This window comes from Phyllobates terribilis, unplaced genomic scaffold, assembly GCF_046119375.1.
Source record: "Phyllobates terribilis strain yellow unplaced genomic scaffold, ASM4611937v1 Scaffold_11__3_contigs__length_659146591, whole genome shotgun sequence".
In the NCBI taxonomy this organism is placed as follows: Eukaryota; Metazoa; Chordata; class Amphibia; order Anura; family Dendrobatidae; genus Phyllobates; species Phyllobates terribilis.
In genome coordinates, this window is record NW_027362771.1 from 527,073,889 (window position 1) to 527,218,067 (window position 144,179).

Sequence of the window (144,179 nt, forward strand, 5' to 3'; positions counted from 1 at the left end):
TCTTTCTCTTGCTTGACAGAGACTTCGCTCAACGCTCTCCTGTACTTTCCGGTACTGCTGCTGCCTCTCTGTGTCCCAGTCTGCTTCTGGTGAAGTGTCCTCGGGTGTCAGGACTCCCATCTCCAGATCAACAGGAAGCTTACCAGGTCTTGCTCTCATTAGGTAAGCCGGGGTACAGTTGGTAGAACCTACAGGGATGTGGTTGTATAGGTCCACCAGATCAGGCAGTTTCTCAGGCCACAGACTGCGTTCTTCCAGGGGCAATGTTTTCAGAAGATCTATCACCACCTGGTTCATTTTCTCGCAGAGTCCATTGGTTTGTGGATGATAGGGTGTTGTTCTTATCTTCCGGCAGCCATACAGAGTGCAGAACTCCTGGAAGACCTCCGCTTCAAAGGCAGGTCCCTGGTCCGTCAGCACCTGCTCTGGGTATCCGTGTGGACGGCAGAAGTGCTGCTGGAAGGCTCTAGCTGCTGTTTGAGCCGTTAAGTCCTTGACGGGGACGACAACCAAGAACCGGGAGTAGTGATCCACGATGGTTAACGCATAGACGTAGCCACTTCTGCTGGGGGTCAGTTTTACATGATCCAAGGCTACCAGTTCCAACGGCTGCTTGGTGACGATGGACTGCAGGGGAGTCTTCTGGCTAGCACGGTCCTTCCTTCTTAGGTTGCATGGGCCACAGTCTCTGCACCACCTCTCAATGGTTCCTCTCATGCCTACCCAATGGAACCGCCCGCGCAGCAGGAACTCCAGCTTCTTCCATCCGAAGTGCCCAGCTCCGTTGTGGTATGCCTCCAGTACCATAGCCGCGTCTCTTCTTGGCACCACTACTTGCCAGATCAGTTCATGCGTCCGGGAGTTAACCATTCTGCGGCACAACTTCCCCTTGTAAAGGAACAGTCGACTCTTCTCAACCCACAGTTGCTTGGCCTCCTCCGGAGCGTCTGGGTCAAGGCGGGCATCTGGCTGAGTCAGCATCTCCTTCACCAGTCGGACGGCGGGGTCACTGTCTTGCGTTTCCGCCCAGTTGTAATGAGGTAAGGGGTTGAACGTAGCAGATTGCTTACCCCTTACACGGTGGGAATACTGGATAGTCCCATGACGGTGGAACGCGGGGAGTTCAACTTCTTCCAGTTCCTCTGGATCTTCCCCTACGTCCGGTAGGTTTGGCATTCTGGACAAGGCATCCGCGTTGGTATTGGAGCGTCCTGCCCGGTATTTGATCGTGAACTCATAGTTGGACAGGCGGGCCATCCATCTCTGCTCCAGGGCACCGAGTCTTGCCGTATCCAGGTGTGTCAACGGGTTGTTATCCGTGTACACGGTGAACCGGGAAGAGGCGAGGTAGTGCCTAAAGCGTTCGGTGACTGCCCACACCACTGCCAGGAACTCTAGCTTGAATGAGCTGTAATTCTCAGGGTTTCTTTCGGTGGGTCGCAGTTTTCGGCTGGCGTAAGCAATTACCCGTTCTTTCCCCTGCTGGATCTGGGACAGTACGGCTCCTAGCCCGATGTTACTTGCGTCGGTGTAGAGGATAAAGGGCTGGCTGTAATCAGGGTACGCCAGGATTTCATCACCCGTGAGGGCCATCTTCAGCTGGCGGAAGGACTCTTCTTCCAGCTTCTCCCATCTGAAGGGTGGCTTCTGGTTCTTGGCCTTCCTGGACTGGCCTATCAGGGGGTCCTGCATAGGAGCTGCCTTTTTGGTGAAACCGGGAATGAATCTTCGGTAGTAGCCTACCAACCCGAGGAACTGCCGCACTTCCTTTACGCTGGAGGGGCTTGGCCATTCCTTAATTGCAGTGATCTTATCAGGGTCGGGAGCCACTCCGTCAGCACTCACCACGTGTCCCAGGTACTGCACCTTTGGTTTCAGGAGGTGACACTTGGAGGGTTTCACCTTTAGGCCGTAGTTTGCCAGGGCTTCGAACACTTCTGCCAGGTGTTTCAGGTGGTCCTCGTAGGTCTTGGAGCAGACGATGACATCGTCCAGGTATAACAGGACCGTCTCGAAGTTTCGGTGTCCCAGACAGCATTCCATCAATCGTTGGAAGGTTCCTGGTGCGTTGCAGAGTCCGAACGGCATGCAGGTAAACTCGCTAAGTCCCATCGGGGTGGTGAATGCGGTCTTCTCCCGGTCCGCCTCTGCTACAGGAACCTGCCAGTACCCGCTAGTGAGATCCAAAGTGGAGAAGAAGTTAGCAGATTTTAAAGCAGCCAAAGACTCCTCTATCCTTGGTAAGGGGTACGCATCTTTGTGTGTGATACGGTTGATTTTCCGGTAATCTACACACATTCTCATGGTGTTGTCCTTCTTTTTAACCAAGACTAGTGGAGCTGCCCAGGGGCTACAGCTATCCCTGATTACCCCAGCCTCCTTCATGTCTCTAAGCATTCCCTTGGCGTGTTGGTAGTGTGCAGGGGGTACGGGTCGGTATCTCTCCTTTATGGGAGGATGGTCTCCCGTGGGGATATGATGTTCTACCCCCTTTACTCGCCCGAAGTCTAACGGGTGTTTACTAAACACTCTCTCGTACTCTTGAACCACCCGATAGACTCCCTGTTTCTGGTGTGAGGGAGTGGAGTCAGTACCCAAATGTAGTTGCTGACACCAGTCCTCTATTGTTTTCTTAGAGCCGTTACCTTCCTCTGGATGAGATGGAGGCAAGGGTTCCACGGACTGTACAGAATTTTGATTGATGGTATACAATTTGGCTAGCGTAGCATACCGGGGCAGGTACACTTCCCTTTTCCCGATGTTTATTATGCGAACGGGCACCCTCCCATGGCGTACATCAACCACCCCCCGTGCTGTCAAAATGGTGGGCCTACTGTCTGAGTAGACGGGTTCTACCATTGCTTGGTAGTCTCTACCTCTTAGACCAATAGCTGCCCGGCACCAAATCATCATTTCACTTTTTGGGGGCATGGCAATAGGGAAAGGGTCACACATTCTCACGCTTCCAATCTCACCACCGGAGAGTTCCACCTGTTGCCGCCGCATCAGTGCCCGGATCTCTTTTTGGAGCACTCGCTGTTGGCCGGAGCTGGCGTTCTTGGCAACCTGCTGTAAAATGAAAATCACCTCTGCAAGACAATTTTCAATCACATTAGTTCCTAGAGTTATCTTTGGGTGACTCTCGCGCTTGTCAATGTCTACAATGATCAGTCCCTGTGCTGCCAGTTCGACTCTACCGACTTTAATGGTCATCTCTTTGAATCCGATCTGTGGCACGGGTTGACCATTGCTGGCGATGATATTCAAGTCGTCGTCTGGGTAGCGGGTTATATCCGAGTCATTCCAGTACTGCTTAAAGAGCACGTACGGGATGGTGGTGACCTGTGACCCGGTGTCAAGTAGGGCACTCATAGGAATGCCATCCAGTACTATAGGCAAGACTGGACGTCCTCCCACGTATTTGTCACGCCAGTTCGATGGGCCTGATGATCTTATGCCTGGGGGTTGGCCCTCTACCCCAGGTTGTGCCAGTTTAAAGGACAGTACCTTGCCATATGTCCGGGTTGATTGCAGCGGCGGCAGATGGGTTGTCCGTCCTCGTTGTATCGGTCGCTGGGTCTTCCTCTGGCCGGTGGGGTCCTCCTTGGTCGACGCCACGGGATGTCCTCCGGTCCGGATGCCAGCTGGATCTTCCCTGGAGCAGCAACCTGTAAAGACTGCACAGTTCGGGTTAGCGCAGCTACGCTTTTAGCTAGCTCTTGGACCTGATGGTGCAGGTCTGGAGCCGGGTCATTGTTCAAAGCCTGCGCATCAGCTCCCACAGGCCCTGCCGACAAGGGCGCCGCCTCCTGGTGGTAAGCGGTAGTAGGGCGCCTGTGGGCCACAACGCCACCCGGTGCCGGTTCTCGGAGCACCCGAATGGCTCTGTCCTTGAACTGTGCAAAGTCCAGATGAGGATCCTGTAAGGCCATTGCCCGCAACTGGGTTCGGTGGGCATTGCAATATAGTCCCTCTATAAATTGTTCGGTCAACAGCCTGTCCTCGTTTCCCACGCCGTCAGGGTCGGCCTGCTTAATGGCCCTCAGGGCCTCTTGTAGGTTTAGTGCATAGTCCCTTATATTCTCATGTGCTCGCTGTTTGCACCCGTAGAAACTAAGCTTTATCTCAGCTGAGGTGCGGGTATCAAAGGTGTCCTTCAGCCGGATTAATATCCCTGCTACAGTCCTCCTCTCAGGTGGCCAGGACTTTACCTCCCTTTGGGCTGCCCCGGTTAGTTGGGCCACCAGGATGCTCACTTTTTGCTCTTCTGTGAGGGGGTACACCTGGAAGAGGCTATCCAGCTTTTCTCTAAAGTCATTCAGGGTATGTGACTCCCCTGAGTACTGGGGTAGCCAGGCTGCCCCCGGGATATAGGGCATCGTGAAAGGCATGACCGCAGCAGCGGTGGCGCTGGCGGTGGCTGTGGCAGTGAAGCTCTCCTCCGGATCCGACATCCTCCTCCCCCCTAGTGGACCGTGGCCTACCTTGCGATGATCCTCTTCCGTAGGCCGCGGCTCCGCAGTGGATCGTCAGGGTAGAGGACCTTCCGTCGCGCTCCTGTGACGTCGGCGTCTGCTGGGCTCCTTCCAGGACCTTACGCAACGTCCGGACGTGAGGCGGGGCTTCAGTTCTCGCGCGCTTTCGGAGTCCACGCCCCTCTTCTTCCCGCGTGGCGTCTTCAAGATGGCGTCCAACGGCGGGAAAACTCCACGGATGGCGGGAAGAAGGCAGAAGATGGCGTCCAACGGCGGGAAAACTCCACGGATGGCGGGAAGAAGGTAGAAGATGGCGTCGGATGGCGGGAATCTTCACCACAGGTAAGTTTAAAAGTCTCTTTTTCAGGCACGCAGTACCCGGTGGTTGCGGGCACGAAATCCTGCCGACTACGCCAAAAGTTGACGCGCCCCCTGGGCCTGTGCTGTGGTGCAGCGTTGCGCACGCGGGGAATACCCGGAGCCGGATCTGTTGGGGGTAGTAGTCCTCGTGGCGGTGACCCGGTCCGTGCCCAGGGTGTCAAACTAAATGGCAGTCTTTAGCAGTAGATGTTAGAGTGTTCGACTACGCCACCCGTTGAATGCGGCTATGAAGCCGCCGCTGCAGGGCAGACCGCTGAGGCCGGTGGTACGGATGTGCAGCGTGGATGGTATAACCCCCAACGGGAGGGGTATGGCCTCAGGGCAGCCGACGTGAATGATGGGGTTAGCAGAGTTGCACGCAGGCACCAGGAACCACTCAGAGACGGTGCGGTGTAGTTCAGGGTCTTTACTGGTGGCAAAGGTAGACCCTCCCGGAGTACTGGCTAGCGATCGGGGCCTGGTCAGTCTGTGAGCAGATAGGATCTCCCCTGGCCAGGCGGAGTTGTAGGCCTCCCCAACTAATTGTACTCTTCTGGCTACCTTGCTAGAGGCGGGTAAAAGTAGCCCACGTCCCTGAGTGTACCGTGTGGTGCTCACCCGTATGGCCGGTGACTCGGGGCCTTCTGGTAGCTTCCGCTCCACGACGGCGGTGCTGGTCCCTTGCGTGTGACCGTGCCTTCGGGTTTCTGGGCCAGAGGACCTGAAATCCCCTGCCGGTCGGTTTCTGCTGCTGGGTAAGGATTAGTCCCCACAGCCTCGGACTCCGGATCCGGTGAGAACTCTTCAATCAGGGCGAGCTCTACAGCTTCCAGCCCCTGACTCCTTTTAGCACTGCTCCCACTGAGCTCCTGATCTTTCTTTCCTTGCTTTTGCTACTCTCCAGACCAGACTGTGTCTCTGTCTGGGACTCCTCTTCTTCTTCCTAACCCTGCCTCAGCCCTAGTTTTATATAGGGGAAGTTCTTCCCCTCCCCGGACTGGGCAGGAGGTGTGGCATGCATAGGATTCCTGACCAGGAGACCTCCCACCTGCTCTCAGACGTAATATTGCTATTACTGTGGAAACCAGACCCCTGGGGTGCCACATTGGCGTGAGCAGGGGGACCTTGCGTGCCCTGCAGGATTTTAATCCTTGACGGTGTATTGTGTTACTTACAGTAATGTTTGAGACTGTGGTCCCAGCTCTCTTCAGGTCATTTGACCAGGTCCTCCCATGTAGTTCTGAACTGATTCCTGACCTTTCTCAGAATCATCCTTACCCCACGAGGTGAGATCTTGCATGGAGCACCAGACCGAGCAAGATTGACAGAAATCTTGTGTTTCTTCCATTTTCTAATAATTGCGCCATCAGCTGTTGCCTTCTCACCAAGCTGCTTGCATATTGTCCTGTAGTCCATCCCAGCCTTGTGCAGGTCTACAATTTTGTCCCTGGTGTCATTAGACAGCGCAGTGGTCTTGGCCATGGTGGAGAGGCTGGAGTGTGATTGATTGAGTGTGGACAGGTGTCTTTTATACAGGTAATAAGATCAAGCAGGTGCAATTAATACAGGTAGTGCAGAGTAGGAGGGCTTCTTAAAGAAAAACTAACAGGTCTGTGAGAGACAGAATTCTTGCTGGTTGGTAGTTGATCAAATATTTATTTCATGCAATAAAATGCAATTTAATTATTTAAAAATGATAACTGATAATGGTAACTGTTCTCTGAAGAAGCTGGAGTCTGAGGAGAGGGTCCTGAACTAGTCTCAGGAGTGCACTTTTCAGTCTGTAAGGCTAGCAGAGGGTTCTCCACGTCAGTCAGATGCACTGGGGAGGAATCCAACTGTGTATCCAACAACAGTTGTCCCTTTCAGGTAGCTCCTTCTCTCTGCTCAGAGCCACAGGCAAATCTCCTCCTTCAGGCAAAGTTCTATTAGTCTCTCTGCACGCTGCGCACACCAGCTCTTAGGATGCAGCTCCACCATGTCTCTCCTCTCTCCACTCCTGCTTCTCTTTTTGCTGACTCACACCAACAAGTTCACCAAACAGTTCCTTTCTTTTAGAGGCAACAGGGGCCTCTGGTGGCCGGAGGCTGATAAAGCCGCAATGTCCACACAACTCCCTCTCACATGCCACCCCACCAGAGGTCGGCGTCCTTGACACACCTTCCCAGATGAAGTTGTCCTGCGCATAGTGGTGTGGGGGAATGCCCGCCGTAGTCCGAGAGGTCCTTCGCAGGACTGGGGCTGCTGACTCCCCTGGTATACTAACGCTGGGGGCAGTGACTGGTTGAACAGGGGCACTCATTTTCTCCTGCACGTTGTCCCTGACGGAAACCACAGGTTGTGAAACAGTCTCTCTGGAGGACATTATTACAAGAGAAGGGCCCTCCGTTTGCAAGGGAGCGGATGTAACCCACTCATCAGCATCCATGGACGGGCCCACTTCCCTCGGCTCAGGTTCAGGAGTCCCCAGTTCCCACCGGTTCCACCTCATACAGAGGGATATCGACGCCTACTCTCCTTTTTACCACATATTGCACCGCCTCCCACCGATCATCTAACTTTCCAGATCGTTGCTTTACTCGGACCAATACTCTGTCCCCTGGTGCAAACACTTCCTGCTTCACCGGTCTCGGATCATGATGGGTCACCTGTCTCAACCGCTCACCCACCACCCTGTGTACCATTCTCAGGCGCCGCCGATGCTCCTGGGCCCAGGTGGTAGTAGACCGAAGATGGTCCGTCATGGGATCAGGCATGTGTAGATCTTCAATCTCCCTGCCTGGCCTCCCGAACATCAACATGTGGAGCGAGTACCCTGTCGTGTTGTGGACCCGATTGTTATAGACCCACATCAGTTCTGATAAGTACTCAGGCCAGTGTGCTTTTTGATCATTCTCCAGGGTCCGTAGCATCGGCAGGAGGGTGTGGTTAAAATGTTCACATGCTCCTTTGCCTTGCAGATGATAGGGAGTCGTCCTAGATTGTTCAATACCATACAGGCGATAAAGTTCTTTCATTAAGGTACCCTGGAAGCACGCCCCCTGATTGGAATGAATCCCCCGGGGACCCCCGAACACCTGAATGAAGTGGCGACATACTGCCTCGGCGGCTGATTCTGTGGTCTGGTCTCTGGTAGGTACCGCCACTGCGTATTTAGTGAAATGATCCGTCATCACCAAACAATATGAGTGTCTGGAACTGGAGTACCCTATTTATACATAGTCTATCATAAGTAACTCCAACGGTGCAGACGTACAGATGGTCTGAACAGGAGCTCGCTCTCCCAGACTCTTGCTCAGCCCACACGCTCGGCATTTTCAACACGCCTCAACTACCATCTTCTCTAGGTCTGGGCAATATACTACTCTCTGTAGCCACTTGAACGTCTTCTCGTTCCTGAAATGAGCCCCTCTCTCATGGGCCTCTTGAGCGGCAACTGAACCCAACGCCTGCGGAATCACCACCTGTTGACGGTGCTGTAACTCTGAGGGTAGGTAAATCTGACGACATAAGAGACCTTGCACCATCTTCAGCTTATCCCATTAACGCATCAGTTTTTCACCTTCCGGGGACAATCTCTACCACTCATCTGGCATGGGCCATATATTAGCTTTGACCCAGCGTTTCATGCATCTTATATCTCTGTTCTCATCCTGGGCACTTTCCCAATCTGCAGTAGTCTTCCCGAGCACGGTAGGCATTCCGGAGGCCACCCCACTTGAATGTACCATGCTCTGGAGGGGGGCAATCGGCCCAGGTCAGGCGTCTTGGTGTCCTCCAGTTCGTCATCAGTATTCCCCACCTGTGGCTCCATCGGAACTCGAGTGCATCTGCATTTCCATTTTCCCTTCCTGACCGGAACTTGATATGGTAGTTGAACTTAGTCTGCCGTGCCATTCACCTCTGCTCCAGCGCCCCCAGTTTGGCATTCTCCAGGTGGGCCAGTGGATTGTTATCCGTCATGACTATCACTTCAGCTCCCGTTAAGTACTCTGCAAATCGTTCGGTCATCGCCCAAACCAAGGCCAGCAGTTCTAGCCTGAAAGAACCGTAATTTGCGGGGTTACGCTATGTCTCTCTTAGGGAAGGGCTTCCATAAGCGATCACTCACTCCCGGCCATCTTATACATGCGACAACACTCCCAAACCATGCAGGCTCCCATCGGTGTAGAAAGGGGAACGGAGCATCAAATCGGGCGTAGGCCAAGATCGATGCGCTGGTTAGGGCAGCTTTCACCTCCTCAAAGGCCTTCTGTTGCTGAGAGCTCCACTGAATGGGGTGATTCTTGGGTTCTCGCGTTGTGCCTCTCAGGAGTTCATTCAAGGGACTAACCAGATGAGCGAACTTGGGGACGAACCGTCAGTAGTATCCCGCTAGTCCCAAAAAGGCTCTCACCTCTCGCAACGTTCTCGGCTGAGGCCACTTATGAACAGCCTCAACCTTATTGACAGCTGGTCATACTCCTTCGGGGGTCACCACATGACCCAGGTATTCAATACAGTCTTGAAACAATTGGCATTTTTGAGGCTTTATCTTCAACCCATGGTCACGAAGTCCCTGAATGACCTGGCGAAGCTTCTGAAGATGATCCTCAAACAATGTACCAAACACCACCACGTCGTCCTTGTAGATCAACACTGACTCAAAGTTGAGGTTGCCCAAGCAATGTTCCATTAGTCGCTGGAAGGTTCCCGGTGCATTGGAGAGAACCAAACGGCATCCTGTTAAATTCATACAGTCCCATGGGTAGGATGAACGCCGTCTTCGCCTTGTCTTTTTCAGCCACCTGGACTTGCCAGTATCCGCTGGCCAAGTCGAGGGTCGAGAAGTGCTTAGTCCAACCCAGCACTGATAGCGATTCTTCAATCTGGGGATGAGGGTAGGCATCCTGTACAGTGTGAGCATTCAATTTTCTATAATCGACACAGAATTGAAGGGACCCATCCTTTTTACGTACTAATACCACAGGTGCTGCCCATGGACTCCGGCTCTCTCGTATGGCCTGGTTGTCCAGCATGTTGGTTACCATGTTCTTTACTTCTTGATACATCTTCGGAGGAACTGCCGATAACGTTCCCGAATTGGGGGCGTGTCCCCAGTTGGAATGAATCTCAATCTCGATGGTAGAGGAACACCCAAAATCTTCGCCATGGCGGGAGAAGGCCTCCTGGAATTCCCATAGGGTGTCTTCTAGGAGCCTCTGTTGAGCCAGAGTCAGGGTCCTCCTATCCACTCCCATCCGATCCATCATGATTCGGCCATTCCACTCAGCAGTCGGGTCTTCCTTCCTGGTCAATTCAACAGCATGAGTCCAGGATGACCTCCTATCGGGCCGGAGTTCAAACCCTGTTCTTCGGAGTCTCTCCCCGTCAGACACATACACTTCTGCCAGTAATGTACCACCAGATATAGTAACTTTGCAGTCTAACACGTTAATGAAATGGACAGGCACACAGCCATCTCTCACCGTTGTTAGTGCACGGGACACCAAAGGCTTCGTCTGGGATGACTCGTCAAACACTGGCTCAGTCAGAACTTCCAGACCTCTCAGCCTACTTGAGGTCCCCACAGGTAACATCAGAAGTTGTTCTCTGTTCGGTGCGATCACCACCGGTGCAGGGGAGGGAACCCTGATGAGACCTACCGGTCGGCCAGATGGGGCACTTTTCTGAAAGCCACAACTTCTCACCACCCGCTGAAGGACCTTCTGGGTTGGCCGGTGAGTCGTAGCGCGTTGCCAGTATTGCAGTGCTTCCTTAGTGAACAAACGGTGATCCAGATCTCGTAATACATTCATCTCCAAGGTTATGTCCATTCCTCGCCTAGGGGGAGGATCGACCAGGACCACTCCTTTTGTACTGACGTCTTGGCCGCATAGCATCACTCTCATCTGCACAATTCCCTTCACAAGCAACTGTCCATTGTTGACTGCTGTAAGTTGAATAACACTGCCGTCTTCAGGCTCCATCATATGACCGAAACGATTCTCAAAGACCTCAAGAGGCATGATGGTGCATTGAGACCCGGTGTCCACTAAACACCTTACTTTCTGTCCTTCAAAATCAGCCTCTAACACTGGGCTGCAGGAATACAAATCACATTCTCCACGTGAAGGGCTTGACTGATTGGGTACAGCTGCAGGATGCCCAGTTACTACAGCGGTTGATAGTTTTGACGCCGGCGCCACCACATCTGAGTCAATCCCGGCATAGTAATCTCTGGCAAGATGACCATATTGTTGACAACTCCAACAGAGGGGTCCCCTGGATCTTCGAGCACCAGGAGCGCTTCCTTGGTTCCGCCTCCGCGGCCAAGTCGGGACCGACGGAGGAGCTCGGGAGGGTGGGGTCGTCCCTTGAGGTCACACAGGTCTCACCCTCATCTGGGACACCTCTAGCCGAAGATCCTTCAATTCTGTGCACAGAGCCTGCACCATGTCCATCAAGGTATCCAAGTCTTCAGATCCTGTCTGGCCTTGAGTTACCTGCGCACTATTTACGACTTGCTTCGTCACGGGCGTGGACTCTTCTTCTCTTTCTATTGCGGCGAGGTAGATTTGGTAGAAGGTCACGTCGGCCGTTGTCCGAGTCATCTCCTGCAACTTGTCCCATAGGAATTTGTTGGTTAACCCAGAAACGAACGGGTCCCGCAATAGCCTGTCCACTTCTCAGAAAGCTCCCATAGCTTCAGGGTCCTTCCGTTGAATTTCATTCAGCGTTTCTTGCAAAGCATTGGAGTATTGCATTAGAGTCTCGCCCTCTCGCTGCGGCCGATTAAAAAAAGAACTTTGTTAATGCTTCACTGGGACACCCCTATACTCGTGGATTCCCTCCAGCAGTGCAAGCATCTTATCTAAGGTGTCTCGTTCAGACTCGGACCTGACCATTACTGTCCACCTGGCGTCACCCTCTAGTGCATTCAGTGCTATCTCTGCTTGCAACTCCGGGGTCAAATTGCACATTTTAATCACACTCCGCACCCTTTCTATCCAATCGCGCAATAACATATTTTTACCGTCGTACTTCGGCAAATGCTGTAATAGCGCCCCAGCCCAAAGGTATCCCGCCAAAGCTAACGCAGCGGGAGGTGTATTCAGTACCTGGGCCCGGGCCACAGCTGCTACAGTGTCGTCTCCTTCCATGTCCTAGGCAATGCTGTATCCTGCCGACAACGCCAAGTTGTAGATCGTGGACCGAGGGGGTCTTTCACAGAATACAGCGGACCAAGGACAGAGGATACTAGAGTCAATTTGTTGGGGTAACACTTTTTTACTAAGGACTGGGACTGGGTTGCCCCGGCAATGCAAGAAAGGAACAGCAGTAAACCTCACACACACCTACCTCAAGGCAGCTAGGACCCTTGCGCTACACAACCGGCAGGACCAGGATGTACTAACAACAGAACTATAATTTGCCTACCCAATGGTTCCGCCTAATGCAGTAATCGTACATTACCCACAGGAATGGTAAGAACAGATGGGTGCACATGAGGGCTTGCGCCATGGTGTAGCACAACAGTTAACAAACTTAACAATCCTCTATGTTTACAATCTTGTAATTCTAACTATACACAATCTCCCTACAGGGGGGAGTCTGTAACTAAGGTTTGCCTAAAACCTGCACACAACCAATGTCTTTGAGAACTGGCGTTCGGCTCCAAACAAACTCTGCTATTTGCATGTACCAACAGGATCCTGTGGTGACATCTGAGCTCACATCTTACCGGCCGGTAACTGTTCTCTGAAGAAGCTGGAGTCTGAGGAGAGGGTCCTGAACTAGTCTTAGGAGTGCAGTTTTCAGTCTGTAAGGCTAGCAGAGGGTCCTCCATGACACTCAGATGCACTGGGGAGGAATCCACCTCTGTATCCAACAACAGTTGTCTCTTCTAGGTAGCTCCTTCTCTCTGACCAGAGTCACAGGCAAAGCTCCTCCTTCAGGCAAAGTTCTATTAGTATCTCTGCACGCTGCACACAACAGCTCTTACGATGCAGCTCCACCATGTCTCTCCCCTCTCCATGTCTGCCTCTCTTTTTGCTGACTCACACCAACAAGTTCACCAAAGAGTTCCTTTCTTTTAGAGGCAACAGGGGCTTCTGGTGGCCGGAGGCTGATAAAGCAGCAATGTCCACACAACTCCCTCTCACACCATGACAAAATTTTAAGGACTTGGTATTATTGGATCTCTTTTTATGAATTGGATGAATTCACAACTTTGCTGTAACAGTAACTGTCCCATGATTTATTGCTCCTTTTCCTAATTTTTTCCCTCTCTCTTTTCTACTCTCCTTTCTAGCCCCCTTTCTTCCCTTCGACACTTTCGCCCAGAGGATTTGTCTCTACTTTCTTTATAGTTAATGGGATACGTCACTCCGTGTAGGGGTGGTGCTCAAGTAGGGTTCAAATTCGTTACTATAAAAGCACGAAAAACTCAGCACTCAAAGGCATGCACTTGAAGTGAGAAATAAGTTTATTCATGCAGTCCAATGTTTATGCAAATTTCTGCAAGGCAATATTTATGTTTCGGTCCTACATCTGGACCTTCATCAGAAAGGTGCGGATTGCTGAAGGAGTAAAAGGTATAGATATACACGCAGTGCTATGGGATGTGTGACTGCCACAGTGACAGCAGTCGCATATTCTATAGCACTGCACGTACCTGTATATCTTTACCTTTTACTCTTTCAGAAATCTGCATCATTCTGATGAAGGTCCGGATGTAGGACCGAAGCGTCAAAATGCTTTGCAGAAATATTGGATTGCATGAATAAACTTCTCACCTTAACTACTTATCTGCTTTCTTTCCAGTCACTTATGTAGTCTATTTATTTTATTTACATATATATCGCCGTCATATTCCATAGCGCTGTACAGACATCATCAATCCTTTATATGTTGTTCTATATATTTTTCGACATTGAGGTTTAAAAAAACCTCAATTATCTAAATATAACACACAGTAAAGCCATTCTCTTTTTCTTACTTGCTTTGATTTATTATGGCCATCAGGTACCACAATTGTATTTTACTTTCATTCTAGTCCACAGTTTTACATGATTGAGTGTATTTGCACTGTTGTTCACCATTGCTTCAATAGTCGGTGGTTTCCAATCCGCTGCGACGGCGTCTTTCTACATTTACCTTAACTTGTTGTTTTTTCGCTTGTTCTTGGTAAAAAATTGCATTACAGAAATAAAAAATATCATTTTTTCTAAAAAAATTAAAAAAAGAATGTATTTTTAAAATACTAGATGGTTAATGTAGATACGAGTTGTGAATTGTTGGATGCGCCTTTAGGCGAGAACATCTATTCTGCATGTTTCTCCTCAAAGCCCAATAAACATCACTAGCCTCAATAATAAATGGCAGGAAGGGGTCTTTAGGAAGCGGAAAGATTCTTTTTAGAACCAAGAAGATGAATTTATAGGCTAGAATAGATCTCGACCACAAACAATAAGAAAGGAAAAGCTTGACCGTCTCACAGGAGGAATAATGAGATGGGAATATTATAGCGTTACCTTCCAGCGAAATTATTTTCAGACTTCACATTCTTAGGGTCCTGTCCCTTGAGAGACAAGTCTGGGGCTGCTACGTGAACTGAAGCAATCAGAAAGGATTTCCCAGCAGCCTCAATTACTCAGCACCAGTGCACATTAAATGGTTATCATATCCCGGTAATACCTTAGTGTCACACAGCATCTGCTGGAGATGAAGCATGATTACTGGAGCTGGGCTCCATGTGTGAGCCTGTAGCTGCGGTGCGGCATTGGCGGCTTTCACAGTGTAATTAGGTCAGGATCTGCCGTAACATGTTATACAGATACTATGTGTTGGGAAATTAATAGGGTAGAGATTACAGTACGGCACACCGCTGTCTGCTTTATGACAGGCAGATTCGTCCTGCTGTGATGCTTTGGATTTCAAAGTCGGGTCATTTCTTCTTCTGGCAGTTTAAGACTCGGCGGTATTGCTGCTCCCAATTCCTTGTAACCCCATGTGGTACAATGGCGGCATTAATTATTAAAAGTGGGATTTAATAATGCAGAGAAGACAAACGTAAACACACTTTGCGGTATTGGAGTGGAGCAGAAAATGGCTCACTCGGTAGGGAAGACGCGGAGCCATAATGTTGTTTTATTCGCACTCTGCTCACTGCTCCGAACCCCAGGATGGCAATGATATCAGAGCTGAGCCGAAATGAATCAAACTACCTGCACAGTAGGACTGCAGCCCAAGCAAATACGGGAATAGCAGCCGGCACAAAAGAAAGATTTTTTTTTTCCAGCTCCGAGACTAGAATTGAAAGATAAGTGTCTCATTTTAAACAGCGAACCGAGGTAATGGCTCAGTATTTAACCTCTATTTTCTGTGAAATGCTGACAGTACAGTCTTCAAAGCAAAGCAACCTTGTGCCTCGATATAAAAGATTGACAATCCTATTAGGAGCTATGTGACTTTACGTATTTATGGAGCCAGTACACTGACACAACATTATCAAGGATGAAACCCGCTGGTTTGGAATTTTTGCAAGTTTTTCACACTAATGGAATTATGTTAATGCGGAATTACTAGAGAAATTTTCTAAGGATCCTGTGTATGAATACACTCCTCAACATTGAAATTGTAACTCCAAGAAGGAAAAGTCGTGGAGTTTTGAAAATCAAAGGATGGGTAGACATGTTAAATGAGATGTAAATGATGAAAAATTGGAAACAAAATTTTCAAAGCGTCTTGATTTGTTCAGTATGGAGAATAAGAGTCAAGCCCTGCACTTACACATCTCGGCTGCTATTAATGAGGTTATTAATGGTTGTCTGAGGAAGGTTCTGCCACGCTGAAGGCACTTGGGCAAATTATCAAGATCCGTTGCTGACAACTGACTTTTCATTTGCCGACTAATGACGTCCCAGATGTGCTCGATAGGAGACAAGTCTGGAGACGCTGCAGGCCATAGTAGCACGTTTAGGCCACGTAGGCCGCTCACAGTAGCACAAAAAACATGTGGCCTGGAGTTGTTGTGGCCCCTGGGATACTTTGGAGAAATTTCCATACCACTGATTCCATGACGAAATCAATGTAACACCAAGTTGTTAGTGCACCTGGAATGAAGACTAGAGGGTCCAGCTACCGTACGTTATGCCACTCCACAACGTAATTCCGGGAGTAAGACCGGTGGGATTTTTACTCGAGAAAGGCCTCTTCATGGCGTTGCCCACTTGGTTTCCAGCCAAATCAATGACTATTCTTGTGTCCAAGACAAAAGTAGGACTCATCACTGAAGAGGATAGACCTCCATTACCTCCATTTATTTCAAATAGGTTAGGGACAGTTTACGTAAATGGCCACTGATGGATGCAGACACTCATGAGATGTATGCGCAACAATGGCCACAGTCATAATGGATGCCTTGGCAAACATCCACCATAGCACATGTTGCAGCATTTTCCTATACAGTTAAACGAACTGTAAGTACACTCATACCTGCCTGATGGAATCCAAAAGTACACAATTCTGGCCACTGTCTGATGAATGGAGGCCTATGGGATTATTAAAGTATATGTCAACAAAAACTCCCAGCATATACTTTAGGCTACAGACACTGTGTGCACTTAACCTTTCTGTGTCAAACCTTAAGGCCCCGTCACACTTAGCGACACTGCAACGATCCCAACAACGATACGACCTGTCAGGGATCGTTGCTGCGTCGCTATGTGGTCGCTGGTGAGCTGCCAAACAGGCAGGCTCACCAACGATCAGGGGAGCAGCGACATCGTGGAAAGAATCTTTCCACGATGTCCTGCTCCTGGTTACCAGCCTGCTGAAGCAGGAGCAGGCTGGTAACCATGATAAACATCAGGTTACTAGGGGCACACGCGCACCTAGTCACCCGTTGTTTATCATGGTTACCACTCTGCTACGGTGAGCGGGAGGTTACCGCTCACTTTAGCAGGCTCGTAACCATGATAAACATCGGGTTACTAGGGGCAAATGCGCACCTAGTCACCCGTTGTTTATCATGGTTACCACTCTGCTACGGTGAGCGGAAGGCTACCGCTCACTTTAGCAGGCTCGTAACCATGATAAACAGCGGGTTACTAAGTGCGCATGTGCCCCTAGTAACCCGTTGTTTATCATGGTTACCAGCCTGATCGCTGCTCCCGCTGGTCACACACAGCGATGTGTGCTGACCAGCGGGAGGGCAACGACCAAAAAATGGTCCAGGACACTTTGCAGCGATCAGCGACCTCACAGCAGGGGCCTGATCGCTGCAAAGTGTCACACATAGCGACATCGCTGGTGAGGTCGCTGTTGCGTCACCAAAACCGTGACACAGCAGCGATCTCGCTAGCGATCTCGCTATGTGAGACGGGGGCTTTAGACCAAGAGCAAGCCCCTCTTGATGGACCTAGATAATGAAGGATATAGAACAAAATCAAGTTCATCAATTCAATGGTAATAACTTAATGGGTGCAGTGCACGGACAAGGCTGTGTGCCGGTTCAAAAGTAATCGACGAATTGAAGATAGAAGGAAAATAGTTCCAGCATCCACTTATCTTAACATGTCATATTTTAATAGATCACTATAAAATAGATATAAAAATTAAAGAAAACACTTGTTCCATGCACTTAAAGCCCAAAATAGTGCCCTTAATCATAGCACTGTAAGTGTGTAACTGAACGACTTAAATAGTCAATTTAAAATGAATAAAAAAATGACGCCCGTCTGAGGCTCCTCCTATGTTTTTGCAACCCATACTCTTATTGGTTATATATTTTTAATATATTTTGACTCTAATGTTATCAGTCTATTTTGTCTTATTTATTCAGATTCCAAGAGCTTCCAGATGTTTACCCTTCTTTCACCCCTATATAGTGATTATGCACTTTGTTTCAGGGGCCCATGGGTTGTGACCAAGAAGTAGCTGCTGGCCGGTGGAGTGAGTTAAGAGGAGGCATGTAGAAAAGCCAGGCCAGAAACAAAGAGACAGACAACGATAAAATCTTAACCAATAGCGCGGCAAGGGAATAGCCAGGTTTCAGTCCAAAGGAGTCATACAGAGATGTTAGGCAGAAGGAGTAGTCAGGCAGTTCAAGGGTCAAATCCAAAAGGGCATTTATGGGTTAATCTGCAGAGTAAACCTGGAACAAAAGCTGCATCAGAAATTAGTATCACAATATTAAAGCTTGCAAAGGAAGGGAGTTACATGAGGATTTAAAGAGGGCACCATGCACCCCCATTGGCTGCCGAACCCATCCTACTGGTCCTGTTGCAGGTCCCTATGACGCGTCAAACCACAGTTCTGACAGTTAACACTGGCTGGGTGGCACACATCACTTCTAGCCAGAGGGGACAATTCTCCATCTGAGAGGTTGCACACTGAACTTTTTGAAAATACTTTCTGGCCTCATAGAACCCATTTAATGCCTCTGCAAGAAAAATTATAACAGATTTTTGACTAATTTGCTGCTTTATTCTATATTTATCACACCATAAAGCATGATTCATACCGATTCTAGATTAAATTAGAAATTATTATATCCTGTTCCTCTAATTGAAGATGACAGAGCTTGATTTGCTCATATTATGTATATGCCTTACACAAATATGTTAGCAATGCTTTATTACATGGCATTAAGGAATAATTCCAGAAAAGACTTTCTTGCCTCAGCATTAGCCAGTAAAGCCTATAACTATATTTACCAGTGATCATTATTATTATAATGATGTGATATTAATATATTATGGCATCTAATAATGACAAAATAAAATCTTAATAAATCCACACAGTTTTCTGCTCCAACAGACCAAATAAAACTTATACTGGGAAAGAAATTTTGGTTAACATAAAGCAATAATTATGATAATAAAAAGGGGTTGTCCAAGACATATAGATATGATATTCCCTTACGCTAAATTATCAATATCAGATCGGTAGGGGGTTTAACTCACAGAAAACTCAATGATCACATGTTTGCAGTGATGTAATGGTCGATATCTAGTGCTTGGGCTCAGCTCCCATTCACTTCAGTAGGAGCTGCGCTATACACTGTGTTCCAAATTATTATGCAATTAATATTTTCTCAGATTTTCCCAAATTACCTATATGAATTGCAGTCATTGTAATTTTCCAGTCAAATAACTATTAGAGTACAATTGAAAGGTTTTTGTACAAACTGCCTATGATAACAGTATATTTTTAAAAAAATAAAAACTCAAACTGCACTCAAAAAGCATGTTCCAAATTATTATGCACAGCAGAGTTTTCAACCTTTTCATTTTAATAAAGAACAAAAAAAAATGGTCATTTTTGAAATTATAAGCATTAGCAGGTTATTAGAAACTGAAATCAAACAGTTTTCAACTCAAAACTTTATTCTAGGTGATGTTACATTTGCACATAGGACCCCTTGTTCGAAAGGAGCTTCTGAACTCTCTCGTCCATTGAATTTGTCAGGTTTTGGATGGTTTCTGCTTTAATTGTTTTGCATGAGGACAGAATACCCTCCCAGAGCTGTTGCTTAGATGTGAACTGCCTCCCGCCATCATAGACACTCCTTTTGATGATGCTCCAGAGGTTCTCAATGGGGTTGAGGTCAGGGGAGCATGGGTGCCACACCATAAGTTTGTCCCCTTTTATGCCCATAGCAGCCCGAGATGCAGATGTGTTATGTGCAGCATGAGATGGGGCATTATCATGCATGAAATGATCTCGATGGTCCAGATGGATGGAGTGGAGGATGGCTGGTTGATGGACACCCCATGCAAACACGGCTACGGCGCTAACAAGGAGGAGGTGGAGTAATGTTTTGGGCTGGAATCATGGGGAGAGAGATTGTCGGCCCTTTTAGGATCCCTGAAGGAGTAAAGATGAACTCCATAATGTATGTTGAGTTTCTCAAACAGCACTTCCTTCCATGGTTCAAGAAGAAGAACCGTGTATTCCGCAGCAAGATCATTTTCATGCATGATAATGCCCCCTCTCATGCTGCACATAACACATCTGCATCTCTGGCTGCTATGGGCATAAAAGGGGACAAACTTATGGTGTGGCACCCATGCTCCCCTGACCTCAACCCCATTGAGAACCTCTGGAACATCAACAAAAGGAGTTTATATGATGGCGGGAGGCAGTTCACATCTAAGCAACAGCTCTGGGAGGGTATTCTGTCCTCATGCAAAACAATTAAAGCAGAAACCATCCAAAACCTGACAAATTCAATGGACGAGAGAGTTCAGAAGCTCCTTTCGAACAAGGGGTCCTATGTGCAAATGTAACATCACCTAGAATAAAGTTTTGAGTTGAAAACTGTTTGATTTCAGTTTGTAATAACCTGCTAATGCTTATAATTTCAAAAATGACCATTTTTTTGTTCTTTATTAAAATGAAAAGGTTGAAAACTCTGCTGTGCATAATAATTTGGAACATTCATTTTGAGTGCAGTTTGAGTTTTTTATTTTTTTTAAAAATATACTGTTATCATAGGCAGTTTGTACAAAAACCTTTCAATTGTACTCTAATAGTTATTTGACTGGAAAATTACAATGACTGCAATTCATATAGGTAATTTGGGAAAATCTGAGAAAATATTATTTGCATAATAATTTGGAACACAGTGTAGTACCAATGTCATGAACAGCTTTGTACAATGTATATGTAAGAGTGATGAACTGTTCGGCTGCGCTTCTACCCCTGAAGACAACAATCGCGCTATTTGTACAGTATCATGCGGTTTTACATATAATGTGAACAGTGATATGCATCTTTCTAGAAATCCTATCCACTATGATGTAACATCTGGACGCTGCAGGTTTGACGCTGCATAACACGCAGCGTCAAACCTGTAGCTGCTCCTGACCGTGGGCACATACCCTAAGGGTAATGTACAGCATATAAGGATGTAAAGTGTTAATGTATAATGTGATTAGTGCAGGGTAAGCAAGGGGTTAGACCTGGGATAGTATAGTACTGTTCATATTGTTAACTGTCTTGCAATGGCATAGGACATAATATAAGGACAATAGGTTTAGTCTACAGGATAGGATACAGTTAATGGATAGAACTAGCCCAGTGGGTGGGGACTAGTGTTAGTGATGTGTGGGCATTTCCTGTTAGTGGAGCAGATAAGGAAGTACTGTGACAAGGTCAAGTTCAGGTGCAGTGGGCTGCTGGGGCCAGCATGTGCCAATCTTTCGAGGCAGTGGGACACCGTACTCATATCCCTTGAGAACATACCTGCAACGTCCGGAGCCTAGGGCTCGGTCCAGGTACTAGACAGAGGGCCTGGTCTTCTGACATCTTGAGGTCGGCGGACATGGAATCGTGTGAAAGGCAGGTGGCTGTTCCCTGGTGCACTGCTGAGGTGGATAGGAAATTACCGAGGCTGACGGAGTCAGTAGGCTTAGGGATAGTCCAGGGCGAACGACTGGTAGAGCTGAAGATACATTGTACTAAGCAAGTACGAAACATGAAATGCTGTGCCCTATCCCACTTGATACCCCCTGATGAACTTTAACTGACCAGTAAACGTTTCCTTAATGCAATGGACTTGGTGTCCAATCAGTTGTGTGTGGCGGCTCCGAGGACGGAGGCCTAGAGACATCGGAAGCCTGCGGCCTACAAGTGAGTGTGATGCACCCCACACCTGACAGCACATTGGGACTGGGACACTGTTTTCCTGTAAAGTGCCAGAGTGTAATCGGACAGCAACTCGGCCAGATCTACCGCTCTTGGCCATTTTACATATACAGTGGTGACTAGTGTTGAGCGAGTATGTATCATTAACCCTTTCGGCGAGCACGGTTGGGTGCTTGTCGAGTATTTTGGTGTGCTCGGCGTTTCATTCACTGTCACCGCGCCTGCTAGTGTCACGGCTATTAGACAACTGTGACACATGCAGAGATTGCCTGTTCGACACTAGTGGTGACCAAAGTTTGCATTTTTTTTTAAAGTGTGATTACTTCTGTCTGGTTGTTGTGATGCCATTTTCCTGGTGATTTTAGCAAACTGGAAGCAAATGGTTGTCAGCTATAAGGACGAAAATTGTGTTTGAACTTGTTTAATCCCTTTATGTGTTAGTTTTCAACATTTGCTGGGCCAAATGTTTTGCATATTTTGCCTAAAAATTTTTTTAATGTGTGTGCTTTTAGGTTAAAACATGGCAAAGACAAAGTCAAATTTATCACTAGATGTCAGGAAGCTTATTATTCTGATAGTGAAGTCAGGCAAAAGCCAAAAAGAGTTAGCTATGGAATTCACCAGTTCTCAGAGTCAAGTGTCACGTATATTAAAGAAAGAAAATGAAGGTTATGGAGCAGCTGACAAACCTAGAAGTGGACGACCACGGAAAACTTCCTCCAGAGTTGATCACATTATTAAGTCAGTATCTGATGTCCATAAAAGTGCTGGACAGATTTCGCATAAAATGAACGAAGAATATGAGGTCAAAGTGAGTCGCCAAACTGGTGCGACGGCTAAGAGCAGTAGGGCTGAATGCACGAGGTCCAGTCGAGAAGCCATTCATCTCTGCAAAGAACCAGAAGGTCTGACTTGAGTTTGCCAAGGACCACAGCCAACGGAGAGAGACAGATTGGTCTAAGGTGTTGTTTTCGGATGAATCCAAGTTCAGTCTGTTTGGTAGTGATGGCAGCAGTATATATACCGCCCAACTGAAAAACGTAATGATGGAAGGTACCAAACACCTACAGTGAAACATGGTGGTGGCAATGTCATGGTTTGGGGCTGCCTTTTTGCATCTGCCATTGGCCCTCTGAATAGAATTAATGGAAATATGAATGCTACCATGTACAAGGATATACTTGTGAATGTAATGCTGCCACATAGTAAAGCCAAAGTAGGCAGGGTATGGAAATTCCAGCAAGACAATGATCCCAAGGACACATCCAATTTAGTGAAAATTGGTTAGCTAAGAAAAATGTTCGCCTGTTACAATGGCCAAGCAAATCCCCTGATTTACACCCTATAGAGCACCTTTGGGGTGAGTTAGGGCCTTGAGTTACGGCCCGTACCCATAGCAATAAAGATGAATTGTTTGCAGATTTCCACATGGAATGGAGCAAGATCCCTCAAGATGTCTTGAATACCCGAGTGGCTTCAATGCCCTGTCGGTGCGGTGCAGTAATTAAAGCAAGAGGTTATGCTACAAAATGCTAAGTTATGGCATTGTAAGCAATGAATTACTCTCTATGTTGTGATCAATAAATAGTAGATGCAAAACTTTTGGAAGTCAGTTTTCTTTAAATGACCATACCTACATTCAAAAGCATTTTGGTTAAAATTAAGGTCTTGCATGGATGACAACTTCATGCACTTTCAATTCATCACCAGGGAAATGGAGTCACAACAACCAGACAGAAGTCATCACACTTTTGAAAAAAATGTAAAACTTTTGGTCGCCACTGTACATTCAGCAGCAGCGGGCGCTGCACATAACTGATCTCTGAGGTTTCTGGATGTCAAACTCTCCGCCAATCTGATATTGATGACCTATCCTAAGGGAATTTTATCCATATATAAGTCCTGGGCAGGTAAGAAAGATAAAGAACGCACGTGCTTGCTATGGATTGAGAATTTTCCCATCTTAGAGGACACCCGTAGGCAAACCTATAAATATATATGGTAGGGTCCCATTCATCAAGCCGGTTATTTTTTTTATTAGCTATTTAATTAATTAAAAGTTTTCTACATACCTTTTTGGTATTTTGTTGGTTTTTTCTTTTACTTTTTTGGACAGATTACTTTTCATTGAGGAAAATTTTGTGACATCTTGATGTAGTTGTAACAATCAAGGCCAAAAAAAAGAAAGCAAAAAAAGAAGTCACATGTAAATACACTTTCACTCCATTCAATAGTTTCATCCCAAACTGATGGTATAAACTCAGCACATAGCCTTCTAGAGAATATAGCCCCTATAAAAATTGCACCAAAATGTTCTAATTGCTACCTCGGTTTTCCAGAAAGTGAAGCTTAATCAAACGTGCTAATTAGGTAGCTCGGTGCACCCTAGGTGTGGCCGAGAAGCTCAGTGCATGTTGCTCCCGCTAGTTTTACATGTCCCCTCCTCCCTCCCTTTTTGTTAATTGACAGCACTGGTTTGCCTGGAGCAATCACTGTCTGCAGGGAGAGCTCAGGTAAGTCAGTGCAGTCAATCATCAATAAGGGAGGCAAAATTCAAAACCAGTGGATGGAACTGGCCACTGAGCCTCTTGGCCACACCAAAGGTGCACTTGGCTCCCTAATTAGCAAATTTAATTAAACCTCACTTTCTGCGGAATGTAGGCAGCAATTAGAACACTAATCTATGTGGGCTGTATCACCTACAAGGATATGTAGGATATGTTTGTTTATACTGTCAGTTTGGGCTGGTGATTTATCTCCCTGGTGACAACTCCGCACATGGTGGTCCAGTCACTAATTTTGCATTGGGGCCACTGTAATTTTCCAAAACGGGTTTTAGGCGTAAAATCTGTAAGTGATAAATATTCTCAGTTTCGCCTAAAATTACTAAATAGAGGGAGCAGCCCAAAAGCAAGTAAATATATTTAGGAATATTTAATAAAATGATGTGCTATGGCAAGCACCCAGGTATTAGTTAACACATCCTGTGAGCGTGGACCTACTCCTTTATTTATATCCACATGACATTTTTTTTTATCATCCATTAGACCTGTTACACTCGGTATCAACTTTGAATTAGATGAGGGATTCATGAAAAGAAAAGCAGTTTTGAGGACATTTGTGCTAGAACACTTAGAAGAGTAAGAAAGCTCCATTCTTCAATCAATGCCCTGCTGTGAGCAGCAAACAGCAGATGAGAGCCAATGTGCTGCCGCTTGGTCTACAAAAGCTTCGACAACAAACTCAGCGTGGAGCTCTGTAATACTGGAAGCTGAATGACCGCGGCATCACAAAGCGATGGAGTAACTCTAGGAGAGGCATCATTAGGACAAGTGTAACCATTGATTTCTTTACTTGGGTTGATGCCACACAACAATGGCCGGTGAGGCATGCGCTGGTCCTCAGACTCCTCATGCATTGGTGCTAAGGTCCAGACCACAGTTGTAGCCTGGCTACCTTTCACCAGGGACAAAGGTTCAGTTTGCTGTTACCACGTCAGCATGGCAGTCACTGGCGGACACAGACAGTTCAAGAATAATATATGGGCCCTTTGCAGTCTAATAACTCATCATAATACATAATCCCACCTGGTTTGAAGGTAGAAGTGGCCCCCTTAGCTCTTGGGCCCCTGTGCAGCTGTACAGGTTGCACCAATGATATGTCCGCTCCTGATGCTAGTGTATTCTGGATAAGGGTGCTTTTTACATACGACAGGTGGATATTTTTCAGTATGCCTTTTTTTTCAATGTATAGGAAACTGTTTAGTTGTGGTCAAAAGTTTTGAGATCGACACATATTTTGGTTTTCACAAGTCTGCTGTTCAGTATTTTTCGATCTTTTAGTCAGATGTTTCTATGGTTACAATTATCAGCATTTAATTAGGTTTTATACTTTTATAACAAATACCTCAAATTTATGCACAGACTCAATATTTACAGCGCTGACCCTCATTTTTCAAGACTTCTATCCTTCACCCTGGCAGCTGGATATCATCTTCTGGGCCAAGTCCTGACTGATGACTGCCCATTCTTGTCTAATCAGTGCTTGGAGTCAGTGCCTTCGTCCAGCGCACCCGGGCAAGGGCCGGAGCCCTGGACAAACAACAGGGACTCACTCAGTAGCGTACCATCAATGGCTGCAGTCCACACGGGCGGCCGCTATGGGGCCCCGTGAATCAGCGCTGGCTCTGGGCCCCTCCCGCATTGTACTTTCAGTTGTTTTGGCATCCTGGATGCCGATACAGTTGAAAACAATGATGGGAGAGGGAGCTGTCCGCTGATGCTCCCTCTCCCATCATTCCCCCTCTGCATCTGAGCTCTGTGACATCTCAGCGTGCCCTGTGTGCCGAGCAGTGCAGAGGGGCAGAAGACCAGAGACTGGAGCAGCATGGGAAAGGGGAGAGATGAGTATTTTTTTTATTTATTTTTAATGTATGGAGCACTATATGGGGCCCATAATACTGTATAGAGCACTATATGGGGCCCATTATACTGAATGAAGGACTATGTGGTACCCATAATACTGTATAGAGGACTATGTGGTGCCCATAATACTGTATAGAGTGCTATATGGGGCTCATTATACTGAATGAAGGACTATGTGGTGCCCATAATACTGTATGGAGGACTATGTGGCGCCCATAATACTGTATGGATGACTATATAGGAGGAAATGACTTTTGTAAAGGGTACACTGCTGAGGACATTTTCTACTGGTAGGGTACATTTATCAATATCCCGAATACCTCTAATACCACAGGTATTGAAACATTGAAACCTGTGGGCCCTAAAGTACCTGAATCCTCTCTGCTGTATGGTATTGCAGAATTTACAATAGATATCACTCATAGTGATGAGCGAGCATACTCGCAAGTACTCGGTACTCACCCGAGCATCTCAGTACTCGAGATGCTCGGAGCTCGCAGAGTACTTGCGAGATGCTCGGGCGGATGCTCGGGTCCCCTCCCTGCAGGGATTGCCTGCCACTCACTGTAATGCCGCAGCCATGTTGGTTGTGGCATTACAGTGATTGGCTGGCCGCACAGCGTCATCAGGTCTATATCAGACCTGTCGCCGCTGTGTTCGTCAGTCTACTCCGCAATCAGGCAGAGTAGGGAGAGCTGCTGCTGTGTCAGGGAGAGATTTGCTTGTGTATTAGGTAGTCTAGGGAGAAAACAAGTACATTACACATATCCATCTCAACAAACAGTCCTTCTGAGGACTAATCCATCCGCAGAGATATCAGGCAGGTAGTGTATATAGGCAGGCAAGCAGGCAGTGTATATAGCAGACTGCAGTGCATATAGCAAAAGAGGCTCCATTCCGGTTCCGCCTTCTGCTGCTGTTAGACATTTCTAGACAAAGGCTCAGGTCTCAGGGGCCAGGAATATTTTTTTTGGATCTTAATCCTCATTATTTGCTTAAAAAGCAATCCAGAGAACATAGTTTTTCTGCGCCATTTGCTTTTTGGCACTGCAGAATACAGCCAGGTCCTTTCCATATTACAGCGCTAAAAATCCAGCTATTTAAAACTGCGGTTTGTCCGTCACACGGATCACATATAATTGCGCTGAAAATACTGCCATTTTTGACCTCCATTCAAATTTTTTTTCTGTGTGTCAGCAAAGTTTTTGACACCGGTTTGCTGTTCAAAATAGTTATCTACAGGCCAGGTTTTTAAAACTGTGGTTTGTCCGTCACACGGATCACATATATGTTTTCTGAAAATTTTGCCATTTCTGTCCTCCATTCTAATTTTTTTTCAGTGTGTCACAAAAGTTTTTGACACCGGTTTCCTGTTCAAAATAGTTACCTACAGGCAAGGTATTTAAAACTGTGGTTTGTCCGTCACACGGATCACATATACGTTTTCTGAAAATTCGGCCATTTCTGGCCTCGGTTCAAATTTTTTTTCAGTGTGTCAGCAAAGTTTTTGACACCGGTTTGCTGTTCAAAATAGTTACCTACAGGCCAGGTATTTAAAACTGTGGCTTCTCCGTCACATGGATGACATATAACTTTGCTCCAAATTCAGCCATTTGTAGTGAGCGTGGAAGATATTGTCCTCTATTTGAAATGGGTAAGGCACGTGGCAAAGGACGGGGAACAGGACTTGATGGTGATGGTGATGATGCATGCAGAGGCCGACGCTGTGGGCAAGCTGAAATTGTGCCACAACGAACACCCACATTTTCTTGGCTGACCTTATTGTCCCAATTCCTAGGGGACCACAGCATACCACTATTGAACCCAGAGCAATGTCAAAATTGTTGTTGGTTGGATAGTGGATAATGCTTCCAGTCACTTTGCCACCACCACCACCCTGTCTTCCACACAGTCAAGTCTCAGTAGCCGTGAGTCTGGACTGCATATTCCTCACTCTGATCCTCCTTCCTCCCACCATGCCGAGTGCCCGGAGACAACTGATCTCACACTCCGAAGAGCTGTTCACTTTTCCATTTATAGATTCGGACCTCTCACCCGGTCCACTTGAAGCGGGGCAAGAGGAGATCGCATGTAGCGATGCCCAAATATTTGAGCAGCCACGGTCACACGAAAGCGATGGTGGGAAAGTGTCACAAGAGGTGGACGATGATGAGACACAATTGCCAGAAAGTCAGGAGGAGGACCAGGGTGCGGAAGTGGAAGACGAGGTGGTGGATGAAATAGTAACTGACCCAACCTGGCCGGAGGAGATGCAGAGAGAGGACAGCAGCACACAGGGGGAGGGAGGCAGAGCACCCCAAGAGGCAGGAAGAAGCAGTGTGGTGGCCACAGACAGAAGGCGGGCAACCGTTCCCTGTAACACCAACACAAAGGAAGTTGCCAGTACAACTGCTAGGTCTTCCCGAGTCTGGTTGTTTTTTTAAAGACTCTGCCGATAACCCCAAAAAGGCCATTTGAACCACTTGCCAGGCCAGCATCAGCAGGGGTGGCAAAACTAGCAGCCTGACTACCACCAACATAATCAGGCACATGGCAGCCAAGCACCCGACTTTGTGGGCCGAACCCCAGGGTCCAGGAACAGTGTCTGCGGGTGGCACCACTGCTTCTTCCGCTGTTGTGCATGCAAGCCAATCCCCTGTCCATGGTGCATGCGAAGATGCCTCCTGCCCTGCACCTGTCATTCCACACTCTGAAGTAGCAGCATCAGGAAGTGCGTCCACGTCCATGTCCTAGAGGCATCGTTCAGTTGTCCATACCCCAGTCCTTGGAACGCAAGCACAAATACGTGGCCAACACTCCACAGGCCACACTACTAAATTCCCACATTTCACGACTGCTTGTGCTCGAAATGTTGCCTTTTAGGCTCGTGGAGACAGAAGCATTCCGCAACCTGATGGCGGCGGCCGTCCCTCAGTACTCAATCCCCAGCCGCCACTATTTCTCCCAGTGTGTCGTCCCCGCATTACACAAGCACGTGTCCAAAAACATTAGCCGTGCCCTCAACAACGCAGTTACCGGGAAAGTCCACCTAACTACGGACACATGGACAAGTGCTTGTGGGCAGGGACGGTACATCTTGCTGATGGCACACTGGGTTAACATAGTGGAAGCCGGGACCCAGTCGGACCTTGGGACGGAACACGTCCTCCCGACGCCAAGGATTGCAGGCCCTAGGTCAATCAGGGTTGGCCCTACGGTCTACAGCTCCTGCATCTCATCCTCCTCAGCCTCCTCCTCCTCTTCAGCCTCCATCTCCGGAACCCAATCAGTCACAAGCTGAAAGCACTGCAGCACTGCCTCGGCCAAGCAGCAATAGGCTGTGCTGAAGCTAATATGCTTAGATGATAAATGCTGAAGAGTTGTGGACAGCTCTGAAAGAGCAGGCAGATCTGTAGCTCACACCGCTGAACCTACATGGTCGTGTGTGACAACGGCTGGAACCGGGTGGCGGCTCTGAGGCGAGGCGAGCTCACACACGTACCATGCCTGGCCCATGTGCTTAACCTCGTGGTTCAGCGGTTTCTCAAATCCTGCCCAGAGCTGCTGGATCTGCTTGTTAAAGTACGCCGCCTCTATGCTCATTTTAGAAAGTCACCTACAGCTTCTTTGCCGTGTTTCAGCAGCATTTGCAGCTTCCGGCTCACAGACTGGTGTGTGATGTCCCCACGCATTGGAACTCTACACTGCAAATGTTAGGAAGGATTTGTGAGCAGAAGAGGGCAGTTGTTGAGTACCAGCATCAACAAGGCCGTCGTATTCAGTTCAGACTCCACACATAAGACCTCAGGAGTGGACATGGATGTCAGACATATGTACCATCCTCCAAAACTTTGAGGACTCCACCAAGATGGTGAGCGGCGATGACGCCATAATTAGCGTCACCATCCCGCTTCTCTATCTTCTGAAACGCTCTCTGCTCACAATCAAAGAGGATGCATTGCAGGCGGAGCACGATGAGATGGAGCAAGGAAACATACAGGGTGATTACACACAGCCCAGCCTCATCTCATCCCAACGTGGATTGGGTGACAATGAGGAAGAGGAGGAGGAGGAGGAAGAACAGGAGCTAGTTTCATGCACTATAGACGGTACTACCTGCACAGTGGTCATACCTTCTGTTCAGCATGGATGGCCTTAGGACAGAGAGGAGGAGAAGGAGGCGATCATGGTCAGGCGACCTCTTGGTGAGGACACGAAAGTCTTGCCTGTTAGCAGTCTGGCACGCATGGCTGAGTTTATGCTACGCTGCCTTTCCCATGACCCTCATGTTCTCAAAATTTTGGGTGACAGTCATTACTGTTTGGTGACACTTCTAGACCAACGCTACAAGGAGAACTTTATATCTCTTATTCCTGAGGCCGACAGGTCTACAAAAATGGGGCAGTACCAGAAGGCCCTTGTTGCGGAACTATTAAAAAAATTCCCATCTGAAAACGCTGGTGGCAGAGGTCACAGTTCGTTGGACAACCAAGGAGTACAGGCGAGAGAGACACAATGTCAATCCAGCAGAGGCAGGGGAACACTGTCAAAGTTCTGGGAGAATTTTGTCAGCCCCTCCCATCGCACAGGCCCTGAGGCATGGGGTACTCTCACAAGGAGTGCAAAGTTTGGGAAGATGCTGAGGGTGTACCTTGCCGACTGTACCAAGGTCCTCCGTGATTCCTCTGTGCCTTATAATTATTGGGTATCCAAGCTGGATATGTGAAATGAGCTGGCTCTCTACGCCTTGGAGGTCCTGGCCTGCCCTGCCGCTAGCGTTTTATCAAAGCGGGTTTTTAGTGCCGCTGGTGGAATTATAACTGATAAGCGCATCTGCCTGTCAACTGAAAATGCTGACAGTCTGACATAAACTTAAATCCAGTGTCTTTTTTTGGGAGATGTATTCCCATGCACCTCTTCACACCCACACATGGGTATACGCTTCCTGATTTTGGCTATTTGCTCTTGTCCTCCTCCTTTTCCTCATCCTCATCCTCCATCACCATATCCACCATATCACCAGGGTGACCGTGGTCCGTGATGCAACACCCACATATTTTTTTAAAGGGTGTTTATGATGCCTGTAAAAAAAATTTTTTATACAGTATGTTTATGTATACCCCCCAGGGGTAAATGTTTGTCAGCCCATACACTAAGTGCATGGACATTACAAGTATAGGAGACCCGCTCATTCCTAATGGGAACATTTTTTATGAGGACCTCCTCCACATCTCTTCCAAGGGGCATTGGAGTGCCTCCCAATTTTTGCCAGCCCTTGCATTCACTGCATAGGCCAACACTATGGGAAACCCACTTCCTAATAATGGGAACATTTTTTTTCAGGAGGCCCTCCTCTACATCTTTTCAAAGGGATATTGGGAAGCGTCCAAATTTTCAAAGTGGTATTGGGGTGCGTCCAAATTTTGGGCAGCCCTGCCACTCACTGCATACGCAATAACAGTATATGAGACCCACTCTTTAGTAATGGGAACAATAAAGCATAGCCTGCTGATGGCTCTCTAAGAATAGTGAGGGCCGACTGCTGGCCCTTTAAGAATAGTAAAGGCTGCCTGATGTCCCTATAAAAATAGGCATTGTGACTTTCAGAGTCCCTCCTTCATAAATGAAACATGATGTGTCTGATGATATCTCACACATAAGGTTGTAAAATGTTAAAATGACATTTCCCAGTGAATGCATTTGTCATGGTTGAAAGCAATGCAAAACTGCAAAAACGCATCAAAAACGCTAAGTGTGAGCATAGCCCAAGGTGTGGAGGAGTATTTTTATTTTTGGTTATTTATTTTGCTTTATATACAAGTCATTATCCTGGAAAGGATGTTCCTTAATATATTACACAGAAAAATCTATTTTGGTTTAGTTTTTGTATGTTTTATTTTGAGTCCGTAAAAGTGGCGTAATACCTCTGACAACGTTGTTGACAGAAGTGACCTGGGAGGCAGAAATGCTTCCAGGGGTCTTCCTCATGCTGTTCCCATGTCATTTGAGCACTGTTCCCATCGATTTGGGCAATTTTTAGACCCTCTGCAGACCGCTGGGGGGAGCCGCCTGAAAAATGCTCGAGTTTCCCATAGACTTACATTGGGCTCGTTGCTCTGGTCGAGCACCCGAGTATTCCAATGTGCTCGTCCCAAGCATCGAGCACTCAAGCGTTTTCGTGCTCTCCCATCACTAATCACTAGTGATGTGCGAATATGTTTTGTTAACCCTTTCGCCGAGTATGCTCGGGTGAGCACCGAGTAGTTACAGCTGCTCGGTGATATATTTGAATTACTCCCATGTGCATGATTTGCAACTGTTTGACAGCTTTAATACATGTGATGAATGTGTAAGAAATAGACTTATAGGGTTAACAAGTCATCACTATGAATCACTCATGTAATGTACGAAGTAAGTGAGATCTTTGGCACTGTACTATATGTATATTTCTCTGCCATATCTGTGCATCATGAATCATGGTATATGTTAAAGGGGCCCACTGAAACTCTTCCACCTGGGGCCCACGAAAACCTGGAGCCAGTTCTGCTTTGAGTTTATCACAAATTCTGTGATTGTATTTGTCCACCTGCTTTTTAAGGATTGACCACAGGTTCTCAATGGGCGTTTCCTGGCCATGGATCCAAAGTGTTAAAGTTTTGTTCACTCAGTCTCTTAGTTATCACTTTAGCCCTGTGACATGCTCTCTTTCATGCTGGAAAAAGCATTGTTAATCACCAAATTGCTCCTGGATGGTTGGGAGAAGTTGTTCTTGAAAGATGTGTAGATCCCATTCTTTTTTCATGGCAGTGTTCTTAGGCAAAATTGTAAGTGAGCCCCCTCCATTTATGAAAAGTCACTACATATGAATGTTTAACCCGGAACTCTGCAGTGCAATTGCAGCAATTTTTCTAAATTATTTTCTCTGGGTTGCCATCAGTGAGGATTTGGCCAAGAAGCTGATATCTAGCTGCCAGTGCAAAGGGCAGAAGTCTTGAAAAATAAGGGACAACACTGTAATTTTTGCAATTTTTCATCAACTTGATGTATTTGTTAATAAAAGTGTAAAAACTTGAAATGCTGACCATAGAAATGTGTGACTAAAAGATCTAAAATCACTAAAGCAGCAAACTGTGAAAAGCAAAATTTGTGTTGGTCTCAAGTCTTTCAAACTTTTCACTGCTCTTACCTATAAAGATGTACACAATGCAAATGAATGGGCAACGTATCTGTCACAGTAGGTCTATACAGTCCATAACAATGAATCTTTACAGTAGGCTTTCAACGAGAAAACTAATGGTGAGTAGCAATATATAGAATTATTAGAAATCAATACTATTATCAGAATTTTGAATTCTTTTTATTAATAGTTCTGAACAATAATTATTAATATGTTATTTCTGCGGCTTCTTTAGTCTCCTCATTTCTTCGATCTCTGTTCTGGGCTGGTTAGTGTCAGCGTTCAGCTGCCTATGTATATCCTACTAATATTATAAATGCGAAAGTTTGTGAGTATGTATGTTTGTTACTCTTTCACGAAAAAACTACTGGACGGATTTGCATGAAACTTTGCAGTAATATAGATTATACATCGGAATAACATATAGGCTACAATTTGTAATGATTTTATGTAATTTTGGTCGTAATATAACGATACATGTCAATTAAGTCGGAAAAAAATCTGGCCTCTGAGAGATATCTTGGCGTACGCTGCCTAAACCGTTGGAGTTACACAAAGATGATGTACCGTAGAATTGTTTGTCTATATCTACCTTTTATGTGGAAGCCACTATGACCAAAATTGTGAACCATAAATTTAATTAAATTAGATACTATTTTCCAATTTTACAATGCACATTTTAGTATATTTATCAAACTTTTTAGTATATTTATCAAACTCTTATATACACACATACACAGGTGATATTTAAATGGCTGATTTACAGCAGTCAGAAGAGATTGATAATACAATAATTTGCCCATAGTGGATCATTGTATAGTGAGGTCACAGTTGCCGCCTGTCCACAGTCAGAATACAGGGGTGATCATATACCGTGGCCAGGTACAAGTGTGGCACAGGGGGTTCACACACGACCCCCAGGGACTGACATTTCCTAGAAACTTTGGCAGCTGTCAGTCATGAGCTCACCCTGATACATTACACTCTGGAAACAGCTGAAGGGAGAAGGATAATTTATGACATTTTCTCAGACTTAAAATAAAAAATAAAAAATAGCCCAGAAAACAGCCCATATGTCAGGAACAGGTTACTAGGGAACTACACGTCCCAGCACGGCCTGCCCGCGCCCACAGCCCGGGGGGAGTGTGAGGCTTCCTCCTGCAGGTTGCCCGGGGGCACCGGGCCGTCATTGTCCTCACACAGGGGGTCCCCGCCGCCATTGTCCCTCCACATAACACCGTATAATAAAACATGCGCTCACCTGCGCCAGCTGCTGCTGCCGGGAAAGTTCCGAGCGCCTCGCCTGGGCGGAGGGGAAGTGACTCACACACGGGGAGGGGCAGTAACCTGAGCGCGGCTCCATGGAGGATGCACACACTGCAGCCTGACAGCATCGGCAGCAGCGCTACACAAATGGCGTCCTCCCCTCCTGTGTGCAGCACAGCCCTGTGTGTGTGCAGCGCAGCATGTCACCCACAGCACCAGCAGGCTGCTCTCAGCTCCCACAGAGCACTGGGAATGGTTGCTATGGGTAACCGCGCCACAGCTGCTCCTCATAGACCAGTCATATACAACTGATATCGTCTGTACAGCGATCGTAATATAACTAATTAGATTGTTTTAGTATTTTGTTTGAACTTTACTAAGTACCGTACCTATTTTGTAATTAGTACTTATAAAAATGCCGCAAAAGAGTAAGTCTAACATTTCGCAAAGCTCTAATAAAGCCCGAGCTATGAAAATAATTAGACGTGATGAGACGTCTCAACAAGCCGAGCAACGAAGGCTTGAGCAGGCGGTGCATTGTGCGGCACATAGAGCTGCAGAGACTCCAGAACAATCCCAAGCCCGACGTGAACGGCATGCGGAGTTTTTGGCATCTCAACGGGCTGCTGAAACTCCAGAACAGTCCCAAGCTCGACGTCAGCAGCAAGCGACTTACATGGCGTCCCAAAGAGCCACTGAAACTTATGAAATGGCCGAATCTCGCAGACGCACTGTTGCTGAAAGGGCAGCACAGCGACGTCAAACATTTACAAGAAATACATGGATATTGTTTAATAAAGCTGCCTTTGAGTATGACGAGACTCTTGATTATGAAACTCACAAGCTTATAAAAATAGAAGCAATGACCATAGATGGCAAATATTGCGGAGCTCTTAAGTGGAAAGAGGAAGCAGCAGGTATGTGTTGTTTAGGCGGGAAAGTAGCTCTTCCTTATATAGACGAGCCAGTTCAACCTTTAACCCCTTAATAACATCTGACGTACTAATACGCGTCTGTGCCCTGGGACTTAAGAGCCAGACCCGTATTAGTACGTCATGGCGATCGCGCGCGCACACAGGCTGTGCGGGCGCGATCGCCGCCGGGTGTCAGCTGATTGTCACAGCTGACACCCGGTACTATGTGCAGGGAGCGGTCCTGCACCGCTCCCAGCACATTAACCCCCGCGATGCTGCGATCGAAGTCGATCGAAGTCGATCGCGGCATTGCGGGGGCAAGGGGAGGTGATCGGCGATACTCACCTCCTCTTCCGGCTTCCAGCGCAGTCTGCAAAGGCTTCCCGGGTGTTGCCATGACGACCCGATGTCATCATGACAACATCCGGGTCACCAGAGAGCAGGAAGATTGCTTGGGCATGCGCAGTGCATCTCCAAGCAATCTTCACACTGTGCACTTCTGACAGCCTTCATGGCATAGGGATGGTGCTTCATTCCTGTGCCATGCAGGCGATCAGAAAAAAAAAAGTGAAAGTCCCAGAGTGGGACAAAGTAATAAAGTGTATAAACTGTGTGAAAGTGGAAAAAAAAAAAAAATGTGCAAAAATATTATAAAAAAATAAAAAAAATAATACACCAAAAATAAAAATATAATGTACCCATCAATAAATATTATTATAAAAAAAAACAAAAAAAAAAACAACAATAAAAGTACACATATTTGGTATCGCCGCGTCCGGAACAACCTGACCTATAAAACTGTCCCACTAGTTAACCCCTTCAGTGAACACGGTAAAAAAAAAAAAAAAAAAACCAAAGCAAAAAACAATGCTTTATCACCATACCGCCAAACAAAAAGTGGAATAACACGCGATCAAAAAGACGCATATAAATAAAAATGTTACCGCTGAAAACGTCATCTCGTCCCGCAAAAAACAAGCCGCCACACAGCTCCATCAGCCGAAAAATAAAAAAGTTATAGCTCTCAGAATAAAGCGATGCTAAAAAATATTTTTTTCTATAAAATAGCTTTTATTGTGTATAAGCGCCAAAACATAGAAAAATGATACAAATGTGGTACCGCTGTAAACATACTGACCCGAGGAATAAAGCTACCTCATCAATTTTACCACACGCGGAACAGAATAAAAAAAAAAACAATTCCTGAATTGTTGGTTTTTGTTTATTCTGCCTCCCAAAAATCGGAATAGAAAGCGATCAAAAAATGTCACGTGCCTGAAAATGGCACCAATAACAACGTCAAGTCATCCCACAAAAAACGAGCCGTCACATGACTGTCTGCCAAAATCTGGAAAAATTATAGCTCTCAAAATATGGCGATGCAAAAACTAGATTTTACAAAAAATGCGTCTTTTAGTGTGTGACAGCTGTCAGTCATAAAAACCCCATATGATTCTGGCATTGCTGTAATCACACCGACCCGAAGAATAAAGTCGTCTAATCACTTATACCGCACAAGGAACGGCGTCAAAAATAAACTCTTGGGTTAGGATTGGGCTAGGGTTAGGGCTGGGTTTGGGGCTAGGGTTGTGCTGGGGCTAGGGTTGTGCTGGGGCTAGGGTTGTGCTGGGGCTAGGGTTGTGCTAGGGCTAGGGTTGTGCTAGGGCTAGGGTTGTGCTAGGGTTAGGGCTGGGGTTGGGATTTTTTTCAAAAGTAAGAAAAAAAGATGACGATATGGCGACTAGTGTTGAGAGCAAGTGCTCGCTACTTGAGTTTGCATCGGGTGCTCTGGTATGCATTGAGTATCGTGGGTATTTGAGTGACATGCTCGAGTCTCTGCCCCATATGCTTCGCGGCCAAAAATCTTTACGGGGATTGCCTGCCATGCACGAGCGATCCCCGCATGTTTTTTTTTGGGTGTCTAATAACCATGAAACATGCGGAGCAGGGACTCGAGCATGTCACTCGAGCACACGCTGTGCATGGTGCATACCTGAGTACCCGATGCAAACTCAAGTAGCGAGCACTTGCGCTCAAGAATAATGACAACTTATTCAATATGATGACCTAATGTAAACAAATTCTGTGCCGTACCTCTGGGTTCAAAATGTTCACTATACACCTTAATAAAATCCTTGAGGGGTATAGTTTCCAAAATGGGGACACTTGTGGAGGAGCTCCACTGTTTAGGCACATCACGGGCTCTCCAAACGCGACATGGTGTCCGCTAACAAATTGAATGGAAAATCGGCTCAAATTGTTAGCGGACGCCATGTTGCGTTTGGAGAGCCCCTGTGTGCCCAAACATTGGAGCTCCCCCACAAGTGACCCCATTTTGGAAACTAGACCCCCCAAGGCACCTATCTAGATGCATAGTGAGCACTTGGAACCCCAGGTGTTTCACAAATTGATTCATAAAAATGAAAAAGTTGTTTTTTTTTCACTTTTTCATTTTTACGAATCAATTTGTGAAGCACCTGGGGGTTCCAAGTGTTCACTATGCATCTAGAAAGGTGCCTTGGGGGGTCTAGTTTCCAAAATGGGGTCACTTGTGGGGGAGCTCCAAAGTTTGGGCACAGAGGGGCTCTCCAAACGCAATGTGGTGTCCGCTAACAATTTGAGCCGATTTTCCATTCAATTTGTTAGCGGATACCATGTTGCATTTAGAGAGTCCCTGTGTGCCCAAACATTGGAGCTCCCCCACAAGTGACCCCATTTTGGAAACTAGACCCCCCCAAGGCACCTATCTAGATGCATAGTGAGCACTTGGAACCCCCAGGTGCTTCACAAATTGATTCGTAAAAATTAAAAAGTGAAAAAAAAACACTTTTTCATTTTTATGAATCAATTTGTGAAGCACCTGGGGTTCCAAGTGCTCACTATGAATCTAGATAGGTGCCTTGGGGGGTCTAGTTTCCAAAATGGGGTCACTTGTGGGGGAGCTCCAATGTTTGGGCACACAGGGACTCTCCAAATGCAACATGATATCCGCTAACAAATTGTCGGCTCAATTTGTTAGCGGATGTCATGTTGCATTTGGAGAGTCCCTGTGTGCCCAAACATTGGAGCTCCCCGACAAGTGACCCCATTTTGGAAACTAGACCCCCCAAGGCACCTATCTAGATGCATAGTGAGCACTTGGAACCCCTAGGTGCTTCACAAATTGATTCGTAAAAATGAAAAAGTGTTTTTTTTTCACTTTTTCATTTTTACGAATCAATTTGTGAAGCACCTGGGGGTTCCAAGTGCTCACTATGCATCTAGAAAGGTGCCTTGGGGGGTCTAGTTTCCAAAATGGGGTCACTTGTGGGGGAGCTCCAAATTTTGGGCACAGAGGGGCTCTCCAAACACAATGTGGTGTCCGCTAACAATTTGAGCCGATTTTCCATTCAATTTGTTAGCGGATACCATGTTGCATTTAGAGAGTCCCTGTGTACCCAAACATTGGAGCTCCCCCACAAGTGACCCCATTTTGGAAACTAGACCCCCCAAGGCACCTATCTAGATGCATAGTGAGCACTTGGAACCCCCAGGTGCTTCACAAATTGATTCGTAAAAATTAAAAAGTGAAAAAAAAACACTTTTTCATTTTTATGAATCAATTTGTGAAGAAACTGGGGTTCCAAGTGCTCACTATGAATCTAGATAGGTGCCTTGGGGGGTCTAGTTTCCAAAATGGGGTCACTTGTGGGGGAGCTCCAATGTTTGGGCACACAGGGACTCTCCAAATGCAACATGATATCCGCTAACAAATTGTTGGCTCAAATTGTTAGCGGATGTCATGTTGCATTTGGAGAGTCCCTGTGTGCCCAAACATTGGAGCTCCCCGACAAGTGACCCCATTTTGGAAACTAGACCCCCCAAGGCACCTATCTAGATGCATAGTGAGCACTTGGAACCCCTAGGTGCTTCACAAATTGATTCGTAAAAATGAAAAAGTGTTTTTTTTTTCACTTTTTCATTTTTACGAATCAATTTGTGAAGCACCTGGGGGTTCCAAGTGCTCACTATGCATCTAGAAAGGTGACTTGGGGGGTCTAGTTTCCAAAATGGGGTCACTTGTGGGGGAACTCCAAAGTTTGGGCACACAGGGGCTCTCCAAACACAACATGGCATCCGCTAATTATTCAAGCAAATTTTACAATCAAAAAGTCAAATGGCGCTCCTTCCCTTCCGAGCCCTGCCGTGCGCCCAAACAGTGTTTTTTCCCCAAATATTGGGTATCTGCGTGCCCAGGGGAAATTGCACAACAAATTTTGGGGTCCATTTTTTCTTGTTACCCCTGTGAAAATAAAAAAAATTGGGTCTAAAGTAACATTTTTGTGAAAAAAGTTAAATGTTCATTTTTTTTCTTCCACATTCAAAAAATTCCTGTGAAGCACCTGAAGGGTTAATAAAGTTTTTGAATGTGGTTTTGAGCACCTTGAGGGGTGCAGTTTTTAGAATGGTGTCACTTTTGGGTATTTTCTGTCATAAAGACCTCTCAAAGTGACTTCAAATGTGATGTGGTCCCTAAAAAAATGGTTTTGTAAATTTTGTTGGAAAAATGAGAAATCGCTGGTCAACTTTTAACCCTTATAGCTCCCTAACAAAAAAAAATTTTGGTTCCAAAATTGTGCTGATGTAAAGTAGACATGTGGGAAATGTTATTTATTAACTCTTTTGTGTGACATATCGCTCTGATTTCAGGGCTTAAAAATTCAAATTTTGAAAATTGCAAAATTTTCAAAATTTTTGCCAAATTTCCATTTTTTTCACAAATAAACGCAAGTGATATCGAAGAAATTTTTCCACAATCATGAAGTACAATATGTCACGAAAAAACAGTCTCAGAATCAGGGGGATCCGTTGAAGCGTTCCAGAGTAATTACCTCATAAAGTGACAGTGGTCAGAATTGTAAAAATTGGCCCGGTCATTAACGTGCAAACCACCCGCGGGGCTTAAGGGGTTAAAAGAGCTTTTCTCTAATGAAACTGATGAATCTCGCCTTTTTCTAAATAATATAAGAAAATACAACATGTGCTTTCATATGACGTCTTTTAGAGCAGATCAAATTGTCTCAATGCCAGGGTTTTGCCCAACCTTTACAATACAAGGACAAGTATACCAACGTATCGGTTCTTTAATTCCTACGTCCATTTCGCAACCACAATTTTTACAAGTTTATTTCATAGGTGACGAAGAAGAACAAATCAACAGGCGTACTGAGTGCGTGCAAAGCATAGATAGAAACATAGTTAAAAAATTACAACGAGTACTTCACGACCACAACATTTTGGTGTATGAATTTAAAACGGCTAGAGACAGAATGATCAATGACGATCATTTCAAAGTAGTGATTCACCCAGACCGTATACCACGTGGTCAACATGAGAGACGATTCAATGCCCCTACTACAAATGAAATAGCTGCTGTAATAGTTAGTAGCGAACAAACTATGTCTCGGGACATCGTTGTGCAGCCGCGCGATGGCATGCTCACTAGGGTTCCCGATACACATAGATTCTATGACGCTCTCGAGTACCCAATAATTTTTTGGAAAGGACAAGAGGGGTACAGCATTGATATTCCTCAGATAAATCCAATTACCAAACAAGCAATGCCAAGCAAAAAGGTGTCCTGCAAAGATTTTTATGCCTTTCACTTGATGGTCCGTCGCAGCGATTTTAATTTGATGCTTAAGTGTAGGCTCCTACTTCATCAGTTTCTGGTCGACATGTATGTAAAGATGGAAAGTGAGCGCTTAAGGTTCATTTCTTTAAATAAAAAAAAACTGCGCGCAGAAAATTATATTCACTTGCAAGATGCAATAAGAAATGATGCGGATTTGGATCAGATGGATCAGATGGTGATTCTCCCGTCATCATTTGTAAATAGCCCGAGATACCTACACGAATACACACAAGATGCGTTCACATACGTACGTAATTATGGGAGGCCTGATTTATTTATTACAATGACTTGCAACCCCGCTTGGCCAGAAATCACCAAAGAGCTTATGGCTGGTCAAAATTCAACAGACAGACACGACTTAACAGCCCGAGTATTTAGAATAAAAGTACAGAAGTTGGTAGCTCTACTTACAAAAGGTAACATATTTGGTGATATGCAATGCTTCATGTACTTGATCGAGTGGCAAAAGCGAGGTTTGCCTCATGTGCACTTACTGCTGTGGTTAAAGGAAAAATTGCATCTGAACCAAATTGACGAAATCATATGTGCTGAGATACCAAACCCAGAAACCGATCAAAAGCTCTATGATACAGTGACAAAGAATATGATTCACGGGCCATGTGGCACATTCAATTCTTCATCGCCATGCATGAAGGAAGGAAAATGTACCAAAAAATATCTGAGGAAGCTTTTAAAAGATACTCAAACCAATGACAAAGGTTATCCTTTGTACAGGCGCAGAGCACCAGAGAATGGTGGACGCACGACGATTATAAAAACCCGTAGAGGAACACAGGAAATATTGGTGGACAATAGCTGGGTGGTCCCATATTCTCCACTCTTATCAAAAATTTTTAATTCTCATTTAAATGTAGAGTTCTGTAATACGGTACAGGCGATAAAATATATTTGTAAATATATTAATAAGGGTAGCGACCAGGCTATTTTTAACATCCGCCAGCAAGGGAATGTTAACATTGACCCAAGAGATGAGGGGCAGACCTTTAGAACCGGCCGATATGTTAGTAGTAACGAAGCAGCGTGGCGGATCTTAGGTCTGCCTCTGCATGAGAGACACCCAACCGTCACTCATCTCGCGATTCATTTACCCAATGGCGAGAGGGTTTACTTTAAAGAAAATAATTTTAGAGAGAGATTAGAAGCACCACCTAAAACTACACTAACTGCATTTTTCCTGTTGTGCCAAAGTGATACGTTTGCAAAAACATTACTTTACATTGACGTGCCTCGCTACTATACTTGGAATGTGGCACGGAAGCAATGGAAACGTCGTTTACAAGGAACACCTGTCGATGGCTGGCCAGGTGTGAAGGCAGGAGACGCTCTAGGTCGCATTTACACGGTGCACGTTAGCAATTTTGAATGTTATTGCTTGCGTATGCTGCTGAATGTAATAAGGGGTCCAACCAACTTCTCGGATTTAAAAACGTTTGAAGGTCAAGAACTTGCAACTTTTTGGCAGGTGTGTGAGAAGATGGGGTTGTTGTAAGATGATAACCACTGGGATACCACATTGTCCGATTTTGGTCTACCCTCACCGCGGCGTAGAGGAGAGCTGTCGAACGAGTTGATAAAAGAGCTAAGCTATGATACCAACCAGTTAGACGCTCACGTTTGCGAAACTGAGCCACTTTTGCTACCTGATCAAAGAGAGATTTATCACAAAATAGTAGGACGAGTTGAGAATGGTGAAGGCGGACTTTTTTTCCTTGATGCCCCGGGTGGTACAGGAAAAACTTTCTTGCTTAATTTACTTTTAGCAAAAATTCGTAGCGGTCATAACGTTGCATTAGCTGTGGCTTCCTCTGGAATTGCTGCAACATTGCTAAGCGGTGGACGGACGGCACATTCAGTCTTTAAATTACCTCTTAATCTGGTGAACGAAGAAACCCCATCGTGTAATATCAGCAAGAGCAGCGCCCGTGGCCTCCTGTTGCAACAGTGCAAACTAATTGTGTGGGACGAGTGCACAATGTCACACAAACGCACCATCGAAGCTCTTGATCGTTGTCTACAAGACTTACACAGTAAACAAACAATAATGGGTGGTGTTGTTGTTTTATTGGCTGGGGACTTTAGGCAAACTTTGCCTGTCATCGAGCGAGGCACTGCAGCAGACGAAATTAACGCATGTCTGAAATCCTCATATTTATGGACCAAAGTTGAAAAGCTGCACCTCACCACCAACATGCGTGTCCAGTTATTCAGTGATCTAGAGTCGGGCGCGTACACTGAGAAACTGCTCGAGATCGGTGAAGGTCGAATCGAAACTGACGAAGAAGCTATGGTTCTATTCACTAACCAATTTTGTCATGTTGTGGATTCGGAAGACGCACTTATTGCTCAAGTTTTTCCAAATTTGCAACAAAACATCCACGATGAAAATTGGCTATGTGAAAGAACTATACTAGCACCAAGAAATGAAACAGTTGCGAATATCAATAAAATTATCTTGGACCAAGTAACTAGCGATGCAACAACCTACAACTCCATGGACACAGTCATGTCATCTGAAGACTGTACGAGCTACCCCGTGGAGTTTCTTAACAGGGGTCCCATCTCATAAGCTCGAATTAAAGGTCGGTATACCCGTTTTGTTAATGCGCAACTTGGACGCCCCGAGATTATGTAATGGCACTAGATTGCGAGTCACTGAACTAGGCAGGCACATTGTAAAGGCCACAATTTTAACTGGAGAAGCTAAGGGTGAAAATATTCTTATACCACGCATCCCAATAATACCCAATAACTTACCCTTTAATTTCAAACGTTTGCAGTTCCCACTTAAAGTTGCATTTTCAATGACCATCAATAAATCGCAAGGGCAAACTTTGAAGGTAGCGGGGATACATTTAGGCGCGCCCTGTTTTTCCCACGGTCAGCTATACGTAGCTTGCTCACGTGTTTCTAAATCGCAAAATCTACATATTTTCGCTGAACGAAAGAAATCAAATAACATAGTTTACAGGAGTATATTGCAGTAAACACACATAGATAAATTACCTGCAGATGTCCATTATTCCAATTACATACTAATTATTTACTAACTCAAACAATATTAAACGCAAGTAACTTCAGTCCATCCTGTTTATTAATCAGTGTTTAGTAATCCGTTTGTGATGAAATTTGATATGGATAATTTCAAGCCTGGGGAAGGACATAGGGCTACTTTTTATAAACACACCATACAGGCGAAGATTATATAAAACTGTAAACCTGATTGACTGACACACCTAGCGGTCAACGCACAGCCGAAACCACTGAACTTAGCATCTTGAAATTTGCAGATAGGTTCTATTATAGCTTAAATGAGCACTAAGAAAGGAATTTTGATAATTCCACCCTCAAGAGTTTCCCTCTTAATATTATAGGGGTTCAAAGATTGTATGGAATCCATCAGTTTTGAAGTTAGACATCTGAAATTTTGGCTGTACGAGTAACTAAATAACATTATTTTTTTTTACTATTAAGATTATTTTTTTTTACTATTAAGATTATTTTTTTTTACTATTAAAATGATCTGTCACGAAACTTAATGTGGCAGACCAAATTCCACGCGAGCGAAGCCGCGGGTAAAAGCTAGTATGTATATAAGAGTTTATCTTCATACACATCAGCAATATAAAACTGTCAAAATTATTTAGTAGCTGTCATTGAAAAAAATGTAAATAGAAAGATCTGGATGTTGCTGTCCGAAGGCCCCAATTCACATTATTCTAACATCAGCCCAACCTGCTCATACTGATGGGTTCAGCCAACAGTCTAGTGCGTCACATGTAAAGCGCCATGGAATAAATGGCGCTATAATAATAAATAACAATAATATGGGCACCCGACACAGATGATTGTCGGGGGATATAAGGATCCGATATGTCCGATTTTGGACTGCTGACTCTTATGTTCTCTAGGAGATAAGCCACCATTATAAGACTCTCTCATTATAGCAACTCTCTCAGAGATCACAGGAGTGCTTGGCAGAACAAACGCTCCTGTGTTTGGGAAAGTCTGGCGAAATAGTTGGCCACTATCTAAAGTGAATGGAGGGGCTTTAGCCTTGAGCCCCCACATACACATTAGACTAAAGTTGGTCGAATCAATAAAGTAATGTATATGGGGTCCTCCTGACTCTCCCAGTACACATGGTGTAGCAGGAGAGAAGAATACAGTTTGTTGGATTTCCAATGGCCAAGCCTTTTGTTCTCTTGGAGCCTGGTAGCGGCTCTCTCATAGAGGAATGATCGGCCTATGTATGGGGGAGTCAGGGAGATAGCAGTCTGCTGATCCAGTTTTCTAATGTGAATGGGGCCTTTAGTAGACATCTTCTTAGATTCCCATGTACGTATACCTTAATGAAGATAACTAATTGTGTGACAGCAATTTCGTGGTTGTCAAACTGAACACCTTATGGTGGTATGATTTGTGGAATGTATTATTTGGGTTCTGTGTGCCAATATTATTTATGCACTGTAAATTATAATTGGACATTGTATGGTGGTACTATATGAGCAGTGTATGGTGGTATTATTTATGTGTATCCCAATGGTAATTAACTCGTACTAAAAGATATAAATGTATATCTATTTTGCTCCAAATTTATTCTGCAGCAGGACAATGACCCCGAACATACAGCCAATGTCATTAACCCCTTAAGCCCCGCGGGTGGTTTGCACGTTAATGACCGGGCCAATTTTTACAATTCTGACCACTGTCACTTTATGAGGTAATTACTCTGGAACGCTTCAACGGATCCCCCTGATTCTGAGATTGTTTTTTCGTGACATATTGTACTTCATGATTGTGGAAAAATTTCTTCGATATCACTTGCGTTTATTTGTGAAAAAAACGGAAATTTGGCGAAAATTTAGAAAATTTTGCAATTTTCAGAATTTGAAATTTTAAGCCCTGAAATCAGAGCGATATATCACACAAAAGAGTTAATAAATAACATTTCCCACATGTCTACTTTACATCAGCACAATTTTGGAACCAAAATTTTTTTTTGTTAGGGAGCTATAAGGGTTAAAAGTTGACCAGCGATTTCTCATTTTTCCAACAAAATTTACAAAACCATTTTTTTAGGGACCACATCACATTTGAAGTCACTTTGAGAGGTCTGTATGACAGAAAATACCCAAAAGTGACACCATTCTAAAAACTGCACCCCTCAAGGTGCTCAAAACCACATTCAAGAACTTTATTAACCCTTCAGGTGCTTCACAGGAATTTTTTGAATGTGGAAGAAAAAAATGAACATTTAACTTTTTTCACAAAAATGTTACTTTAGACCCAATTTTTTTTATTTTCACAGGGGTAACAAGAAAAATGGACCCCAAAATTTGTTGTGCAATTTCCCCTGGGCACGCAGATACCCAATATTTGGGGAAAAAACACTGTTTAGGCGCACGGCAGGGCTCGGAAGGGAAGGAGCGCCATTTGACTTTTTGATTGTAAAATTTGCTTGAATAATTAGCGGACGCCATGTTGTGTTTGGAGAGCCCATGTGTGCCCAAACTTTGGAGCTCCCCCACAAGTGACCCCATTTTGGAAACTAGACCCCCCAAGGCACCTTTCTAGATGCATAGTGAGCACTTGGAACCCCCAGGTGCTTCACAAATTGATTCGTAACAATGAAAAAGTGAAAAAAAAAACACTTTTTCATTTTTATGAATCAATTTGTGAAGCACCTGAGGGTTCCAAGTGCTCACAATGCATCTAGATAGGTGCCTTTGGGGTCTAGTTTCCAAAATGGGGTCACTTGTGGGGGAGCTCCAATGTTTGGGCACACAGGGACTCTCTAAATGCAACATGGTATCCGCTAACAAATTGAATGGAAAATCGGCTCAAATTGTTAGCGGACGCCACATTGCGTTTGGAGAGCCCCTCTGTGCCCAAACTTTGGAACTCCCCCACAAGTGACCCCATTTTGGAAACTAGACCCCCCAAGGCACCTTTCTAGATGCATAGTGAGCAATTGGAACCCCCAGGTGCTTCACAAATTGATTCGTAACAATGAAAAAGTGAAAAAAAAAAACACTTTTTCATTTTTATGAATCAATTTGTGAAGCACCTGGGGTTCCAAGTGCTCACTATGCATCTAGATAGGTGCCTTGGGGAGTCTAGTTTCCAAAATGGGGTCACTTGTGGGGGAGCTCCAATGTTTGGGCACACAGGGACTCTCCAAATGCAACATGATATCCGCTAACAATTTGAGCCAACAATTTGTTAGCGGATATCATGTTGCATTTGGAGAGTCCCTGTGTGCCCAAACATTGGAGCTCCCCCACAAGTGACCCCATTTTGGAAACTAGACCCCCCAAGGCACCTATCTAGATTCATAGTGAGCACTTGGAACCCCAGGTGCTTCACAAATTGATTCATAAAAATGAAAAAGTGTTTTTTTTTTACTTTTTCATTTTTACGAATCAATTTGTGAAGCACCTGGGGGTTCCAAGTGCTCACTATGCATGTAGATAGGTGCCTTGGGGGGTCTAGTTTCCAAAATGGGGTCACTTGTGGGGGAGCTCCAATGTTTGGGCACACAGGGACTCTCCAAATGCAACATGATATCCGCTAACAATTTGAGCCAACAATTTGTTAGTGGATATCATGTTGCATTTGGAGAGTCCCTGTGTGCCCAAACATTGGAGCTCCCCCACAAGTGACCCCATTTTGGAAACTAGACCCCCCAAGGCACCTATCTAGATTCATAGTGAGCACTTGGAACCCCAGGTGCTTCACAAATTGATTCATAAAAATGAAAAAGTATTTTTTTTTCACTTTTTCATTTTTACGAATCAATTTGTGAAGCACCTGTGGGTTCCAAGTGCTCACTATTCATCTAGAAAGGTGCCTTGGGGGGTCTAGTTTCCAAAATGGGGTCACTTGTGGGGGAGCTCCAAAGTTTGGGCACAGAGGGGCTCTCCAAACGCAATGTGGTGTCCGCTAACAATTTGAGCCGATTTTCCATTCAATTTGTTAGCGGACACCATGTCGCGTTTGGAGAGCCCGTGATGTGCCTAAACAGTGGAGCTCCCCCACAAGTGTACCCATTTTGGAAACTATACCCCTCAAGGATTTTATTAAGGTGTATAGTGAACATTTTGAACCCAGAGGTACGGCACATTATTTGTTTACATTAGGTCATCATATTGAATAAGTTGTCATTATTCTTGAGCGCAAGTGCTCGCTACTTGAGTTTGCATCGGGTACTCAGGTATGCACCATGTACAGCGTGTGCTCGAGTGACATGCTCGAGTCCCTGCTCCGCATGTTTCACGGTTATTAGACACCCAAAAAAAAACATGCGGGGATCGCTCGTGCATGGCAGGCAATCCCCGTAAAGTTTTTTGGCCGCGAAGCATATGGGGCAGAGACTCGAGCATGTCACTCAAATACCCACGATACTCAATACATACCAGAGCACCCGATGCAAACTCAAGTAGCGAGCACTTGCTCTCAACACTAGTCGCCATATCGTCATCTTTTTTTCTTACTTTTGAAAAAAATCCCAACCCCAGCCCTAACCCTAGCACAACCCTAGCTCCAGCACAACCCTAGCCCCAGCACAACCCTAGCCCCAGCACAACCCTAGCCCCAGCACAACCCTAGCCCCAGCACAACCCTAGCCCCAAACCCAGCCCTAACCCTAGCCCAATCCTAACCCAAGAGTTTATTTTTGACGCCGTTCCTTGTGCGGTATAAGTGATTAGACGACTTTATTCTTCGGGTCGGTGTGATTACAGCAATGCCAGAATCATATGGGGTTTTTATGACTGACAGCTGTCACACACTAAAAGACGCATTTTTTGTAAAATCTAATTTTTGCATCGCCATATTTTGAGAGCTATAATTTTTCAAGATTTTGGCAGACAGTCATGTGACGGCTCGTTTTTTGCGGGATGACTTGACGTTGTTATTGGTGCCATTTTCAGGCACGTGACATTTTTTGATCGCTTTCTATTCCGATTTTTGGGAGGCAGAATAAACAAAAACCAACAATTCAGGAATTGTTTTTTTTTTTTTTTTTTTTTTATTCTGTTCCGCGTGTGGTAAAATTGATGAGGTAGCTTTATTCTTCGGGTCAGTACGTTTACAGCGGTACCACATTTGTATCATTTTTCTATGTTTTGGCGCTTATACACAATAAAAGCTATTTTATAGAAAAAAATATTTTTTAGTATCGCTTTATTCTGAGAGCTATAACTTTTTTATTTTTCGGCTGATGGAGCTGTATGGTGGCTTGTTTTTTGCGGGACGAGATGACGTTTTCAGCGGTATCATTTTTATTTATATGCGTCATTTTGATCGCGTGTTATTCCACTTTTTGTTTGGCGGTATGGTGATAAAGCATTGTTTTTTGCTTCGTTTTTTTTTTTTTTTTTTTACCGTGTTCACTGAAGGGGTTAACTAGTGGGACAGTTTTATAGGTCAGGTTGTTCCGGACGCGGCGATACCAAATATGTGTACTTTTATTGTTTTTTTTTAATTTTTTTTATAATAATATTTATTGATGGGTACATTATATTTTTATTTTTGGTGTATTATTTTTTTTATTTTTTTATAATATTTTTGCACATTTTTTTTTTTTTTTTTTCCACTTTCACACAGTTTATACACTTTATTACTTTGTCCCACTCTGGGACTTTCACTTTTTTTTTTCTGATCGCCTGCATGGCACAGGAATGGAGCACCATCCCTATGCCATGAAGGCTGTCAGAAGTGCACAGTGTGAAGATTGCTTGGAGATGCACTGCGCATGTCCAAGCAATCTTCCTGCTCTCTGGTGACCCGGATGTTGTCATGACGACATCGGGTCGTCATGGCAACACCCGGGAAGCCTTTGCAGACTGCGCTGGAAGCCGGAAGAGGAGGTGAGTATCGCCGATCACCTCCCCTTGCCCCCGCAATGCCGCGATCGACTTCGATCGACTTCGATCGCAGCATCGCGGGGGTTAATGTGCTGGGAGCGGTGCAGGACCGCTCCCTGCACATAGTACCGGGTGTCAGCTGTGACAATCAGCTGACACCCGGCGGCGATCGCGCCCGCACAGCCTGTGTGCGCGCGCGATCGCCATGACGTACTAATACGGGTCTGGGTATTAAGTCCCAGGGCACAGACGCGTATTAGTACGTCAGATGTCAGTAAGGGGTTAAGGCCTATCTTCAGCGTCAAGAAGAACAAGGAATCGTGGAAGTGATGATCACAATATCTCAATATCATCCAGTCTGTCTGGGATTACATGAAGATACAGAAGGATTTGAACAAGTGACATCCATAGAAGATCTGTGGTACGTTCTTCAAGATGTTTGGAACAAGCTCCCTGCCGAATTTTTTCAAAAACTGTATACATGTACAAGTACCTAGAAGAATTAATGGTTTGAAGTCAAAGGGCGGTCACAATAAATATTGATTTCATCTATATTTGCCTTTTGTTCATTCACTTTGTAATTTGGAAATTGATAAAAGTAAACTAATAATACTTCTATTTTTGAAAGCCTTCTTACTTTGCAGCATGTTTTCCACACATGCCTAAAAGTTTTGCACAGTACTGTACAGTATGTGTGTGTAATATATATATATATATATATATATATATATATATATATATATATACTGTATTTTTCATATTATAAGACGCACTTTTCTCAAAAAAATTTTTTGGGAAAAATGGGGGTGCATATTATAATCCAAATGTAGTTTACCGGCTGTGGTGGAGCCGGGTCCTAGGGTCGCTGCTGTAGGAAGCTGGCGGTAGAATTGTAGCGATGCTGCGGGTCCCAGGCTAGTAGGAGGGGGTGTTCGGGGGTGCGTGGGCTCCGCCGACATTTTGTGAAAGCCTGGAGCCCCTGCACTTTCCATGGTTTTCAATGCGGTGGACTTTGGGAAAATGGCCACCAGAGGAGGCGCATGCACAGATTGACATCTCGCCATTTTCCCGAAGTCCACCACATTGAAAGCCATGGAAATGTGGGGGCTCCGGTCTTTCACAAAATTTCGGCGGAGCCCCCGCACTGTGGAGCACCGCCGAACTCCCCCCTCCTACCAGCCTGGGACCTACAGCATCACCCCTTGGCCAGCTTCCTGCAGCAGTGACCCTGCCTCCTGGGACCCCGCTCCACCACCGCCGCTCCCCAGGTAAGCTACTGTAAAAGCAGACTATAAGACACACCACCATTTTATTTTTTTTTAAAAAAATTCTGATTTTCCTCCTCAAAATTTTGGGTGCGTCTTATAATCCGGTGCGTTTTATAAACCGCAAAATATGGTAAGTATAAATATCATAATTAATCTATTTTTATAACTTTTATTTGTACCAGATCGTATAAGCAAGATTCACTTGGTGTCAGATTTAGCTGCACATTTACACAGCTGTGTTACCAATGTCACAACAGAAATGTACTGGTCGGTTGTTCACTACTCTGATTAAGGATGTTAAGTAATATGCCCATTGTTAGGCCTGGAATTTACGCCGTGTGAATGAGCCCAATCTTTCTAAATTTAGCGGGGGATGTCCTATGGGTCAGGAAATAACCACTTCCTTCCGCACTCCATGTTCCAGAAGCCACCAAAGAGGTGATTGTTCTGGTTCTTTTAAGCTATTTAATGTCTGTAATGGGGAAAATTCATGATATCAAATAGCCAAGTTCCGCCAATTTGTGTATAGACACTATGATTACATGTCACATTCAAAATTGTTATTTTCCGCTACTAATGAAAATGCATCTCTTGGTTATATCATACACCATATTTTTGCATGACATAAATTTTCATTAGCATAAGCCCACGCGCTTCATTTGTTTCAAAATCTTCAGACAGCTAAATGGAATAAAATGTGTAACAAATACAGAAATGAAATAAAATCCCAGCAATTCCTGCTTACTAGTTTTTCAAAAATTTTAAATGGAAACCGCTTTTGACAAAGTTTAACACCACAACACCTAAAGCACCTGGCACTAGAAGACTTCTTGCTTGTTATCCCCATCTCCTTTCGAGGATACTTGGGTTCTGTACCCAGACTTCACTTACGTTCTGCAGCCTTCCGAGAGGGAATCTCCTCAAGGGTTCTTACCATAATTATGTGGCATAGATCCAGCTAACCGAGCTGAGCTGGGCCTCCTCTCCCCAAGGACCTTTAAATTAACCTTTTGGAATGATTTTACTACTGAAACTAATGTTATGGCTGTGTTGGTCCCAAAACAATAAAAAAAATGATACTAGTAGTAATCCCAAGTGCCAGGGCTGAGAAATTAAGCTTCAAAGCCACATGCAAATTAGCAGAGAAGAGCATTAAGGTTGTGTCGATGCATTAGCATGATTCTTTAAAGGGAACCTGCCATGTAAAATAACACTATTAATCTGCAGGCTAATAGCGCTCTGACACAGTGCATTCTGACACCAGGACTGACAGTCCCACTACCGGGAGTAAATGACCTTTATTCCCCCCATCAGCATTCAGCGTCCAGTCATAGGGGTGGCACCGGCATGGTTTCGGTCACTGCTGTGTGCGTAGAGAGCAGCGGCTGTAAACGCGCCCCCAGCACCGACTGACAGCAGGTTCATCATTAGGGCCGACTGTCAGTCAGTGCCAAAGGCGCGTTTAGAGCCGCCTCTGTCTTTGCACAGAGCGGTGACCGAAACCTGCCTGTGCCACTCCCTTTGACAGGAAGCTGAATGCTGCCGGGGGAATAAAATTAATTTCCTGCTGGCAGCGGGGCTCTCAGTGCATGCCAGTCAATGCTATTAACCTGTAGATTAACCACAAACCTGCTGTTAATAGCATTATTTTACATGACAGGTTCCTTTTAAAGTTTGAGTTCTCAATGTTGGCACATCTGATTACTACGAAACAAATATCAGTGTCACGGGTTTACCGCGACAGAGGGGAGCCAGAAGACTGCAGTGTCTGATTCTTCCCACTCCTGCACTCATTAGAAGCCTTTCGCCTTTATATTAAATGGTGCAGGTTTATTTCAGCAGTGCAGGGGTTAAACTGCTCAGTGGTGAGCTCCAGGAAGTGTGGTTGTCCTCAAGGAACATTAAGTTGAAGGTTCCCTCTTGGAAACTAGGTCCCAGGTTCATCAGTCCTTATAAGATTGTGGCCATCATCAACCCTGAAGCATTCCGCCTTGCTTTGCCACCCACCTTTAGGATCCATAATGTGCTTCATCGGTCACTACTCAAAAAGTATATTGCGTCTTCTGTACCATCAACGCTACCGTCATCTCCGATCACTGTGGAATGGATGGAAATTTGGAATTCCAAATTTCTAAGATCGTTGATTCTCGCTTAGTTCGTCGGTCGTTTCCGTATCTGGTGCACTGGAAGGGTTGCGGTCCTGAGGAGAGGATTTGAGTACCAGCATCTGATGTTCATGCGGCCAGGTTGATCCGGTCTTCTCACATGGCACAACCGCATAAGCTCAGTTCTGAGGTTCCGGAGGTCCCTCGTAGAAGGGGGGGTACTGTCACGGGTTTACTGTGACAGATAGGAGCCAGAAGACCACAGCCTCTGATTCCTCCCACTCCTGCACTCATTAGAAACCTTTCACCTTCATATTAAATGATGCAGGTTTCTTTCAGCAATGCAGGGATTAAACTGCTCAGTGAGCTCCTGGAGGCTTACTTTCATTTAGCCTCTCAGCTGTCCAGTGATAGCCACTCCCCACTCCTATATATACTGGGCTCTGGCTTGGAGTCATTGTCAGAGTTAGCATTTGCTGCATGGCTAACAGAGGGAAAAGACTACTTATGAGAAGGAGAGTTGGAGGAATTATTTGTGACAGTTCTTTGGTTTGTATGCATGGAAATTCCTTATTCCTTCTCCAGTTTGGTTTATCCCCCTACCTTCACACCCCGGTGTTTTCCTCTGTTATATGTGAGTGAATATTTTGTGTGCCTGGAGTTTTCTGTTAACCCCTGTCTGTGTTGCCTTGTTTGTCAGGTTGGAGTACTACGGTGCACAGTAGCGCCCCTTTTCCCGGGTGGGGGAGGTGAAAAAACAGAGGGCTTATTCAGGAGTTAGGACGAGGGCAGAGGCCCCGGCATCCTCGCCTTCAGAGGTATCAAGGGGAATAGGGCAAGCTAGGGTGCCCCCTAGTGTTAGGGACAGGGTAGGAGCCCCTGATCCCTGGTCACCTGACAGCTGTGTCGTGACAATCAGTTTTAGTTTTGTACTAGGGCCTATGCGGTCATACCACTAGTTTCAGTAGTAAAATTATCCTAATAGGGTCCCTTTAAGGTGGACCTATCACCAGGTCTAAAGAGGCCAGTTTTATTCCCGTTGTCTCCCTGAGTATTTTGCTTTTTTTTCTCTTTTTTTTTAAATCCATTACAGTACAGACCAAAAGTTTGGACACACCTTCTCATTTAAAAATTTTTCTGTATTTTCATAACTATGAAAATTGTACATTCACACTGAAGGCATCAAAACTATGAATTAACACATGTGGAATTATATACTCAACAAAAAAGTGTGAAACAACTGAAAATATGTCTTATATTCTAGGTTCTTCAAAGTGGCCACCTTTTGCTTTGATGACTGCTTTGCACACTCTTAGCATTCTCTTGATGAGCTTCAAGAGGTAGTCACCGGAAATGGTTTTCACTTCACAGGTGTGCCCTGTCAGGTTTAATAAGTGGGATTTTTTGCCTTATAAATGGGGTTGGGACCATCAGTTGTGTTGTACAGAAGTCAGGGGGATACACAGCTGATAGTTCTACTGAATAGACTGTTACAATTTGTATTATGGCAAGAAAAAAGCAGCTAAGTAAAGAAAAACGAATGGCCATCATTACTTTAAGAAATGAAGGTCAGTCAGTGCGAAAAATTGGGAAAACTTTGAAAGTGTCCGCAAGTGCAGTTGCAAAAACCATCAAGCGCTACAAAGAAACTGGCTCACATGAGGACCACCCCAGGAAAGGAAGACCAAGAGTCACCTCTGCTTCTGAGGATAAGTTTATCCGAGTCATCAGCCTCAGAAATAGCAGGTTAACAGCAGCTCAGATTAGAGACCAGGTCAATGCCACACAGAGTTCTAGCAGCAGACACATCTCTTCAACAACTGTTAAGAGGAGACTTTGTGCAGCAGGCTTTCATGGTAAAATAGCTGCTAGGAAACCACTGCTAAGGACAGGCAACAAGCAGAAGAGACTTGTTTGGGCTAAAGAACACAAGGAATGGACATTAGACCAGTGGAAATCTGTGCTTTGGTCTGATGAGTCCAAATTTGAGATCTTTGGTTCCAACCACCGCGTCTTTGTGCGACACAGAAAAGGTGAACGGATGGACTCTACATGCCTGGTTCCCACCGTGAAGCATAGGGGAGGAGGTGTGATGGTGTGGGGGTGCTTTGATGGTGACACTGTTGGGGATTTATTCAAAATTGAAGGCATACTGAACCAGCATGGCTACCACAGCATCTTGCAGCGGCATGCAATTCCATCCGGTTTGCGTTTAGTTGGACCATCATTTATTTTTCAACAGGACAATGACCCCAAACACACCTTCAGGCTGTGTAAGGGCTATTTGACCAAGAAGGAGAGTGATGGGGTGCTACGCCAGATGACCTGGTCTCCACAGACACCAGACCTGAACCCAATCGAGATGGTTTGGGGTGAGCTGGACCGCTGAGTGAAGGCAAAAGGGCCAACAAGTGCTAAGCATCTCTGGGAACTCCTTCAAGATTGTTGAAAGACCATTTCCGGTGACTACCTCTTGAAGCTCATCAAGAGAATGCCAAGAGTGTGCAAAGCAGTCATCAAAGCAAAAGGTGGCTACTTTGAAGAACCTAAAATATAAGACATATTTTCAGTTGTTTCACACTTTTTTGTTAAGTATATAATTCCACATGTGTTAATTCATAGTTTTGATGCCTTCAGTGTGAATGTACAATTTTCAGAGTCAAGAAAATACAGAAAAATCTTTAAATGAGAAGGTGTGTCCAAACTTTTGGTCTGTACTGTATATGGTTCCAGTGATATGGGCCTTTTTATTTAGTGCTATCTTTTATGGTCTTTACTAAGGGGGCGTGGTTCACAGATGCAAAGCAGCCTAAATACACCCCCCTTGGGCTTAGCACTGAATAAATAGATCCATAACTCTGGAACCATATGACGGATTGAAAAAAAAACAAAAAAACGGTATAGTCAGTTGAACATGGGGAATAAAATAGGTTAAAAGCAGTCAGGCTTTGCTCTTATCACCTTTAAGCTCTATGGTAAGTGTATAGAATTGTGCATATAATCTAAAAACTAATAATAAGTATAGTAATAAGTAATACCTTTGTAGGCAATCAGTAAATAATGCTGCGTTGCTTCTTGCAATATATAGGGCCCCCTGGAATAGCTCATCATGGATGAGAAAGTAATAAAGTGGTTATTTATATTCTGAATTTAATTTCTTCACGACATCCTCGATCCTTCTTAATGAAGCCTGCAGCTGATCAGTAGTAAATACTCTCCAGCTTTTAGCTAATGATTTTCACTATAATGCTGTATGACAGTTCCACGCTATTGAAGTCCAACCTTCTGAGAAGAGATGAGATCTGTAAATTTCCACTTCATTTGGAGAATAATTAGCGTTAGAGATCATCTAGATGCAAAGGAGGGGTCCGGCCACAATAGTGAACGCTGTCATTATTATTTCTATGGCAAGTATGAGCCTTAATAAGAAGAGTGACACTTGAGATACGGCAGTATATGGGAAGATATTACCTTCACAGATCTGACACATAGGACAATTGCTTTTTGGAAAGTTTATGTTACAATGAGTCAGTAATGCCAGAAATGACAATGTAATCCATTACACAGCAGGGCACTCTGGATAGGACTTCCAAACATTGATTAAAATGTCAGCCTAGACTTGGAGAGCCACAGGAAGCTGCATTTACATTATCGACTGCAAAGATACACGTAAGATAAGTATGACAGCAGAAAATAAATGTGGCAGACAAAAGTACATTACATGGACCGGAGCTGCTTTTTAAAACTGGGGTTATAACCCCAGGACCTAGAGACGGTCACATACTGCTACGTGCCATGAATTTATGAGTACACAGGCTCCTACATGTTGACACCATTGGTAATTTGTGTGCACTGGTTAAAAGAACAGTCAACTAGTCCTCGCCGCATCTAACCCCACCAAGCTGCAACCTCCCAGTCAGGGTTAGATCAATCGCTGAGATTGTAATTATCATCATTGTACAATTCACAGTAAATAACATAATAATAATAATTTTATTTCTATAGCGCCAAAATATTCCGCAGCACTTTACAATTAAGCAGGAACATGTACAGACAATAAAGACATTGCAGTTACCATTTGCTATTTGGTGCAAGGAGGATGTGGAGACAGAGGAATAGGAGGAGCCAGATTCTGAGGACAATTTAGTAAAAGGGAACAGGGAACAGTTAGATTAGTGAAGTGAGGTGATATTTCTGTGTAAAGACATGTTTTTTTAAAGCACGCTTAAAAATGTGGGGGCTAGGTATTAGTTAGATTGTCCGGGATAGTACATTCCAGAAAACTGGTGCAGCATGAGAGAAGTCTTGAAGACGGAGGTGTGAAGTTCGGATTATGGAGGATGTTAGTCTTAGATCAGTTGCAGAACAGAAAGCACAGGCAGGGTGATAAACAGATGAGGGAAGAGATGTAGAGGGGTGCAGAACTGGAAAGAGCTTTGTAGGTGAGAGAAATAAGTTTGTGTTGTATTCTGTAGGGAATGGGCAACCAGTGCAATGACTGGCACAAGACAGAGGCATCGGTGAAGCGGATGGACATAAATACCACCATGGCTGCTCATGCGTCCACATTGGTATTCTCAAAGTGAAGCTTTACAAACCTTTTTAGTTTTACAATAAGTTGGTAGTGTGTGATTTTTTTCGGGCTAAAGGGCATGAATTTTTAGGTAAATTTTGCCATATCCGTGAAATAGCTGTCGGCCAGAATTCGTTCAGCAGACAGCTATTTCTCCTGACTCCCCCCTTACAGAGGAGAACTCTGTTGAGCATTCATGTGATGAATGGGGAGAGAGGTGTCTGGCAGCGGCATATCCCCTCTGAAAACCAAAAGAACGAGAGTTGAAAATACAAATGCCCGATCCTTTTCTCTAAAAACATCACCTGTCACTGGAAAGTCGAGAGTTCCCCATACACATCAGATGGTTGGACAAGATCGATAGGCTGGGCCGACTTTCATCTAATGTGTATGAAGGCCTTAAATTGTTGGGAAGAAAAAACAAAGGAGGTTGTCCAACATGCTCACATGGCTGGATCTGACTTCCAATCTCTCATGACTGGATATGGATGATTCATAAAAATAGAGGAGTTGTCAACCTTGGGTCCCATGAGCAGATCTCGCTTTTACGCGCCAATGATTGGACCTCAGATTCATTATTCCATGACTGGATCTCAATTTTAGTTTCCCATGATGACATCTCAATTTTAGTTTCATCCATGATGATGTTTGACTTTAGATGTCTAGAAAAAGGGAGGTTAACAACCCAGGTATAATGACTGGATCTCTCTTCTACTTTCTCATGATTTGAGCTCAGCTTAAGTCTTGCATGGTTGATCTAATTTACTCTTTCTCAAGTCTGAATCTCCGTTCTAGTCTCCCGTGATTGGATTATAACTCCAGATTCCCAAGTTTGTATCTTAAGGTTCATTCGCACTTTACATCCACAGTCGTTAAACAACCACGGATCGGCCAATTATGTAAGGTGATCAGCGGTCTTTGAATGGTCTGTTTAGAGTTCAATGTCCACAAAACGATCATTGATATGATTTTTCTGTACATATAGGATACCATCCGACACAGATCGAGGTGCTGCAGAGAATGATAATTTTAATGCCAGCATGAATGATCCAGTTACCAGAAGAATGAACATTTTGCTCTTAGTCTGATGAGTCTGGCCTGTATACACAAGCCGATTACAGACTCACCTAAATAGGCCTTTAGTTTAAAGCCTACCATAGAGATTAGATGGCTGTCAGTCAAAAGATATTTCGGACGATCGTTTGACCGACATCCATCTCAGCTGTCTCTCCCGTACACAGGAGCGCTCATTTAGCCGAGAATGTCGCCGACTGATTCATCAGCCAGTGGCTTATCTCCAGGAGAACAATGTCAACAAAATCAAACTTGTACAATCAACATCTCCCTTGACCATTGGTCGGCCCATGTCCCCATAAACATTAGACCGTCGGCCAAACTTGTCAGCAGACATTAGTCTAATGTGCATGGGGGCTTTCAGTCTTCATTTATTTGATCTGTCTGCTAATGATTTAATCAGATTGAGTCTAGAAATAAAATGGGAGGTTGGTTTCAATCTCACATTATTCTACTCTGTACCAGCCTCATATGACTGGATCTGATTAAAGCACCACTCCAGAGTTTTTTTTAAATTTAGCACTGGAGTGGTGCTGGGAATAGCTGAAGACTGCGGCTGGTAAGTATAAGACTAGGAGCAGGGAACTTACATTAGTAGCACCATTCCAGCGCTACAATAAAAATAAACACTGGAGTGGTGCTTTAAGTCTCACATACTGAAGTATTTCTACCATATGCAAAATTATGAACATTTTTAGGTATTGGTATAGTACTGAATATTTAGGATGAAATCCTTCTGAATGGAGGAATTAAGTAGGACAAAAGTACATAATGCTTCTATGTTGACTAAGGAAATAGTCCTTCAACTTTTGCAGTTGAAGTTGTCCTTCACATCTCTGAGGATAACTGATGTTGGCATTGTACTGGAGGACTGTTGACATTTCGATAGTAAATCATTCAGACTAAATATCTTACAGGGCTTTAAATTCTTGATACAGTGCATTGTGAAAGTATTTGGCCCCCTTGAACTTTTCTACCTTTTGCCACATTTCTGGCTTCAAACATAAAGATATAAAATTCTAATTTTTTTGAGAAGAATCAACAACAAGTGGGACACAATCGTGAAGTGGAACGAAATTTATTGGATATTTTAAACTTTTTTAACAAATAAAAAACTGAAAAGTGGGGCGTGCAATATTATTCGGCCCCCTTGAGTTAATACTTTCTAGTGCCACATTTTGCTGCGATTACAGCTGCAAGTCGCTTGGGGTATGTCTCTATCAGTTTTGCACATCGAAAGGCGGAAATTCTTGCCCATTCTTCCTTGCAAAACAGCTCGAGCTCATTGAGGTTGGATGAAGGGCGTTTGTGAACAGCAGTTGTCAGTTCTTTCCACAGATTCTCGATTGGATTCAGGTCTGGACTTTGACTTGGCCATTCTAACATCTGGATAAGTTTATTTTTGAACCATTCCATTGTAGATTTTGCTTTATGTTTGGGATCATTGTCTTGGAAGATAAATCTCCGTCCCAGTCTCAGGTCTTTTGCAGACTCCAACAGGTTTTCTTCCAGAATGGTCCTGTATTTGGCTCCGTCCATCTTCCCATCAATTTTAACCATCTTCCCTGTCCCTGCTGAAGAAAAGCAGGCCCAAACCATGATGCTGCCACCACCATGTTTGACAGTGGGGATGGTGTTTTGAGGGTGATGAGCTGTGTTGCTTTTACGCCAAACATATTGTTTTGCATTTTGGCCAAAAAGTTAGATTTTGGTTTCATCTGACCAGTGCACCTTATTCCACATGTTTGGTGTGTCTCCCAGGTGGCTTGTGGCAAACTTCAAACGAGACTTTTTATGGATATCTTTGAGAAATGGCTTTCTTGTTGCCACTCTTCCATAAAGGCCAGATTTGTGCAGTGTACGACTGATTGTTGTCCTATGGACAGACTCTCCCACCTCAGCTGTAGATCTCTGCAGTTCATCCAGAGTGATCATGGGCCTTTTGGCTGAATCTCTGATCAGTCTTCTCCTTGTTCGAGATGAAAGTTTAGAGGGATGGCCGGGTCTTGGTAGATTTGCAGTGGTCTGATACTCCTTCCATTTCAATATGATCGCTTGCACAGTGCTCCTTGAGATGTTTAAAACTTGGGAAATCTTTTTGTATCCAAATCCGGCTTTAAACTTCGCCACAACAGTATCTCGGACCTGCCTGGTGTGTTCCTTGGTCTTCATGATGCTCTCTGCACTTGAAACAGAACCCTGTTTCCGAGAGCTATGCTTGTCTGGACCTTGGCTCTCCCATAAGAATGAATGGAGCGCTAGTGCACATAATCAACCTTCGCGCACCATTCACATGGGCCTCAGTGGTTGGACCCTCAGCGATCTAGAAGTTATCTCCCATCCCATAGATAGATGATAACTTTTAAACTTGAGAAACCTCTTTAAGTTTGATAATGTCCATACACAAAAAAATAAAATTAGATGAACCCAACAATTTATTGAGAATGGGTGAGTGTTTTATGTAACTGGAGTGTAACAACTGTCCCCCAAGCAAGAATATTCCTTTGGCTAAAGAAAGATCGGGCATGTTGGATTTCACCATGCCAGATCCTATGTTCTAGCACAAGGCAAGCAGTTGGCAGAGTTGCCTGGCAGCCGCTCTGTCCCTCTCCCCATTGAGAGCACATGTAGATTTGGCCAAGCAGAATGTACATGTATAAGAAGGAGTAGAGAAAAACACAAAATCAGCTGAAATAGTGTAGCGCCCCGAGGGTTCGGCCGCTACAGGGGTATTGCACCTCAACCAGAGGTATGGTATTCCACTCCCGGGTAAGGATGGAGTATGGACCACGGCTCAGTTAGCTGCACACATATACACTCCTCATTTCTGGGGGACAGCTCTACGGTGCTCCCATTAGTATGCAGGCACGACTGACTATGTCCCTGGCTGGAGTGGGGAGGGAGGGTGACCCTAGTGATGTGGGAGCAGATAGGGGCTGGTTTCTGGGTATAGTAAGGAGCTCATTGGATGCAGGTCACCTGGGCTCAGACACGGAGGAGGAGGTATAAAAGGTGGGCACCATCTTAGTTCTGAGAGAAGTCGAGTCTGTGAGGAGGAAGTGAGAGTGCAGGAGAAGGTGAGCAGAGGCTCCGCTGGAGTTCTGCTCCAGAGCCAGGCCTAGGGACACGGGCAGGGCGAGAGGGAGAAAAGAGAAAGGAACAGAACAGAAAGAGAAGGAACCAAAAGAATAGAAAGGCCCAGAAACACGAAGGTAGAAGGGATCCTAAGGACCCAGGAGATTATGGGTGACGGGTCAGGCAAGAAAAAGGTACCGGATCCCAAGTTGGTGGAGGCAAATAATCCTTAGCCAAGAACCGGAGGTTGTGATCATCTATTGGTGCGACTCCTCGCTAAACCTACTTGGAAGGCACCACATAGGGCCAGGGAAGCTGGCGCCAAGTTCTCCCAGAGAAGGCCCGAGGCAGCCGGACAGAAGTTTGGTCACTGGTGGGGCACGGCCAGAGGAAGGATAGAAGGGAGTTCTGTGCCATACTCCTGAATTGCCTGGGCGTTGACCGAGCCCCTCACCTGGTGGATGCAGCACGGCTTGGGCAGTCACTACCTGTACAGAAGTGGCTTGGAGTATACGAACTGTGAGTAAAAGACCCTGGACTGCAACACGTTGTCTTTGTGTTTCTTACCGCACCAGCACTAATGGTACTGGGACGCCCTGCACCACCACCCCCAGCATTCACCTACACTGCCCTGAGGCTACACTCTTCCCGTGGGGAGTTATCCTATCCCTGTGCTGCATATCTACATCAGCCTCAGCGGTCTGCCTTGCAGCGGCGGTCCTCCCTGACCGCAATCCACGGGTGGCTTAGTCGGACATTGCAAAACATATAGAAGACTGCCACTGGTCTGACCACCCTGAGCCACGGACCGGGTTGCCACTACTACCCCCGTTATTGCCCTGTTGCCCGGATCCGAGTGCCCCACGGCCCAGGGGGCGAGTCAATAGCATTAAGCCCATTGCAGATGTACGCGCTCCCTCAGATGTCTGAGAATGATCAAGAGAAATCTCTTTATTGATGACTATCCCGGAGAAGGGTTAAAGATAATCTGTCACCAGGTTTTATCCATTTCTGTACCCTTTGTAATCCAGCTTCTAGTCTGTGTGGCAACATAGTCTGTTTGTATTTCTTTTCTGAATATGTTCTTTCTTTCACTTTCTTTTCTTGTGACCCCAGTGGATCGTTCTTGGATCCAGTTGGATAAAACCGCTTAGATGGACTGCACTACGGGAGTAAACCGATTCTTCAAGAATGATGATAATAAGGTTGATTTACTCTGGCAGCACAGCCCATCAAAGAGTCTTATCCAACTGGATCCAATATTTCCTGGAGGATTTTACCACCGGTCACGTGGCAGCAGATTTTTTACCTTCATGCCCACATAGGCGTTATGCCAGTCACAACTACACCATGTGAGTGTTAACCAAGCACCTACCCACTCTCCCTCCATAGAGTATCACCTGTGTGTGCTCTGTCCCCCACATCTACATTTCTACAGTCAATCATTCTTGATACTTTTCATTCTTGGTCACATTTTATACATTGAACTACATTCTAGTTTGAGCTTTACATGTGCACTGCTGACCGGCATTGTTAAATGGAATCTGTCATCAGGTTTTTGCCACCTAATCTGAGAGCAGCGTAATGTAGAGACAGAGACCCTGATTCCAGTGATGTGTCACTTACTGGGCTACTTTCTGTATTTTTAATAAGGTCACTTTTTACCAGCAGGATATTATCACTGAAGGACTAGTAAACCTGCTGTTGTGTCTCCATAATCATTAACTTTGTATAACCCTGCCTCCACCACTGATTGGCAGCTTTCTGACTATGTACAGTGTACATTGGTGTGGGCGGGGCTATACAGAGCTCAGCATTCAGAGAACTGCTAGATCTTCAGCAGATAAAACATGGATTTTATCAAAACTGCAGCAAGCAGCCCAGTAAGTGATACATCACCAGAATCAGGGCCTCTGCCTCTACATTAAGCTGCTTTCAAATGGGGTAGCAAAAACCTTGTGACACATTTCCTTTAAGATTTGAAAAAAAAGGTATTCTGGGCATATATCCAGATCCATTTTGGCTGACTCAATATGGACATATTTTTCTTAAGGACATGAACATTTTTTTTCATTTAGTCTCTTTGACTTCTAATGCTTCTTAAGGTAATTTTTTTTCTGCGTAGTTGCATGTTTTTTTTCCGACACAGTTGTTCAATGATCCTATAGTATATGTTTTTTAGAGGAGGAGTTGTACAAAATTAAAGTGCCATGTTGTAGTGTAGTATATACATTAGGTGACAAGCTGTAGCGTATACATTAGCCTTTAATTCGTAATAACTCAATTTGGCATATAAACTCAGAAAAAAACTATTCCAGTTTTTATTTACGGCATATACTGATTATATTATACATTTTTGTACAGTTTGTTACAATCTCAAATTAGTTTATATAGTTTTGTCATGGGACTTTTTTAGGACTTTCATGTTAGGTTTTTCTGTTAGGCTGTGTGCCCACTATGCGTTTTTTAAGCGTTTCCACAGCGGCAATTCCACCGCAGAAACGCTTAAAAAACGCTTGGTAGAAGGTCTGCCATGTTCCCCAATGATAATCCGCATGTGTTGTGCACATGCTGCAGAAATTTCCACTGTGGATTATCATTGCGGAAAAATCTGCAGCACTACCAATTATTTTGCGGAATCACGGCGATTTGGCTGCCATTGACTTGCATTGAATCGCTTAATATCCGCATGACTACATGTACACATGCGGATATTAAGCGATTCAATGTGCAGATGGTACCCGGGTCTGGAGAAGAGGAGACATTATACTCACCTTCTGATGGCCCGTAGTCTTCTATCCGGTTCGTCTTGGCTCCCCGATGGCTCGTGATGGAGTAAAAGGACCTTCCATGACGTCATTCAGTCATGTGACAGGTCACGCTACTGTTGACGTCGGCGGTCGCGTGACCTGTCACATGACTAAATGACGTCATGGAAGCTCCTTTTACACCACCGCGAGACACCGGGGAGACCGGAGAAGGAGCCCGAGGGCCATCGGAAGGTGAGTATAATGTTTTTTTTTTATTTTTTACCATTTTTATGTTTTTTTTTAACCAAATTGGTCACGCTATCTAAAATCCATGCCGTTTGCATGGATTTATATAGTGTGACCAAGTTGACAAGCACTTTCCAAGTGATGCTAAAATCGCGTGGAAAGCGCTTGACAACCCGCATGCGAAATCGCATGTGCAAAATGCGTGACAAACGCTTATCCCTGGCAGTAAAAACGCATGTACAATCCGCATGTACAATCCGCATGTACAATCCGCATGTACAATCCGCATGCGTTTTTTCTGCCAGGGAGATGCAGAAACTCTCAGGAAAAAATCCAGAGCATTTCTGCATCGTGGGCACATAGCCTTAATCCTGATTCTGTGTTATGCAATTTACAATCCAATGCTTATGGTATGTTCACCAAGACAACACTAGATAACTGCTATAGGGAATAAAACGTGCAGCGTTATTACAAGTCATAAATTTAAAAAGCTGTAGGTTTAATGCAGTGTAAAAATAATAATGCAGGCATAAGGAAAAACTGCAGTCTATAGAGCAGTATAACGTGCATGCTGTGTATTCCCAGCACTGCCAGAATCTGCGCACAAAAGCAAGTGATGACAGTGATGCTGATTTCCAACAGTCTAGACTGAGAAAAGCTCCGGCTGCTTATTCCCATCTCGTCAAACTCTGTCATATCGATATAATTCAGTCCCTTCTACTCCGCTCACTATATCTAAAGCCAAGGCAGCAAACAGCTGTGCCGGAGAAATACAGAGGAAGATTGCTAAACCCTACCATACTCAAAGAACCATTCCAGGAGCACCGAGAGATTACAGTTACAGATGAGGCATTCAGGGATGGATTAGGTTTTGTGGAGGCTCCGGGGCAAAGAAAAAAAAATGAAGGCTCCTCCTCTCCATAACAATGTCATATAATACTGCCTAAAGGCCCCCCTAACATTAGACTAATGTTGGCAGAATCGGCCAATATCTACAAGCTCGGCCGATGATCTAATGTGTAAGGGGGCGCTGGCCGACTGATGGTCGGGGGAGATGTCACTTGCGCATGTCCAATTTCGGGCTAATGATGGCATTGTTCTGCTGGAGACAAGCCATCGGCTGACGTGTAATGGAGAACACAGGAGCACAATAACGAACAAGAGTCGGCTGAGATGGCTGTTGGGTTGGTCAAATGATCAGTTGACGGCCACCTAATGTGTATGGCCAACTTAACTTCAGCAAAACAAGGTTGGCCTTATTGGATTTCTATATACACAATCTACTGTTCAAGCAGGAGATAATGAGAGCCAGAGGTGACTGGTAGCTGCTTATCCCTATTCCTGTAAGGCAGCAAAAAAAGTACAGCACTTACTTTTCTAATCTAGTTTGTACTTCCGACTGGAGGACCATCGCAACTCCATGCATGGGGAGCACAACCCCAATTACATTGCTTGTAAACTGCTTGTATAGCGCCAACATATTCTGCAGAGCTGTAAGGACATTGTCATTATTTAGTCCTTGTCACCTGTGAGTCTCACGGTTTAATGACCCCTGCCTCAGTCACTCACCAGTTTCGATTACATAGGAGCTCAGTTACCATAGGTATCAGTACGCCTTTGAAGCATGGGAAGAAACTGAAGGTCAAGGAGCAAACCCCCACAGACGAGGATCCTGCAAAACTTTTGTGATGCTCATACTTGTCATATTCATCTTAGTCCACTTTGCTGTGAAAAGTAAAGGCTCTCGTACATATTAGACTAAAGTCGGCCTAACCTGCCAACATTGGTGAGATGAGCCAACAGACTACTGCGTATTGTGGCCTGAAAGATAATGTCAAGGGAAAGAAAGTTCCAGTCTACTGAATTTTAGCAGCCAATCCCTTTGTTCTCCCTGTGGATAAGTCACGGCCGGAGGAATATGGCGTCGGCTCTCTCACAGAAAACACAGGAAAACTGGAACAAGCTGAGCGTTCCTGTGTATTGGAGATGGCTGTCGGCCAAACAATAGTTCTTCCGACAGTTATCTAATGTGTATGGGGACCTTTGGGAAAAAATGATTTCCATGCAGAGTGCATATTTCTCATGCTGGCCTTTTTGGCTATGTCAACATTTGTGCAACTTGTCTGCGACTTGCTGTCGTGTGACTATTTTAAAGCTGTGACTTTGCTGTAAAAAAAATGGCCAAGTCACAGATAAGTCGCACTTGACTTGCCTTGAAGTCTATGGCACGTTAGTCATGTGCGAGTTGTGACCAGCGACAGAAAATGCAACACATTTGGAAACAATTTCAACATTATGTCGCAGTTGCCGGATTTTGCAGTTCGCAACGCAACACCAGAGATAAGCATTAGATGCAATGTTACCATGTAGCCCTAGACTTTTTCTTACTATTGTGAAGTGCATTTATCTAAATTGGCTCTTCACGCCTGTCTCATCATGGTGATTTAGAGGTTTCATTTATTCTTCATTACTATCTGGCAGTATCCATCAAGTTTAATTTTTTTTTTTGCAAGAATCACATGAGCAGTTTTATGTGCCAAATCTGGATCTTAGGGTATGTCTCTGAGGAGTAATATGGTGTAAACTCTTTTATTATCTTCTGGATTACATCTTCTGGAATACGTTCATTGATTCCATGAATCAACTATTGAATCCCCAATTTGTTCCAAGGCTTCATCTTGATGTCTTTTACTGAGACACCTACTGATTACAAACCCTACTTCCATGACACCTTTTTGGCTGTTTGTGATGCTCCCCCTGGGGCCGTGGGGTACTCGGTAGCCGGGCCGGTCAGTGCTGGGGATGTCACGGTGGCGGGCGGTTAATTAATTAAGGGAAAGGTAAAAAGGAGAATAAAGTTTTTAGAGATAATGTTCGTGACGCCACCTGTGGTATGCGGCTATATGGGGCCGCCGCTGCGGTGCAGATCCACTGGAGCTGATGGTGACGCAGCAGAGTTGAGCTAAGCTCCAGGGCAGTATATGAAGAATTATGGAGGTAGATGTTGTTGGTGCGGTGTAATGCAGGTGATGGCGCAGATAATTAGCCGAGGACACAGCGGGGTGAAGTCTTCAGGTTTTACTCACAGTTCTTAAGTTCTCCAAGTTACAGTTACCGGTGTGCAACCGCCCATGTAGTCCTGTGTCCTCCGGGGTAGTGATCCAGCAAACTCTCAGGTATGTCAGGAGCACTTGGACGGGACCCCGTTCTATGTACCTTTCCTGGTCGTCTCACTGCGCTGGCTCTCACCCTCTTGCCCTGCGCCTCACAATAAGTGTCCCAAGCCAGTGGCCTTTGGGCCTGGTCGGGTGACTTGCTCTCAGTCCCCTGAACCCAATGTGGCCACTTTTTCAGCGATGTAATTGAGAATTTCGGCTGCGACACCTTGAAAATGCTGCAGCCTCCGGCTAGCTGAGCCTAGTTGTTCTCCACTAGTTTGGGGCCGGTCCCCTTCTGCAGCCTGATCCCTCCTCGTCAGCATGAATTCGGGCGCACGGGTGGCATCCTGCACTCGCCATGCTCCTGGGATCCCTTCTGTCTCGCTGGAGCCTGTCTCACTGCTCCTCTCTCCTCTTCTCACTCTCCTCCTGGGCCTCTCTTACTAGGCCCGACTCCTCTCTCTCTTTCCTTGCTGTCCTGAGCTGAGCTCCTTCTGAGCTCCCACTCCCAACTGTCTCTCCTCTGAACCTGAACCTCTCTAAAACTTTCTACCCTCTGTGCTCCACTGATCTTTTTCCTACACCCACCTCCTCTACCTAGTTCCACCCTCCAGCTAGGGACCAGGGACTGTGCTCTCCCTTAGGAGCAATCTCGCCCTTCCCTCCAGCAGTGGAGTGTATTGGATGTTAGTGTATGGGTTCCGGGTAGTACTCCGTCCTTACCTGAGAGTGGGGTACCACACCTCTGTGTGAGATGCAGTACCTCTGTGGCAACTGGACCCGCAGGGCCGCCACCCCCCCCCCGTTAAACACAGCACGTCTGAGGGCTGGAACAGAGTAAAACAAATTTTAAGACATGCAAAATTTTTGGAATGCATTCACATAGAAGACTGTAAGTAGATAACTTTTCTTCCCTTTATGGGATGCACATTTTCTTGAACGTTTCAAAGGACTACTTAATATATTATTCAATATAAAATCACTTTAACTTTTTATCAACATTAAACATTCTATTGCTTCTTCAAGTAAATGTCAACAGGCTATAGTGAGATCCCTTCCAGGGTGTCCATCTCACTGGTGTAAGTGCAAAGTGGGGGGACCCGTCCACAACAAACCCCCAGTGTAGGCCCTAGGCATGGCTACAGGGCATAGCTGATCCACTCGTCGGACCACGTCTCCGGCCACGCCAAACGGGTTTTTGTTCAGTGGTCGATAAAACCAACAAGAAGCACCTTAAGAAGTGATAACTTTTTACAATAAAAGTGTTTGGCTGTTCAACGTTCACAACCTATAAGTCTTTTTAACTGGGTAACTACAAAAACTATAAAAAAAATTATTATTTTTTTTTATATATCACACAAGATTATTTCAATACCCTTCCGGGTAACTATATACAGTTTCTCAACTTTTGACTGAATAGTTCAGTTTTTAACAGTGGTGCTCCCTCCAGGGAAACAATGGTTCACCACTAGATGGCCCAGCCGGGTCATCTGCTTCGGACGGCAGGGGTACGTTTTCCTCCTCCACCACTCTATGGACATGCAGGGCGTACCACCCACGTTCTCTGCGATGACGGGTATAGGTAACTCTGTCACCAGGGTAAAGATCCCGTCCTGGATGTCCCTGCTGTAGGTGGGACTCCACGTCACGCGGGTTGACAAATAGGTCCGTGGCCATTTGAGGCTCCCGGATGAAGCCCCATCCTGCTTCCAGGTCGAACTTGACCACGATTCCCTCGGCGCGAGGACTGGGTGTGGCAGGCTTGATTTTGTGGGACCGGGTCTTAGCCTGCATATTGCGGGCCTCCATCACCTCCCAGCGCACTTGCTGTTCCCGCCGCTCCGCCTCTAACTTTAGGAGTTCCCGCCGGCAGTACTCCTCTCTCCTCAGGGCCTCCGTCTGAGTCTCCCGCAGGAATCCCATCAGGTCGCCTGCCGGGTGGTCCCACCTGAATTCCTCTCCTTCTCCTTTGCAGGCAACCAGGGGTGCGGGCGCGGGCAGTAAAGCGGCACTCTGCTGATCCTCAATTTTTGCAGACCAGTCCCAATCAGTGTGCCCGTACACCCATTCGGGTGTAGAGGCAGGTGGCTCCTCCAGGGGGCCTAGGAGGGTGTCAACTCTGTCGGCGCCCGGGGTAGGGATGTTGTCATTACCTGCCCTTGCGGCCGCTCCAGCACTGCTCGGCGCCTCCGGGTTCAGGGCAGGCCCCGCTGGGGCTGGGGTGCTAGTGGTAGGACTTAGCGTGGTCTGCTGCCGGGTCACCATTTTTTCCAGCAGCTCATCCTTCCACTGCGCAACGGCGGCCTTCTGGGCTTCTTCCATCCACCGGCCCAGCTCCTGGACCTCGGCACGGAGGAACCCCATGTCCTCCAGGGGTAGCTTGCCCAGAACCCCCTCCAGGTTGAGGGGAGAATCTGTTGGCTGTAGGGTTGGGTTGGGTTGGGTTGGAGTCTCGTCTTTACCTCCTTCCATGGCGCCTGCCAGGTGAATTTTGGCTCCACTGCCTGGGGCCCCGCCCTGTCTGTAAGGGTTTTCTCCTCCTCTCCCATTTCTGGGGCAGTTCCATTGCAGCTTGCTGTCGGCCACACCAGGGGGCTGTGCCCCCAGACTGATGGACAAGTCTAGATATATGGCCACAGGTGCATGGGACGGGCTCTGCTTATGGCACCATTCTGGGACCCGGCCCACGATGGGAGGTTTCTTTTCGTCCTTTGTCACACACATAATGGCACCCGTTCTTATCGGGCGGGCGCCACTGCTTTAGTAACAAGCACAGTCTATAGGTGCACGGGACCCGTGATAATGGGTTGGTTCATCCTGTTCATGACGCCAAGTTGACGCGCCCCCTGGGGCCGTGCGGTACTCGGTAGCCGGGCCGGTCGGTGCTGGGGATGTCACGGTGGCAGTGACCCGGTCCGTGGCCCCGGGCGGTCAATTAATTAAAGTAAAAGTAAAAAGGGGAATAAAGTTTTTAGAGATAATATTTGTGACGTCACCTGTAGCATGCGGCTATATAGGGCCGCCGCTGCGGTGCAGATCCACTGGAGCTGATGGTGACGCAGCAGAGTTGGTTCAGCTCTCCACAGGCAGAGCTAAGCTCCAGGGCAGTATATGAAGAATTGTGGAGGTAGATGTTGTTGGTGCGGTGTAATGCAGGTAATGGCGCAGATAATTAGCCGAGGACACAGTGGGGTGCAGTCTTCAGGTTTTACTTACAGTTCTTAAGTTCTCCAAGTTACAGTTACCGGTGTGCAACCACCCATGTCATCCTGTGTCCTCCGGGGTAGTGATCCAGCAAACTCTCAGGTATCTCAGGAGCACTTGGACGGGACCCCGTTCTATGTACCTTTCCTGGTCGTCTCACTGCGCTTGCTCTCACCCTCCTGGTCATCCTGCGCCTCACGATGTGTCCCAAGCCAGTGGCCTCGGGCCTTATTGGGCGACTTGTTCTCAGTCCCCTGGACCCTATGTGGCCACCTTTTCAGCGATATAATTGTGGATTTCGGCTGCAACACCTTGAAAATGCTGCAGCCTCCGGTTGGCTAGCTGAGCCTGATTGTTCTCCACTAGTTTGGGGCCGGTCCCCTTCTGCAGCCTGATCCCTCCACGCAAGTCCGGCTCCAGGTTTTTATGGGCCCCGAGCGAAAGAGTCTCAGTGGGCCCCTTTAACACATACCACGATTCATGATGCAGAGATATGGCGGAGAAATATATATATATATATAACATATATATATATATATATATATATATATATATATATATAGTACAATGCAAAGATTTCACTTCTTACATTACATGAGTGATATCTATTGTAAATTCCACAATAGCTCAGAAACCGGTGAATCGCTCCACACATAATACTGGCCCCCATATAAGGCTCCATACGGAATACTGGCCCCCATATAACGCTTCATACGGAATACTGGCCCCCATATAAGGCCCCATACGGAATACTGGCCCCCATATAAGGCCCCATAAGGAATACTGGCCCCCATATAAGGCCCCATACGGAATACTGGCCCCCATATAAGGCTCCATGCGGAATACTGACCCCCATATAAGGCTCCATGCGGAATACTGGCCCCCATATAAGGCTCCATACGGAATACTGGGCCCCATACAGAATACTGGCCCCCATATAAGGCTCCATACGGAATACTGGCCCCCATATAAGGCTCCATACGGAATAATGGCCCCCATATAAGGCCCCATACGGAATACTGGCCCCCATATAAGGCCCCATACGGAATACTGGCCCCCATATAAGGCTCCATACGGAATACTGGCCCCCATAGAAGGCTCCATACGGAATACTGGCCCCCATATAAGGCTCCATACAGAATACTGGCCCCCGTATAAGGCTCCATACGGAATACTGGCCCCCATATAAGGCTCCATACGGAATACTGGCCCCCATATAAGGCTCCATACGGAATACTGGCCCCCATATAAGGCTCCATACGGAATACTGGCCCCCATATAAGGCTCCATACGGAATACTGGCCCCCATATAAGGCTCCATACGGAATACTGGCCCCCATATAAGGCTCCATACGGAATACTGGCCCCCATATAAGGCTCCATACGGAATACTGGCCCCCATATAAGGCTCCATACGGAATACTGGCCCCCATATAAGGCCCCATACGGAATACTGGCCCCCATATAAGGCTCCATGCGGAATACTGGCCTCCATATAAGGCTCCATACGGAATACTGGCCCCCATATAAGGCTCCACAGAGAATACTGGCCACCATATAAGGCTCCATACAGGATACTGGTCCCCTTATAAAGCTCCATACAGGATACTGGCCCCCATATAACGCTCCATACAGGATACTGGTCCCCTTATAAAACTCCATACAGGATACTGGCCCCCATATAACGCTCCATACAGGATACAGGTCCCCTTATAACGCTCCATACAGGATACCGGTCCCCTTATAACGCTCCATACAGGATACTGGCCCCCATATAATGCTGCATGCAGGCTGTTACCCCCCACATAATGCCCCATACAGGCTGTCCCCCCCTTATAATGCTCCATGCAGGCTGTTACCCCCCACATAATGCCCCATACAGGCCCCCCCCCTTTTAATGCTCCATGCAGGCTGTTACCCCCCACATAATGCCCCATACAGGCTGCCCCCCCCTTATAATGCCCCATGCAGGCTGTTCCCCACCTTATAATGCCCCATGCAGGATGTCACCCCTCCTCTTTATAATGCCCCATACAGGATGTCCCCCCCTCTCTTTATAATGCCCCATGCAGGATGCCCCCCCCTCTCTTTATAATGCCCCATGCAGGATGCCCCCCCCTCTCTTTATAATGCCCCATGCAGGATGCACCCACCCTCTCTTTATAATGCCCCATGCAGGATGCCCCCCCCTCTCTTTATAATGACCCATGCAGGATGCCCCCCCTCTCTTTATAATGCCCCATGCAGGATGCCCCCCCTCTCTTTATAATGCCCCATGCAGGATGCCCCCCCCTCTCTTTATAATGCCCCATGCAGGATGCCCCCCCCCCTCTCTTTATAATGCCCCATGCAGGATGTCCCCCCTCTCTTTATAATGCCCCATGCAGGATGCCCCCCCTCTCTTTATAATGCCCCATGCAGGATGTCCCCCCCTCTCTTTATAATGCCCCATGCAGGATGCCCCCCCCCTCTCTTTATAATGCTCCATGGAGGATGCCACCCCCCCCTTCTCTTTATACTGCCCCATGCCTCCATACATTAAAAAAAAAAATCAAATACTCACCTCCCTTCTCCTCACCTGCTGCCTGCTGCCCGCTGTCCGCTGCTCGTGTCCGAGCTCCAGCGTTGTCAGCGTCTTTCCGCTCAGCGCTCCCTGCGACGGCTCAGGGGAGGGCGCGGTGGAAAGACGTCACCGCGCCCTCTGACCTGAGACATCACAGGGAGCGCAGAGCAGGAAGACAGCTGATCTGCGGCGGCACGGGGAGAGGTAAGTATCCGGCTGCCGGGGCCCTGAGCAAGCGGCGGAGAAGGGCGGGCGCTGACACCGCTCTCCTCCGCCCATAGCCCAGCGGGGTGCGCGACCGCTAGTGGGCCCCTCTGCCTGCTCAGGGCCCCGGCATTTGCCCGGGTGCGCTGGGTGCTGACGCCGGCCCTGCCTCCACGTCAGCATAAAATCGGGCGCACGGGTGGCATCCTGCACTCGCCGTGCCCCTGGGATCCCTTCTGTCTCACTGGAGCCTGTCCCACTGCTCCTGTCTCCTCTTTTCACTCTCCTCACTCTCCTCCTGGGCCTCTCTCACTAGGCCCGACTCCTCTCTCTCTTTCCTTGCTCTCCTGAGCGGAGCTCCTTCTGAGCTCCCACTCCCAACTGTCTCTCCTCTGAACCTGAACCTCTCTAGAACTTTCTACCCTCTGTGCTCCACTGATCTTCTTCCTCCACCCACCTCCTCTACCTAGTTCCACCCTCCAGCTAGGGACCAGGGACTGTGCTCTCCCTTAGGAGCAATCTTGCCCTTCCCTCCTGAAGTGGAGTGTATTGGATGTGGATGTGTGGGTCCCGGGTAGTACTCCGTCCTTACCTGAGAGTGGGGTACCACACCTCTGGGTGAGATGCAGTACCTCTGTGGCTACTGGACCCGCAGGGAAGCCACATTTGTATCAGAACAAGCTGAATTTGGACCATCCAAGGCACATGTGGGATTCCCGATTCGCCCAAAACAGACAATGTTGTGGGATAGAAAGATCAAGATATGTTGAAATTCAATTCCTTTTTCTTGTTTCCAAGAGAAAGGTGTCTGGTGGCTACTTAGTACATACACATTGAACAAAAGTGAGCCGACAAACGATCCTTTGTCCACTGAAAGTAAAACATCTCTGACTGCATCGGTCAGATTTTTTCAGCAGACGATGCAGCCAGTGTTTGGCATCCACTGAAAAAAAGCCAACATGCCCGACCAGATTTTTGAACAATAATAAACATTTGTGCATTGGCCAAGCCAAAAAAATATTTCACTTAACCAAAACAGCTGAGGATCATTCGTCATGGTCAAAACTGGCCTTTCTGGATTATATTTATGTAATGTGTATGGGGGCCATTACTCAACTCCTCTCATTCAAAACACGTGCTGTTGGTTAAGTACAGATTTGTATATGGGAGTAGGAATGATGTGTATGGCCAGGATTACAATATTTGGCCAACCCCAACATGACATTGAAAAATGTATCTGCGCCAGGTGAATCTGGCATTTTGTCAAGCAAATTATTTAAGTAAGCAATAAACTAGACATCATCACCAAGGCTGGCCATATACACTAAATGACTGTCGGCCGAACGATGCCAGTCATTTGACCATTATGTATATATAACCCTTATGTATATAGTGTATTGTCTAGTGTGCCGCTATTAAATAAATAATTTAACCTTGGGCTGTTCTTTTATCTCGATCCACAAATCCTCACATCCATTGTTTGGTCCAATGAACACGCTACCAGGGCTGGTTCCTTGCCCGATATAATCCCCGGTCCTAGCGGGAATTATATTTAATAGGAACTGGTAGCAGCTTTACCAGGCCGACAAGGTTCTACTTCACTGTGGCTAGTGAAGGGGCCTCTCAGCCTGTCAGGGGTGTGAGCGAGTGTGGTGCCACATCAGTGACTGAGTGGGCCACCTCTTCTCACTTCCGGTGCCTTTCTAATGTGTGTGTGTGTGTGTGCAAGTATGATGTGAATATCTGTGTATATCAGTGTGTATGACTGTGTATATATATTTATGTCTGTTTTATATGTGTTTTTCAGAATTTGTTTAAATATGTACGTATGCCTGTATATGTACGCATCTGTGTATATGTTTGTGTATCTCCGTGTCTGCGTATTGTATGTGTGCATATCTGTGTACCATGTGCATATGTGTGTGCATGTCTACATGTGTGCGCACGGTCTGCGTACTCTGTGTGGGCATGTCTGCATATCATGTGTGCGTGTATGTCTGCGGATCATGTGTGTGTGCATGTCTGCGTACCGTGTGTGTGCATGTCTGCGTACCGTGTGTGTGTGCATGTCTGCATACCGAGTGTGTGTGCATGTCTGCGTACTGTGTTTGTACATGTCTGTTTACCGTGTGTGTGTGCATGTCTGCATACCGTGTGTGTGCATGTCTGTTTACCGTGTGTGTGTGCATGTCTGCATACCGTGTGTGTGCATGTCTGTGTACCGTGTGTGTGCATGTCTGCGTACCGTGTGTGTGCAAGTCTGCGTACCGTATGTGTGCATGTCTGCTTACTGTGTGTGTGCATGTGCATGCCTGCGTACTGTGTGTGTGCATGTCTGCGTACTGTGTGAGCGTGTGCATGTGTAACATAGGTGCCGGAATGCAACACACAGAGACACAAGGCGGGAACAGTCAGGGATTTATATAACCACTTTATATGTATAACAATTATTATGCAAGGGGGTTATCCCTCCGAGGTTGCTTGCACGTCCGTCCTGTCGCAGTCTTCTCTCAGGTCTTCTCGGCTTGACTGTCGACGGTAGCCTCTCACACTTGGGGTAAGGGGGTCCAGGCCTCGGCTCTTGACAGGTGGCGTCGGATCTCGGGAACTTAGTGTGAGCACAGGTCCTGACTCTGACCAATATGCACAGGACTCAGGGTGCTTCTGTGAGGCGTCCGGAGCCTCTCAGGCAATGTCCAACTCTGGTGCAGCGCAGGCCTCTGGCTGAGGCCTGTTGCGTTGGGCTCTGCTGTCCCTCTGGAGCACGTCTGTTCCACTCTGCAGCCTGGCGCCAAATCTCTGGCTGCAGCGTCTTCTCCAGTGCACATCCAAACCTTGAGCTCTCTTGGTGCCAAAAGCCCTGTGCAATCTGTCACACAGGGCCTTTATACCCAGGAAACCCTCTAGGTCACATGATCAGGTCCAGCACCCAAAGTCTCTCCCCCTGCAAATCTGCTAGCACCATTTGGTTCCTGCTAACACAATTCTTTGTTTTACTTTTACTTTCAGTTTGTTCCAGCAGAGTGTGATGTTTGCTTACACTTACTTAGTCTCTCTACACATGTCTGCTTACCGTGTGTGTGCATGTCTTCGTACTGTGTGTGGGTGCATGTGCATGTCTGCGTACTGTGTGTGCGTGTGTATGTCTGCGTACTGTGTGTGTGTATGTCTGCGTACTGTGTGTGCATGTATGTGACGCGCCCCCTGGGCCGTGTGTGTGTGGGGATACCCGGAACTGGATCTTTTGTGGATGCTGGGGGTTGTAGTCTCCGTGGCGGCGACTCGGTCCGTGCCCAGGGCGGTCAAACCAAATGGCAGTCTATATGCTGAATGTCCGACTACGCCACCCGTGAATTGCGGTCAGAGTGAACTGCCGCTGCAGGGCAGACCGCTGAGGCTGGTGTTGTGGGTGCAGCAGAGGGTAGTATAACGGGAGGAGTATAGCCTCAGGGCAGCGAGTGCGGATGTTGGGGGTGATGGTGCGCGGGAGTAGCAGTAACGACACAGAGTCCTGTAATGCAGTCCAGGGTATTTACTCACAGTTCTTTATCCACGTTACTCCAGCTGGTCATAACGTCCCACGTCGCACTGTGCTCACCAGGTGAGGGGCTCGGCCTACTCCCAGATAACTTTGGAGCATTTCACAGGACCCCCTTTGTGTGTCCTTTCTCTGGCCTGTCATACTCCACCAGTGACCTCGTTTCTGTCCGGCTAGCTCGGGCCTTCTCGGGTAAACGTTGGTGCCGTTTCTCTGACCCTATGTGGTGCCTTCCTAGCGGGTGTAGCGAGGGGCTGCGCCACATAATATGTCACAGCCTCCGGTTTCTAGCTGAGGGTAGTACCCCGCCTCCACTAGTTTCGGGGACCGGTCTCCCCCTTTGGCCTGACCCCCCTACGCAGGTAGATCCGGGCGTGCGGTGGCGACTCGCCGGTCCACACCCCTGGGGTCCCTTCGTTCCTTGTTCCTGGAGCCTCCTCCGCTCCTCTTCCTTCCTTCTCCTTCCTCCAGGCTCCGGCCGCTCTCTCAGGCCTGCCTGCGGAGCAGAGCTCAGTCTGAGCCTCTGCTCCCTGTCTTCTCCTCTTACTCTCAACCCTCTCTCCTTGCTCTTTCAGTGCTGGCTGGGCCTCACAGGCTAGGCCCGCCTCCAGAGCAGAGCCGCATGCAGAGGCCCTTACTCTGTCACTTCTTCTCTGACTGAACACAGAACTAAGATGGTGCCCACCTTTTATACCTCCTTCTCAGTGCACCCAGGAACTGCCCTCTCCCTCCTATGCACTACAGGGTCCCCCTTCCTCGGTGTTCTCTCCCCCCACTCCAGCCAGGGACAAGGACTGTTGTGCTCCACTTGGAGCATATTGGCCGCCCTGCCCCCCGGAAATGTGGTGTAATGCATACAGGTGTCAGGGTCCTGATCCACACTCCATCCTTACCTGGAAGTGAGATATCGCACATCTGGTTGAGATGTAATACCTCTGTAGCGATGGAACCCTCGGGGCGCTACATATGCATACTGTGTGTGTGCATGTGCATGTCTGCGTACTGTGCGTGTGTGCATGTCTGGTCTGACATGCACTGTGAGCTGTAAGGTCTTATATAGACAGGTGTGTGCCTTTCCAAATCAAGTCCTATCAGTTTAATTAAACACTGCTGGACTCCAATGAAGGAGTAGAACCATCTCAAGGAGGATTACAAGGAAAGGGACAGCATGTGATTTAAATATGAGTGTCTGAGCAAAGGGTCTGAATACTTATGATTATGACCATGTGATATTTCAGTTTTTCTTTTTTAATAAATTTGCAAAAATTTCTACATTTCTGTTTTTTTCAGTCAAGATGGGGCGCAGAGTGTACTTTAATGAGAAAAAAATGAACTTTTTAGAATTTACCAAATGGCTGCAATGAAACAGAGTGAAACATTTAAAAGGGTCTGAATACTTTCCGTACCCACTCTATATTATGGGAATACCCTTTTAACTGGTCATATATTTGCATGGAGATCTATTAAATTTTAGGCATGAACTGAGCTTTGGTATTATGCGAGATAACCATGCATTGTGCCGTGTTTGGAACTGCCAAAAGTTTACGTCAGACTGTAAATTTTGATGATGTGCCTTTTTCATTGTCCACATGTTTAAGTAAATTAATTTATGATCAATTCATTCACCTTCCTAATCTCCACGATATCTAAGATTCAGCAGAGCCTTTATATACAGTTCTGCTTACTCAGCATTACTCTATTAGAAAGGTATAATTATTGTGATCTCATTGCCGCAACTCACAAATGTAACACAGGAATGTAACGGCATTAGGAAAATGCTATGATTATTGGTTTGTGCTGATTTTCTATTTTCCATTATTTAATGTAGTAAGAATCTTTTTTTTTCTTTTTTTTTTTAAACCCATAAATTGTAAAGGATTGCATGTATACACATCATATAGGGCATCCGGGATTGATACCGGCTTTTAATCTAATGCATTCTCAGAGCTTATTAGTAAATGGTCTTTCTGTAGAATGCAGCGTATAATAAATGCTGACATCACTCTGTCTAGACAAAAGCTCTGATATTGTGTGTGATGGGACATGGCTGAGCAGTTGGATTATTGTTTATTAGAGTTTATGATACCTGCAGAAGTAGAAATAGGTACTCACCGAAGATAAAATCCCAAAACTTTATTCGATGAGCACAGGCAAAAGCAGTACTCCACAGGCATAAGCAGCACTCTACAGGCAAAAGCGAAACTCTACAGGCAAAAGCAGTACTCCACAGGCATAAGCAGCACTCTACAGGCAAAAGCGACACTCTACAGGCAAAAGCAGTACTCCACAGGCAAAAGCAGTACTCCACAGGCAAAAGCAGTACTTTACAGGCAAAAGCGACACTCTACAGGCAAAAGCAGTACTTTACAGGCAAAAGCAGTACTGCACAGGCATATACAGTAGTCCAGCATGGCCCCAAAGGCCGTTTCAGTTAATACATGTGACGCGCCCCTGGGCCTGTGTCGCGCTGCGGTGCGCACGCGGGAGCTTACCCGGAGCCGGATCCGTGGAGGGTTGCAATCTCGTGGCGGTGACCCGGTCCGTGCCCAGGGAGTCAAACTAGACGGCAGTCTATTAGTAGTAAATAGTTGATGACTACGCCACCCGTTGAGTGCAGCCAGGAAGCTGCTGCTGCAGGGCAGACCGCTGAGGCCGGTGGTAGGATTGTGCAGCGTGATAGTATAACCCCCAACGGGAGGGGTATGGCCTCAGGGCAGCCGACGTGGATGATGGGGGTAGCAGGAACCACTCAGAGACGGTACGGTGTAGTTCAGGGTCTTTACTGGTAACAACGACAGACCCTCCCGGAGTACTGGCTAGCAAACGGGGCCTGGTCAGTCTTTGAGCAGATGGGATCTCCCCTGGCCAGGCGTAGTTGTAGGCCTCCCAAACTGACTGTACTCTTCTGGCTACCTTGCTAGAAGCTGATGTAAGTAGCCCACGTCCCTGAGTGTATCGTGTGGTGCTCACCCGTATGGCCGGTGACTCGGGCTTCTGGGCCTGAGGACCTGAAATCCCCTGCCCGACGGATTCTGCTGCTGGGTAGGAGTTAGTCCCCACAGCCTCGGACTCCGGGTCCGGTAAAGAATCTTCTTAGTCAGGGCGAGCTCTGTAGCTGCCAGCCCCTGACTCCTTGTAACTCTGCTGTTTCCTATGCTGCTTCTCTTCTCCACTCTCCTTGTCTGACTCACCCTGCCTCAGCCCCGGGTTTATACAGGGGAAGTTCTTCCCCTCCCAAGACTGGGCAGGAGGTGTGGCATGCACAGGATCCCTGACCAAAGGACCTCCCACCTGCTCTCAGACATAATATCTCTATCACTGTGGCAACCAGACCCCTGGGGTGTCACATTCCCCCCTAGTGAAATTTAGTACTCCGGGACTAAACACATTTAGAAAAACATAACAAAGTATAACAATAACAATACTATAAGAAAAACACATAAGATGGTTACGGCGTGTCCGCAACCGGATGCAGTCTTTGAAGAAAAGCAAAGGTGTCCATTTCACCAACACAGGGAGACGTAACCAGGTAGGGGTCTGTCCTACCCCGAGTCCTTAACAGTCTCTAGTCCATCCTGGGTTACGCTCCAACTATATACAAGGATTCCCGGTAAATCCACCAAGGTTTCCTAAAAATAACTAGAAACACAAAATTATACACAAGCAACAAGACACAGAAAAACATAAATAAAACAATTTATACACTTTAAATTCTCCAGCGTGCGGGTAACTGGCCTCTAGTGGCCCGAGTGGACCTATGGAGCTGACTGTCTGGCCCTGAACTACAGGGTGTAGGAGCTGTCAAGGGTAAACTGGGCAGCTGTCTACCGGCTCTTTGTCTCACTAGGGGTACGGCAGGCTCACTATAAGCAGAGGGTTGATTCTCCTGTTCTGCTTGTGTGGAGTCTTCTGCCTCCTGGACCGGCTGTTCTTCCAGCTCTACCCGTTGCTCCGTAGGTTCTTGGGATGATGGTTGGAGGAAGGTGAGTACGGGTACCACAACTGCACCATTGACTTGAGTCCAAGACTGAGGAAAGTCCCCGAGCACGGTACTAACCATATCTTCCCTTTCTTCCACGGGTCGATGGTCTTCTTGTTCCTCTTCAGGGTTCCTCAGTTGTTCGGGACACTTCTTCAGGTGGTCCCGGGATACAATGGCTGTGGTTTCCCCTCCGTCTTTACTGATGGTACAGACCTTCGGGTTCTCGTGGCTTGAGGGCAGTACGGTGTACGGGTCCTTCTCCCACTGGTCGTCCAACTTGTGGAGCCGTCTCTTCCTCTTCAAGACCTGCTCTCCGGGTACCAGGGGAACAGCGGGAGCATACTGGTTGTAAGTTTTCTCTTGTCTTTCCCTAGCCTGACAGAGACTTTGCTCCACGCTCTCCTGTACTCTCCGGTACTGCTGCTGCCTCTCTGTGTCCCAGTCTGTTTCTGGTGAAGTGTCCTCGGGGGTCAGGACTCCCATTTCCAGGTCAACAGGTAACTTACCAGGTCTTGCCCTCATTAGGTAAGCCGGGGTACAGTTGGTGGAACCTACCGGGATGTGGTTGTATAGGTCCACCAGATCGGGCAACTTTTCAGGCCACAGACTGCGTTCTTCCAGGGGCAACGTTTTTAGAAGATCCATTACCACCTGGTTCATTTTTTCACAAAGTCCATTAGTCTGCGGATGGTAGGGTGTCGTCCTTATCTTCCGGCAGCCATACAGATTGCAGAATTCCTGAAAGACCTCCGCTTCAAAGGCAGGTCCCTGGTCCGTCAGCACTTGGTCCGGGTACCCGTGTGGACGGCAGAAGTGCTGCTGGAAGGCTCTAGCTGCTGTTTGAGCCGTTAAGTCCTTGACGGGGACGACAACCAAGAACCGGGAGTAATGATCCACGATGGTTAACGCGTAGACGTAGCCACTTCTGCTTGGGGTCAGTTTTACATGATCCAAGGCTACCAGTTCCAACGGTTGCCGGGTGACGATGGACTGCAGGGGAGTCTTCTGGCTGGCTCGGTCCTTCCTTCTCAGGTTGCACGGGCCACAATCTCTGCACCACTTCTCGATGGTTCCCCTCATGCCTACCCAGTGGAACCGCTCGCGCAGCAGGAACTCCAGCTTTTTCCACCCAAAGTGTCCAGCTCCGTCGTGGTATGCCTCCATCACCATGGCTGCGTCTCTTCGTGGCACCACTACTTGCCAGAGTAGTTCATGCGTCCGGGAGTTAACCATTCTGCGGCACAACTTCCCTTTGTAAAGGAACAGTCGACTCTTCTCTGCCCATAGTTGTTTGGCTTCCTCCGGAGCGTCTGGTTCAAGGCGAGCCTCCGGCCGAGTCAGCATCTCCTTCACCAGTCGGACGGCAGGGTCGCTGTCTTGCGTTTCCGCCCAGTTGTAGTGGGGTAAGGGGTTCAACGTAGCAGCCTGCTTACTCCTTACCCGGTGGGAATACTGAATAGTCCCATGACGGTGGAACGCAGGGAGTTCAACTTCTTCCAGTCCCTCCGGATCTTCTCCTCCGTCCGGCAGGTTGGGCATCCTGGACAGGGCGTCCGCGTTGGTATTGGAGCGTCCTGCCCGGTATTTAATTGTGAACTCGTAGTTGGACAGACGGGCCATCCACCTCTGCTCCAGGGCACCGAGTCTTGCCGTGTCCAGGTGTGTCAGCGGGTTGTTATCCGTGTACACGGTGAACCGGGAAGAAGCGAGGTAATGCTTAAAGCGCTCAGTGATTGCCCATACTACGGCCAGGAACTCTAACTTAAATGAGCTGTAATTCTCGGGGTTCCTTTCGGTGGGTCGCAGTTTTCGGCTGGCGTAGGCGATTACTCGTTCCTTCCCCTGCTGGATCTGGGACAGTACGGCTCCTAGCCCGATGTTACTGGCGTCGGTGTAGAGGATAAAGGGCTGGCTATAATCCGGGTACGCCAGGATTTCGTCCCCCGTGAGGGCCATCTTCAGCTGGCGGAAGGACTCTTCTTCCAGCTCTTCCCATTTGAAGGGCGGCTTCTGGTTCTTGGCCTTCCGGGACTGGCCTATCAGGAGGTCCTGCATAGGTGCTGCCTTTTTGGTGAAACCGGGAATAAACCTTCGGTAGTAGCCTACCAACCCGAGGAACTGCCGCACTTCTTTTACGCTGGAGGGGCTTGGCCATCCCTTAATTGCGGTGATCTTATCGGGGTCGGGAGCCACTCCGTCAGCGCTCACCACGTGTCCCAGGTACTGCACCTTTGGTTTCAGGAGGTGACACTTGGAGGGTTTCACCTTTAGGCCGTAACTCGCCAGAGCCTCGAACACTTCCGCCAGGTGTTTCAGGTGGTCCTCATACGTCTTGGAATATACGATGACATCGTCCAGGTACAACAGGACCGTCTCGAAGTTTCTGTGGCCCAGACAACACTCCATTAGGCGTTGGAAGGTTCCTGGTGCGTTGCAGAGTCCGAACGGCATGCAGGTGAACTCGCTAAGTCCCATCGGGGTGGTGAATGCGGTCTTCTCCCGGTCCGCCTCTGCTACAGGAACCTGCCAGTACCCGCTAGTGAGATCCAAGGTAGAGAAGAAGTTAGCAGATCTTAAAGCAGCCAATGACTCTTCTATCCTTGGTAAGGGGTACGCATCCTTGTGTGTGATACGGTTGATTTTCCGGTAATCTACACACATCCTCATGGTGTTGTCTTTCTTTTTGACTAAAACTAATGGGGCTGCCCAGGGGCTACAACTATCCCGGATTACCCCAGCCTCCTTCATATCTCTAAGCATCCCCTTGGCGTGTTGGTAATGTGCAGGGGGTACGGGTCGATACCTCTCTTTTATGGGAGGATGATCTCCCGTGGGGATGCGATGTTCTACCCCCTTGACTCGCCCGAAGTCTAACGGGTGTTTACTAAACACTCTCTCATACTCTTGAACCACCCGATAGACTCCTTGTTTCTGATGTGAGGGAGTGGAGTCAGTACCCAAATGTAGTTGCTGACACCAGTCCTCCATGTCTTTCTTAGAGCCGTTACCTTCCTCCGGGTGAGATGGAGGCAAGGGTTCCACAGATTGTATAGAACTTTGATTAGTGGTATATAATTTGGCTAGCGTGGCATACCGGGGCAGGTACACTTCCCTCTCCCCGATATTTATTATGCGAATGGGCACCCTCCCATGGCGTACATTGACCACCCCCCGTGCTGTCAAAATGGTGGGCCTACTGTCTGAGTAAACTGGTTCTACCATTGCCTGGTAATCTCTACCTCTCAGACCAATAGCTGCCCGGCACCAAATCATCATTTCACTTTTTGGGGGCATGGCAATAGGAAAAGGGTCACACATTCTTACGCTACCAATCTCACCGCCGGAGAGTTCCACTTGTTGCCGTTGCATCAGTGCCCGGATCTCTTTCTGGAGCACCCGCTGCTCGCCGGAGCTGGCATTCTTGGCAACCTGCTGTAAAAGGAAAATCACCTCTGCAAGACAATTTTCAATTACATTAGTTCCTAGAGTTATTTTTGGGTGACTCTCATGTTTATCGATATCTACAATGATCAGTCCCTGTGCGGCCAGTTCGACTCTACCAATTTTGATGGTCACCTCTTTAAATCCGATCTGTGGCACGGGCTGACCATTGCTGGCGATGATACTCAAGTCGTCGTCAGGGTAGCGGGTAATATCCGAGTCATTCCAGTACTGCTTGAAGAGCACGTACGGGATGGTGGTGACCTGTGACCCGGTGTCCAGTAGGGCACTCATGGGAATGCCATCCAGTACCACAGGCAAGACTGGACGTCCTCCCACATATCTGTCGCGCCAGTTCGATGGGCCTGGTGATCTTTTTCCTGGGGGTTGGCCCTCTACCCCAGGTTGTGCCCGTTTAAAGAACAGTACCTTGCCATATGTCCGGGTTGATTGCAGCGGCGGCAGATGGGTCGTCCATCCTCACTGTATCGGTCACTGGGTCTTCCTCTGGCCGGTGGGGTCCTCCTTGGTCGACGCCACGGGATGTCCTCCGGTCCGGATGCCAGCTGGATCTTCCCTGGGGTGGAAACCTGTAAAGACTGCACAGTTCGGGTTAGCGCAGCAACGCTCTTAGCTAGCTCTTGGACCTGATGGTGTAGGTCTGGAGCCGGGTCATTGTCCAAAGCCTGCGCATCAGCTCCCACAGGCCCTGCTGACAAGGGCGCCGCCTCCTGGTAGTAAGTGGTAGTGGGGCGTCTGTGGGTCACAACGCCACCTGGTGCCGGTTCTCGGAGCACCCGGATGGCTCTGTCCTTGAACTGTGCAAAGTCCAGATGGGGATCCTGTAAGGCCATTGCCCGCAACTGGGTTCGGTGGGCATTGCAATATAAACCCTCTATAAATTGTTCAGTCAACAGCCTGTCCTCGTTTCCCACCCCATCAGGGTCGGTCTGCTTTATGGCCCTCAGGGCCTCTTGTAGGTTTAGTGCATAGTCCCTTATACTCTCATGCGCTCGCTGCTTGCACCCGTAGAATCTAAGCTTAATCTCGGCTGAGGTGCGGGTATCAAAGGTGTCCTTCAGCCGGGTTAGTATCCCTGCGACAGTCTTCCTCCCAGGTGGCCAGGATTTTACTTCCCTTTTGGCTGCCCCGGTTAGTTGGGCCACCAGGATGCTCACTTTTTGCTCTTCTGTGAGGGGGTACACCTGGAAGAGGCTATCCAGCTTTTCTCTAAAGTCATGCAGGGTATGTGACTCCCCTGAGTACTGGGGTAGCCAAGCTGCTCCCGGGATATAGGGCATGGTGAAGGGCATAACTGCAGCAGCGGTAGCGCTGGCGGGGGTTGAGGCAGTGAAGCTCTCCTCCGTATCCGACATCTTCCTCCCCCCTAGTGGACCGTGGCCTACCTTGCGATGATCCTCTTCCGTAGGCCGCGGCTCCGCAGTGGATCGTCAGGGTTGAGGACCTTCCGTCGCGCTCCTGTGACGTCGGCGTCTGCTGGGCTCCTTCCAGGACCTTACGCAACGTCCGGACGTGAGGCGGGGCTTCAGTTCTCGCGCGCTTTCGGAGTCCACGCCCCTCTTCTTCCCGCGCGGCGTCCTCAAGATGGCGTCCAATGGCGGGAAAACTCCACGGATGGCGGGAAGAAGGTCGAAGATGGCGCCGGATGGCGGGAAAACTTCGCGGATGGCGGGAAGAAGGTAGAAGATGGCGCCGGATGGCGGGAAACCTTCACCACTGGTAAGTTTGAACAGTCTTTGCTTTTCAGGCACGCAGTACCCGGTGGTTGCGGGCACGAAATCCTGCCGACTACGCCAAAGTTGACGCGCCCCTGGGCCTGTGTCGCGCTGCGGTGCGCACGCGGGAGCTTACCCGGAGCCGGATCCGTGGAGGGTTGCAATCTCGTGGCGGTGACCCGGTCCGTGCCCAGGGAGTCAAACTAGATGGCAGTCTATTAGTAGTAAATAGTTGATGACTACGCCACCCGTTGAGTGCAGCCAGGAAGCTGCTGCTGCAGGGCAGACCGCTGAGGCCGGTGGTAGGATTGTGCAGCGTGATAGTATAACCCCCAACGGGAGGGGTATGGCCTCAGGGCAGCCGACGTGGATGATGGGGGTAGCAGGAACCACTCAGAGACGGTACGGTGTAGTTCAGGGTCTTTACTGGTAACAACGACAGACCCTCCCGGAGTACTGGCTAGCAAACGGGGCCTGGTCAGTCTTTGAGCAGATGGGATCTCCCCTGGCCAGGCGTAGTTGTAGGCCTCCCAAACTGACTGTACTCTTCTGGCTACCTTGCTAGAAGCTGATGTAAGTAGCCCACGTCCCTGAGTGTATCGTGTGGTGCTCACCCGTATGGCCGGTGACTCGGGCTTCTGGGCCAGAGGACCTGAAATCCCCTGCCCGACGGATTCTGCTGCTGGGTAGGAGTTAGTCCCCACAGCCTCGGACTCCGGGTCCGGTAAAGAATCTTCTTAGTCAGGGCGAGCTCTGTAGCTGCCAGCCCCTGACTCCTTGTAACTCTGCTGTTTCCTATGCTGCTTCTCTTCTCCACTCTCCTTGTCTGACTCACCCTGCCTCAGCCCCGGGTTTATACAGGGGAAGTTCTTCCCCTCCCAAGACTGGGCAGGAGGTGTGGCATGCACAGGATCCCTGACCAAAGGACCTCCCACCTGCTCTCAGACATAATATCTCTATCACTGTGGCAACCAGACCCCTGGGGTGTCACACATGCTTAGAACTATCATTACTGATAGGTAATGATAAAAGTATACTGATAATAGCAAAGTGTATTAGATTAGGTTGAATTGATATGATATTAAAACTTTTTTTTACAAGTAGAGCCCCTGTGACTTTTTCTTTATGGATACTAACACAATTAGACAAATTTTTGTCAGATTTAGAGGGCGTAGGAGATCAATTGAAATGGGGTACAGCCCTCCAAGATTGATAAACAATATGAGAGAAGTTCATGGAGGGGATCTATTATGTATGACATTTCCAAGACTTTTCTGAAAAAGACATAAAATATTATTACAAAAGAGAAGCATCATTAAAGAAGCACTCCTCCTCTCATCAAAAATTTAATCCTCTTACTATATTGCAATCATCCTCTATTATATAGCACTGTGTACTTACAATTGCTCATTATGCCTTTCTACTCAGTTAATTCTTCCCTTTTCCATTAGGTCTATGACATCATGTGATTAAAAATAGACGAGCTGAATCCTTCTAAGCTCTATGTAGAAACAGGAGGTCAATTTTCCCTTTATAACTCATCAGTTACTGCAAAAGTCAATTAAAGGGGAAGGAGGGAGAAAATGGATCAGGAGTTGAAGAAGGTGATGACTCATGCAGGGATAAGAGACTTTCTGTTTCTACATATAGCAGAAAAAAAGAGCAATTAGCTGGGTAGAAGGGCAAAATGAGCAATTGTAAGTACACAGTGCTGTATAATATGATGACTGCAATATATTAAGAGGATAAAAACTTTGATGGGAGGAGGAGGAGGAGGGCTTCTTTAATGATACAAAAGGACCCTTGGGATTGAATGACCGTAATGAATTGAATGTATTTCTATGAGATATTACTAACAATATTGCTAAGGAGCTTATTCGGAATTGTTTGTGAATGGACCACTATGCAAGGACGCCGCCAGGTATGTTACAACAACTATGACACAGTTTTTAGTTGAAGTCAATCACAGGGGTTTATTCAGGTTTATCTTTATCAAACAGAGTAATTTCTCTCTGTACAATGCTTCCAGTACAAATATGAAAGTCTCTTCACAGATGCACAGTGTTTACACAGAATATCTCTGTACCTTTATCCTGCAGTGGGGGGGGGGGGGTTTGGTGAGGGGAATGAGTCCTGTGCAGTGATTCTCTCACTCTATTATCTTGATGCACACATTTGACTCCTTGCTGTCAGTACTGCATTTCTGATCCCTGAGACCCTGCTAGCACACAGCAGCTTCTTCCTGCAGCTCCCAGACAATAACAACTTCCCCAGAATTCCTCTGAACTTGTGCTAACCACTCCCTGTCTCCTGTGGCTGTGTTGACCCCTCTAGTTGCTGGATACTATTGAAAACACTAGCGCAACTTATTTCTCACACACAATTAGTTATTGATGTTGCGTGTTTTCGCTGTGCAAAAATTGCAGCATCTTACAGTTCTAGTAAAGTAGATGGGATTTACAGAAATTTCATGCCCACTGTGCTTTTTTTTACTGTGCATAAACTGACCTGTGGTGCGTGTTTGAAATTTAACACTGGCCACTAAACATTTGACAACTGGTAAGGCTTTAATACTAAAGGTTAGGACTGTCTTGAATAGGGTCACCGTGATGCGGTGGGATGACTTTAACTTTTTTTTTAATCAAAATGATGTTAACTAAGTACCCTATGTTATTTTCATGCACTATTACTATGCCTTTATTTACTGCAGGGTATTTGCTCACTTTGCTTTTATCTTAGGTTTGTTTTTTTCGAAATTTGTAATACCCTGTGTTCCAAATTATTATGCAAATAATATTTTCTCAGATTTTCCCAAATTACCTATATGAATTGCAGTCATTGTAATTTTCCAGTCAAATAACTATTAGAGTACAATTGAAAGGTTTTTGTACAAACTGCCTATGATAACAGTATATTTTTTAAAAAATAAAAAACTCAAACTGCACTCAAAATGCATGTTCCAAATTATTATGCACAGCAGAGTTTTCAACCTTTTCATTTTAATAAAGAACAAAGAAATGGTCATTTTTGAAATTATAAGCATTAGCAGGTTATTACAAACTGAAATCAAACAGTTTTCAACTCAAAACTTTATTCTAGGTGATGCTACATTTGCACATAGGACCCCTTGTTCGAAAGGAGCTTCTGAACTCTCTCGTCCAGTGAATTTGTCAGGTTTTGGATGGTTTCTGCTTTAATTGTTTTGCATGAGGACAGAATACCCTCCCAGAGCTGTTGCTTAGATGTGAACTGCCTCCCGCCATCATAGACACTCCTTTTGATGATGCTCCAGAGGTTCTCAATGGGGTTGAGGTCAGGGGAGCATGGGTGCCACACCATAAGTTTGTCCCCTTTTATGCCCATAGCAGCCCGAGATGCAGATGTGTTATGTGCAGCATGAGATGGGGCATTATCATGCATGAAATGATCTCGATGGTCCAGATGGATGGAGTGGAGGATGGCTGGTTGATGGACACCCCATGCAAACACGGCTACGGCGCTAACAAGGAGGAGGTGGAGTAATGTTTTGGGCTGGAATCATGGGGAGAGAGATTGTCGGCCCTTTTAGGATCCCTGAAGGGGTAAAGATGAACTCCATAATGTATGTTGAGTTTCTCAAACAGCACTTCCTTCCATGGTTCAAGAAGAAGAACCGTGCATTCCGCAGCAAGATCATTTTCATGCATGATAATGCCCCGTCTCATGCTGCACATAACACATCTGCATCTCTGGCTGCTATGGGCATAAAAGGGGACAAACTTATGGTGTGGCCACCATGCTCCCCTGACCTCAACCCCATTGAGAACCTCTGGAGCATCATCAAAAGGAGTGTCTATGATGGCGGGAGGCAGTTCACATCTAAGCAACAGCTCTGGGAGGGTATTCTGTCCTCATGCAAAACAATTAAAGCAGAAACCATCCAAATCCTGACAAATTCAATGAATGAGAGAGCTCAGAAGCTCCTTTCGAACAAGCGGTCCTATGTGCAAATGTAACATCACCTAGAATAAAGTTTTGAGTTGAAAACTGTTTGATTTCAGTTTGTAATAACCTGCTAATGCTTATAATTTCAAAAATGACCATTTCTTTGTTCTTTATTAAAATGAAAAGGTTGAAAACTCTGCTGTGCATAATAATTTGGAACATGCATTTTGAGTGCAGTTTGAGTTTTTTATTTTTTAAAAAATATACTGTTATCATAGGCAGTTTGTACAAAAACCTTTCAATTGTACTCTAATAGCTATTTGACTGGAAAATTACAATGACTGCAATTCATATAGGTAATTTGGGAAAATCTGAGAAAATATTATTTGCATAATAATTTGGAACACAGTGTATGTCATTTTTCTTGCGAGTATGTTGAATTTTATGTGTGGATTTTTCTCATAGCCTTGTATTAGATGTAGAAAGACATGCATTTTTAGTGCATTTTCGCTGTGGAAACGCGCTTAAAACGCGTGTAATCTGCACATGACTATATCAATAAAGTTTTGTCAAAGCCAAATATCAGGAAGTATCAGAAACAAAGTAAGTTTATTTAAAGCATGATATACCAAAAAGAAGCGTATGCCTCTTCATGAATCAGGAGCGTTGAACACGTTGTGTATACCTCTGTGTACGCCTCACCACAAATCTTACTTCAGTCCCTGATGGAGTAAAGTTTGTGCCATAGCAAACGCCGCCGCTCGCCATGAACTTGATGAGAGGCGGCTGACCAATTTATCAGAGCTGAGTGAAAATGGCGTGAAAATGTTACACAATTTTAGCACAACTGCCAGTTACGCCAAATTTATGCGACTTTTCAAAGCTTTTTTTTGCCCAAATACAGGCTTTGATGAATTGAGCCCTTTGTCTTTTCCTCCCTTGTGTATGTTCCAGAACCTGGGAATAGGCAGCGGTATGCGCAGTAGTTCTTCTGCTTTAATGCAAGTGTATGGTGTTGCGCCCACAGTCCAACACCGAGAGGTGAGCAATATTGAGTGTGTTAAGAGATAATTGAGTCTCCAGGTAATACACCAGGAAGAACTGTCTTTAGTTACTTTTTAGTCTATATTTATTACAAAACTGGAATATCCTTTATAGGAGGAATTATCAAAAATGTTGGAACGTTAAGGGTCTGTTAACACGGACCAACTGGCGGCACTAATCGACCACAATCGGTAATCTTTTACCCATCGGTGGTTGTTTAATAGCCTGTTTTCACAGGCAGAGCAAAGTCACCGATGTGCACTGTGCAATCTGTAATAGATCCGTCAGTGCACATAGGCTGCCATAGGTCTTGGCAGGACAAGTTCTGTTTACACAGGACGTGGCACCACCGAGAATGATCATCTTTTGTGCGAAAGATCTTTTCACCTTATGAAGGAACGTTTTGCTTACTCATCAGGTGATCAGCAGCCTGTTTACACTGCAAGATAATTGTGAAATGAGGGTTATTAAGAAAGCTCGTGCACGATAATCTTTTAGTGTAAATGACCCCTAAGAATTCTTTTGTCAAGTAGAAATGCAGACATGTTGAATAAATTGCTATCACCTTAGGGTAGCTACATGGCTGCGAGCGATTACTACTAGGAGGCATTCAGACAGGACTTTGGGGATTGTGGTTGAGTGTGTGTTAGGTTGGGTTCAGATGAGCGTATGTAAAATTGTCTGTTTTTCAGACAGAAAAAAAAAATGGATGATTTTTCATATGTATGGTGTTTTTTACATCCGTGTGTCCAGTTTATACATCAACAATTTAAAAAAATTGAATCTAGTTTTCTATTGTTAGAAAATTGCAATGGACTCCCTGTATTGTCAGTATGTCTCCATTTTGTATATGGACAGCACTTAGGCTGCGTTCACACATCCGATTTTCTCATCCGTGTGTCATCTATTTGTAAAACACACAGCACATTAACCTATGAGGTCTAAAGGGACCGTTCTCACATCGTTTCCATTTTTGTAACGCTCTGTCTGTTCTGTTAACCTCAGCACGTCCTTCTTTTGCAGGTCACATTCCGTCATCAAGTCTATGAGATCCATTAAAATGGGTGAAAACTGAAAGACATTTCCAATCCATTTTACATCTGTTTTTAACTGATTCATCGCTAAGTGTAAATGAAAGAAAAGTTCCATGTGCCTCTTTCAGTTTTTAACTCCTTCACCCCTGAAGGCTGTATAAACGTTAATGATCAGGCCAATTTTTACAGTTCTAACCAGTATCACTTTATGAGATAATAATTCTGGAACGCTTCAATGGATCCCACTGATTCTGAGACTGTTTTTTCGTGACATATTGTATTTTATGATAGTGGCAAAATGTATTTGATATGGCTGGTGTTTATTTCTGAAAATATTGGAAATTTGAAAAATTTAGCAATTTTCAAACTTTGAATTTTCATGCCTTTAAATCAGAGAGATATGTCACACAAAATAGTTAATAAGTAACATTTCCCACATGTCTACTTTACATAAGCACAATTTTGGAACCAAAATTTTTTTTTTGCTAGGAAGTTATAAGGGTTCAAAATTGACCAACAATTTCTAATTTTTCCAACAAAATTTACAAAACCACTTTTTAGAGACCACATCACATTTTAAGTGATTTTGAGGGGCCTTTATGGCAGAAAATACCTAAAAGTGACACCATTCTAAAAACTGCCCTCCTCAAGGTGCTCAAAACCACATTCAAGAAGTTTATTAACCCTTCAGGTGCTTCACAGGAATTTTTGGAATGTGGAAGAAAACAATGAACATTTAACTTTTTTTCACCAAAATTTTACTTTAGACCCATTTTTTTATTTTTGCAAGGGTAACAGGAAAAAATGGACACTAAAATTTGTTGTGCAATTTTTCCTGATCACGTTGATACCCTATATGTGGTGGAAAACCACTGTTTGGGCGCATGGAATTGCTTGGAAGGGAAGGAGCGCCATTTGACTTTTGGCATGTAAAATGTGCTTGAATAATTAGCGGATGCCATGTCATGTTTGGGGAGCCCCTGATGTGCCTAAACAGTGGAAACCCCGCACAATTGACACCATTTTGGAAACTAGACCCCTCAGGGGACTTATCTAGATATGTGGTGAGCACTTTGAACCCCCCGGTGCTTCACAGAAGTTTATAACATTGAGCAGTAAAAATAAAATGTTCACATTTTTCCCACAAAAATGTTTTTCAGCCCCAAAATTTGGTTTTCAGAAGGGTAACAGGAGAAATTGCACTATACCATTTGTTATGCTATTTCTCCTAAGTAAGCCAATACTCCAAACTACTGTTTGGGGCTCAAGGCAGGGCTCAGAAGGGAAGTGACACCATTTTGGAAACTAGACCTATCAAGGAGCTTATCTAGATCTGTGGTGAGCACCTTGAACCCCCAAGTGCTTCACAGAAGTTTATAACGTGGAGCCGTGAAAATAAGAAAATCCCATTTTTCCTAAAAAAATGTTTATTTAGCCCCAAATATTTTATTTGCAAAGGTGTAACAGGAAAAAATGGACCCCAAAATTTGTTGTGCAATTTCTCCTGAGCACGCAGATAACCCATGTGTGGGGGAAAACTATTGTTTGGGCGCACGGTAGGGCTTAGAAAGGAAGGAATGACATTTTGGAACTCAAACTTTGATGGAATGGTTTGTGGGTCATATCGCGTTTGGAGACTCCCTGATGTGCCTAAACAGTGGAAAAACCCCACAAGTGACACCATTTTGGTAACCAAACCCCGTAAGGAATTTATTTAGATGTATGGTGAGCACCTTGAACCCACAGGTGCTTCACAGAATTTTACAACTTGGATCTGTAAAAATACAAAAAATATATTTTTCCCACAAAAATGTTGCTTTAGCCCCAATTTTTTCATTTTCACAAGGATAGCTGGAGAAAATAGACCCAAAAATTTGTTGTGCAATTTTTCCTATGTACGCCGATACCCCATATGTTGTTGAAAACTACTTTTGATGCACAGTGCAAAGCTCAGAAGGAAGAAGCACGATATTGGAGTTCAGATTTTGCTGGATTAGTTTGAGGGTGCCATGTCACATTGGCAGAGCCCTGAGGTGCCAGAACAGCAGACTCCCCATAAGAGACCCCATTTTACAAACTAAACCTCTCAATGAATTAATCTAGGGGTGAAGTGGGCATATTGACACCACAGATGGATCACAAAATTTTATACAATTGGGCAATGAAGAAAAAAATAATTACATTTTTACCACCAAAATTTTATTCTAGCCCCAGATTTAACATTTTCACACTGGGAAATGGGTAAAAATTGCACAAAAATGTGTCCCGCAATTTCTGCTGAATGTAGAAATACTCCATATGTGGCTGTGCAGTACTGCTTAGCCATACGACGAGACTCGGGAGGGACGGAGCGATATTTGCCTCCTGGAGCACAGATTTTTGTAGAATAGTATGTGGACTCCATATACAGAGCCCCTAAGTGCTAGAAAAGCAGAATCCCCCCTCAAATGACCCCATTTTGGAAATTATACCCCTTTGGGAATTTATCTACAGGTGTAGTGACGATTTTGACTCCATGGTTCTTTTCCAGAAACAAGCAGCAGCGGATGTTGCTGAGTGAAAATTACAAACTGCCATTGTAGTGACCAGTACATTGTAGTTACCAGTACGTTGTAGTGACCAATACGGTGTACCCAGCTCATGTTTCTGGAGACATGCATCCATAAATTAGGCGGGCTCTCATCGCTACAGAAATGCTAAACTTGTGGACACTAACTGCGGTTTAGGCACACTGTGGGGCTCAAAAGGGAGGTTGGCATTTGTATTTGGGAGCACAGAATTTGCTGAATTTCTTTTGAGGGGCAAGGGCTATTTCGCTTTTCCAGAGCCTTTGTGCTACTAGTAATGGCGAAGCCCCCTATATATTTCTGTTAACAGATGACAGATTGAGTCAAAGCTTTTATTGTGATCCAAAATGTTATGTAAAATGTTCCCATTTATCCTGTGCTCCACGCTGAGCACTGATATTGGGGTTTCCATTTAAATTTCCAAGTGACGTAATTCAGATGAAACCCCTTGAGGGATCCATTCTCTATAATGAGGCAGCAGAGTTACTCTGGACTCCGTCTGGCCTCTGTTCAGCGGTGTCCTTTTTTTCAGAGGTTCACAAAACTGTGGCCACGGAACTTTTATGCACGCCTAATAAAAAGATGGATCACAGGCCAGAAGGCATCAACCGTGACTCCATCTGCCTCATTATAGGAAATCTTCCGCCGGGGGTTCCATCTGAATCATGTATTTCAGAGATTTACACAGAAACCCCGGTGTATGGGCTTTTGGATGAGTGGTTGTTCGACTACGCCACCTGTGGTTTCTGGTGAAGGCCACCAGCGCTGCACCAGTCCTCTGAGGCTGAAGTTCTGGCAGCTTGGTTGGTACTACTCCCCACAGGCGGAGTAGGCCTCAGGGCAGTGGTAGATGAGCTGTGTGGAGGGATGGTCGGTGCAGTGCCGCGCGGGAATAAACAAGCGGAGGCGGTAAATGAAGTCATCCAGGGTTTTACTCACTTTAGATGAACTTTAGCCGCAAAGCTTCCCTCTGCTACACACGGCATACTGCGACCACCAGGAAGGGGGTTTAGCACTTCCCAGGTAGATCAGGAGCACCTGTCAAGACCCCGTTGGTGTGTTCCTCTCCTTCTCCTTCTCCTTCTCCTCTCGCTTGTGTTCCCCCTGGGATCCACTAAGCCACCGGGCTTTTCCAACAGTGACGTGAAATACACAGTCAGATATCGGGGGCCGGTCACCCCTCTTGCAGCAGGAATCCCTCTGGCTTGGCCAGAGTGAAGAATACAGGTGGTGACTCCGCTCCGTTCGTATCCCCCTGGGATCCTTTTGCCTGTGGAGCCTATCTCCTCCACTCCCCTCCAAGGCCTTCTTAGAACGGGACCCTGACCGGGCAGAGACACTGGTTAACTCTGACCCGCTCCTCGTCTCGAGGCCTGAGAACGAGGACCGTGTATCTCCAGCCAGCTGCAGACTCTTGCTGGACCCTGACAGAAGACCACAATCAAAGGACCTTGAACTAAAGATGGCCATATGTTTTATATGTTGATATGAGTGCTTCCTGTAAGTGTTTCCTCCACCCTCATCCACTACTTGGTTCCCCTATCTTTGGTTCCCCCCCATCTCCTCTATCCCGGAACGGGGCAGCACCCTGGTGCATTTAGGCCCCCTGCAGGACAGGAGTGGTGTAGTGTTGAGTGTGAAGTGGGGTCCTGGGTGATGCTCCATCCTTACCTGGAAGAGGAGATACCACACCTCTATCTGAGGTGCAGTACCCCTGTGGCGACTGAACCCTCAGGGGCGCCACATTCCCCCCTGGTGAAACACAGCACGTCCGCGGGCTGCAATAGAGTAAAGTATTGGTACAGACATTCAGAATTTTAAATGCATTTGTAAACAGTAAAACAATCTTCCCTTTATGGGAGTTTTGGACACTTTTAACGTTGCAAGATACATAAGGTATAAATATATAAAACATTAAAGAGACATTATGCATGTAGAAAATACTGTAAAAAGTACGATAGAAAGTGCTAGTTCAGCAGCATGAGGGACCTGCCCAAAACCCTCAACGTAGGCCCTGGGGTGGCTGCAGGGCATGGAGATCCCGTGGCACGACCAGACAGGTTTTGCTTCCGAGGTCAGAGGTAGAAGTAGAAATGGTTTTGCATAAAACCAATAGGAAGCACCTAAATAGGCGCAAACTATTTACAAAGTGAGTCTGTCTCCTACTCAGTGTCCGCAGGGACTAATGTTTGTTTCAACTGAATCCGGGTGCAGCAAAACTTGAAAAACAAAGAACAGTTCAAGTAACAGGGAGGTGCATCCTCCGGGGCTGCTTAAAAGTGGTATCCCCACCGGGGAAAAGGCTCATTCTTGCCAACGGAGCCTGACCGGTCCTCTGTAGGTAGGTGCGTGGGGGCATCTCCCTTGAATACCCTGTGGACATCCAGGGCATACTACCCACGCTCCCCGTGGTGGCGGGTGTAAGATACAAGATCACCCGGGTAGAGGTTCCGGCCAGGGTGGCTCTGTTCCAGTCGCGGCTCGACGTCCCGCCGGTTAACAAAGACGTCCCGGCTGAACTGTGGGCTACGAATGAAGCTCCATCCTGCCTCCTGGTGGAAGCTCATGATAAGGCCTTCTTCCCGGGGGCTTGGACGGGTGGCCTCCACCTGACGGGCCTGTGTTTTTGCAGCCTTGGTGCGCACCTCCAGGCGCTCGCCGCGGATCCTCCTCCCTTGCCACTCTTTGTCGAGCTGGAGGAGCTCTTTACGGCAGAACTCCTCCCGCCTCCGCGCTTCAGTCCGGGTCTCCTGGGGGAAGCCCATTAGGTCACCCCCATGGTTGTCCCAGGCAAACTCTTCTGCCGCCGGGCAGGTGACCGGAGGTGCGGGGAGCGGCAAGAGCGGGGGTCGTTGCGGGCCCTCAACTGGTGCGGACCGGTCCGGGTTGGGGCAGGTGTACACCCAGGTGAGTGCAGGGTTTTCTGGATCGGGAGTCGGAAGGCTTAGCAGGCCTCCGGGAGTGGCGGTGGCTTGGGCCTCGGCCTCCGGGGCCAGGAGTTGCTCCCAATCGACGGCGCCCGGGGAGAGGGGTGACGGCAGGAGATCTAGGAGGGCCTCGGTGCGTCTCGCGCCCGGGATAGGGGTTTCGTCCTTACCCGCTCTTGGGCTGCACAGGGCCTCCGGGGCTTCCTCTGCCTGGGCTGGGGCCTCAATCGTCAGGCGCGGCGAGCTCTGGCGGCGGGCCTTGATCCTCCGCAGCACCTCTTCTCTCCATTCGGCGGCGGCCAATCGTTGGGCCTCTTCGACCCTCCGGGTAAGGTCCTGCGTTTCACCACGGAGGAACTCGGCCTCCTCCGCGGTCAGGTGGATTCCCTCCATTGCGAGGGAGGAGGCAGCTGGTGGACCAGCGACGGAGAGCTTCCCCTTGGCTGCGTCCATCTCTGCTGCAGGGTGCGGTCTGCTTCTCCTCCTCTTTTCGGGGCAGCTCCAGGGCAGCTGGCTGAAGGGCACTCCTTGGGACGTCCCATCCGTCTTGACGGACACTATTATGCGGACAGTCTCTGCTGGAGGGGGCGGTCGGCACTTTTGGCGCCATTGGGGAGCCAGGCCCACGATGGGAGGTCTTAGGTTGCTGTTGTTTTTGCACATAATGGTGTCCGTTCTTCTTGGGCGGGCTCCACATTGAGTGTGTAACGATAGTCTTTTGTGAAAGGCGCGCAATACCCGGCGGCAATGGGAATTATCTTCTTCCATTGCTGCGGGCACGCAATCCTGCCGACTACGCCAAGTTGTGCCGCCCTCCCTGAGCAGATGGGGGATACTCGGATCCAGGCCTTGCAGATGTTGGGGGGGGTGCAGTCGCGGCCTAGACCCGTTCCATGCCCAGGGCTGTCACATGAAAAATAATGGGCTTTTGGATGAGTGGTTGTTCGACTACGCCACCTGTGGTTTCTGGTGAAGGCCACCAGTGCTGCGACAGTCCACGGAGGCTGATGTTCTGGCAGCTTGGTTGGTACTACTCCCCACAGGCGGGGTAGGCCTCAGGGCAGTGGTAGATGAGCTGTGTGGAGGGATGGTGGGTGCAGTGCTGCGCGGGAATAAACAAGCTGAGGCGATAAATGAAGTCATCCAGGGTTTTACTCACTTTAGATGAACTTTAGCCGCAAAGCTTCCCTCTGCTACACACGGCGTACTGCGGCCACCAGGAAGGGGGTTCAGCACTTCCCAGGTAGATCAGGAGCACCTATCAAGACCCCGTTGGTGTGTTCCTCTCCTTCTCCTCCCACTTGTGTTCCCCCTGGGATCCACTAAGCCGCCGGGCATTTCCAACAGTGACGTGAAGTACACAGTCAGATATCGGGGGCCGGTCACTCCTCTTGCAGCAGGAATCCCTCTGGCTTGGCCAGAGTGAAGAATACAGGTGGCGACTCCGCTCCGTTCGTATCCCACTGGGATCCTTTTGCCTGTGGAGCCTATCTCCTCCGCTCCCCTCCAAGGCCTTCTTAGAATGGGACCCTGACTGGGCAGAGACACTGGTTAACTCTGACCCGCTCCTCGTCTCGAGGCCTGAGAACGAGGACTGTGTATCTCCAGCCAGCTGCAGACTCTTGCTGGACCCTGACAGAAGACCACAATCAAAGGACCTTGAACTAAAGATGGCCATATGTTTTATATGTTGCTATGGGTGCTTCCTGTAAGTGTTTCCTTCACCCTCACCCACTACTTGGTTCCCCCTATCTTTGGTTCCCCCCCATCTCCTCTATCCTGGAAAGGGGCAGCACCCTGGTGCATTTAGGACCCCTGCAGGACAGGAGTGGTGTAGTGTTGAGTGTGAAGTGGGGTCCTGGGTAATGCTCCATCCTTACCTGGAAGAGGAGATACCACACCTCTATCTGAGGTGCAGTACCCCTGTGGCGACTGAACCCTCAGGGGCGCCACATATCTATTCGTACCTGGTCATTAAGGCCCAGGCCACAGGGACATATAGATACGTCTCTTGTCAGAAAGGTGTTAAAAAAGGATGATAAAAAAACAGATGCATAATAGATGCAAAATGGAGGCAAAACAAAAAAAATGGTCTGTTTTTGACAGATGAAAAAAATGGAAATGGATGTGTGAATGGGCCCTTAGTTTTGCTTGATATTACACAGTTTGACCTGGTCCTAAATCAGCATTAGGCTACATTCACACAACTCTGTACAGGGTCGGACTGGCCCATAGAAGAACAGGAGAATCCCCCGGTGGGCCCCGCAGCAGGAGTGAGCCACTAACACCCCAAAATGAGCAGCACTTGGCCCAATACATTTACACTATGTACAGACAAAAACAGCATCTCATCATTCATTCAACAAGTTACCTAGTTTATTATTTTATAGAAGCAGAGGTAAGTTTGTGAATGAGGGTAATGTAATGTAAGCATGTTACTGGTGGACCCTTGCCACCCCAGTCTGACACTGTCTGTGTATCAGTATGGACCGGCACGGTGCGACTTATGAGGCTGCTGATTGTGAGTCAGGAGACCTGCGGCTGCTCCTCTTATCGCCATCCTTGCTCAGACCATGATACACAGATGTGTGAATCTATCCTTAGATGTAGCTGTCTGCTGATGGACCTCATAGCCCTTTGTTCTGGGCTCTCTATCGTGTCAGAATCTGGGCCCTACTTAGCAGAGAGATCATCTCCAAATTAGCCCCTATTTGTGAGACCCACCTTCTGTGATCCGGGTGTTCATACGAGGTCACTCTGATAAATTGTGTGTTTCCTGATTTCAGATAAAGACGGCCCCATCATGACTGATTGCCATTAGCTTCCCAGTGTAACATAATCAATGAGATGAGATCATTGCTCGCCTGTTTACTAATCTCTAGAATACACCATTCCCAATAACACTAGACAGCTCGTGCCGCCCTCTACCCTGCCGTGCTGATTATATTCTCCTCACAATGAGGGGTATCAGGTGTTTGGAAGCAGCGTTACTTGTGTAACCTGCCATATTGTCTCTTCCGCCACCAGGGATGTGAGCGTGAAATGCTGCCATTGTATCCACAGATCACATGTATGATACTCAGCGTTTCCGCCTTTCTCTCAGATTGCATTTCACCTCAGATGAACATCGAGTACAACTATACAGAATGTGCAAATATTCAGCGAAACAAATGTCCCGGAAGATACAGGGAGGGGACGAGGTAATAGTATAGCAGATACAGGGCTGTCCGCGTAGGGATGACGCACATGGGATGTCGTGAAAGGCCGGCTAATCAGAAGACAACCTGGAGATGCTGGCAGGCCCGGGATGGTTCGCAGGACTTCTCCTCCGGCTGCCAGAGATTACAGATGTGTCCTCTGTATCGGGTCTTGCGAAACGATTTGCACCATCTTTAGTAAACGACTCACTTGTTGCAATGCTCTATATAAAATAAATGGGGTTTGGATCCAAAGTTATATCAGCAAAAAATTCCTTTATATGGAATAAAAATAAACATGTACAATGTGTTTCAGCTCCAATGACCGATCCTTCGTCAGGACTGTGTGCCTAGGAACTGAAATGCGTTGTACATATTTTATCAATTAATAAGTCATTTTACTGACGTAACTGAGAGCCCAAAACCCAATTATTTTATATGGAGCAACGCCGCAACTGAGTTGTTCACCAAATCGATTCTCTATAATCTGAACATTTCTCTTTATGAAAAATTTTGGTAATTAGAACACCAAATATTTTTCGGATATAAAATGGGTTTACTACTGTTTTACTGTTTGTGTAACTTATTAGAGAATTCTGAGTTAGTGGGAATCTGTCACCAGGTTTTTGCTACTCCATCAGAGTGTGATGTAGAAACAGAGACCTGATTCCAGCAATGTATCACTTACTGGGCTGATTTTGGCAGTTTTGATAAAATCACCGTTTTATCTGCTGAATATCTACCAGTTCTCTGAATGCTGAGCTCTGTATAACCTCGCCTACACCACTGATTGGCAGCTTTTTGTGTACATTGTGCATAGGCAGAAAGCTGCCAATCAGTGATGGGAGCAAGGTTTTACAGAGCTCAAGAATATGGAGGACTCCATGGCAGCAGGTTTACTAGTCCTCTACTGATAATCTGTTGATAAAACATTGATTTTATCAAAACTATAGTAAGCAGCCCAGTAACACATCACTGGAATCAGGGTCTCTGTTCTTACATTATGCTGCTCTCAGATTAGGTGGTGAAAACCTGGTGACAGATTCCCTTTAATAGAGAGGGGTCTTCTTTTCCTTATTCCCACCTCTTAGCCAGGATAAAAAGCTTTTCTAAAAATTGATATGGTGGATTATAAATTCATCATGAATAAACTTTTGTTAGATATTGACATATTCAATGTGTAAAAGGAGACAACACTTTCCTCACACCCTGCCCATTGCCTACCCAAATAAACACCCCAATTATAGGCAATTACCAGAGGAGCGGGAGGTTATGAGTCGCAGTTGCACAAACAATCAAGACCAGTTATGACCCGGTAACCACTAAAACACTGTGTATAACCATCCGTGAAGACATGGTCAAAAATGGAGGACTTCCATCGGGGGATTATCTACAGGAGGTGCAGGTTGCCGTTGCACCTGGGTCCTATGGTCCTGGGTCTGAGGGCACTGCTCATCATCCCTGTACAGTAATTTGTAATTTATGCAACAGACAAGGAGATTGGCTTAGCTATTGAAATGAGATTGTCAGCCATCCCCTTCATACACATTATTGGAAAATCCATAAAAGCAGGAGCTTTGGAGTGTAACGCATTTCGAGTCGTGTAACAAACCAATGCTTAATTGTGTTTGCCATTTGTATTTTTTTTACTACAAACTGATGGATGTTTTCTTATAAACTCCTGCTTTTATTGATTTTCTAAGAGTGCCAGACTAGCTGCTTTTTCTGGATTATTCGTCGGGAGTGACTGTCCCGCATTGCTCCTGTGCACCTACCAGCATTTTGTGGATACCGCTATTGGAGTAGGGTGAGCTGAACTGTAAAAACCCTTTATTATATTTATGTATGACTATAAAAATAGTAACCTGTTCAGTAATTTGCACACATTAATTAAGGCAATTGCTGATCACCCAGCGACAATGGTGGAATTGCCTTTATTCTGCATATTAAACACTAATGGTATATTCGGGCACAGAAGATTTGTTGCTGACATTTCTGAGGCTATCCCGCATATTTAAAGGGAAATTGTCACGTCATTTCAAGCATCTACATTGTCCCCAGTGCAATGTGCATCACTAACACGTTATTTTCATTAACATCGGCTCTGAAATGATGTCCAAAAAGCACTTTATATAGTTAGATCGTACCTGCTCATTTAGTCATAGGGGTGTGCTTCATTTTCTGTTCAGTCACGGGTGTCACAGCCCACTCAATTTGATTGATTTCCCTGGTTGCACTGACGTCACTGGAATCCTTTGCAAAATCCCACGCTTGCGCAATGTGCAGCGTGAAGTCTCACTAGCGCCGTGCTAAGCGAAGAGCCAAAGTGTTGGTACCCTTAAAATTGTTCCAGAAAATGAAGTATTTCTCTCAGACAGTTATTGCAATTACACACGTTTTGTTATACACATTGTGACAAAGTCACTGGCAGACTACTGGAGGGGAGATATGTTTCACTGAGGCTATTAGCTTCAGTGATGTGAAACACTGTTGTTTCCTACGTAGTAGCTGCAGAGAGGGTTAATCCACCAGATTTAAAAGGGCATGTTTTATAGGTGAATGGCCATAGTGGGGGCGGGAGGCCATCCACCATACTGCCACCCCAGGGTGTGGTCTGGTGTGATGGGTAGATACCACACATGGTGTTGTCAAGCATCCAGCAACTAGAGGGATTAACAGGGTGTAGATAGGGGGAAGTGGCCAGGTCTGCCTCAGAGAGAATGGGTAGTGTCAGTTCTGAGCTGGAGAGCGAGGTTAAAGGATGCAGACCTCTTCATCAGGCTGATGAGGGTTCTGGGATTCTCTCACTGCAACTGCCGCTTGGTTTCTAGTGGTATCTACAGGTGAAAGTAGTGGAGAAAGGAGTTAACTTTTGTTTAGCAGAAGAAAGGATGGAACACCACGTCCGAGGACTGGACTCATCCTTCCGTTCTAACCCCCCCCATACCTCATTGCGTCCAAGGTAAAGCGTGTGGCACTGTGTACAGGGACACTGGTGGGTGCACTGAATAGTGGGACTCAAGAGACTGTGAACGTGGGTGAGGGAAGCTGTGCTGCTAACATAGACTGTGTACTACTGTGCCTTGTAAAGAAACTGTACTGTTATGAAGCCTGTTGCTTTAATATTCTTGAATTGCACTGGCCGTGCTTCATATTAAATTCCACTGTTAAATTGTTGAGAAGGACTCTTGTCAAATGTGTCTGGTCAGCAAGTGAATCCATCTACGTGTCTGTGCCTGAGGGTCAATACCCCTGTATGACTGAGGGGCCTCATTCCATTTTCGGTAAACAGTAGAATGATGTGCTTTACCAAAAAGCTCTATCTTGGTCTCATCTGTCCACAAGATGCTTTCCCAGAAGGATTTTGGTTTACTCATTTAGATTTTGGCAAACTGCAGTCTAGCTTTTTTATGCCTCTGTGTCAGCAGTTGGGGGTGCTCCAGGATCTCCTGCCATAGCGTTTCATTTCATTCAAATGTTGACGGATAGTTCACACTGACACTGATGCATCCTGAGGCTGCAGGACAGCTTGAATGTCTTTGGAACTTGATTGGGGCTGCTTATCCACCATCCTTACTATCCTGTGTTGCAACCTTTCATCAATTTTTTTTCGCCGTCCACGTCTATGGAGATTAGCTACAGTGCCATGGGTTGTAAACTTCTTGATTATGTTGTGCACTGTGGACAAAGGAACATCAAGATCTGTGGAGATGGACTTGTAACCTTGAGATTGATGATGTTTTTCAACCATTTTGGCTCTCAAGTCCTCAGACAGTTCTCTTCTCCTCTTTCTGCTCTACATGCTCAGTGTGGCACACACAGACACACAATGCAAAGATTGAGTCAACTTCTCCTCTTTTATCTGGTTTCAGGTGTGATTTTCATATTACCCACACCTGTTACTTGGTTACTTGCCACAGGTGAGTTTGAACGAGCATCACATTCTTGAATATATACAGTACAGACCAAAAGTTTGGACACACCTTCTCATTTAAAGATTTTTCTGTATTTTCATGACTATGAAAATTGTACATTCACACTGAAGGCATCAAAACGATGAATTAACACATGTGGAATTATATACTTAACAAAAAAGTGTGAAACAACTGAAAATATGTCTTATATTCTAGGTTCTTCAAAGTAGCCACCTTTTGCTTTGATGACTGCTTTGCACACTCTTGGCATTCTCTTGATGAGCTTCAAGAGGTAGTCACCGGAAATGGTTTTCACTTCACAGGTGTGCCCTGTCAGGTTTAATAAGTGGGATTTCTTGCCTTATAAATGGGGTTGGGACCATCAGTTGTGTTGTGCAGAAGTCTGGTGGATACACAGCTGATAGTCCTACTGAATAGACTGTTAGAATTTGTATTATGGCAAGAAAAAAGCAGCTAAGTAAAGAAAAACGAGTGGCCATCATTGCTTTAAGAAATGAAGGTCAGTCAGTGCGAAAAATTGGGAAAACTTTGAAAGTGTCCCCAAGTGCAGTTGCAGAAACCATCAAGCGCTACAAAGAAACTGGCTCACATGAGGACCGCCCCAGGAAAGGAAGACCAAGAGTCACCTCTGCTTCTGAGGATAAGTTTATCCCAGTCACCAGCCTCAGAAATCGCAGGTTAGCAGCAGCTCAGATTAGAGACCAGGTCAATGACACACAGAGTTCTAGCAGCAGACACATCTCTTCAACAACTGTTAAGAGGAGACTTTGTGCAACAGGCCTTCATGGTAAAATAGCTGCTAGGAAACCACTGCTAAGGACAGGCAACAAGCAGAAGAGACTTGTTTGGGCTAAAGAACACAAGGAATGGACATTAGACCAGTGGAAATCTGTGCTTTGGTCTGATAAGTCCAAATTTGAGATCTTTGGTTCCAACCACCGTGTCTTTGTGCGACGTAGAAAAGGTGAACGGATGGACTCTACATGCCTGGTTCCCACCGTGAAGCATGGAGGAGGAGGTGTGATGGTGTGGGGGTGCTTTGCTGGTGACACTGTTGGGGATTTATTCAAAATTGACCACAGCATCTTGCAGATGTATACTATTCCATCCGGTTTGCGTTTAGTTGGACCATCATTTATTTTTCAACAGGACAATGACCCCAAACACACCTCCAGGCTGTGTAAGGGCTATTTGACCAAGAAGGAGAGTGATGGGGTGCTACGCCAGATGACCTGGCCTCCACAGTCACCGGACCTGAACCCAATCGAGATGGTTTGGGGTGAGCTGGACCGCAGAGTGAAGGCAAAAGGGCCAACAAGTGCTAAGCATCTCTGGGAACTCCTTCAAGATTGTTGGAAGACCATTTCCGGTGACTACCTCTTGAAGCTCATCAAGAGAATGCCAAGAGTGTGCAAAGCAGTCATCAAAGCAAAAGGTGGCTACTTTGAAGAACCTAGAATATAAGACATATTTTCAGTTGTTTCACACTTTTTTGTTAAGTATATAATTCCACATGTGTTAATTCATAGTTTTGATGCCTTCAGTGTGAATGTACAATTATCAAAGTCATGAAAATACAGAAAAATCTTTAAATGAGAAGGTGTGTCCAAACTTTTGGTTTGTAGTGTGTGTGTATATATATATATATATATATGCACAGAGTGCCAAACTGGAGTGTCAGGGCCCCACCAGTAAAATTGACTCTGGGGGGCCAACTGTTCAGCTACTGTACATGCAGATATTACATTACCCTCCTTCCTTCACAAATTGACCTCTGCTTCTATATAATAATAAACTAAGTAGTTTGTTGAATGAACGATGAGATGCTGATTATGTCTATACATAGTGAATCAAACGTATTGGGCCTAATACTGCTCATGTTGGGGGGTAAGTGGGGTCCACCGGGAGATTTTTCTTCTACCCTGTGGGCTAGTCCAAGCCTGTGTGTGTCTCTCTACAGAGAGAGAGAGAGAGACATCTACTATATAATCGGCTTATCCCGTTTGTCTGTCCGTCCAGGAAATCCCGTGTCGCTGATTGGTCCGGCCGCGGCCAATCAGCGACGCAGGATTTCAGAACAAGTCGGGAGATAGCAGGGCTGACTCCGCCCATGTGGTCATGTGACTCACCAACTGCCCATGACGTACTGAACATGTTTTGTCAGTCACAGTGTGATGTACTTCTGTCACGTTCAGTGAACACGTTCTGTCAGTCACAGTGTGATGTACTTCTGTCACGTTCAGTGAACACGTTCTGTCAGTCACAGTGTGACGTACTTCTGTTACGTTTCATTCACCGTGGTACGCGGAACAGGAGACCTCTGGCTGCAGCCGCAAATAGTCGTGATGTAAGCGGAAGCAAGAGCCGGCTGCAGCCGGGGGAATTACGTGCTGGCTGTGCGTGGTCAGCGATGTTGTCACAAGCAGTATTGACAACATCACGTAATTACAAAATTCATTAGGGGTCCCGGGGGGATACATTGGGGGGTTAATTTAAAGTAGTGCACAACCCATTTAAACACTGCTTCGCTGATTAGTCGCGCCCGGTCGGCCGCATACGTATTCTAGAATACCCGATGCGTTAGGATCGGGCCACCATCTAGTATATAGATATTTACCTCAGCTACCATATAGTTTTTTTACATGTATTTATACCCATCTGTATAAATTCATTCGATATAACTTTAACAGGCTTCCTTCAGACATCACTGTTTCCATTGTGAGTAGTATCTGTTTTTTTTTTCCATGAATACCACGCGTACCCATTATAACTTATGGTGCTATTCACATGTGCCTGTTTTTACACAGACCGTGTGTCCATACAGAAATGTGAAGGAGGTTGTATTCATATATTTTTCTTGACATACATGCTATTCCTCTGCCCGTTTCCTCTGGTGATGCCTCCTCTTTTCTGCCATTGTCTCACTTTTTATATACTGTTTGGTTTTATTATTTTTTTCTGCTTCAATAAAGATTTATATAATTCTCTGATTATTTTTCTATTATATTGCTCAACGCCTGTTATTTGTAATATGCCTTATTATATAGGTATTCTCCTCTAAAATCAGTGCTTCTAAAATACAAGACCTGTTCTGTTTTTACTTTTACTGCTGAAAGGAACATATGAAAATAAAGTCTCGCTCCCAACCTTTTCCACCTATGGCCGACTGCGGCATATAATAACCCAGTAATAATCTTTTCCAGCTGAACTCACAGAAACTCTGGGAGAGCTTTAATCTCTGTGTTTAATCAGCAGCTGGTAAGGAGCTACTGAAGTTTTTGCTGAATTGACAATTGCTCGCATAAAACCGGCTAATGTGCCATCACTATTCATGAGCGCAGAGAACGGGGGTCATGTATGAGGAGTATGAAGACTACAAACTTTCTAAAACAAAGGAAAAACTCAGCAGAAAAAGTCTCTGCAAGGCATTATCTATCATACTGAAATCCAACCATGAGTGATGAGCAGGGTCGGACTGGGGTGTCTGGGGCCCACAGGGGGATTTGGCTCTAGGGGTCCACCCTACAGCTATATGCAAATACCCATTAGCCGTTATCCCTGTTATAGTGGAGCGTTAACTGTAAAACACAGGCGGCTCCTGCACATATACTGTGCACATGCTATAACTGGGATGTACAATTCCTGTAATTTGCATTAAAGGGTTTCTTTGGTTAAAACAAGTTATCACCGATCCATGGCCTCCACAGGATAGGTGATAACTTATTGATTGTTTGGGTCCGACCATTGGAAAATGCACTGATCGAAAGAATGGGGAAGTTTTATCCCTGATAGTACACTTATCCCCATTTTAAAATGGAACAGCGGGTGGGATGTCTGACCGCAGCCTCATTCATTCTTTTGGGGGGCTTCCAAAAAAAAAGATCAGTGCTCACAGCCACTGAGGGAATGAATGGATCGGTGGTCAAGTTGCACATGAGCTCCAGTCTAATGGGGAGAAAAAGTTCTACATTCTGCCGATTGTGTGCCAGCATTCAGACCCCCACCAATCAATAACTTATCACTGATCGTGTGGAGAGGTGATTACTTGTTTTCACTGGAGAACCCCTGTAAGTGCATCTCTGCCCCTGTGTTCCAAGTATTTAATCTCTAAGGCCACGACCGCACTATCAGTATTCGGTCAGTATTTTTTCTCAGGAGTGGGAGCCAAAACCAGGTGAGGAACAATCAGAGAAAAGGTATAATAGAAACAAGTCACCAATTCTGGATTTATCACCCACTCCTGGTTTTGGCTCTCAATCCTGAGAAAAAATACTGACCGAATACTGATAGTGGCGCTGTGGCCTAATGGAAAAAAATCTTCTCCTAATTAATATTAGTGAGAACAAATGACCGTGATACACAACACAATCCACTATACCAACACCAATAATACCACATACAATGAACAAATACTGCCACACCATGACCAGATCACATATTACCACCACATAGAGACCGAATAATACCACATACAAGGAACAAATACCGCCATACTATGACCAGACCGCATATTACCACCACATAGTGACCAAATACTACAATACTGATCATGACTACAAACCACAATACTAACAACGCTGTTATTACCACCAGTGATGTTATACACAAGAGCCCTGTATATAGTGTCAGTGTACAGGTAATACAGTGATCACCAATGAACATTATACATAGGAGCTCTGTATATACTGTCAGTGTACAGGTAATACAGGGATCACCAGTGACATTATACACAGGAGCTCTGTATATAAAATACAGGCAATACAGGAATCACCAGTGACATTATACACAGGAGCTCTGTATATAGTAAACAGGTTATACAGTGGTCACCAGTGACATACACAGGAGCTCTGTATATACTATATAGTGTATAGTGTAAGTGTACATGTAATACATTGACTCACCAGTGACGTCTCTAGTTTAAGTCCTTCATCTTCACTCTTCTTCTTCATCTGGCACAGACCGCCATCACTTCTTCCAGCCAGGACTAGTCTCTGCAGAAAATAACACACAGTTATCAATAAGTGATCTCTTCTAGAGCACATTCCACACGTTTCCCCCCACTTCTATACTGCTCCAGATGGAGAAAAAAGTGGCATATTGCCACCCTGCATAGTAACAGGACCCCCATTTTATCCCCCTACCCCATGGAAAACCGTTTCCTAAAAAGTAAATTATATTCCAAAAGTAATAATGTTCCCCACTTGCCACCATGAACTAAAAATGCATGTTCCTCAATATGGCCCCCAATCAGTAATTAAGCTCCTTATCCAGCCTGGACCCTCATGTCCTGTGTCCAGCCTGACCCCCCCCATTTGTCCAGCCAGATGACTGCACCGCACTGCCTCCGTCCCTTCTTTCATCTGCGCCATCTCTCCCTCCTGGCACTACAACGCCCAGCGCAACCTTTCACATCCTACACTGCCTTGGAGCTAGCTCTACCTGCGGAGAGCCACACCATCCCTGCTGCCGTAACACCAGCTCCAGAGGACTGCTTCCCAGCGGCGGCACCCTTTAGCCGCAATCCACAGGTGGCGTCACGAACACTATTCCAAAAACCTCGTATAAATAGAAATTCCCCTTTTACTGAACCCCCTGGGTCACGGACCAGGCCAGCCACCGTGATATTCCCCATATCCATTAGAGGCCCGGCTGTTGAGTACCCCACGGCCCTGGGGGCGCGTCACATGTGTCCAGCCTGGCCCTCTTATGTGTCCAGCCTGGCCCCCATGTGTCCAGCCTGCTCCCCCCATATATCAATCCAGGCTCCCATGTGTCCAGCCTGCTCCCCCCATATATCAATCTAGGCCCCCATGTTTCCAGCCTGCTCCTCCCATATAGCAATCCAGGCCTCCATGTGTCCAGCCTGCTCCCCCCATTATTATCAATCCAGGCCCCCATGTTTCCAGCCTGCTCCTCCCATATCACAATCCAGGCCTCCATGTGTCCAGCCTGCTCCCTCCATATATCAATCCAGGCTCCCATGTGTCCAGCCTGCTCCCCCCATATAGCAATCCAGGCCCCCATGTGTCCAGCCTGGCCCTCCATGTGTCCAGCCTGCTCCCCCCCATATATCAATCCAGACCCCCATGTGTCCAGCCTGCTCACCCCCATATATCAATCCAGACCCCCATGTGTCCAACCTGCTCCCCCCCATATATCAATCCAGGCCCCATGTGTCCAGCCTGGCCCTCCATGTGTCCAGCCTGCACCCCCCTTCATGTGTCCAGCCTGTCCCCCTTCATGTGTCCAGCCTGCACCCCCTTCATATGTCCAGCCTGCCCCCCATTCATGTGTCCAGCCTCCTCCCCCCTTCATGTGTCCAGCCTACACCCCCTTCATGTGTTCAGCCTGTCCCCCTTCATGTGTCCAGCCTGCACCCCCTTCATGTGTCCAGACTGCACGCCCCATTCATGTGTCCAGCCTGCCCCCCATTCATGTGTCCATCCTGCCCCCCCATTCATGTGTCCAGCCTGCACCCCCTTCATGTGTCCAGACTGCACCACCTTCATGTGTCCAGACTGCCCGCCCCTTTCATGTGTCCAGCCTGCCCCCCATTCATGTGTCCAGCCTCCTCCCCCCTTCATGTGTCCAGCCTGCACCCCCTGTCATGTGTCCAGCCTGTCCCCCTTCATGAGTCCAGCCTGCCCCCCATTCATGTGTCCAGCCTGCCCCCCCATTCATGTGTCCAGCCTGCACCCCCTTCATATGTCCAGACTGCACCCCCCTTCATGTGTCTAGACTGCACCCCCCTTCATGTGTCCAGCCTGCACCCCCCTTCATGTGTCCAGCCTGCCCCCCTTCATGTGTCCAGCCTGCTCCCCCCATTCATGTGTCCAGCCTGTCCCCATTCATGTGTCCAGCCTGCCCCCCCATTCATGTGTCCAGCCTGCCCCCCCATTCATGTGTCCAGACTGCACCCCCTTCATGAGTCCAGACTGCACCCCCTACATGTGTCCAGACTGCACCCCCATTCATGTGTCCAGAATGCACCCCCCTTCATGTGTCCAGCCTGCTCCCCCTTTCATGTGTCCAGCTTGCCCCCCATTCATGGGTCCAGCCTGCCCCCACATTCATGTGTCCAGCCTGCTCCCCCTTCATGTGTCCAGACTGCACCCCCTTCATGTGTCCAGACTGCACCCCCCTTCATGTGTCCAGACTGCACCCCCCTTCATGTGTCCAGACTGCACCCTCCTTCATATGTCCATACTGCACCCCCCTTCATATGTCCATACTGCACCCCCCTTCATGTGTCTAGCCTGCCCCCCCTTCATGTGTCCAGCCTGCTCCCCCCTTCATGTGTCCAGCCTGTCCCCATTCATGTGTCCAGCCTGCCCCCCATTCATGTGTCCAACCTACCCCCCATTCATGTGTCCAGCCTGCACCCCCTTCATGTGTCCAGACTGCACCCCCTTCATGTGTCCAGACTGCACCCCCATTCATGTGTCCAGACTGCACCCCTGTGATGAAAGCCGGCCGGTGGGTGCAGCTCTCTGGCGCCCCCTTACCTCTCAGGTCAGTCAAGGTACTGCACCTAGAGAAAGTAGTGCCAGGTAGCTGCAACCAGCGCAGGGAACACGGTAGTGTGTTATCCCTTCAACGTCACTAAACCGTAACGTCACTACACAGCACAACTCGCTAGCGCCCTCTTAGCCTCAGGTCAGTCAAGGAACTGCACCTAGGATAAGCGGTCGCCAGGGAGACTGTCCTGTAACCTACTGGGTATCGGGGCCCTCTGTAGTGAGGGCGGTATATATATCTTCCTTGGCCGCGCCAGGAATATATATATCTGAACCTCCGACCGTCACTACCAGCCTTCCCCAATCCCCAGTTGGTATGCTGCCACCAGTCCCTATTTTAGATATACGCCCAGTCCGTGAATGGGCCTATATCGGGTCAGGAACCAACCCTGGGTAGCGTTTTTGGCTTGAGCCGAGCTCACACGGACGTGCGTTCGTTATGCAGAATAAAAGGCAGGCCCACAATTACTTGAGGTAATTGATTATAATAATACACTAGATACACGATATACAACTAAATATACACAGGTATAAGGTCAGGCTAAACTATACAACAATGGAATACAACACACAGAATCACCACAGCATATCAGTTACCGGTTTCTTGATTTTCTTGTGACGCAGGGAGAGGATTCTGCGGTCGCAGGCACGGTTCTTTGTTACAGGCTGAGGCCTACCACCGCATGGTCAAACTGCTCCTCCCCTTGGTGGCCTCAGCTGGTGCTCAGATGTTCAGCACACCACTCTTGGGTCAAAAACTGACTTGTCTCTTGTCTGTCCTGCTATCTTACCTGCCCCGTCCCGCCCACTGCTGGTGAGGTCAGCTGGCTCAGTCTCCACCCTCAGGTCTAACTTCGATCAGAAGCCCAAATTCTAAGGAACCCAATAACTTCTTCTGGGATGGTCTCATGATACCCCCAGGGGTTCCCATGGATTCGGGCCGCCGTAACCGACCTTTTGATATCAATTATGATACCATACGGTCCTCAGGAATGGCTCCGCGCTATATCTTGGCTTCCAGAGCACGTACAAACGTCTACCGCGGAGGCTTGTGTGCGCAATGGCTCCGGGACGCCGTGATATTTTTTTATTGGCCCATCCCACGCAACATGCGTGTACTTTTCATGTTTCTATATCTTATGCCTCCATGCTTGTGACAGACAAAGAAACTAGTCCTATGGGACAAATGGTCAGGTACAGATAGACGAAGCACCCCCCCCTGCTGGCTGTGTTTCCTCTCGAAGTCTTTGAAGCTCCTAGCATTCAAGTGTTAAGTAGGCTTCTTATCTTACAGGAGCCTGGATGGGGGGAAACTATCTAGTTGACGTTTTAACAGAAGGTCCCAAGGGTGGGGGCTGCTGAAGTGTGGCCATCCCTGGATATGATTTATCATTACCAAGATGGCGGCTACAGGTTCATCACAACCCCCTTCATGTGTTCAGGCTGCACCCCCATTCATGTGTCCAGACTGCACCCCTTTCATGTGTCCAGCCTGCTCCCCCTTTCATGGGTCCAGCCTGCCCCCCATTCATGGGTCCAGACTGCTCCCCCCTGCTCCCCCCTTCATGTGTCCAGCCTGCTCCCCCCTTCATGTGTCCAGCCTGCTTCCCCCTTCATGTGTCCAGCCTGCCCCTCTTCATGTGTCCAGCCTGCTCCCCCCTTCATGTGTCCAGGCTGCCCCCCTTCATGTGTCCAGCCTGCTCCCCCCTGCATGTGTCCAGCCTGCTCCCCCCTTCATGTGTCCAGCCTGACCCCCTTCATGTGTCCAGCCTGACCCCCTTCATGTGTCCAGCCTGCTCCCCCCTTCATGTGTCCAGCCTGCTCCCCCCTTCATGTGTCCAGGCTGCCCCCCTTCATGTGTCCAGCCTGCTCCCCCCTTCATGTGTCCAGCCTGCTCCCCCCTTCATGTGTCCAGCCTGCTCCCCCCTTCATGCGTCCACCCTGCCCCCCCCCTTCATGTGTCCAGCCTGGCCCCCCATATACCCACACAGGCCCCCATATGTCCATCCTGTTTCCCGCACACCATATGTTCATCCCATACAACAAAAAAAATCAAATACTCACCTCTCCCGTTCCCTGCAGTTCCAGTGATGTCAGCGTCTTCTGACTGTGCAGCACTCAGAGCAAAGGGCGGTAATGATGTCACCACAACCTCTGCCCTGAGAAGTCAGAATCAGAAGACGCTGACGTCACTGGAACTGCGGGGAACAAGGAGAGGTGCGTATCTGTGGAGGAGGGGGGTGTTCTTGTCCTCCCTCCCCCGACTGATGGGCCCTATTGCGTGCCGGTGTCCCTTCCCCCGGGGCCCCAGCACTTACCTGGGTATGCTGGGTGGTGACGTGGCCGTCGGCCATGGTCATCGCGGCGGGTCAGGTCTGCGTGCGCCTCTGTCTCCTGCGCTTTTAAAGGGCCGGTGTCCATAAAAAAAAAATAATTTTCCCCTCTTCCTCTTTCTTTCTCTGGGGCGGGGCCCACCGGGCACTCCATTGGTACCCCGCCAGGCCAGTCTGACCGTGGTGATGAGGTTAATCCCACCCCTGAGTGTAATGGGGCATTCAGAGTCTGTGCCCCAAATTCCAGGCTCTTTGTATCATGAAGACAATCAGGGAAGGAATTGCTCCAGTTACCACCTCCATTACGACACTGGTAGTACAGTTAAAAGGTGGTAGGAAACATTTCTCCCTGCTGCCCTCACAGTGAACAATTAAAGGGGTTTTCCTATGAACAAAAGTTGATTTTAATCAATAGATCTTGGAATAATAATAACTTTAACAATTGGATGTGTTTAAATAAAATGTTCCTGTGCTGAGATAATCTTATAAATGTGCCCCTGCTGTGTACTGTGTAATGGCTGTGTCTGACCTTACAGGAACATGGTCTGATCATACCACAGCTCCTGGGCAGGGGAGGACGCAAAAGAGAGTATACAGACACGGGATCACAAATAATTATTTCTTTGAAGTAAAACATTGTTTAAAAACAGGCAGAGAAATGTTTTACCTCACAAAAAGAATCAGCTGTGATCCCGTGCTGTAATGTCTGTATACTCTTTTGCTTCCTCCCCTGCCCAAGAGATGTGGTATGATCAGACCATATTCCTGTACGGTCAGACACAGCCATTACACAGTACACAGCAGGGGCACATTTATAAGATTTGTGCATCAAATGAAAGGAAAACTTGTTGCAAGCAGATTTGAAGCATTTTTTTAATGAAAAACAACTCTCTGTGAACATACGCTAAAAGGGGTTTTCCATGAATAACTTCATTTAGTTCCCAGGCTTGCCGAGGTTAAAAATTCTAAAATTTTAAAATGAACTTATGTGGCACCCCAGGGTCTGGTTTCCACAGTAATGCAATGTTATGTCTGAGAGCAGGTGGGAGGTCTCTTGGTCAGGAATCCTATGCATGCCACACCTCCTGCCCAGTCCTGGGAGGGGAAGAACTTCCCCTATATAAACCTGGGGCTGAGGCAGGGTTAGAGAGTTCAGAGGGAGAGTGCAGCCAGGAGGGCTGACAGGGAGCTGTGGCTCCGGCTGGGCCCAGCTCCTGGGCCATGCCAGAGGTAGAGAAGAAGTAGAGACAGAGAAGAGAAGCAGATATAGGAAAGAACATCAGGAGCTCTGTGGGAGCAGTGCTACAAGGAGTCAGGGGCTGGCAGCTGCAGAGCTCGCCCTGACTGAGAAGTTATCACCGGACCCGGAGTCCGAGGCTGTGGGGACTAACTCCTATCCAGCAGCAGAAACCGACCGGCAGGGGATTGCAGGTCCTCTGGCCCTGAAACCCGAAGGCACGGTCACACTCGTGGGACCAGCACCGCCGTCGTGGAGCGGAAGCTACTAGAAGGCCCCGAGTCACCGGCCATACGGGTGAGCACCACACGGTACACTCAGGGACGTGGGCTACTTATACCCGCTTCTAGCAAGGTAGCCAGAAGAGTATCGTTAGTTTGGGAGGCCTACAACTCCGCCTGGCCAGGGGAGATCCCATCTGCTCAACGACTGACCAGGCCCCAATCGCTAGCCAGTACTCCGGGAGGGTCTATCGTTGTCACCAGTAAAGATCCTGAACTACACCGTACCGTCTCTGAGTGGTTCCTGCTACCCCCATCATCCACGTCGGCTGCCCTGAGGCCATACCCCTCCCGTTGGGGGTTATACTATCACGCTGCACAATCCTACCACCGGCCTCAGCGGTCTGCCCTGCAGCAGCAGCTCCTTAGCTGTACTCAACGGGTGGCGTAGTCGTCCAACATCTACCGCTAATACAGCGCCACTTAGTCTGACTCCCTGGGCACGGACCGGATCACCGCCACGAGACTACAACCCTCAAGAGATCCGGCTCTGGGTAAGCTCCCGCGTGCGCAACGCAGCGCGACACAGGCCCAGGGGCGCGTCAACTTTTGGCGTAGTCGGCAGGATCTCGTGCCCGCAACCACCGGGTACTGCGTGCCTGAAAAAGACTGTTCAAACTTACCAGTGGTGAAGATTCCCGCCATCCGGCGCCATCTTCTGTCTTCTTCCCGCCATCCGCGAAGTTTTCCCACCATCCGGCGCCATCTTCTGCCTTCTTCCCGCCATCCGTGGAGTTTTCCCGCCGTTGGATGCCATCTTGAAGACGCCGCGCGGGAAGAAGAGGGGCGTGGACTCCGAAAGCGCGCGAGAACTGAAGCCCCGCCTCACGTCCGGACGTTGCGTAAGGTCCTGGAAGGAGCCCAGCAGACGCCGACGTCACAGGAGCGCGACGGAAGGTCCTCAACCCTGACGATCCACTGCGGAGCCGCGGCCTACGGAAGAGGATCATCGCAAGGTAGGCCACGGTCCACTAGGGGGGAGAAGGATGTCGGATACGGAGGAGAGCTTCACCGCTTCAACCCCCGCCAGCGCCACCGCTGTTGCGGTCATGCCTTTCACCATGCCCTATATCCCGGGGGCAGCCTGGCTACCCCAGTACTCAGGGGAGTCACATACCCTGCATGACTTTAGAGAAAAGCTGGATAGCCTCTTCCAGGTGTACCCCCTCACAGAGGAGCAAAAAGTGAGCATCCTGGTGGCCCAATTAACCGGGGCAGCCCAAAGGGGGGTAAAGTCCTGGCCACCTGGGAGGAGGACTGTCGCAGAGATACTAACCCAGCTAACCGAGGAGGAGCTGCAGTACTACCAATACGAGGAAAGCCAAGAGGACCTGGACGGGTCTGAGGACTACCCTCAGGAGGGAGCACAAAGAGGACATAGCTACTGAAGGGAAGTAGCGTGAATAAAGAGCTGTACATAGTTACCCGTTAGGGTACAAGGACTGCTGCTAATTAAAATATGGTCCCCGTTGGGATTAGTGAATTGTTCCCCGTATGTCCCTATCCCTTACCAGGCTGAGGACTGTGAGCAGCCATCCCCTATCCCTTACCAGGCTGAGGACTGTGAGCAGCCAATCCTTATCCCCACTGGTCGAGGACTGAGAGCGGCCATATCCTGTAAATAATTATGTGTTTCTAGTAATTTATAGGAGTCCTTGGTGGATTTACCGGGAATCCTTTGTACAGTTAGTGGAGCGTAACCCAGGATGGACTAAAAGACTGTTAAGGACTCGGGGCAGGACAGACCCCTACCTGGTTACGTCTCCCTGTTTTGGTGAAATGGACACCTTTGTTTCCTTCAAAGACTGCACCCGGTTGCGGACATGCCGTAACCACCTTTATGTGTTTTTCTTATTGTATTATTATTGTTATACCCTGTTATGTCTTTCTAAAAAAATATGTTTAGTCCCGGAGTACTAAATTTCACTAGGGGAGAATGTGGCACCCCAGGGGTCTGGTTTCCACAGTAATGCAATGTTATGTCTGAGAGCAGGTGGGAGGTCTCTTGGTCAGGAATCCTATGCATGCCACACCTCCTGCCCAGTCCTGGGAGGGGAAGAACTTCCCCTATATAAACCTGGGGCTGAGGCAGGGTTAGAGAGTTCAGAGGGAGAGTGCAGCCAGGAGGGCTGACAGGGAGCTGTGGCTCCGGCTGGGCCCAGCTCCTGGGCCATGCCAGAGGTAGAGAAGAAGTAGAGACAGAGAAGAGAAGCAGATATAGGAAAGAACATCAGGAGCTCTGTGGGAGCAGTGCTACAAGGAGTCAGGGGCTGGCAGCTGCAGAGCTCGCCCTGACTGAGAAGTTATCACCGGACCCGGAGTCCGAGGCTGTGGGGACTAACTCCTATCCAGCAGCAGAAACCGACCGGCAGGGGATTGCAGGTCCTCTGGCCCAGAAACCCGAAGGCACGGTCACACGCGTGGGACCAGCACCGCCGTCGTGGAGCGGAAGCTACCTGAAGGCCCCGAGTCACCGGCCATACGGGTGAGCACCACACGGTACACTCAGGGACGTGGGCTACTTATACCCGCTTCTAGCAAGGTAGCCAGAAGAGTATCGTTAGTTTGGGAGGCCTACAACTCCGCCTGGCCAGGGGAGATCCCATCTGCTCAAGGACTGACCAGGCCCCAATCGCTAGCCAGTACTCCGGGAGGGTCTATCGTTGTCACCAGTAAAGACCCTGAACTACACCGTACCGTCTCTGAGTGGTTCCTGCTACCCCCATCATCCACGTCGGCTGCCCTGAGGCCATACCCCTCCCGTTGGGGGTTATACTATCACGCTGCACAATCCTACCACCGGCCTCAGCGGTCTGCCCTGCAGCAGCAGCTCCTTAGCTGTACTCAACGGGTGGCGTAGTTGTCCAACATCTACCGCTAATACAGCGCCACTTAGTCTGACTCCCTGGGCACGGACCGGATCACCGCCACGAGACTACAACCCTCAAGAGATCCGGCTCCGGGTAAGCTCCCGCGTGCGCAACGCAGCGCGACACAGGCCCAGGGGCGCGTCACTTAACCCACCCACTGCTGCTCCAGCGGTAGCTTTCGAAACTACTCAGGTCTCTTCATCAGGCATAGAATCCTATGCCTGATGAAGATACCTGAGTAATCTCGAAAGTTTTCCGTTAGCCATTAAAAGGTATCAACCACTGAGGACTCTCAAATCTAAATATTTCTCAGCTAAACTGTAAAGTTCACATGCAGGGTTAATGCTGCATTTTTCTGCAGCATTTTATCCGCATATTTCTGTAGGTATCTGTACCATAACACATAATATCAATCTTCTCTGATTATTGTGTTTTTGCTGCATTTTTATGTGGTTTCCCCTTCACTTAGTGCGTCTTTTGTGCCAGTTTGCAGCAGTGTTTTTAATGTGTGTGTTTTTTAAGTGCAGAAAAGCTTTGATTCTGTGCTTAAAAACACACCTGCATTTTTTTAATGCGTTTCCTCAGGCTTCCCGCAGAAGGCGATAGGAAAAAAAATGCACCAAAAATGTACAATTCAACAGCGTCTTTAGACCCGCAGACATCCACTTTGCCTAAACTGTTAAACAGCAGATTTTCTGCACACAAAAAAAAACACAGCGGAAAAACGTAGCATTTTTGCGGCGTGTGAACATTGCTTAAGGGATCTGTTTCTCAGCAGAATTGTGAATGCTGCTCTGAATTATGATACAGGCTGTAAATCAGAATCAGTGCCTGGTAAGTGATGAAATATTTTTTAAGTTATTTAACTTTTTCTATACGGTGTTAAAAGAAAAAAACAATAATTGAAGCAGGTTACAGAAAGTCATCTCTTTCCACCATTTCTACCACCTCTTCTTGTACTTTCGCCTTCTAACGCCCCTTGTTTATTGTGGTGGGGCCCGGGTTCCAGCTGCTGCCACCGAGACCATGGTTTGTATATTGGGGCAACTGGCAGGGAGACAGCTGGTGAGATAACAAACACAATGGAGGCCGACAACCTGATTTGCCAACATTACAGGAAATAACGCTTTTTTCTAGGCCCTTTAATATGTGTGAATGACAGGGTGTCTGGTATTAACAAGTGAACGGTTCTGCAAGGTAAAACCACACGGCAGCTGTGTTTAATATTTTATTCAATGCTATCGTGTTTCACACACATTAATGCCGCCATATACTGCAGAAACCATCCTGAAGTCACCAGTCAAACTGCAGAGAGTTCTTAGAAATTCTCTCTGCATAAACAAACTATTCCTAAAACAAACAGACAAGTAGTAAAACTTTACTGGGCCAGAATCAAGGACATGGCGGAGAAGCTACCCAGAGGGAAAGTCAGCGCATGAATAATAAACCGCGCATAATCTCATAGTGTTCTGTCAGGGTTTTAACAAAAACTTGCTTGTTTTATATAATAATATTTTTGGGAAAATTACTCTTAAAAACCTTGTGGTCATCATCCAGAAACAGCTCCACTGTTATCCATGGGCTCTGTCTGGTATTGCAGCTCAGCCTCTTTATATGGCAAAATTTGCAGTTAGACCCCCACCTGCATGTTGGTCAGATATATTGGCCCTCGTTCTAGATCATATAACATGCGTGTTCACCTCCCATGTAATAATGTCCCCCATCCTGGCTGCTTCCTGCAATAATCACCCCCATCCTAGGCCCTTTTCAGGAATAAAGCCCCCCATCCTGGGCCCTGCCAGTAATAATGTTCTGCATCCTGGGCTCCGTGATATAACAATATCCCCCCCTCCTGGGCCCCTTCCTAGTGTAATGTGCCCCATTCTGGGCCCCTTCCTAGTATAATGTGCCCCATCCTGGGCCAATTCCAGGAATAATGCCCCCATCCTGGGCACTTTCTTGGTATAATGTCCCCCATCCTGGGTCCCTTCCTGGTATAATATTCCCTATCATGTAATCATGTCCCCCATCCTGGGCCCTTTATTTAATAATGTCCCCCATCCTGGGTCCCTTCCTAGTATAATATTCCCCATCATGTAATCATGTCCCCCATCCTGGGCCCTTTATTTAATAATGTCCCCCATCCTGGGTCCCTTCCTGATATAATGTCTCCCTTCCTCATACAATGCCCCTCCATCCTGGGCCCCATCCTTTCTTCTCTAGCAAATTTTAAAAAGAAACAAATGATTATTCTCACCTTCCCCCTATCCCACGACGTGCAGCGTCCTTCTGTAATGCTGGCGCAGAAGCCGGCAACTGACTTCAGTGGGCCAGCACAGAGAGCGCATGACGTCACTGCCTCTGATTGGCCGGCAGTGTGTATTACAGTGTAGAGCGCCGGTGGGTCTCTGTACCGCAGTACATTTCAGCTGAATGTATGTCAAAGGACGCCCATCCAGCTGAAATTGGCACTGGCGTCAGACAGCCCTTTGCCGTTATGCCCTGGTATTTGGTCTTAAATATTTTATTCACTGATGTATAAATAAGGATGGCAATTGAGATGAAATATTATCAATTTTTTCTGGTTGAAAAAAAGGATGATTTTTTTTTATACGCTTGTGTGAACTTAGTCTATGACCTCGTATTTTTGGTCTGAGCGCTGTTCGTGAATAAAACAGACCGCACTCAGACCAATGTGTGTGAAACAAAAATCGCAGAATGCTCTAGTTTGTTCTGTAAATTGGATGGGTCTATGGGTGCGCAAAAAAAAATTGGAAACCATATGGAGTCACAGTCTAGCATCTGATTTTTATGGATACACTGCAATTCTGTAACAAACTGTAATTGGTCCTGTAACTTATTAGTGACTGTATCTGTAAAAAACGACCTTCATATGGGTCACAAGTGAGAAAAAATCATTCAGTTTTCTATATGCTCGTGTGAACCTGCCCTATGGGGGAGACAGATCTGTGGCGCCAGACAAGAAAGTTGGTACTGTTCCTGAAAGTAAACTGACATGTTTCTCTCCTGATATTCAATAGCAATCATGCTCAAAGACAGAGGCCTCGATTTGTGTGTTTTTTTTTTTTAATTAACTTTTCTTTTTTGTCTCATGGTTTCGATGTCATTTTTTGCACCAAATACTTCAAAATGGTGCCCATGCTTCAAAAATTCTCGTTTGACCTGTTTTGTTTTCTTAGTGCAAAAAGTTGCAATTTTCACAAAAATTGAGCTAAAATAACTGACGTATATAAATTCACTCATGGAGGGGACTGGAGTACAAACTTGGCATTTCATGAATCAGGTGAAAACATCTAGAAAAAAAAAATCACACCAGCACAAAAATTAGAAAACTATCGAAACAAAAAAATGTAAAAAAAGGCTGAAATAATTTGATAAATTTGATACCAACTAGTGATGAGAGCAAGTGCTCGTTACTCGAGTTTGCCTAGGGTGCTCACGTATGTGCCAAGTATCGCGGGTGCTCGAGTGTCATATTCAAGTCCCCGCGACCGCATGTTTCGCAGTTTATTAGACAGCCACAAGACATGCAGGGATTACCTGTGTTTGTCCCCTGCGGGGACTCAAACATGTCACTCGAGCACCCGCGATACTCGGTGCATACCTGAGCACCCTCGACAAACTCAAGAAACGAGCACTTGCGCTCATCGCTAAAACTAAACAAAAATTTATTAAGGGCTCATTGACTAGCACTCGTACCTATAAAGGGGAATAGGGTCATTCACATGTTCGTGATTTTTTGCAGAATGAATGTTCCGTGCAAAATCGCAGAGACATGTCAGATTTGATCCAAGTGTCGGATCAAAATTGTCACTGACTAATAGAAGAAGGTAGAGAAACTTTTTATATTTCGCTTTTCACCAGAGAAAAAATGATGAAACTCGGACCAAACTCTGATGGTAAAAACTGACACTGACCAAACTCTGATAAAAAAAATACTGATTAAACTTGGACCGATTTTCTCACATGAGACACTGACATCTGAATTAGCCCTAATTGAGAGGTATTCACATCAGAAAACCTGGTGAAAATGCAATGATGAATCGGGACGTAAAAATCTATTTTGATTTTTATAAAAAAAACATGGATTTACAGAGCAGTGCATTATGGGAAACATTTAATTTGCAAGTACGCAGTTCATTTCTGATGCAGGGGAGGCCAATTAACTTTAAGACCTAGTCCCTACACCTAGTAATGAACCCTTCATCTCTCCCTCCATCCTCCTCATCCATCTCACCTCCTCCTCAGATCTATTCCTCAACATTCAATCCTGTGTCTCCAAACATAGACTGCCACCTCATGCCCTCTCCTGATCCCACCTGGTAACACTTTCCTTGCTCCTCCAAACTGCCAGCGATATCTCTCCAAATCCTGGTCCTCCTCAGCACATCCGTACAGTCACTTTCACCTCCTCAGGAGTGGGAACCAAAACCAAGTGAGGAACAATCAGAGAAAAGGTATAATAGAAACAAGTCACCAATTCTGCATTTATCACCCACTCCTAGTTTTGTCTCCCATTCCTGAGAAAAAATACTGACCGAATACTGACCAAATACTGATAGTGGGGCCGTGGCCTTTCACAAACTCTTTCACAACCTTTCTAACCTTATATCCATCTGCCCAGCCCCCGCTTCCCCAGTCCCACTTACAGAAGCCCTATGGAACGCTCGCTCCGTCTGCAACAAACTTTCCTACATCCATGATCTTTTAATTACTAACAAACTTTCCTTCCTCGGCACCACCGAAACCTGGCTCACTCCCTCTGACACAGCCTCTCCAGCTGCACTTTTGTATGGTGGATTCCACCGTTCCCACACACCTCATTTCAGTGGCAAGCATGGTGGAGGAGTAGGTTTTCTCCAGTCAGATAACTGCTCCTTCACCAAAATCCCACTGCTGCCCTCCGTTACTCTCCCCTCTTTTGAGGTGCACTAATAGTACTTACACCAGCTGTGGATTGAGCACACTCCTCAATGGCACACACCTCAACGCGCGTTTCGGTACGGCTGCTTTCGTCGGGGGCTGACAAAGGCAGCCATGCCGAAACGCGCATCGGGGTGTACGGCATTGAGGAGTGTGCTCAATCCACAGCTGATGTAAATACTATTAGGTGTTACATGCATTTATGTTTTGGCGGCTATTTTGATTTCCTTTATACTATGTGTCATATTTGACAAGACTAACGACTGAAGCTATATATGGTTCCTTGCTGTTTGATTAGCATTATTGACCCCACTCTTTCTCTGGTGCCCCTCTACTGCTATGTTTTTAATTAGTCCGGTGTCTGTTATTCATTATTTTGGCTTCTAATTATTAATAAAATGAAACTTTTTTAAATGACCCCTTGGACTTTTGTGCAAAGTTTTTTTCTCTTGCTTTTTCATTTCTAAAACTTAACATGGATAAAACAGAATTCATCATCTTTCCCCTATCTCACTCAACTCCCCCATCTGACCTATCCATCAGAGTCAATGGCTGCTCACTCTCTCCAGTCCACAAACTCGCTGCCTCGAGGTAACCCTGGACTCTAATCTCTCCTTTAAACCACATATCCAAGCCCTTTTCACTTCCTGCCGACTCAAACTCAGAAATATCTCCCGGATCCGCACATTTCTCAACCATAAATCTGCAAAAACACCAGTGCACACCCTTATCATCTCCTGCCTCAACTACTGCAACCTCCTGCTCTTTGTCCTCCCCTCTAACACTCTCGCACCCCTCCAATCTATCCTAAACTCTGGTGCTCTGCTAATCCACCTGTCCCCCCGCTATTCCCCGGCCCCTCCTCTCTGTCAATCTCTTCACTGGTTCCCCATTACCCAGAGACTCCTGTTCAAAACCCTAACCATGTGTGACATGCAGAAGTAGCGCTGTTGCTTTAAAAGCATCCAGCAACTATTAGAAGTAAAACAAGCACAGGAGACAGGAAGTGTTGTGCTCCAGAAGCATCCAGAAACTAGAGGGGTTAACACAGTCACAGGAGGAGGGGGAGTGTTTTAGCAGAGCCCCAGGGGATTGTAGGGAAGTTGTTTGCTGAATGGCTGGATCCAAAGAGAAAGGTGGTGTGTATGTTCTGTATCTCACAAAAGCGCCCCTGCAAGTGAAAAGGATTCAAATCAGGAGTGAAGCTAAGCACAGGTCAGGTAGAGTTCCTGAACTAGCAGTGCAGAGTATTGTCAGGCAGAAAGATAAGGACTGGAAGAAATGGTGTCACAGGGATCATCTCTCTCAGCAAACCCTCCCCCCTCCTTCATCTCACTGTGCTATAAAGAATGCTATGTTCATTAATGTGCCTTTGCATTAGAACTGTGCTGTCTTGTACAACTGGGAAGACTGTGAACTGCTGTGCTGCCAACAAAACTATATTGTTTATCATCGGAGCCTGTTGCTCATAAGACTTAACTTGCACTGGCTGTGCGGCTTCTTATTAAATGCTACTGTTCTACCGTTTATGAGGACTCTTATCAAGTGTGTCTGGTCAGCAAGTGAAACAACCTGCGTGTCTGTGCCTGAGGGTCAATACTCCTGTGTGCCTGAGAGAAGCTGCAGCACATGGTCTATGGTCGCCCGGAGTAACAGTTCCCCCAGGATTCCAAAGAATTCATGTAACCTGTCTCGCCCCTATCTGAACCTAGCGGCATGCGAGTAACACATGGCATACAAAGACATCCATAACCTGTCTCCTCCATATATCTGTGACCTAGTTTCCCCGTATTTACCTGCACGCAACCTCCAATCCTCACAAGATCTCCTTCTCTACTCCCCTCTTATCTCCTCTTCTCACAATCTCATACAAGATTTCTCTTTTGCATTCCCCCTACTCTGGAACTCTCTACCCCATCATATCAAACTCTCGCCTACCGTGGAAACCTTCAAAAGGAACCTGAAGACCATCTCTTCCAACAAGCGTACAACCTGCAGTAACCACCATTCCACCATACCGCTGAATGGCCAGATCTGCCCTCTTATGCTGTATCCTCACCCATCCCTTGTAGACTGTGAGCCCTCGCGGGCAGGGTCCTCTCTGCTCCTGTACCAATCACTGACTTGCATTATTCAAGATTATTGTAATTGTTTTTGCTATGTATACCACCTTTTTCACATGTCAAGCACAATGGAATAAATGACGCTATAATAAAAAAAATAATAATAATTAACTTTCTCAAGGGGCCACATAAGAAAAAAATTGAACTGTTGTGGAGAGCTAAAACAATAGCCTGACCCTACAACCAGATTTGGGCGGCTACACTGAAAAACAGGCTCCGTATGCCGCTCCCCATACCGTATTGCATGCATTATTTTCATCCATAATACAGATCAGAATAGTGCATGCTGCAATTGTTTTCCATGCAGTCCATTGGTCAATGTGGAAAGGAAATTGGCCATGTGCACTGCACACTGGCTACAATGGGACAGACGGCCCACGGACTGATTATACGCTCATCTGAGCAAGCCCTAATTCTGCTCAATATTAATTTTATCACTGCAGTCAGTCACTGAGCTCAGTGGCTTGCTGATTGGCTGCAGACACCACGTCACATTGTTTATGTCACAGAAATGGCGGGGGGCACACAGCGAAAAAAAGGTAATGATACAGGAGTTAAGTATACTTTTTCTATTTAATGAGGAACAGGAGGACAATGGAGTACACAGGTTGATTTAGAATGCAAAAATGTTTATTTGTATATGTATAAGTGATGTCAAGTGCCAAAGAGGTCCCTAGGACAAATGATGGTTGAGCACCTAGGAAAGAGTAGAAAAAACACCGGTGTCGGTAAATGCTTCTGCCGTGGAGCAATGAAGGAGGAAGGGAGGTGTTGGGGAGCATCCCGACGCGCGTTTTGCATTGTAGATGATGCTTTATCAAGGGCAATTGTTTATGTCACAGAAATGGCGGGGGCAGTGGGCTCACAGCGAAAAAATGGTGATGATACAGGAGGCAAGTATACTTTTTCTATTTAATACAGCAGTATGGGGTGTATGTAAAAGGGGCTGCCCAGAAGTTGACATCCCCTTTAAGAGTGGGTTTACTCATTACGATTACGTAATTGATATCTGATATTCTTTCTATGCGCAAAGATCCACAGGTCACATGTGCATGAGGTCCATGGGTCTGAATTGTGATTTTGGGCCAGGTGAAAAGATATCCGGACCATGCAATAGGTTTACATGGTTGCTTACCGTGGTGTGTTCTAGTTCTCTCGTTGTGATGCTCACCCGGCGGGGATCAGTTATCAGACAGCCAGCAGTTATAACAGAGGCAGACAAGCACGCACACTGTGAGGAGCGCTGGCCGTCGCCATGCGACGTAGCGTCTGCATCTGACCTGTGCCTCTGGTGGTCAGGTGCCCTACAACCCCCGAAGCATTTAATTTCTGGTCCTTTGTTGTCTATGACCGCAGGCCAGACTAGAACAACCCAAGGGCCAGATGTGGCCGGTGGACCACAGGTTGCCCAGGTCTGGCCTGATGGACAAATTGTTTCACAAACCATTTTTAGGACAGTAGCAGCATATGGTGAGGATAGAAAGGTAAGGGTATGTGCCTACGATGCAGAATTGAAGCAGAAAATTTCTGCAGCGTTTCTGCATGTTCTTGGCAGTAAAAACGCTTGCGGATTTTACACGCGTTTTTGCAGCATTTTTACATGCGGATTTGACTTGCATTTTTCAAATGCATTGGGACCTCAAATCTGCATGCAGAAACACACAAATAATGGACATGCTGCGGATTTTTCCGCAAGGAAAATCCGCTGCGGAAAATTCCGCAGCATGGGCACAGAACATGCAGATTTTCATTGGGGATCATGGGACACGGATTACCAAGCATTTTGCAAGCGTTTACGCTGTGGAAATTCCGCAGCAAAAAACTGTGGAAATTCTGCAGCAAAAACGCTTGAAAAACGCATAGTGGGCAAGCCGCCTAACAGTGGGGTATGCCTTCATAAGATGGCATAGAAACTGAAAATAATCTAACAATATTCAGGTTTCTAATACTTTTGACAAGAATATTTGGAAAGAATCAGTCACTTTAAATGATCACAGCAAGACTACCTGCATACATCACTAGAGGGGGCTTGGGAGCATAGTGCATACTGTATACACATTAAACTCAATGATAAATCTGTACGCAGTAAGATCATAAGTAAATTGTGATCATTTGACTCTGTTTAGGTATGGAATTTGAAGACCAATATCAGAAAAATTAAGCCCTGATCCCCATACTACTATTTTTCATTGGTATATAATGCAGGTAATACTAATAACTCTTTTTACTAATAACTTTTTTTTTAGTACAGAAAAGCTTTGATTGTGTGCTTAATAAAATGCAAGTGGGATTTTTACAAGTGTTTTTACATGCATTTTTCACGCAGTTCAACAGCATGGCATGTGCGGGCATGAGTTTTCATGAAATCACATCCACTTTGCTTGGACAGTGAAACGCAGCAGATTTTCTGTGCAAAAAAGAGACAGCAGTACAAATGAAGTATTTATGTTACGTGTGAACATGGGCTTATTGTGAAATGAGTGGTAAAAACCCCATGAAAAGTGTTGAAGAGACAAATAAATGCAGCAATGTGTACATAATGAATGATTACTATTAGTATACAGAACAACTGAATTTCGAAGGGTAATGATCTCAAGGGAAATGGTCATTGTAGGTTTCTATTACATAATGGGAAATCAATCAAAAGGTTCAGGAGTCAACTCCCCCGAAACCCAGTCTATTAACACTAAAAACGTAACTTTTTTTTTCCAGAAGGTCATCTCATCCTTTGCTATAATTGTGTGCCCATTATAAGGGCAGAAGTCAGCTTTACAACTTTTTACTTTCCATGTAGATAAATGATGGTAAATGATTAATATCTGTTTCATAGCCTAGAGATATCTGAGCGCTCGGATATAGAATAGTCTTCGCTGTGGTGGGACATGAATGCATAATGACAGAAGGAGACAAGATATGTGACGCTCTAACAAGGGCAATTTCACCTGGAAGATAATAGATACAGTTACAGTCGTAATAGTTCTTCATGAAACGTCCAACACCACAAAGACCTAAATGATAAATTGTACTCATAAAATATCGATATTATACAATGCTGAAGATTGCAGCTTTCCAGGCTATGATTTTACTGCTGTGACATCTGGCAAAATCTTCAGAAAACATATATTTTGTCCACTTCTTTTGGCCATCCGCTGTGCAGGAAACTATATAGCACCATGCAAGAGAATAGGTCGGCTGCAGCTCCCTGCACAGCATGACCAGGAGCGCTGCTGTGCAGGGAGATCTTCAAGGCTGCACAGGTGAGTAAAACATATTTTATTGTTTTAGTTCCTCCCCTCTGTTGTGGAAATATTAGCTTGTAAAATGTAGGGTATAATTTATGTTATAATTAAACTAGCTGTTACCAGAGATTTGTCTCTCGGGGCGTGTACTTCTTCCCCTGCATGATGTTGACCAATTATAAGCAGGCAGCAATGCACAAGGCAAAAAAGAACACGCCCTCCTCTCCTCACTGATCTCTGCAGCTACTGTGTAGAGATTCAGCAGAGGTGACTTATATACCACTACAATCACATTCACATCTCATCTCATGGCAGTCAGTGTGGGAGAATGTCAGAGCTGATAGCACTGTGAGATGAGATCTAGAAGTGTTTGCAATGATACATATCTCAGTTTTGCTATGCAGTAGTTGCAGAGATCAGTGATCTCTACTCACAGTGCTGTCAGTTGTGACCCTTGCCCCCATGCTGACTGCCATGAGGTGACGTCTGGAATTGTTTTTAATGATATATAACTCTGCTCTGCTGTATACAGTAACTGCAGAGATTAGTAAGGTGAGGAGGGTGTGTTCTTCTCTCTCCTGCATTACGCTGCCTACTTATGATTGGTCAACCTCATACAGGGGAAGAACAATGAAGAGGAGAGATTAAAAAATAAAAACTATGTTTTATTCAGCTCTACAGCCACTATTCCATGATATGGCCAGTTTAACATGCTCAAACTGGTGAAAAATCGTCTTTAAGACAATCATGCTGTGTGCATTGTTTTCAGTAGCTCAACACCTATTTACAAAGGAAAATCTGCTGCCGAGAACAATGGTTTTTAAGTTAAATTTAAAAATCATTTCACCTGCTAAATGAATATTGTGCTCATTTGTCAGGTCATTGGCAGCCTATTTTAGACAAACCAATAATCTGGAAACAAGTGCTCCTAGGATTATCTTTGGTTCACGATTATCGGCTAGTGTAAATGACGCGCCCCCTGGGGCCGTGGGGTACTCGTAAGCCGGGTCGGTCGGTTCCTTTTGGGGTAGTCACGGTAGCGTGACCCGGTCCGTGGCCTCGGGCGGTCAATAATTATAGAAAGAGGGGAATAAAGTTTTGGGGGTAAAGTTTTGTGACGCCACGTGTGGTATGCAGCTATAGATGGCCGCCACTGCTGTTCAGATCCACTGAGGCTGCTGGTGACGCAGCAAAGATGGTTCAGCTCTCCACGGGTAGAGCTAGGCCTCAGGGCAGTTAAATGGTAGATTTAGGATGTTGGTGTTGTGCAAGGCAGGTGATGCAGCAATTAAGTCAAGGACACAGCGGGGTGCAGTCTTCAAGTGTTTACTCACAGTTATTAAGATACTCCAGGTTACAACTGCCAGATTATAACCGCCCGCCGAGTCCTGTGTCCTCCGGGGAAGTGATCCAGCCAACTCTCAGATATCTTGGATGCACTTGAACAGGACTCCCTTTTTGTGCACCTTCCCGGGTCGTCTCTCTGCGCTGGCTCTCGCCCTCCTGCCCTGCGCCTCACACACAGTGTCCCGAGCCAGTGGCCGTGGGCCTTGTTGGGTGACGTCCTGTCTGTCCCCTTTTGTCCTATTATGCCAACTTTTCAGCGAATGTGTGTGTTTTTTGGCTACGGCACTTGAAGATACCGCAACCTCCGGTTTGCTAGCTGAGTCTTGGAGTCATCCAGTAGTCTGGGGCCGGTCCCCTACTGCGACCTGATCCCTTCACGGTCAGTGTGAACTCGGGCGCACGGGTGGACTCTGCACTTCCCGTGCCCCTAGGATCCTTTCTCTCTCTGGAGCCCTCCTCAGTGCTCCGGTCTTCTCTTCTCACTCCCTGTGCCAGACTCCTGTCACCAACTCCCCTGACTGACTAACTCTCTCTCTTCCACGGACCTCTCTCCCTGCACTCTTGTTCCTAGGACCCTTCTAGATGTTTCTACCCTTCCTTTTATACTCTTCCTTCAGTGCTCCCCTAAACTACTTCCTCCACCCACCTCCTCTACTTAGTTCCACCTTCCAAACAGGGACCAGGTCTGTGCTCTCCCTTAGGAGTAATCTGGACCTTCCCTAATGGAGTGGTATAGTGTTGGATGTGAGTGGTTGGGTCCCGAGTAGTGCTTCCTCCTTACCTGAGAGTGGGGTACCACACCTCCGGCTTAGATGCAGTACCTCTGTGGCAACTGGACCCGCAGGGGCGCCACATAAATGCACCTATAACACAAGGGCCAGGGCTACACTGTGACTTTTCTTACTGTTCCATCTATGTAAATACTTTTATGCCCTACAAAAGACAAAAGTATTCTATGAGTGATACCATTATTGGCTAACCAAAAATAATAATTTTCAAAGCACAAACATTCCCGATGAAAGGGCCTTTATGCTCCGAAAGCTTGAAAATGTAATTTTTTCTGGTTAGCCAATCACTCCTAGAATACTTTGTCTTTTTAGAGTATAAAGTATTTACATAGATTTTTCTGGTAAAATGGCTCCACAATATCATTTTTCATCATTTTTATTATTGTACATCCAAGTTGCATGAACTTGAAGCTATGCTTTAGGAACCAATAGAAACAAAAACTTAAAGAGATGACCTGAAATATAAGATAGAGCTGGACATTACGTTTATATAGCTCCCCATGGCTCGCTGTCCATTAGTCGGGTTCTCGCTCCTGTTCAGCCCTTATTTACATTTACGTCATTTGACATATGGTAAGGTTTTAATACTAGAGGTTAGGACCGTCCCGAATAGGGTCACCTTGACGTGGTGGTATGGCTTTTACGTCTTTTTTTTATCAAAATTATGACCCTATTCTATTCTTTTATGGGTGTTGTGAGGACACTGGCAGAGGTTGGATGAAATAAATTGATGGTAACAAATTCTTCACCTATGGTTATAATCTTCAGAGTAGCTCTACAGTGGTAAAGAGACCGTGGTTCTAGGAGTGGATGCTTCTATATACAGCACATGTTAGGATGAGCCACACCCGTACTTATCTGCAGATATGGCTTAAATCCTCTCTACTTATCGCTTTGATGTTTATGTAATATGTTATTTCAAAATGTCTCTAAACCGTTTCATGTTGGAGCGTTTTTTTCCATGACAGTTAAAGAGGATCAAACATCAGCACGATGGAAAAATCTTTACAGGGCAGAGAAGGCTTAGTATTCGTAAAATCAAAACTCCAATTATTGGTAATTGTAAGGACCCCTTAACACTTTCTCGTACAGAAAAAACGGTTCGAGTTTCATCCGTGTTTTTGATTAGTGTCACCAGAGTTTGGTCAGGGTGTCAGCTTTTACCAGAGTTTGGTCAGAGTGTCATCAATTTTTCTTGGATCAAAATAAAAAACTGATAGAGGTTTCTCAATATTCTCATATCAAACAGTCCGTGAAAAATGGACAGCATAAGGATGGCATCTGAGTGCTATCTGATTTTTTGAAAGACCCATAGACTTGAGTTGGTGAGAGTGATTCATGACTCAGATCAAAATAGGACAGGTCTCTGTGATTTTTTATGGACCACTCAGTCCGCAAAAATCCACGAACTTGTTCACAGCCCCATAGACTATAATAGGTAGGAGTGTTATCCATGAAAAACATGAATAGAACTTGTATGAGAAAAACAGATGTCTAAATGAAACTTTAAAGGGGTTGTCCGGTACTTTTAAAAAAATGCCAGTGTGTTTTAATGATAAATACAACCTTCTTTCTAACTACCTTGCGCTGCTGATACTGCCTGTGAGCGACGCTATCGGTGGCCGCTCACAAGCAGCATGTGACCCCCGGCTGCAGACGGAAAAGGAAAGCTGTCTGTGGGTACCGGTCAAGGGGGTGACTCCAGTGAAGCTGCTAGGGATGGCCCCCTTTCTCAGTAGATATCCCGATCAATTGAAGGCTACAATTATTCAGAATGGTTTTTTGGAAGGTTTCAGGATCCCACCACCTAATCATAAAGTTCCTTTTTCAGTTAAGAATTTGAGGTCTGCTTTGTTGCATCCAGAGGTCGTCAATGTAAAGTTGACAAAGGAGGTGGAGTTAGGTCGTATGGCGGGACCGTTTGAGAGTCTGCCGGGTGAAGGGGTGATCATTTCTCCTCTGGGGGTAGTGCCTAAGAAGGAGCCGAATAAATTTTGCTTGATTCAGCATTTGTCGTACCCGAAAGGTTTTTCGGTCAATGACGGTATCGCTCCAGAATTATGTTCTGTAGAATACACATCATTTGATGCGGCAGTGTCATGGGTGATTGTTAGCAAAAACCGATATTGAATAGGCTTTCAGGTTACTTCCAGTTCACCCGGTTATTATTCCGTTATTGGGTTGTTTTTGGAACAAAGGTTATTACCTGGATAGGTGTTTGCCCATGGGTTGCTCAATTTCATGTTCTTTGTTTGAGACTTTCAGTACTTTTCTGGAGTGGGTGGTTAGGGATGTTGCAGGTGTGCAGTCTGTTATTAATTACCTGGATGACTTTTTGTTCATAGGTCCCCCAGATTCGTTGGTTTGTGGTAATTTGTTAGCAGCCATGGTGTGGGTTGCGGAACGTTTTGGTGTTCCAATGGCGAAGGAGAAAACTGAAGGTCCTTGTACCGTATTGAGTTTTTTGGGAATATTGATTGATTCAGAAAGAATGGAATGTCGGTTGCCCGAGGATAAATTGGCATTGCTCAGGCAGGAGGTTGAGCGAATCGGTAAATTGTAGGATTATGCCTATGGGCAGAATATTTTGTTGCAGGTTGTCAAGGGCAACAGCAGGTGTGCGGGCATCGCATCATTTTATTCGTTTGAATAGGGAACACAGGGAGGATTTGTTGGTGTGGAAGCGTTTTTTGGACAATTACAATGATGGTAGGTCATTGATTCGGCAGGAGTTTTTGAACAGCTTTGATCGCGAGATTTACACAGACGCTGCAGGTGGGGCTGGCTATGGGGCCTATTGTAAGGGAAAGTGGAGCGTTGGTAAATGGCCCGATTCGTGGGAGGAGAGGGGTCTTACAAAGAATCTTGCTCTGTTGGAATTATTCCCAATCGTAGTCACGGTCTCAATTTGGGGCGAATTTTTCTCGAATCGGAGAGTCAGGTTCCACTGCGATAATATAGGCGTGGTGGCGGTGATTAACAGTTTGTCGGCTTCGTCTCCTCCGGTTATTAAACTGGTCAGGGAACTGGTACTCCGTTGTCTGGAGTTGAATGCGTGGATTTCGGCGGTACATGTGCCAGGTGTGCAAAATTCTATAGCGGATGCTTTGTCTCGTTTCCAGTGGGAGCGTTTTTGGGCACTGGCACTAGAGGCAGAAGTCGCAGGAGTGGAATGCCCTTCGCAGTTGTGGCTGCTGATTACGGACAAGCTGGAAGATTGATCCAGGAGTCAGTTGCGAGTTCAACCTGGTCTTCATACGAGGCATCGTGGTGAGTATGGCAAAGCTGGGTGTCCCATTGGGGGGCGGTAGAGAGTGACGAGGATAGAACACTGGCGGTTTTGTTTTTAGTAAGTAAGGCTGCAGAATTAGGGTGGTCGGTATCTAGAATCAGTAAATTTGCTGCCGGGCTTGCATTCGGTTTCAAATTGCAGGGAGTGTCTGATGTCATAAAATCCTTTTTAGTCAAGCAGGCACTAAAAGGTTTTAAAAAAGGTAGCAGGATTTTGGATAAGCGTAGGCCAGTCTCGTTTAGTATGCTGGAAAGGTTAGGTGTTGTATTGGAAAGGATTTGTTGTTCTATTTTCGAGTCGACTCTATTTAAGTTAGCTTTTTCTTTAGCTTTTTTCGGGGCAATGAGAGTAGGTGAATTGGTCAACCCCAGCAAGAATAGGGCAGGGGGTTTATTTACCGAAGACATGAGTTGCTGGGCTGGGGGCATCGATTTTTGGATCAGACGTGCAAAGACAGATCAGTTGGGTAGAGGAAAGCGCGTGGTGATAGGTAGAGTGGATGGGGCGTTGATGTGTCCAAGGAGGTGCTTGGAGGCATATTGGCAAGTGTGGTCGGGGAGATCCGGCCCACTTTTATGTCACTGCGACGGGGCACTTCTGTCCCGATTTCAGTTTATAGCGGTCCTGAAAAAGGGGGTGCAAGAGTTGGGCCTGAGCTCAGATGTGTATGGTTCACATTCTTTTAGGAATGGCGCTGCGTCAGAAGCTGATGGGCGAGGTTTGGGGACTGAGGTGATAAAGCGGATTGGCAGATGGAGTTCGGACCGTTATTTGACGTATGTTTGGCGTTAAATAACACAGGAATTTTATTATTTGTGAGTTGTTGAATATGCTTGTTATTATTCTTTTAGGTGGCGTTCCCTTGTTAGCCTGGATTTTCGTACATTCGTATGTGCATTGGGGGTCACTGCGTGCTGACGTAAGGCGTGACAGTAGGCAGTTGGGTTTTCCGAGGGAACAAGTAGTTATTCGTTGGCTAGGTTTTAGGGGGATGGTATGGAGCCGGGTTATGTCCGAATTTCACAAAGCGTCTCGATTGGACCGAACACCCGATATTTTGGTTATGCATATGGGAGGGAACGATTTGGGGGATAGGCCTGTTAGAGAGTTAATTTGGGATATTCGTTTTGATTTTTTGAGGTTGTGGACATCGTTTCTGGGGGTGCTGACGGTTTGGTCAGACATAGTGCCTAGGCAAAAATGGCGGGCTGCCAGATCGGTAAAAGGGATCAATAGGGCGAGAGTGAAATTAAATAGGGCCATATCCAGCTTCGTGTCAAGGAATGGTGGGATAAGCATTAGGCACTTTGAGTTGGAATCTGGGGTTGGTAATTTCTGGTTAGAGGACGGTGTTCACCTCAACCCAATTGGTATTGTTCTTTGGGCCCTGGCGATACAGGAGGGGATTGAAAGGGCACTGGTGGTTTGGGGGCACTCACAAGCCTAAGGTTTCTGGGCTGTTCGTGGTTGGCGGGGGGTGGGGTTCTTGGAGTTGGTACCGAATTGTCGGTGGAAGGAATTGGAAAAATTCCAGGTCGTTTTAAATTGAGTGGGGGGTGATCTGGCAGTCGGTTCTGGGCTCTGGATGGGGTTTTACCCTGGGAGCTTTTAGTTGGTTTGTCTTTCACGAACTGTGGAAGTTTGGTGCCCTTGAGCTGGTGGTGCACGGCTGAGGGTAAAATGGCTGTTGAGTTCTTATAGTTTATTTCAAAGCCAGATCTATTAGCTCCAAGAACCCTCCCTCCATATATATATTTATTTTATTGGTATTTTTGATTGTTATTGTTGTGTGGGTGGCACAGTGGCGCAGTGGTTAGCAGTTTGTATGTTCTCCCTGTGTTTGCATGGGTTTCCTCCAGTTTCCTCCCACACTCCAAAGACATACTGATAGGGAATCTAGATTGTGAGCCCCGATGGGGACAGCAACAATAATGTATGTAAAGCACTGCAGAATATGTTAGCACTATATAAAAATAAAAATTATTATTATTATTGTGTGTTAATAAAATGGCCGCTGAGGCAAAAATTTATCCAACGAACAACAGGTTGTAGCGTTTTTATTTTGGGGTCGGGGTCCTCGGGTAAGGCAGGAGAAGGTAAGCCATCAGGTAAGAAACCATATTGGCCATACCAGGTCAGGCACTTTACAGGAAAACAGAGTCCCAGTCCCAGTGTGCTGTCAGGTGTAGGGTGCATCACACTCACTTCTAGGTCGCAGGCATCCATGTTCAGGAGCCACCGTACACAACTCAGGGAACACCAAGTTCATTGCAACAGGCAAACGTTTACTGGTCAGTTCAAGTTCATCAGTTGTAACATGTGGGATAGGGCACAACATTTCTTATTCCTTGCTTTCTTAGCACACATCTTTAGCCCTACCATTCGTTCTCTAAGCCCACTGACTATGTCAGCCCCAGGGATTTCCTGTCCAGTTCCGCAGTGCACACGGGATCAGCCACCTGCCCTTCACATGGTTTCGTGTCCATCTTTCCCTGTGAGCCAGTGGACAAAATGCACCCATCAGTCCCCACACTGAGCTTTGGCCTCTTGACGTTACCGGAATGTCCGCTCGGGATATCAGTACGGCCTCCCACTGCCTTGAACGATTGGTACATGCTGGCACTAGCAGCCCACTGCATTTGAACTTGACCTTGTAACTGTACTTCCCTGTCTGTCAACTACTAGGAAATGAGTCCCTTTTCTAACCTCACTGTGGACTAGTCTCAAACATTAACTATATCTTATCCTATGTCAGTATATACTATGCCTATTTTCCTTATCTTATGTCGTATACCGCTGCAAAGTCACATAACTATATTAACCCCTTTTCGACCTTGGACGTATGAGTACGTTCAAGGTCGAATCCCTGCACTCCATGCGGGCTCCGGCACTGAGTCCGCATGTTTTCAGGCACATGACGGCTGATTTGTACAGCTGACATGTGCCCCTAACAGCTGCTGGTGGAATCGCCATCCACTGGCGGCTGTTAACGTGTTAAATGCCGCTGTCAATCTTCCTGCTGAGCCCTGACCCTGGGGGGAACCCAGAGGTAGGGGGAACCAGTAGTGGGTGTGGGTGGAGGAAGCAGTTTAGGGGAGCACTTTGGTAGGAGAGATAAATAGCGAAGCCATCTTGGGGTGGCAGTTCAGTTGAGTAGTGAGAGGACAGTTCAGAAGAACAGTCCGGGAGCAGAGTCTCAGTAGGGGCTCTGCTCCACAAGTAGGGGCCTAGTGATACAGGCCCAGGAGGGGAGCAGAAGGGTAGGCTCCATTCTAAGAAGGGATCCTAGGGGGTACGGCGAGTGCAGGAAGGCACCCGTACGCCCCGAATCTGTCAGAATACAGAGGGATCGTAGGCCGCAAGAAGGGGACCGGCCCCTGGCCCAGTCGTGTACTTCAAGTCTCGGCTGGAAAAAACGGAGGCTTCTGGCTTATATAGTCAGTTGCCGAAGCCGCATTCTAATCCCCAGGAGGGTCAAGCAGGTCTGGGAACTCTAACGTGACAGGAGGGACTTCAGAGCACCCAAGCGGGATTGAGAGTGGGAAGCACAGGAGGGACTTCAGAGCACCCGAGCGGGATTGAGAGTGGGCAGTGCAGGGCAGGAGGGAGAAAGACCCAGCGTGAAGTCGGTCTAGCTAGGAACACAAGAAAGTGGGGTTCTGTCCGGTACTGTTAGAACCTTGCTGTTAGGTTTTTTTCCTTTGCTGGTCACATGACCTTGTTGGCCTATTTAGTCCTGCTCCGCCCTTCTGGCTTTGCTGGACTTCATTGTATATCTACTTTCTAGCTAGCCTGTGCTCTGTATCTAACTCTGTTAGTTTGCTTGGTCTACGGACCTCTATGTTCTATCTATTTTGTTTGTTCGTCTGTCTGCTACTATTTCTGTTAGGAGGTGTCCCATATTCCTCCCAGTCCTTAGTACTTGTAGGGATTCCCTCCCCACATCTATAGGTCTTCGTACAGACTAGATTAGGACTTTAGCAGGTCTGATCGCAGGATCAGGTTCCCTGTTACATCGTAGGGATTCAGCTGAGTCTTATAGTAGGGACAGATCTCCTCTCTTTCCTTAGCTTGGGTAGCAGAACATAACAGTAAGTCCAGCCAGCAAATTCTCTAAGGAAAGATTTTTCTGTTCCATCATGGTGTCGGTTCAGGATTTGGCTCATCGCCTGCAGGGACTCTCTCTGGAGGTGGCCGAGCTCCGTCAGCACGTGAGTAACTGTCCTGGAGCACATTTCTTGGAGCCTAAGGTATGTTTGCCGGATTTGTTTTTTGGTGAACACCGAGAATTTTTTTCATTTAAAAATGCTTGCTTATTGTATTTTCGTTTGAGACCTAAGTCCTCTGGGGATGAATCCCAGCGCGTAGGGTTCATAATGTCACTTTTGCGCAAAGAGCCTCAGGAGTGGGCCTTTTCTTTGCAACCTAGTGATTCATGCTTCAGATCAGTGGATAGTTTTTTTTTCTGCTTTGGGACTATTATATGATGATCCTGACCGTGTCGCATCAGCTGAGACTGAGTTGAGACGTCTAAAACAAGGATCGGGTAATGTGGAAAAATATTGTACTCATTTTCGTCGTTGGTCCACTCAAACAGGGTGGAACGATTCTGCTCTGAAAAGTCTATTTCTTGCTGGGCTCAGTGAAAGGGTTAAAGACCTGCTAATTGCTTATCCTACACCTGAAGATTTGCAACAGGCTATGCAATTAGCTATACGGGTGGATAGAAGACTGCGTGCTAGGGTTAATGAGAGCAAATCCTCTGCTATGTCAGTTTCTGGTTATGATAATGTGTGTACTAACAGTGGTGAACCGATGGAGATTGGACCGGTGGCACCTCGCTCTCAAGAAAAAGACCGTCGTTTTTCGCAAGGCTTGTGTTTCTATTGCGGAAAATCTGGTCATTTGATTAAAGGCTGTGAGCTTCGTATGAAGAAAGAAAAAAAAATGGTCAGTCACGCCCGTATTGCCTGTTTAAATTCCAAGGGTATATTTTTAGCTGCTTCCACGATTGCTCAGGAAAAATTAATGGAATTTCGGGTGTTTGTTGATTGCGGGTCTACACTGAATGTAATTGATGGGGGATTCGTGGAAAAACTCAATTTAAAACCTGAACCTTTGTCATCCCCCATTGCTGTGGTTTCTGTGGATGGCTCCCCTTTGAAGAATATTACTCTCAAGGTCAGTGAATTTCCTCTCACTATTAATGGTGTTCACCATGAGAAATTGGATTTGGTAGTGTTGAATAACTTGCCTTCTCCAGTAATATTGGGTTTGCCCTGGTTAAAATTTCACAATCCTGTACTGGATTGGTCTACCAGTGAAATTAAATCCTGGAGCCATAAATGTTATGACAAGTGTTGTAACGGGCGTATTGCAGCTTTGGATAGGGGAGAATTGCCTGTTCCTATTCAGGATTTTTGGAGAGTTTTTTCTGAGAAGGAATCGCAGGTTTTGCCTCCCCATAGAGACTATGATTGTTCTATTGAATTTGTCCCTGGAGCGACTCTTCCTAAAAGTCGTTTATTTAACCTTACTATTCCTGAGAGAAAGGCTTTGGAGGAATACATACAGACAAGCTTGGCCGCCGGTCACATTAGGCCCTCTAAGTCTCCTGTGGCGGTTGGATTTTTTTTTGTAAAAAAAAAGGACGGCGGTTTACGTCCTTGTCTGGATTTTCGTGAGATTAACAAAATTACGGTACGCAATCCTTACCCACTGCCATTGATTCCTGATCTGTTTAACCAGTTATTGGGGGCCAAGTGGTTCTCTAAAATTGACCTTAAGGGGGCATACAATCTGTTGCGCATGAAGGAGGGTGATGAATGGAAGACTGCTTTTAACACTCCTGTGGGTCATTTTGAGAATCTGGTTATGCCTTTTGGTCTTACTAATGCTCCTGCATTTTTTCAGAATCTGATTAATGACATCCTTAGACCTTTGATCGGTAAAAATGTGGTTGTGTATTTGGATGACATTTTGATTTATTCGCCAGATCTGGAGTCTCATTGGCGGAGCGTGCGTGAGGTATTACAGTTATTAATGGACAATTCGCTTTTTGCTAAGCTGGAGAAATGTGAGTTCGCTGTACAGAGAATTAGTTTTTTGGGCTACATTATCTCCAGCAAAGGTTTTGAGATGGATCCGGTTAAGGTTCAGGCTGTGCAGGAATGGCCTAGGCCTATTGGTTTGAAATCGATACAGAGGTTTTTGGGTTTCGCCAATTACTATAGAAAGTTCATAAAAAATTTTTCTAGTATTGTCAAACCTCTGACTGATCTCACCAGGAAAGGTGCTGATGCGGTTCAGTGGTCTTCTGAGGCCATTGAAGCTTTTGTGTATCTCAAGGAGAGGTTCACCTCTGCTCCCATCCTTATGCAGCCTGATGTTACTAGGCCGTTTTTGGTTGAGGTTGATGCTTCCTCTGTGGGGGTTGGCGCAGTATTGTCTCAGGATAACGGGGATGGATTACATCCCTGTGCCTTTTTTTCAAAAAAATTTTCGGAGACTGAATTGAATTACGATATTGGTAATCGGGAATTATTGGCTATTAAACTCGCATTTGAACACTGGCGCCACTTCTTGGAAGGTGCGGAATTTCCCGTTCAGGTTCTTACGGATCATAAAAATCTGATATATCTTGATGCTGCCAAGCGCCTGAATGCCCGTCAGGCTAGGTGGGCACTGTTTTTCTCGCGGTTTAATTTCTCCGTTACTTACATCCCTGGTACTAAGAATGTTAAGGCGGATGCCTTGTCTCGCAGTTTTTCTCCCATAGTCGGTGCTGAGAAAGAGGAAAACATTTTACAAGAAGGTGTTGTGATAGCTGCTTTAGACTCTGTTTTGGAAGATGAGATTCTTAAAGCTCAGGAGAATGCCCCATCTAACACTCCTCATGGGAGGTTGTTTGTGCCTGAGACCTTTAGGAGAGATTTGTTTGTTGAGTGTCACGAATCTCGGTTGGCAGGTCATCCCGGAATCTCTGAGACCAAGAGACTGGTGGGTCGCAGTTTTTGGTGGCCTGGATGGCAGAAGGAAGTCATTAAGTGGGTGCGCCAATGTACTATATGTGCTAGATCTAAGTCCTCACATACTCCTGCTGCGGGGTTGCTTTGTCCTTTGGAGGTCCCCAGTGCTCCTTGGACACATTTGGCTATGGACTTTATAACTGACCTTCCCCCCTCTGAGGGTTTTACTGTCATCTGGGTGTTCGTGGACCGTTTTAGCAAGATGTGTCACTTGGTTCCCTTCGTCAAACTGCCCTGCGCTAAAACTCTCGCTAAGGCCTTTGTCAAGGAAATTGTCAGACTTCATGGCGTTCCTACTGACATTGTTTCTGATAGGGGTCCTCAGTTCGTGGCTCGTTTTTGGCGTGCCTTTTGTGACAGGTTGGGAATTCATTTGTCGTTTTCGTCCGGATATCATCCTGAATCTAATGGCCAGACAGAAAGGAAAAACCAGGATGTTGAGCAGTTCTTGCGTTGTTTTGTGGCAGACAATCAAGAGGGGTGGTCTGAGTTTCTGCCACTTGCCGAATTTGCTCTGAACAATCATACATCTTCTTCTGCTGGTTGTTCGCCTTTTTTTTGTTGTTCTGGGAGACATCCGTCGTTTGGGTCGTTCTCCAAGTTGGGATCTGCCGTGCCTGAGGAGGAGAATTTTTCCGGTGATTTGGAAAGAGTTTGGACGGATGTGCGTGGTAATCTTCAGGAGGCCAACAGAAAATCTAAAGACTACTTTGATAGGAAACGACAGGAGGTTTTGTTCGCTGTTGGTGACATGGTTTGGTTGTCCTCTAGGAATCTGCGGTTGAGGATTCCTTCTAAGAAATTGGGTCCCAAGTTTGTAGGGCCCTTTAAGGTGCTTCAGGTTGTCAACCAATCTGCTGTTAGGTTGGAGGTTCCTACCTCCTGGAGAATTAATCCGGTCTTTCATGTCTCTCTGTTAAAAAAAGCTGTTGTGTCGGATGGTGACGCCTCTGCCTCTGTTCCTCCGGTGGTGGAGGACGGGGAATATGAAATTTCTCGCATCCTTGACTCTAGACGGTATAGAGGTAGTTTGCGGTATCTTGTGGCCTGGAAAGGTTTCGGACCCGAGGATAACTCTTGGGTGAGGTCAGATGATGTTTCCGCGTCCAGACTTATCAGAACGTTTCACAGGAGATTTCCTGATAAGCCTGGTCCTAGGGGATCCGGAGGATCCTCTTAGAAGGGGGGGTACTGTTAGAACCTTGCTGTTAGGTTTTTTTTCCTTTGCTGGTCACATGACCTTGTTGGCCTATTTAGTCCTGCTCCGCCCTTCTGGCTTTGCTGGACTTCATTGTATATCTACTTTCTAGCTAGCCTGTGCTCTGTATCTAACTCTGTTAGTTTGCTTGGTCTACGGACCTCTATGTTCTATCTATTTTGTTTGTTCGTCTGTCTGCTACTATTTCTGTTAGGAGGTGTCCCATATTCCTCCCAGTCCTTAGTACTTGTAGGGATTCCCTCCCCACATCTATAGGTCTTCGTACAGACTAGATTAGGACTTTAGCAGGTCTGATCGCAGGATCAGGTTCCCTGTTACATCGTAGGGATTCAGCTGAGTCTTATAGTAGGGACAGATCTCCTCTCTTTCCTTAGCTTGGGTAGCAGAACATAACAGGTACTCCTAATCTGCCTGAGGAAGTGCTGAAGCCCTGCCTGGTGAATGCAGCGCGATGTGAGAGACTAGCACCCGTACAGTGCACCAGTGGAACTGTCATAAAAACTGTGTGTAAAGACTCGGATGACTGCACCGCACTGCCTCCGTCCATTCTTTATCTGCGCCATCTTTCCCTCTCTGCACTACAACGCCCAGCGCAACCACCAT

The 144,179-nt window shown here is 46.5% G+C and overlaps 1 long non-coding RNA gene across 1 annotated transcript; it reads right to left on the reverse strand.

Annotated features, from left to right (window-relative positions):
* Positions 1 to 23,541: 23,541 nt before the first annotated feature.
* Positions 23,542 to 114,018, reverse strand: LOC141165272 (uncharacterized). The gene is made up of 3 exons (XR_012251131.1): positions 113,473 to 114,018; positions 110,260 to 110,349; positions 23,542 to 23,618 (listed from the first exon to the last, which is right to left on the reverse strand). It is a non-coding gene; the product is annotated as an uncharacterized lncRNA (long non-coding RNA).
* Between the last annotated feature and the right edge of the window lie 30,161 nt (positions 114,019 to 144,179).